The following is a 144,179-nucleotide window of genomic DNA, read 5'->3' as shown; positions in this document are numbered from 1 at the left end:
AGAAAGAAAGAAAGAAAGAAAGAAAGAAAGAAAGAAAGAAAGAAAGATAGATAGAAAGAAAGAAAGAAAGAAAGAAAAATAAATCAAGCATACTAGTAAACAATAAAGAAATAAAGCAAGAAAAAGCCTAAGAAAATGTATCATGTCTACACACCTATCATTTTAATATCTGTAGAGAAAGAAAGGAAGGAGAAAAGGAAGGAAGAAAGAAAGAATTAAAGAAATCAAGCATACTAGTTAACAGTAAAGAAATAAAGCATGAAGGTAAACTACAGAGCTTAGAGGACAAATAGCAAAGAATGGAGCAGTAGAGAAAGAATGAAGCAATAAGTCATGACAGAGCAGGTCAGAAAACAATACAAAGAGGTACTCTATGAAGTGAGTTTCCCACAGTAGCAGTGCAGGGTAGACAGCAGGGAGGCCACCCTGGGTGTGCTCCCAGGCTGGGTATCAGGTCCATGCCTGCTCTCTCTGTCTTCTTTGTACTCTGACACACAGAACATGATTGTGTGCTTGTAAATGAGTGGGAGTGTTTACTTGTTTGTGTCTGCCCGTGTGTGGGTATACCTGGGGCTATGCTTTTGTGTGCGGGCGTGTGTATTTCTTTAAATTGATTTCATTCTAATCTACAATTGCTCATGTGTGTAGTGTAACTGTGCCTGACGGTAATATGCGGATGTGAATAATGGCCCGTTAATGTGTTTGTAAAGGATGGGTCATTATGTGGGTATGTTTGTTGCGGCACGAAATACACCTGTTTATATTTTGAGTAAGGGTGTGTGAAATTGCAAAGTTCCTTTTCACAGCTTTTGCAATGTAGAAAAGTTGACAAGATAGTTCATTGGAATAATGGTTCCATTGTATTGTATTGTAATTGCATTTATTTAGTGCTTACTACCCCTGACGAGGCATTGAAGCGCTTTACGCCGGGCAGCACGCTGCTGTGTGACCCCAGGTTGATGGTTAGTTCAGTGTTATTAGTTACTGTTTGTTATTTATTGGGATTTGTCGTGTGCACTCAAAGCAAACCATGCCATGCAGTCATTTCAATTTCTGATTGTGGAATAAAGTATTAGCGGTTAGTCGCAATCATTAGTCTGAGGGGTGAACTCAAACACATGGTTGGTGGGATTAATACAGGAGTTAGTGGAGATTTGATATTGTTAGGTTGCATAGGTATAACTTCAGCAGAGGGAGGAGAGATTGTGATCTTGTAAATGAGCTGTGGGAAATTTGATGAAATAAAGAAAAGTAAATGGTGCATGTGTCAGAGTAGGTTATACTCAGACCAGACAGAGGAGGCATGCAGAGGATGGAAGATAAGGAGACATACAAGTGAAAGAGAGAAGAAATAAGGAGAGGCGATAAATCAAAGTTTTAGTTAAAGGACAGTTTTTTTCATGCCAGATTTAAGGAATATTGTGGATATTTTTGAGAATACTTGCAGTTTGAAGATGCAAAATATAGAAAAATTATTTACTTGAGAAGATTGTGTTATGTTGGAAATTTTAATAGAAGCTAGAAACAGGCAAACCATCGCTCCATTGCTAGACTACTTCTAGACCACCGACCCAGTCAGGTCAGTTGATTAGCTCAAGAGCTGATGCCTAGCCCTGCCTGTGGTAGGTTAGTTACTTGAAAAGCCAGGTCTTCAGCTTCTTCTGAATTCAAGAGGAGGGAAGGAGAAGGCTCTGGTGTGGAGTGGAAGGCCGTTCCACGCTTTGGGAGCATTGTAAGAGAATGCCCGTTCTCCTCATCTGGTTCTGTGTTTACGTGGGACGTGTGCTGAGTAGGACTTCTGCGGAGCAGAGGTCCTGGGGTGGTTGATTGTTGCTAGATAGTCTCCTTCAAACAGGAATGATTTCCTGCAGGGCCAATTTGAACTTAACATTTTGACAAATTTCGTTATAAACCTGACATCTAAAAAACGTCTCAGTGTTGGATCTTGCTTTGATGTAAGGAAGTACATATGATATGCTCCTGTGTTTCTTTGTGAAGGTGGTACTGTGTCTATAGCTTTATTTTCTACGAGTACTTTTTATTTCCTTTGACAATATGGCTCTTTGTTGCTTGTCATTCTGCACACTATGGGGTCTATTACGATGGCGGGAGGACTTTGTCCGCCCGCCATTGCCCCGGGAAATGGGACCGCCCACTATGTGTGCGGTGGTCCCGCATGTGGAATTAGGATGCGCCCATCACACTGGCGGGCGCATTCCGCATTTTTTGCATTGCGGCAGGCAGTGCTGTCAGCAGCACCCGCCGCAATTCAAAAAAGGCATTTGTGCATTTGCATGCACAACGTGGCAGTCACCGTGGGGTGCCTGCCACGTCGTCCATGCATATGCAAGGGGGTTCCATAGGTACCAACCATGTGCCCCCCCACACCTCCCTAACATCCTGAGGGCCGCAACGGCCCCCAACTGTGGAATCTGCATGCCTTTCCGCCACGGAAAGGCTGCCTCCCACTCCCATCGTAATATGGATGGCGGTATCTAGCAGACACCACCACCATATTCAACCCGTCTTCCCGTCCGCTGCGGTACCCCCCACCATCATAATATGGCAGGGGGGAAATGGGAGGCGGACAGGGGATGATGTCGGGCGGATCGCCACTGCCATGCGGGCGGTGTCGATCCGCACGACATCATAATATACCCTTTGGTGTTGGTTTTTCATCTAGTTCTGTACAATATCCATGTTTTTAAGGATTTGACTCCCCGTTGTCTATCTTAATTTTTCTCAAAGTTTGAATAAAATCTTAAATTGTGCCCCCTACAAGTGTTATATTTTCAGGGGGGCAAACTGAGACAGTCACTTTGATTGTGCACCTCCTCTAGATGACTGACCCCTTTCACTAGCATTCCCTTCGAAGGAGAGTCATGCTCGTGAGTTATTTTGTCCTTGTGAGATCACTGGCAATGTGCTCTGGCCCCAAACTTAGTTGTGGCTGGGTCTGTGTGAGAAAAGTCAGTTACTATCAGTGATGAGCATGCATTCCCCTATGGAAGGATCTCCTTGTCTGTAAGGCTCCCATGGCTCAAGATGTCCGATGCATTTTCATCCACATTGTTCGAAACAAATGCTGCTCATTAAAGGGGACTGTTAATTATAGCTATATGTACCTCAGGTTTGGATCCAGCGATTAATAGCCATGCATGTCTATGCAGTACCATGCCCATACATAGGTGTCTATGGGTTGTATCTGCTGAATACAATGAAGATTTTAGGCAGGTATTAGACATGATCTTCCCTTCCATCCAAAATCATAATTTTTGCCATTTTGTAAGTGTTCTGGTAGATGGTTGTGAATTTATTTGTAATCTGGATGTTCTAGGCTTGAATCCTGGTGGTTCCTCTCAGCCTTTTATCCATATGAGGTTGATAAGACAACTACTGTTAGTTTGGGTAATAATCCGCACCTGTCACCAGTGCCTCACGATCAGACAGACTGTAGAGTGTGCTATATAAGTGTCGTTTTATTACTTATTAGATCTAGACATTTGCATTTTTTCACTTTGGAACTTTCACATGAACACTATGACTGTTGCAACACTTTCTGTTGCATATATCCTTTTTAAGGCTTTAAACATGTTTCTGCAGAATTATATTTTGCAGCATAGAGTGATGTTGTTCTCACTACAGCAATGGTTCTGTTAATGCAAAGCTCCACTAAACACCCTCTCTATAAAAAAAAAATATTGACACTAGTTAGGGTACACTTTGTAAACTAGGCGAAAGGCAAAAAATAAAATCATTACAAAACCTTATGGGTGAAAGGAACTTCACCCACCTCTAGTTTTCAGCCTTTGTATACATGTAGGTTTGGTTATTGTGCACATGTATATTTTATCTATGTGCCATAGCAGACCTCTTTATACTAATGTCTGTGTTATCGTATGTATTTGTACATTTATCTATCAAAGCACAATTTCTTTCTCTTCTCAAAATCCTTTCTATTTTGGTTATTATTGAAACAATAGTCGGCTCAGGGTAAGTGGTAAGCTCAAGGTATATATATATATATATATATATATATATATATATATATATATTCACTGAAAAAACCATAGGTTTCAGTCACGTTATAGTTAGGAATTAGCATTTAAAAAACCTTAGAAATTCACTGGAAAAACCATAGGTTTCAGTCACGTTATAGTTAGAAATGAGCATTTAAAAAACCTTAGAAAGTCACTGAAAAACCCATAGGTTTCAGGCACGTTATAGTTAGAAATTAGCATTTAAAAATCCTTCGAAATTCACTGAAAAAGTCATAGGTTTCTGGGACGTTATAGTTACTTGGACATTGGACCATAGAAATTCGCCCGTTATAGTTAGTTGAACTAACTATAACTCGTGCGCCTGCAATGCACTGGTGATGATGTCACATATTACATCACTCATGGCATCAATGATGACATCTCAAATGACATCACTAATGACATCACTGATGACATCATCCAGTGAATTTGTGTTTCTATAAAGTTTAAATATTTTTCATATATATCTATGCCAAGGTGTATTGAAGAAAGAGTGGATTTACAAGTGCCTGAATGGATTATTTAGTAGATGCATGACTGACTGTATAAGTCACTGATTGAATGTATGTTACTGAATACATGGGTTAGTGACTAAACTGTGTGAATGTCTGTATTAGTCTCTCAGTTGGTGTGTAAGCAGGTGCATGGGTTGGTGAGTAGCTACATTAGTGTCTATGTGGGTTATTGATTGATTGTATGAGTATCTGTATGGGTGTCTGAGTGTCTATGTGGGTGGGTGGGGGGGTGTCTGACTCTGTGTATACATGTCTGAATGGCTGATTCACTGGTTGTATAGATTCAAAAGTGCATCTTGGAAGGGCTGTATGGGTACCTGACTGTGTGTACAGGTGTGTTGATTATTGAATTAATGTCTCATTTGTATATATGTGGGTAACTATATATGTTTTTAGACAGTATATGTGAGTGTTGGGGTGTATAATTGACTATACGTGAGAGAGAGTGATTGCAAGAGTGTCTACATACATGAATGTGTACTTGTATTAGTGATTGTATCAGAGAGTAAGTATGTGTTAGCATCTATATAAATAAGGGAGGTGGTGTGTGTATAAATAAGCCAGGTGGTGTATATATCTGCATAAGTGAGTACATGGGTGTGATTGATTTTTGGCATGACTGAGTAGATGTGTGAGTAACTCTATGGATCAGTAGAACTGTGTGAATGTATGTATAGGTGTATATACTGATGTAATGATGAGTGACAGCATGTATGAGTGACTGTATGAGTATATGTCTAGCTCACAATATATAGATAGGATTCAGTGGATGGGTATCTAGTATCTGCTATTGGTGTGTCTATGGTTTCGAAAATGGTAGTCTGTACTTTAGAGTACATGTTTTAAAGGTTAAATTAGAGTGTGAGGAGGTGTGTCAGACTATCACGTGGATGATGTCATTTGAGATGTCATCAGTGATGTCATGAGTGATGTCACTGACCATGTCATGAGTGATGTAATATGTGACGTCATCACCAGTGCATTGCGGGCGCGCGAGTTATAGTTAGCTCAACTAACAATAACGGGCGAATTTCTAGGGTTATATATGAGTCCAATGTCCAAGTAACTATAACGTCCCTGAAACCTATGGTTTTTTTCAGTGAATTTTTAAGGTTTTTTAAATGCTAATTTCTAACTATAACATGCCTGAAACCTATGGTTTTTTCAGTGAATTTCTAAGGTTTTTTAAATGCTAATTTCTAACTATAACGTGCCTGAAACCTATGGTTTTTTCAGTAAATTTCAAAGGTTTTTTTAAATGCTAATTTCTAATTATAATGTTCATAAAACCTATGTTTTTCTCAGTAATTTTGAAGAAAAAAAATTGATATTTTGTAACTTTAATATCGTAAAAATTGTTTTTGAATTTTTTTAATTTAATATTTAACGTCTTCTTGTTTTTTAACAAAGCAGCTCCGACACCCAATAACGCCACAACACCCATCCCCACCCTCAGGACCCCCCCCCCTCTACCACCGAGGCAGCGCAGAACAAGACAGCAAACTTTCTGAAAACGGCATGGCCCCTCAGCCACACAATAGCTGAATATTGGGACAGGTGTGAACAAACTATATGTGAAGGAAGCAATTCACCCATGAATAAAAATGCACACAATGCAAAGTATAGCGGTGATGTGCTGGACACATCTCAGTATGCAGAACACACACCTCTCCATGTGCACAAATACTGCTGGTGCTTGTAGTGTTGTGGACAGTGGACCCAACCATGTTACGTCAAACACTAGGGACGATCTCAGTCATGTAGCTGTATCGTCCCCCCCTGTAAGCATCAGGGTAACCGGAGTGGGCTGGTCCGACGTATGCCACTTCAGCGTAGGAGTGTGAATAAATAGGCCGGGGCTCTGGGCATGGTTCACTTGTGAACTGTGAAGACCAACGACTGTGCCAGAGCGGCGGGCCTCACCCTGCCACGAGGCTGCCGCCATGACCGTGGCTCTCCTCGACACAGGTCCCCTGTGAACCCAGCAGCACAGCACCGCACTCTTATGTTTGTACACACTAATGCCTTCAATCTACACTGCGGACAGCAGCGCTCACAATTCAGATCGAGTAGCGATTGCAGATGACGCAGTCCAGTACGCATGATACATTGCTCCCAGCTCCCTCTCGGACCACACATCATCGCAGGGTGCGCGCATGCTGAGTACTTCGGATGCCACTAACTCAGTGCACCACAAGTCATCACCACGTGGCCTTACTGGGGCAGAATTCAATAGACAAAATACATTGGTCCGAGTGCGCCCCCCCCCGGAAAACGACTCATCGCCGGGTACGTACACGCTGAGCACCAAAGGTACTAGTAATTCAGTGCACCGCAAGACATCGATATGTCGCGTTACTGAGGCTGAATTCAATAGACAAAAGACATTGGTCCGGGTGCAGCCCCCCCAGACAACGCATCATCGCAGGGTACGTACACGCTGAGCGCCAAAGGTACTACTAACTCAGTGCACCATAAGACATCGACACGTCACCTTACTGAGGCAGAATTCAATAGACAAAAGACATTGCTCCGAATGCGGCCCTCCCGGACAACGCATCATCGCAGGGTACGTACACGCTGAGCGCCAAAGGTGCTACTAACTCAGTACATCACAAGACATCAACACGTCGCCTTACTGAGGCAGAATTCAATAGACAAAAGACATTGCTCCGAATGTGGCCTTCCCGGACAACGCATCATCGCAGGGTACGTACACGCTGAACGCCAAAGATACTACTAACTCAGTGCACCATAAGTCATCGCAAGGAAGAGTGAACAGTTTTATGTCAGCAGTGAGGCATACTATCACTCGAAAATCACACAAAAATACTTATAATATAAAAAGAACAGAAGAATCAAAGTACATTAATGATTACAATCCAGTAATTTTGAAGATGTGGAATGCAAATATGGACATACAATATGTTGCAGATAACTCAATTCCTGTTCCTCGCACACTATCCAAATAGAAGTCCATACCTGGAAAACATATGTCTATATGAAATACTGCAACATTATAGTTTTACAAAAAATGTTACAGACAAAATAAATAAAGTGAAATATGCTGTAATTGGATCTGATGGATGTTTCTTAAAGAATGCCAAAGGAAATTTGATTAATCACAGGAAATTAAGTTGTGATACTCCAGATAAGAGACAGTTTTTCTATTTAGCTCTTCTCCAACTCTTCAAACCTTGGAGGACTGAAATGGAATTACTTGGAAATTTGGACTGCTATGAAGATTCTTTTAAAGCATGTAAAGGCATTGATACCAGTGAGGCCCACCCGACCACGCATCATCGTAGGGTGCGCACACACTGAGTGCTTCGGGTGCCACTAACTCACTGCACCACAAGTCATCACCACATGGACTTATTCAGGCAGAATTCAACGCAAGCCGCAACACATGGTGCCACTAACCCTGTTCAACACAAGCCAGCAACACATGGTGCCACTAACCCTGTTCAACACAAGCCGATCCCACATGTGTAACTGTGTCCTGAGTCCTGAATGGCAGTGACCCCAAGTCCGTGACAGCGACCACAGCACCAGACTCCCTCTGATTAGTTAGGCATATTTCCATATGCAAGGCTGGCGAGACGTGGTGTCACTAACCCTGTTCAACACAAGCCGGTCCCACATGTGTAACTGTGTCCTGAGTCCTAAATGGCACTGACCCCAAGTCTGTGGCAGCGACCACAGCAGCATACTCTCTTTGATCAGTTAGGCATATTTCCATATGCAAGGCCAGCGGCATGTGATGCTACTAACCCTGTTCAACACAAGCCGATCCCACTTGTGTAACTGTGTCCTGGGTCCTAAATGGCACTGACCCCAAGTCCGTGGCAGCGACCACAGCAGCATACTCCCTTTGATCAGTTAGGCATATTTCCATATGCAAGGCCAGCGGCATCGTGGTGCCACTAACCGTGTTAAACACAAGCCGATCCCACATGTGTAACTGTGTCCTGAGTCCTGAATGGCAGTGACCCCAAGTCCGTAGCAGCGACCACAGCAGCATACTCCCTTTGATCAGTTAGGCATATTTCCATATGAAAGGCCGGCAGCACCTGGTGCCACTAACCCTGTTCAACACAACCGATCCCATATGTGTACCTGTATCCTGAGTCCTAAATGGTACTGACCCCAAGTCCGTGGCAGTGACCACAGCAGCATACTCCCTTTGATTAGTTAGGCATATTTCCATATGCAAGGCCGGCGACACGTGGTGCCACTAACCCTGTTCAACACAAGCCAATCCCACATGTGTAACTGTGTCCTGAGTCCTGAATGGCAGTGACCCCAAATCCGTGGCAGCAACCACAGCACCAGACTCCCTCTGATTAGTTAGGCATATTTCCATATGCAAGGCCGGCGACATATGGTGCCACTAACTCTGTTCAACACAAGCCAGTCCCACATGTGTAACTGTGTCCTGAGTCCTGAATGGCAGTGACCCCAAGTCCATGGCAGCGACCACAGCAGCATACTCCCTCTGATTAGTTAGGCATATTTCCATTTGAAAGGCCGGCGACAGGTGGTGCCACTAACCCTGTTCAACACAAACCGATCCCACAAGTGTAACTGTGTCTTGAGTCCTGAATGGCAGTGACCCCAAGTCCGTGGCAGCGACCACAGCACCAGACTTCCTCTGATTAGTTAGGCATATTTCCATATGCAAGGCCGGCGACATGTGGTGCCATTAACCCTGTTCAACACAAGCCGGTCCCACATGTGTAACTGTGTCTTGAGTCCTAAATGGCACTGATCCCAAGTCTGTGGCACCGACCACAGCAGCATATTCTCTTTGATCAGTTAGGCATATTTCCATATGCAAGGCCAGCGGCACGTGGTGTCACTAACCCTGTTCAACACAAGCCGATCCCATATGTGTAACTGTGTCCTGAGTACTGATTGGCAGTCACCCCAAGTTCGTGGCAGCGACCACAGCACCAGACTCCCTTCGATCTGTTTGGCATATTTCCATATGCAAGGCCGGCGATACAAAGTGCCACTAACCCTGTTCAACACAAGCCAGTGACACGTGGTGCCACTAACCCTCTTCAACACAAGCCAATCTCACATGTGGAACTGTGTCCTGAGTCTTGAATGGCAGTGACCTGAACTTCGTGGCAGCGACCACATCACCAGGCTCCCTTCAGTTTAATTTATTGTTGTTTTCTTTAAATAAAATGTTTCATATGTAAACCTATACAAGACCAAGATTCTTATTTGTCCAACTGCACAGGGAAACTTCCAGGCCCAAGAAGGTTGTTGGGGGTATGTTGGTAATGTGGGAAGAGGGTGCGTTACCTGCTGATGTGGGGAGAGGCAGCGTGAAAGGGGTATCTCTCACAGAAAGAACTCCGATATCTTTTCAGAAATGCCTCAGACAGATGCCAGCTGACTGACTGAATCACAAAATGGTTTTTCAACGCTTATGTAGTGTGAGTTATGAACAGTTCGCACCCAGACTCGCAGAGGGACAACTGCGGCCCGCCTGCTCGACTCACAGATGCAGTACTACGAGCCGTTCGCTCCCAAAGGAACAGCACCGTAGTAGTTCACAGAGGTACAAGTACAGTAGGGTACTAGCTCGCAAAGGTAGAGAGCTACGTGCCGACGGACTGACTTTTGACGGCATAGCTGCGAAGTGGTGATGTTGGGCAGATGCACCATGAAAGAGTTATCTTGCAGAAACAGAGCTCCGGTATATTAAATTGCCTCCCAGACCTTTCTTTTATATTTTCACTCGATGCAAGAAAGCCCGCTTTCTGGACCAAGACCTTGCTCCCTGCCAAATTTGGCGTAATTCCGTTCAGCAGTTTGACCTGTAGCCTTGTCTAAAGTTTCCTATGGAAAATCCATTGAGAAAACACGTTTTCACACCCCCACATACCTACCTGACGCAGGCGTACTCGCTATTGGTGTGCAGGTCAGTGCTCTAGTTGTCAACATGTCACGGCCACTCCCTGAGGGCAGGTTTGCACACACACCACACCCATCCAGCACATGCGTCACAGGCCATGTGACCACGCAAATATAATGCATCGACAACGTAACATCCTTTATTGCCGGTGGTGACTGGATGGCGGATGCTCCACAGGTCTGAATCATAAAGAGTCCATGAAGAGTTGCGCAGAGGGTTAGTCGCAGCCTGAGCTGCATGGCCGTCAGGGGCCTACTACCACGTGGCGCGGACTTCACTTGCATAGGGTTAGTGCCACCCGAAGCTGATGTGGCCATCAGGGGCCTACCACCACGTGGCACCAACTTGAGTTGCACAGGGTTAGTCGCACCCTAAGTTGTATGGCCATCAGCGGCCTACCACCACGTGGCGCTGACTTGCTTTGCACAGGGTTAGCGGCCCCAAAAGATGATGTGGTCTCTGCCATTGATGACTCAGCGACATGTGTGAGATCTGCCGGGCCGCGGAGAAGCTGATGTGGTGTCCGCCATTTATGACTCAGGATTCAGCGACATCTGTACGATCTGTCGGGCCGCGGAGCTTTGACGGGCACGTGGAGTGCCCACTGGTAGACACTCCGGAGGCAGCAGGTAATTATTTGGTCATGGCTGCGCAGGGGTGGCAGTGTCTCTCTCTCTCTCTCTCTCTCTCACTTCCCTCTCTTCACTCTCTCTCTCACTCTCTTCCTTCCTTTCCTTCTATCTCTCTCTCTCTCCTTTCTCCCTTCCTCACTCCCTTGCTTTCCTTCCCTCTCTTTTTCTCAATGGCTTTTTTTCCCTCTCTTTCTCTGTGTCTCACTCCTCTGATAGGCGCATTGCACACGTCCTTATTTTGTGCTTTATTTTCCAGGCTGTGGTGTCGAAATTGATGGACCCGACAGGAGTCTTTCGTCTTGTTGCGCTAATTTTTTTTAAATTTCAATAACGTTTTTGGTTGTTAAGCGCTGTGTCACTCTTTCTCGTTCTAATTACTGTTATTTGGTGGTGTCCGCCATGGTGTTAAATTTTGGGGCAGTTATCGCAGGAATACTGGTGATGTCTGCAGTTTGCACCAGCTTCTGAATAGTGTGTTAGATTTATCTCAACTTTAGTTGCATTAAAGTGCTGATAATGAGATGCAGAGTAGGCGTTCCAGTGCAAAAACACACGAGGTGCACCTTTGCGATCTATTCTAATAACTAAAATCCTGTGGTAGTGGGTGCATTTACAGTGTACACACAAAATCAATAAAGAAATCTCATTGTATTTATATTAATTGGGAATAGTGGGTCAGGTGCTGGATCTTGACGGGATACACCGCCCAGTTTGTTTATTTTTCTGTACACGAAAAAAACACATCACAACTTTCACAACGAAAGCCAAAAAGTAGGAAGCAAAACAAATTCCGGCAATAAGCTGCGTTAGCACCAGAGATTTTACACCTGCTTTCTGTTTGTGTTAAGCAGGACGACTACCTGCAGCATGAAAAGGAACACAGCCAAGAGCCACACTTGAACACCCACAGGTGCCATAGGTGTGATTGGAATGCCACAGGACATGCACCAATAGACATTACAAAGGTGTGCCATAGGAGTGCACGGGATACAACAGAGCAGCACACAAAAGTGTGGGGGCTTGTTGGAGGGAGGAGCAGCTGTTTGGCAATGTAACACACAGTGAACCCGCCCATGTGCCACGTGCTGGGCATCTCATCTATGATGACCAGGGTCGCAGACATCCCACAACACCCACGACCGGCCTTAGTACACATCCTGTATGAATGCACCTGGAGAAGTTACTGTAAGGATGAAAGGTTCTTTGTCTGAGTTATCTTGCGCTAACACATCTGCTGCTCCGAGAAGGAACTTTCAAATAGCCAGCCCCCCCTGACAGATACGATAATATTTGCATCCGTCTCCCACACTACCCACTGCCGGATTTGAGAACAACGAGTGGACATCCCACACTCAAACGTTCTTCGTCGTAGTTAGCGTGCGTGAAATGGCCTTCACATGTACTCCCACCACAACCCTGCCCTGCACCCATGGCACACAGACCTGGTTCATTGCACCAAGCCCTGCCATTTCATCCAGAAGACTGGCACACGGCAAGCCAGTGCAGCTACAAGCAGAGCCACTGACACATAGCAGGGCATCCCGAACACATGGTCGACTCCATTCACGTCCACCTATACCTTGCACGTCTGCTGCATGTCCTGGGTGCACTGCCTTTTCAAGTGCTGCGGATCACTTACCAGCACCATATACAAGTTACCGTGTTCCAAACAAAACTTCCTCCTACTACGTATAAAATATTGCTGACACTACTTGGACAGGTGTGGCACAGCACCCAGAGCACATGACTTCACAGCATAGGACACACAGTTTGGGCTCAACTTCCTCCTACTACGTATAAAATGTTGCTGACACTACTTGGACAGGTGTGGCACAGCGCCCAGAGCACATGCCTTCACAGCATAGGACACACAGTGTGGGCTCACGTTTTCATCCCCGAGTCCAGCAGCAGCTCAATTTAGCAGCATAACACTCTAGTCAATACCTCACTTAATTTCCGTACCCAGCACTTTCAGACTTGTAGGGGTCAGTAGTTCAGCGCCTTTATCCCCGAGTCCGGCAGCAGCTCAGCTTACGCCCCCAGCGCCATCAGACCCGTACAAGTGAGTAGTTTGCACTTTCCCAATACCGAATTGATTTGATACGCACAAATTTACCTTCACACTCACTGTATAACATCCCCTAAGCACCATACACAAGTTACAATATTCGAAACAAAAGTTCCTCCGAGTAGGAATAACTACATGCTGACACTACTTGCACAGATGTGGCACAGCGGCCAGAGCACATGGCTTCACAGCATATGACACACAGTTTGGACTCACGCTTTCATCCCGAGTCCGGCACCAGCTCAGCTTAGACAATAGACAATACCTCACATATTGTCTGTACTCCAGCACTTTCAGACCAGTAGGGGTCAGTAGTTCGTCCTAGTAGGTATAAACACATGCTGACACTACTTCCACAGGTGTGGTGCAACGGAGAGGGCACCTGACTTCACAACATAAGACACACGGTTTGGGCTCACGCTTTAATCCCAGAGTCCCGCAGCAGCTCACCTTAGCAGCATCACACTCTAGGCAATACCTCACTTAATTTCCGTAGCCCAGCACTTTCAGACCGATAGGAATGAGTATTTTGCTTCGCACCCCCTATATAGCACACCCTAAACACCCCACAGAGGTTACAGTGCTCCTACCCTCCTCTTTCCTACTTTTTTCGCCCTTTTTTCCCTTACTCGCTTATACAGAATCACAAAATGGCTGTCAACACTTCCTAGTTCCAACTGCTCGCACCGCTCGCAGACAATAATCAGTAAGCTTGTGCTCGTAACGCCTCAGCCAATCAGATGGCAGAATTCCCAAATATCGATATCTGTAAATTTCAATATTTCTCCCAAACTACTAAACGGATTTACACCAAATAAACAAAAGCGTGCTTTCTAGACCAAGCCCCTTCTCCCTGCCAAATTTGGGGCAATTCCGTTCACCCGCTCGACCTGTCGCCTTGTCTAAAGTTTCCTATGGAAATTAACATGGAGAAAACACGTTTTGGGACCCTCCTTTTTTCTCAGGCCCCCCTTAAAGAATCACCCCCAAACTTTCACCAAACTTTCACCATAGGAGCTGATATGAACAAAGAATTAGTTTGGAAACTTTCATGAAGATTCATCAAACGACACCAAAGTTATAAACCAAACAAAAAATGCTCTTCCTATGGAATCTTGGTCCTCGCTATAACTACCTACTGAAGACCGCCAGTAGGTAATATATAATATATATATATATATATATATATATATATATATATATATATATATATATATTATCTACTGGCGGTCGCCAGTAGATAGTTATAGTTAGGACCCTGTTTCCATAGGAAATCCGCAACATTCTATTTGGAATAACTTTGGCGCCGGTCGATGAATCCTCGCGAAATTTTCAAAATAGGTGGGGCGCTACGCTCCGCTCCTACCCTGAAAGTCTCGGGGGGATTCGTCAAGCGGGGGCTGAGATAAAAGGGGGGTCCCAAAACGCGTTTTTCCCATGCATTTTTCCATAGGACCTTTAGACACAGCTACAGCCCGAACGGCTGAACAGAGTTACTTGAAATTTGGCAGAGAGGTAGTCCTCAGGTCAAGGAAGTGCCTTTTGTAGGTCTGGTGTAAATCTGTTCAGTAGTTCCTGAGAAAAGAGCATTTAAATCAATATATATATGTGGGCGGAGCCTAACCACACATCTCATCCTGAGATCTGATTGGCTGTCAGCACTTCATCCAAGAAGTGTTGGCAGCCATCTTGGGACCAATATACATGATAGCACCTCATTAAAAAGCATTGCAGTTAATAGAAGATTTTAAGACTTTAGTTACATTATAAATCATTTGTTGATGGTACCATACTCATTTTAGGAATTGTGGTATGTTCTAAGGTGATTTCACCATGTGAAAAAGCCTTCTGCTGGGATATCATGATTGAGAGAAAAATATTTTCTCATGCTTTTACCACAGAGGTTTGGAAGGTGATCTATAAGCTAAACTGAGAGCTTATTTTCTGTAAATTCACATTATCTTTCTCAGTCATGTGAGAATGAAGTCTGACATTCTCAGTAAAACATGTACATCCAACAAGGGCAGAGACTGTCAGTTGATTCCTTTGTGTTCTACTGCAGCTTTCCAGAGTGTTCCAAAGAACTACTAGAGCGCTAACCCTCCTACTTATGATAAATGTATGGCACACCTGAAGCCATCTTGCTTGGATTAAAGTGGTAACTCTTAAAACATTTAATTTAAAAAGGAACAAAATGAGGGGGTTCATTTTTCCATAAAAAGTATGATTAGTGCTGCAGAAAGAAAAATTAGGGCACATTTTGAGTGACTTCTCAAATCCTGGCATGCAGACTGAAACATGCACTTTCAATACCAGCAGCAGTTTTCCCTGGTGAGCAGTAGCTTTACTACAGTGATCTAATGAGCAAAAAGAGTGCTAACATTCTGATTTTATGGCAAATGTGTGACACATTTGAATGCCTTCTTGATGGAATCAAAGTAAAAAACTGAAAGTATTTCCTACTGAGGAGACTGCAGTAAATGAGGAAATTAGGAAACTTCATAACAAATAAGTCTCCCAAGATGGCCACCAGAGACAAAAGAGCCCAAATGTAGCCCAAATATCACCCAGATGTAGCCCAAGTATAGCCCAATGACAGAATGTCCAAGAATGTTCTTAAAAACAACTAGAGCACTTACTGTCTTCATTATGACAAAAGTATGGCACACCTGAAGCCATCTTGATTGGAATAAACTGGTAACACTTAAAACATTTAATTTAAAAAGGAACACAATGAGGGGGTTCATTTTGCCATAGAAATTATGATTAATGCTGAAGAAAGAAAATGAGGGCACATTTTGAGTGACTTCTCAAATCCTCTTCTATTTCATTAAAAAATTCTGACATGCAGACTGAAACATGCACTTTTAATACCAGGAGCAGACTTCCATGGTGAACAGTAGTTTTACTACAGTGATCTAATGAGCAACTAGAGTGCTAACATTCAGAATTCATGGCAAATGTGTGACATATCTGAATACCTTCATGATGGAATCAAAGTAAAAAACTGAAAGCATTTCCGACTGAGGAGACTGCAGTACATGAGGAAATTAGGAAACTTCATAACAAATAAATCTCCCAAGATGGCCACCGGAGACAAAAGAGCCCAAATGTAGCCCAAAATCACCCAGATATAGCCCAAATATAGCCCAATGACAGAAGTGTGCAAAACACTTATTATTTTGTGTTTTTGCAGTGTTATATAGTGCAGACTTGTCAGGTATTGGAGTGCTTTACATGAGCATTGGTTACATCACACAAGAACAAATTCATTTTGGTTGTAGACATGGGGAGACTAAGTGATTTGACCAGAATCACAGAATGTCGAGCTGAAGCAGAAACTTCAACCTGGTTCCCCAGTTGCAAAGTCTGCAGTTCTGGAAGTAACACCACATCCTCTCCCCTAAGTGCAACATTTAATCAAGTTGTCAACTAGATAAAAAAACATAAAGATAACAAATAATTTAAAAGTGCTTTGTCGCTATTTGAAAACTCAGAAAATATGTCCTTATTTTAGTCTTTTAGAGCACTAACCATAATTTTGATGCCAATGAGACCCTCTCATATATGTAATTTCTAAAGGAATGCTCTAGGTATTACAGTTTTGATTACATCAAGATGATGTCAGGCGTTCCACACTTTTGTAATAAATATAGAATGTTAGCAATCTAGTTGTTCATTAGGATACTGTTGAGAGGCAGAGGCCAGGGGCACGGACTCTGAAAATTGAAGGCAGGTAGGAGGGTGCAAAGGCAACAATTTAACCACACTGAGCAGGCAGGAAGGGCCGTGGAAGCACAACAGACTATGGAGGGCAGTGGAAAGGGGGGCAGGGGCAACAAACCAACAATACAGGACTTGCAAGAGAGGCTGTTGGAGGGAAGATCTATTACGGGTCAAGGAAGCTAGGGGCGGTCCCCAGAGCCCCGGGAGCCACCACAGAACTGAGCAGGAGAGTGAGTCAGGGACAAAAGGGGCACCTTAATTTGAGCCGGGGTGCCTAGGAACGCTTGCTCCAAAAATGAAGAAAACAGACATATGAGACATGGAATTGGAGGCAGAATACAATGGCAGTTTAATGAGAAGATGCAACTTCAAAGAAACCGCAGAATAGAGACATAAAGTACAAAATACAGAATCCAGATAATCATACAGCTGTCATGATATTCTCTGTATCTCAATTAATGGACTGACAGAGAGAGAGAGAAAACACATCTATAAATGCATCATGAGAAACAAGTTACACCAAGGAAAATGTTACCTAGGGACACTCACATTTACTCTTAGAGCAAGCATTCCTGCAATTACAATACAACATCTTTTAAATGCAAAAGTAAAGAGAACAATGGTTAAACATAACATGACATTTCATATAGGTAAAATAGAATAAGATACTTCAAGCAAAGCAGAGCAAGACATTTTAAGCAAAGGAAGACAAGAGCTCCCAGTTCTTGGGGAAAACCTGCACAGCCTGTTAACCTACATACAGACGGCGAGGTTGTCCGTCGATATCTGTGGGTGCTCCCTTTTTATATCATTTTGTGGGCTCCTTTGCACGCTACATCTACCTACGTATGCTACCCAAAAGCTTCGTCTGCAGATTTTACCAGACATTTCGTCATTTACCCACTTAATGCTGACAATGGACTGGGTGAAAAGGTCAGTCTCTCAGGCCAATCGCTTATCGTAAGTTCCATAGAGCAAGCAGAAAATAATGGGTATTGTACAGGAATTCAATATATTCATGTATAAAATCTCCTCAGTTCTCCTAACTTGACGCTCTGCGGTTGCCACTTCCTTAAAAGCGGGAAACCTGCCCAGGAAGCAAGTACCAGTCCAGGATGCAGCCTACTGTATGTCGACAGCTTCAGGGGGATGTTGAACTTTGATACCGAGCACGGAGCACTCGGGTAGGGTGGGGGCTACTAGTTTGGAGCAGAAGGCCTCGCAGACCTGCCTTCAGACTGCTATACACTAAAATTGCAGAGCTATGGTCAATTTAACAAAGAGGCCTACATATTGAACAGAAGGGCCTACACAGGGGTTTTATGCTGGCTGAGTGGTAAGGATGTCTCAGGATAATTATATAGCAACACAGGACCCGCTGGTCAATTTAATACGGCCTACAAATGCGGCTGGCAGGGCAAGGACAAGGGTCTCATACTTCAGGTGTGGACAGAACGGGCCAGGGGCCCCCTGTGATACAAAATCTACCCTCCTTCAAGGCTGTGGCAATGTAATAGACCATTGTGGGCAGAAGGAAGAGGCAATGGTAGTACAACCATACATGCCAACAGACCCGATTCAGCCAGGAAACGTCCAATGTTTTTAAGCTCAAATGGGCTTTATTTGATCTGTCTCCTGTCTACAATATCCTCTTTTTCAATGTAACTCAAAGGGGAAAATCAATACCCCAGTTTTTTTTCAAAATCTCCCTCTTACCAAGTTCAAAATGTTCGCAAGTATGGTACATTGGATCATGGAAGGAAATGGAATAGGGACATGGACTTGGATAACAGAGGACAGGAGAGACATGGAGAGGTGCACCAAACTGACCCTGCAGGGCAGGCATCAGGGTTTGCAGCAGCACAATACACCACACAGGGCATGCAGGACGGGAGTGCAGCACAACAATCCATAGAAAGCAAGAGGGAGGGGACAGGACCATGCACATGGACAACAGAGAACAGAGGGGTAAGAGGCAATGGTAGCTAGCTGACCATAATGGACAGACAGGAGAGAAGGCTGCAGCATAACAGACCATAAAGGGCAGGAGGGACGGATCAGGGGCATTACAATGGAACAGACAAGCCAGAAGGGAGGGAGTAGGGGTCTGCACATGTAAACAGAGGGCTGGGGGCAAGGGGGCAGGGCAGGAGCAGCAAGATGGCCATGGAGGTCAGGCAGGATGGGCACTAGAAGCAAGACACAACATGAAGAGCAACAGTGAGACTGTGATGGCATACACACAGACCATGGAGGGAAGGTGGGAGGGGGTCAGGGGCAGCTAACTGACCACACAGGGAAGGTGGGAGGGGCCATGGCAGCACAGAAGACCATGCATGGCAAGTGGGAGGGTTAGTGGCAGCACAATGGCTATGATGGGCAAGAAGGAGGGTGCAGGGGCATGCACAAAGGACGATGGAGGATAGAAGGGAGGGTCAGGACCTGTGCACAGACAAGAAAGTTCAGGGGAAGGGGCCTCACAACAGACCACACGGGGCAGGCAGGAGGAGCAGTTGCAGCACAACAGACCAAGGAGGGCAGAAGGGTGTGGCAGTACAATGGGCCATGTAGGACAGGAGGAAGAGGATAGAGGCATGGCATGTGGACAGGCAGGGTGGAGGTGGCAGGGACAGGTTACAGTCATCTGACAATGCTAGGCAGGTGGGAGGGGAGTGGCAGCTCAACAGAACACTCAGAGTAGATAGGAGTGGCAGGTCCATGGGACATGGTGGGCAAAAAGGATGGAGCAGGGGCATGCACAAAGACATCGGAGGGCAGGGGGAAGGAGAATAGGGGCAGCAAGCTAAGCACAGAGTTTAAGCAGGAGGTCAATGATGGGGCATAGAATTGGGCAATGGAGGGCAGGAGGAGTGGACTGGTACATCATACTAAATTGAGGGCAGTGGCAGCACATCAGACCATGCATGGCAGGAGGGAGGAGGCTAGTCCATGGATTCACACAACAGAGGATAGGGAGGAGGGGGATGGGGCAGCAAGCTAACTGTTCAGAGAAGGCGGGTATTAGAAACTTTATTGTTTTTAAAACATTTTGTCTGTGCAAACTACTTAAAATATGAACAAGTATGCAGCATAATCTCACTTTTATTCAGGAAGAAGAAGACGTTAGTGACTGTGACTCCGGGCTCACTTGGCAAAAACACCCCCTGACCCTCCACCCCCTATCGCAAAATGTAATGCCCGTGAAAAGGGTAGGTGAACACAGTGTTATATAGAACATAGTCCTGAGAGCACGATTGAAAATGAAAACTAGATATAGTGTATGGTATAAACTATGCACCAAAAAGTGTGATATAAGATGAACTAGGCGTGAAATATAATATGCAATACATTTTGCGCAATGACAGATTCATTGGAGAGCGCGAGATAGCACAGGCACTAGCGCGTGCTATGCGATATGCGCCTTGGAGTGTAATATGCACAGGGCAGTGTTGTGTAACCTAACTAGTCTCTAAAGTTGTAATATAAAATATGTGCTGGGGAGTGTAACGTTGCATATGCACTGTGACAAAGATATGTATCCCAAATTGTAATATGTATGGCATAGCACTGTGCGTTATAACATAGGCATCGAGGAAGGCACGTTAGATGGGGCAATATAACCCGTGCGAAGACAAGTGTGGCATGACATTTTCACGGGGTGGTGTTACAGTGCACATGGGCTAGAGAGTGTCATAGCATATGCACTAGCTAGTGGAATACAATACAGAGGTGTGTGGCACTCGGCAGGCAATGGTGGGTGTAACACAGCATTGGGCTCTGTCAGGAGCACGCTGTGACTCGCAAGTGATGTTCGTCCCCTTTCCAGAGAGTAAAATAAAAAGTATTACACATCCGGCAGTGGATGTGTGTTTTATTAACTGTGAGGGGGGTTTCTTGCATAGTTTTGGTCGAATTTTTGTCGAATCCCCTTTGAATGGCTTGGTGTGCATGTGTATTAAATGTGCCCGTCAATAGCTACCCATGTTTGTATAAATAAACGACAAGGGTGTCTACCGGGATTAGGCACGGTAGAGCATCAGACATGTCAGAGCTTCACTAGTGGTGTAAATACATTCCACGTGGGTTAATTGCATGCATAGTCGCCTTTTAATGAATATCACGCAAATCGTCATGGTGATAGGTACGTACGGTTTGTCCAGCATGTCCTAGGTGTGTCTATAAATATATATTTTTTAAAAATAATAAAACACAGTGGCCGGCCCTGGGGATTGGGGTCAAAAAAATATAATTAGGAGACAGGCCCTGGGGGATGGGGTCATCAGGGCCAATAAATTAGAATAAGAAGGGGAACCACACAGCCCCCCTTCTTAAAAAAATAAAATAAATAAAAGACTGGCATCGTGCCGGAGGCCATGCCCCCTCCATGCAGCACTCTGCAAACGCGCCCCCAACAGGCATCTCCAGTATGCGCCAGGGAGCTGCGCTGCAGACAGGTGTTCTGAGGCCAAGCCCCTTTTTACACCTCTCTGCAACGCAGCTCTGTGGCGCTTACTGGAGGTACCTAGTGGTCTAGTGTGACCCTAGGGACCCTTAGGATTCAAGGGGACTTAATCTCTCAACTTAGAACAGCCACAGGGCGCGTTTACACAGTGGTGAAGGGAGGGGACGGGGCCTGAGGTGACGTGTGCAAACACGCACCATGGCACGTTTTAAATTGGGGATATAATTTCCCTTCAATACTGAGGGCCCCTGGGGGCTAACTAGCCCACCAAGTGCTTCCAGTAAGCGCCACTGAGCTGCATTGCAGAGAGGTGGTCCAGGCCGTGCCACTTTTTACACCTCTCTGCAACGCAGCTCTGTGGCACTTACTGGAGGTACCTAGTGGGCTAGTTGGACCCTAGGGACCCTCAGGACTCAAATGAACTTAATCTCCCAACTAAAAACGGACACAGGGCGTGTTTACACAATGGTGAAAGGAGGGGACGGGGCCTGAGTTAACGTGTGCAAAAACGCCCTGTGGCCTGTTTTAAGAGGTAGTTTTAATCCCCATGCCCTATTATATACTAGGGGCTTATAGAGGAGGTAAGGCTAATCACAGGGGGACCCCAACGCATAATGTTCCCTAGTGTATGTAGGTGTTTTCACTGTATTCTAAGTGTCTTTTAACATAGCACTGGCTCTAGGACTGGTTAGTCAGACTCAGTTACCACCAGTATCCGTCTGAAAAAGTTGAGGGTACAGGATGATTTTGCAACAAGGCTTCTTTCTGCTCTTCTTTTTGTTCTTTCTGCACGTTATCCTTCTTCCTGCACTTATCTTCGTATTTGAGGACTTCTGTTGCTTCTTTCTGCACTTCTTTTGTTTCTTTCTGTGCATTTTTTCTTCTTTCTTCACATGTCCTATCTCTGTAGGCATAGTTAGAAATTAGCATTTAAAAAACCTTTGAAATTAACAGAAAAAACCATAGGTTTCAGGCACGTTATAGTTAGGAATTAGCATTTAAAAAACCTCAGAAATTCACTGAAAAAACCATAGGTTTCAGGGGTGTTATAGTTAGCTGGACTTTTCACTTGTACAAAACCATTGAAATTCCCCCGTTATAGTTAGTTCAGCTAACTATAACTCGCGCGCCCGCAATGCACTGCTGATGACGTCACATATTACATCACTCATGACATGGTCTGTGACATCACTCATGACATCACTGATGACATCTCAAATGACATCACTGATGACATCACTGATGACATCATCCTTGTGATAGAGTGGCAGACCTCCATTCACCCTAATATAACCTTTGATACACACATTCAAAAATAGAGACTAAAATTTTCAAAACAATGGACATACCAATACCAGTTACAACAACCTCTTCAGTAATTCTAAGATCCACATACACATCCACTCATTCACCAACAGTCCAATACAGTCACTCATACATGTACTCACTCATCATATGTACTCATACACCTATACATCCTGTTACACAATGCCACTCATCCATAGAGTAACTCACACACATAGTCACTCATGCTAATAAAGAATCAAACATACATTTACTTGCATATACAGTTATACACACACCACCACACTTACTTCTACGGAAACTTACACATACTTAGTCTTTTAAACAATCACTTATAGAAACACATACTTATTCATACAGGAACTCTTTCAATCTCTCACTCTCACATATACTCACATATATACACCAATAGTCACATATACTAGTTTAAAACATATGTAGTTACTCATAAAGACACTATTGAGACAGTCATTCACTCACTAACACACCCATACACACACTCATCCACCCATACAGTCCTGCACACATACTGTGTTCAACACATACAAGCAGTGAGTCACTCATTCATGCACCTATGCACTACGTAATACCCCCACCGAACCATGCAGACACTCAGACTGATACTCAAAAAACCAACTAATAACCTATATAGACACCCATGTAGCTACTCACCAACCCATGCAGCCACTTATACACAAAGTGAGAGACTGATACAGATATTTACATATTTAAACATTACTCACTAAGCCATGTATTCACTATGATACACTTAATCAGTCAGTTACACAATCAATTTTTCAAAAACAAATCATCCATTTAGACACTTATATACCCATTTATTCTTCCATCGACCTTGAGATATACATATATAAAACATATTTAATTTTCAGAATAACACACATTCACTGGATGATGTCATCAGTGATGTCATCAGTGATGTCATTTGAGATGTCATCAGTGATGTCATGAGTGATGTCACTGACCATGTCATGAGTGATGTAATATGTGACGTCATCAGCAGTGCATTGCGGGCGCGCGAGTTATAGTTAGCTGAACTAACTATAACGGGGGAATTTCAATGGTTTTGTACAAGTGAAAAGTCCAGCTAACTATAACACCCCTGAAACCTATGGTTTTTTCAGTGAATATATATATATATATATATTATCTACTGGCGGTCGCCAGTAGATAGTTATAGTTAGGACCACGTTTCCATAGGAAATCCGCAACATTCTATTTGGAATAACTTTGGCGCCGGTCGACGAATCCTCGCGAAATTTTCAAAATAGGTGGGGCGCTATGCTCCGCTCCTACCCTGAAAGTCTCGGGGGGATTCGTCAAGCGGGGGCTGAGATAAAAGGGGGGTCCCAAAACGCGTTTTTCCCATGCATTTTTCCATAGGACCTTTAGACACAGCTACAGACCGAACGGCTGAACAGAGTTACTTGAAATTTGGCAGAGAGGTAGTCTACAGGTCAAGGAAGTGCCTTTTGTAGGTTTTGTGTAAATCTGTTCAGTAAATCCTGAGAAAATAGCCTTTAAATCAATATATATATCTGTGGCAGCTTACGGTGCGCTTACCGTGAGCTTACGGTAAGCTTACCGTTTCCCAAACATTGCACTATAAAAAAGCAAACATTAACTTTCACAACGAAGCGCATAATATGTCCTCCATGTGCGCATGGTGCGCGAAGCGCATCGTGCGTACATGGCCCATCCAGCGTAACGTGGGCACGCGGTGCGCGTAGCGCACCGCGTGCCCACTCTGCGTGCACGGCACTAACTGCGTAAAGTGGGCGCGCGGTGCGCGAAGCGCACCGCGTGCTCACTGTGCGCGCACGGAACGAACTGCGTTAAGTGGGCGCGCACGCCACGAATGGCGTAAAGTAACTTAGCATTTAAAAAAACGTACAAATTCACTGAAAAAACCATAGGTTTCACACACGTTATAGTTAGGAATTAGCATTTAAAAAACCTTGCAAATTCACTGAAAAAACCATAGGTTTCACACATGTTATAGTTAGCTGGACATTTTACTGATAAAAAACCAATGAAATTCCCCCGTTATAGTTAGTGCAGGCAACTATAACTCACGCGACCGCAATCTTCTGCTGATGACATATGTGTCTTTATGAAAAAAAAATATTTGTAATATATGTATAGCTAAAATTTAATGGAAGAAGACATGGGCAAATAATTGTCTAAATACAGTATTAGCATCAGCAGAGGATTGCGGTCGCGTGAGTTATAGTTGCCTGCACTAACTATAATGGGGGAATTTCATTGGTTTTTTATCAGTATAATGTCCAGCAAACTATAACATGTGTGAAACCTATGGTTTTTTCAGTGAATGTGCAAGGTTTTTTAAATGCTAATTCCTAACTATAACGTGTGTGAAACCTATGGTTTTTTCAGTGAATATATATATATATATATATCCAACTTCTCCTGCTCGGTCACAATCACCGCAACTCCTGAACAAAGGGCGCGTCGTCTGTCCGGATCATCCGAGCTCGATCCGTGTGAAATGTTTCAAATTGCCGATACTTCAGGTAAAGGATGACGACGCCGTGTCTTGCATAAATACAAAATTTAATGCTCAGCTGTTGGACGCGTTTCGCCTGTCCTGGTTGGTGAACAAGCCTGCAGGACAGGCGAAACAGCTGAGCATTAAATTTTGCATTTATGCAAGACACGGCGTCGTCATCCTTTACCTGAAGTATCGGCAATTTGGAATATATATACATATATATATATATATATATCACTGCTCCTGGTTGCCCAACATTTAAGAAGCACTCGTGCAGCAGTGCTGAGGTACAAGCCCTTTAATAGGTATGGACAGCAACCGGCATACAGATTTCTTTCACAGCCGTCCTGCTTTTATCGCCTGACGCGTTTCAAAGTTCAATGACTCCTTCCTCAGAGGCTTAGCAGTTGGGAAAGTGCTCATTCTGGTCCCACCCTCTTTTTAAATGTCTTTAATTGCACGCACCTGAATTTGCTGCTCTGTTGAATACCGTGCAAAGTCGTATGGGAGTTGTAGTGCCAAAAAAAAATTATAATCCATTTATGGATGCACATATTTTGCTGCTGGATACATTCAAAGCCCTCAAATGGGCCTCTGTGTGCTGGTCTGTCCTCAATCCTGCCCCACTGCACCGCGATTACGGCTCGGCAAATGTCAAAGCTTCGCGGCCCCCTGGGTTAGCGGGGTGGTGCTTCTTCACGGCAGGACTGCCGCGTATAGATCACTGCTCCTGGTTGCCCAACATTTAAGAAGCACTCGTGCAGCAGTGCTGAGGTACAAGCCCTTTAATAGGTATGGACAGCAACCGGCATACAGATTTCTTTCACAGCCGTCCTGCTTTTATCGCCTGACGCGTTTAAAAGTTCAATGACTCCTTCCTCAGAGGCTTAGCAGTTGGGAAAGTGCTCAGTCTGGTCCCACCCTCTTTTTAAATGTCTTTAATTGCACGCACCTGAATTTTCTGCTCTGTTGAATACCGTGCAAAGTCGTATGGGAGTTGTAGTGCCAAAAAAAAATTATAATCCATTTATGGATGCACATATTTTGCTGCTGGATACATTCAAAGCCCTCAAATGGGCCTCTGTGTGCTGGTCTGTCCTCAATCCTGCCCCACTGCACCGCGATTACGGCTCGGCAAATGTCAAAGCTTCGCGGCCCCCTGGGTTAGCAGGGTGGTGCTTCTTCACGGCAGGACTGCCGCGTATAGATCACTGCTCCTGGTTGCCCAACATTTAAGAAGCACTCGTATATATATATATATATATGGTCAAACAACTCCGCCCAATGCCTTGCTCTCAGCAGTGTGGGTGCGCTGGTTGCGTAGGCGGTTCGCAACAAAATATCTCCAAAAACACACGTTTCCCAAGGTAACGTGAAGCGCACTCGAGCTCGTAATTCAAAATTAAATCTTTATTTCATTCTCCGTAGAAAGCTGACACACGCGTTCCGGCACCCTGGCCTTCGTCAGTGTCAGTTAGTGCATTACAATGGCCACATATAAATAATCACTATCTTCATTGGACAGGACAAAAGGTGAGCAAAACCAACAAAGGACTAGTCAACTCGATCACAATAAATCTATCGTTATGTGTCGGCCATTTTAACCTAGTCAATTGTCAGAAAATAACGACAAAATTAGAAGGGTAATTCATCAAACCATAACATACGTGTGGGTACATAAAGCAATCTTGAACCCTTGAAACATATTTGACATATAGAAATGGATATGCACAAATTACACAAATGCCTTAGAGGATAAATGAAAATCAGTTCATTCCTTTACATGAATTTACATGATTGATCATACCAAACTAATTGAAAATATTGATCCCTCATAAGGCAAGTGAAAATTTAACCGAATAGAGCCCTCCAATGGGCTGATGTCTCATAATAGATGCAAAATATATACAAATTGTATGTGCAAGTACCCCACTTGTTGCTTGTTCAACCTGACTATTGATATTCTGTGGGATTAGACTTTGAATTAACCAATAAAGGACCACAGTTCTTCTTCCATATTGAGACCCCCCGGAGTGCGTGTCTGGAGTTCAACAATAAAGCGTGCCTCCAGTTGCCGCAATTCTTTGACCCTGTCCCCACCCCTTTCAGTGACGGGGACGTGGTCAAGGCAGAAATAACTTAGTTTGTCACTGCGAGATTCATGTTTTTCGGCAAAATGCCTGGCCACCGGGTAGTTAGTGTCCCGGTTGGTGATTGCCCGTGTGTGTTCCAACACACGTTTCTTCGCAGGATGGATGGTGCTTCCAACGTATTGGAGACCACATGGGCAAATCAAACAATAAACAACAAAATTCGTGTTGCAATTCATGAACCTGTTGATGGTGCACATTCCTTTTCTACCGGGGACCCTGTATTCTTTAACCTTTTTGCTATTTTTACAAGCTTTACATGCAAGGCATGGGTAAAAGCCAGACACAGTTTTTTTCGGGATACTGTCAAAGAAATGGCTACGCACTAGTAGATCTTTTAGTGATTTGCTTTTGCGGTAGGTGACCTCAGGTTGCTCAGGGATAGTTTTACCAATGACAGTATCAGTTTGAAGAATTTTCCAGTTCTTTTCTACAAGTCCCCTAATGGTTCTGGCTTGTGTAGAAAAGCCCAAAATGAGTCGGGGACTTACAATATCTTCCGGTGTGGCAGCCTTCTTAGGCTCTTTTGAGCCCAAAAGAGACTGTCTCTCAATCGCCTGCACTTTTAAGGCAGTGTCATTGAGGAGATCACTGGTGTATCCTCTTGATCTGAATCTACTCAACGACTCACTAGCTGCCTGGGTATAGTCATCGGGGAGCGTGCAGTTCCTTTTCAACCGCAGCAGCTCCCCGTAGGGAATACTCCGTATTAATGACTGAGGGTGTTGACTTTTATAATGCAGAACTGTATTCCCTGCAGTGGGCTTACGATAAAGCTTGGTACAAATTTTGCCATCTGCCACAAAGACTGAAAGGTCTAGAAATGGTACCTCGGTTTTACTCATATAACTTGTAAATTGAAGATTGAGGGTATTGTTATTCAAGATATCTACATACTCTCTTGCCTCTTCAGGTGTACCTTTCCACACGATGAATAGGTCATCGATGTAGCGTGCCCATAGGGCAATTTTCTCGACCCATATCTCGTTATGGTCTGCCCAGGCCACGTGCTTCTCCCACCAGCCCACGAACAAGTTCGCGTAGCTGGGGGCGAAGCACGTGCCCATCGCAGTACCCTGAGTTTGCAGGTATAGCTGACCACCAAAAAGAAAGATATTGTTACATAAACAGAATTCAGCAAATTCCAGTAGCATGTTATTGTGCATCTGGAACTTCAATGGTCTGGTTTTCAGAAAATAACGGAGTGCTCTCAGTCCATCATTATGTGCAATACAGGTATAGAGACTGGTTATGTCCATGGTTATTAATACAAAGTCTGGTTCCCACTGTATCTCTTGTATGCGCTTAATGAAATCAGTTGTGTCCTGTATGAGCTTAAATCAGCTACAAGGGGAAAAAGAAAATGATCTACGTAAATAGATGCCTTCTCCAACAAGCTCTCTTTGCTGGAGACTATAGGGCGCCCTGGTGGCTTTAGGGGGTCCTTGTGGATTTTCGGTAAATGATAGAAGGTTGGTAGTACAGGACTGTCCACTTTAATGAACTGGAATTCATCCTCCTCCAAAATACCACAGTTTTTCCATTTTTCAAGCAGATCATAGAATAGTGTCACGCTGGTATTATACCTTTCTCTGTTGATTGTTGCGTAGCTGGTTATGTCACCCAATAATCTTAATGCTTCCTCTTTGTAAGACTCTCTGGACATCACCACCACATTGCCGCCTTTATCAGACTGTTTGATAATGATGTCTGCATCTTCTTTGAGGGTCTTAACTGCTGCCCAATGAGCTTTTGATAAATTGTAGAAGTTATAACTTTTTGATTGCCCTGTCCAATGAAGATAGTGATTATTTATATGTGGCCATTGTAATGCACTAACTGACACTGACGAAGGCCAGGGTGCCGGAACGCGTGTGTCAGCTTTCTACGGAGAATGAAATAAAGATTTAATTTTGAATTACGAGCTCGAGTGCGCTTCACGTTACCTTGGGAAACGTGTGTTTTTGGAGATATATATATATATATATACATATATATATGTTTGACAAACAACATCTTCGTATTTGGTGATGAGTATTACCAACAGATCTCCGGTACTGCGATGGGCACCTGCTTTGCCCCCAGCTATGCAAACTTGTTCGTAGGCTGGTGGGAGGAGCAGGTGTCCAGAACACAGGGAACCATCGATATGAGTAGGGTGGTTTCCTGGTACCGTTATATCGATGATCTGTGCATTGTGTGGAATGGTTCAATGGAGTCAGCAAATGAACTCATTGCCAATTTGAATCACAATGTAGTAAATTTGGAGTTCAGTGGAGAGGTGAACTTCTTAGATCTAAAGATAACCATCATAGATAACAAACCAAATGTGTCACTATACCGAAAACCCACAGCTGGGAATTCCTTATTACACGCTGCTAGCAATCATCCATCATGGTTGGTTAGGAGTATCCCGTATGGTGAATTCTTAAGGCTAAAGCGCAATAGCACAAGAAATTCGGATTTTGAATTAGCAGCCAAGGCCAGCCTGAATAGATTTGTCATTAGAGGTTACAATAGAGATTTCCTAGAAGTAACTGTCAATAGGGTTAACAGCATATCGAGAGAAACACTCCTGTCAAATGAAAAAAAGGATAATAAAACTATGACAGGAGATAACAAGTTCAGTAAGACAAATCATGAGAAAGAATTGGCATATACTCAAAACGGATAGGGTGATAGGCTCAGGCATTCCAGTTGCCCCTCTAATAACATTTAGAAAGGCTAGATCACTGAGGGATAGTCTAGTCCAAAACCACTTCTATACTAGACCTAGTACTGATGGGACCCTAAGGGAGCTTAGGGTTTTTTTTCCCTTGTGGCAGATGTAAGGCCTGTATAGGAAGTAGAAGAACTCTCACATATGAAGTCACTGACTTAAAAACAACTAGAACCATAAATAAATTCATCACATGCAACACTACTTATGTAGTATACTGCTTGGAATGTCCTTGTGGATTGAAATACATTGGCAGCACCATACACCCTATAAAGATACGGGTATTAGAACATATGAGGGCGATAGCCAAAAAAGATGAAACCTATCCAGTCGCAAGGCACTATGCAGAAAAGCATAACAGCAACAGGGATCTGTTGCGTTATTATGGTTTGGATATGATTGCCGCTAGTATTAGAGGTGGAGACAGGATCAGAAAGTTGCGTAGACTTGAATCCAGATATATTATTGACCTAGAAACCAAGACCCCCAAAGGAATGAATATAGGGGAAGAATTAGCTGTACATTTGGGTGACTGAAATTGAGACCTGTATGTTGTCAGCAATTGTAAGGTTTTCTGGGCAGGATTTGCAAGAAAGTTGTCTTTAATTGTAATTTTAATTTTAATCTGTGAATCAATTTGTGTAGATTAGACCTGTATACATGCCTTGTGATCTATTGATGTGACGGTCTTTTGATGCATGTAATTTATTGAGCACAGAAAGGAATTTGCCGATACACGGCATGATTGTATTATAGATACGCCCTGATCTTAATGTTATAGGTGGTTTGCGTACGGATGCCGATATACGGCTAAATTAATAAGCGCAACTTGTTTGAATCATGATAATGTCCTGATTTCATTGAACAATGGGTCTAATGATAATCACTGTAAGTATTATATAGTACTTACTTTAGTAGGCTTATTTAGCGTTTGACATTTAGATTCAACCACTTGTTAGACATTCCAAGATGGCGCCTGTATTAGAACGGAATGAGTATGGTCCTATGTCAATTTTGATTGTGCTTTGACTCGCATCATGTGACCGGATACTGATGATTTCTTTTAAAATGCCGTTATTTGGCGCGTAATCTTGTAACATTGGAAAAAGGCAGTAGCCGAAACGCGTCATGTTATTTATGGATTGCATGAATTAAAAACTTTGCTAGAACCAAAAGATCCCTGCGAGTGCGTTTCCTGATCGAGAAAGGGAAGAAGGAAGGAGCGAATATATATATATATGTATATATATATATAGTATTTCTATAATACAAACCTATCGAAAAGGCGGCATTTTCCACAAAGCAATGGATTTGCCACACAAGCCACATAATCTATCATCTGCTGCATAATGTACAGATTTTAACAAAAACTTTTTGCTTCTCGTTCAGACTGATCAAAAGTTTCTAAAACACTGCATTGTGGGAAGCATTTTGTAAAGGTTAACTGGTCAACTTTCAAAATGTTGATTGCTGCATTTTTGTGTTAAATTAATACTGAGTTGAAACCTTTAACCAAACAGAGTTTTGTGTAAAAATTATACATTTATCAAGTAAGAAAAAAAGAAAATGCGGCATCATGCAGAATAATTCGCCATATCTTGCCTGAATGTTTAGTAAACAAATGCCAGATAATTCAGTCCCCCCTGCTGCATAATTCCTGAGTAAGTGTCTTCAATAGTTTCAAATGCAGACAGTTGTTTTTATTAATTTCACTTTGGCGTGCGCATGTAAGAGGAGATACAGAGGAATATTAAAAAAAGGAAAAAATATATATATATATATGAATGCATGTATGTAAATACATATATATATATAAATATATATATATATTTAATATATATATATATATATATATATATATATATATATATACACACTTAACTGGGGACAGGAGGGCAACAAACATATTGACTGCTGTGTATTTTATTGAATGTCCATGTGGCTCACTATATTGGAAAAAAATACAATCAATCTACAAATTTATATTACTGTGTGAATCACTGATCAGATGTGATCTTCTGAATACATCACACATGTAAACATTATATTAAAAAACATGATTCTGACATGAGATAGACTTGATTAAAACAACAAAAAAGATGAGCTAATCTTGAGACCTTTATACAATTAAATGCTATACTTGTTGAATATGATTGCTAAATTAGAAGATGTGTATTTTGTTAATCTCACATATGTGTAAGTGCCACATTGTGAGCTCCGCCGCTCACTGTTGATCACTGTATCTTGTCTTTTGATGTTAATAAAAACATATATACATTTTTTTTTTAATGATCAGCTAACCTGGATAAGATAGTAACGTTCAAAGAGAACTGTTGGATACGGCGTGCCAATACTGTGCATCTTGGTTTAAATGAAGCACTTGAATGGAATATGTTGGCTGTTTGGTATACACTCTGACTGTCACTCTCCATTAGCCCATTATAGGTTGTTTTCGAATACACAAAACACTTTCCCTTCATATGGTCTATCACTCTTTTTCCTTTATATGAAATTATCACTAGTGGCTAATTTTGCCTAGATTAATGTTAGGTGTTGATCCATGGATCCTTTTGAATTCAAATAACTTGTTGGTTACTTTGTCTGTCATTTTTCTTTTTTACAAATGCCTCACTATTAATAAAAATAATAAATCTTAATTATTTTGGTTACATTAATCTCTCCAGGCGGTTACTATAAAATAATATGACCATATAATTGTTTTACTTATGTCATGTTCCTTTGCAAGCATTTGTTTGTGATATTGAACGGCACCCAGCTTCCCTGGGGTTATTGGTTTTTTCTATTTGGGTAGAGTAAACATTGCAATGCCATTCCACAGTACAGTTTACAGTGTACAATTGATGCATTTGTACTTGTAAACAAAGAGCCTTAGGAGAAGACATACTATGCAATATGTAGTTTACAGATTCTGTGCACCAATAATGGCAATCCTCTATAGATAGGGGGGCAGATTTACAATAACTGGCGCATCCCTGCATAACAGCAGGGATGTGCCAGTTATTGTGCGTCACGGCTCCGCCACCATGGATGCGCTGCATTTACAATGTGGCGCACCATGGGGCAAAAACGGAAAGATGCGTGACGCATCTGTGCCGTAAAGGCAGCGCACTGCTGGAGTTGCGTCGCAAGAGCGACGCAGCTCCACCAAGGCTCTGGGGTGCCCTATCTTCACAATGCTGGGTCAATCCTTACGCCTGCTTCAAGCAGGCGCAGGGTTTTGAGGCAGCATGGGCTCAAAAGTGACTGAGTGAAATCTTGTAGATTTCACTCAGCCACTTTTAGGAGGCGTTCCTGCGACGGAACGCCCCCCCCCTGCGCAGGAACGCCTACTTCTGGTGCAGGGCTTTACAAGGTGACGCATCTCCCAGATGCATCACGTTGTAAATGCCCCGCAGCATGGCGCTGGTTTTGCGCTGCCACAGCGTCACAAAAGTGATGCAACGGCGGCGTAAAAGAGGCGCAAGGGGCTTGTAAATCTGCCCCAAGATTTGTAGCTCTGTCAATCAAAACAATCAATAAAGATATCAGTCACTTGACAGGAGTTGTCTGTGCTCACAACCCTTATCAGTTCAAATCAATGCCCAACTGAGCATCTACAAGTCATAGCAAAGTTCCTCCTTGATTATGTAATTTAACAAGTGGTGTTCTGACACTTTGGCTGTTTTAGAACACTACACAGGCGGGACAGATCCTCCTGACCTGCTCTGTGTCCTGTCATACCTTTGCATTGCACCAGGCCATAGCAGGTCAATAGGAGAGAGGATGTGGTCCGTCGGCTGCGCTGCCGACTTTGGTGCTGGAAATCAGGGTTCGAGCCTTCAAGGTCGCGTCCACATCCTGTGATTCTGGGCAAATCACTTAATCTCCCCGTGCCTGAATGTGTAATGTCAATACGGTGCTCATGTACAGCGCTCCAATACCGTCGGGTCGAGTTCGCGCTATATAAAAGATGCAAAAAAAAATACAAAAAATATCTGGGGCCTTTTAATATAAGGACAGCTCGTCATTTCCAGGTGTGCATCAGTCAGTTGCAACTCTATCACAAAATAGCCAAAGGCTTTTAAGTGCTTCATAGACCCTCTACCAATACTTTATGATACTTCCTTTGAGATGATTTTCAATCCAAATTCAATGTTTATAACCTGCACAGCCTTGTCTCGTCCATGGATAAAGTCTATTACTGCTAGCACTAGATCTCTTGAATATTGATTAGCAAGGACCGAGGGGCATATTATCAAGAAACGGCGTTAAAATTATCACCGCTTTAGCGGCCGAAAACTGCCGCTCAAGCGGCGATAATGGACTTGATAATATGTCCTTGAGAATTCCCATAGAAGCCCAGGTTCTGGTGTCAACATGGGCTTCTATTGGAATTCTCAAGGGCATATTATCAAGGCCATTATCGCTAAAGCGGCGATAATGTTAACGCCGTCCTTGATAATATGCCCCCAATTTCGTTGTAAATCCCTGATCTAGCCCTGTCCACATCTGGTATCACAAAGGTGATCCTACAAGCAATCGTGAGCATTATGGGAGCACCCATGAAACTGAAACAGCCACTTTCCAGGGGTTGCCACAACTAAAGCCAGAGGGTTCCGAGCTCCAGCTCTGGTCCTGCAGCCAGCGCTTCTTGCGCCTTCTGTGGGCGCTGAACTCATTTCCGGGACCGATTTGCCTTCATGAGACTGAACAAGAACAAGACAGAAAGTCAGAAAAGGATGAAATAAGACACAAGATAAAGAAAGGAAAACTGTAATAAAGGGATAGAAGAAAGGCTGAAAGGCAACCTGCAAGAGTCAGGTAGGTGTAGAAAGGCAGATAAACCGATAGGTAGACAGACAGGGCGACATCAGGCGCGCAACACCCATTGGACTCAAAGGGCTCCAACCCCCCCTCCCCCCCCCCCTGTCGTGTGTGGCAGCCCAGGATGAGACACCTTCCTGGGCAAAAAAGCAGAGCACTTCACAGGTCTTTAAAAGCCCATTTGCATGTTAATGAGGCCTCGCAGTTGTTTCACCCCTTCTAAGAGCCCCTGCAGCTCCACTCTGCCTATGGCTTAAAAGATTCAGCCCCCCCCGAAATTTTTGCTCAGCCCCCCCACACCCCCCCCCCCCCCCCCCTCCCCCGAAATTGCGCCTCTGGGTGACATATAGAATAAAACAGACTGACAGAGCAAGAAAAAGACAGCTAGATTAAAAGCACACCCCCTTCAGAATATTGACCAAAAGCATGCTTGGATATTATTGAGACACCAGGTGCGGCGCCTCGCTCAGTGAAGGCAGCTAATGCTCTGTAAATCCTGTAGCGACTTTCTCATTGTCTCGCCAGAATGTGATACATCAATTTTCTTTCGAGTCGCATCCCTTCAGCCCCTGTTAAGGTGCTATTCGTTGTATGCCCCTAAAGGGTTCCCAGAACAGCTCAAAGGAGGGCCATCTATTCTTCTGGGTAATGCTGATAATTGGTTTGAGTCACATTTCCTTTTTAGGTCGCACCTAAAAACCTCTTGTGGGCTTACCAAAAACATACAGTGGGGTTACAGCCGCCCACCGCTATACTTCGGTTGGCTTTACTGCTACTCGAATGTGCTTGCTTCTTTTTTGATGGTTTCTTATTTGTTGGCTTGCCTTCCCCTTCTTGTGTCTGCTCCTTCCCTGGAGCATAGCCTAATTTCCAACATTCTGATTGGCTGATTCGTATCCTTCCACTGTTCAGTTTTAGGGAACTGTTTTATTTTCCTTTTTGGTTGAGCACTCCATGACAGTGCATGTGTTTCCAGCTCTCTCCTTCATGTACTTCTCCCCCCACCAATTAACTACCCGTGTCGATTGTTACTCTCTCCCTCTTGTGCTGCTTACTTTTATGAGTTTGTCCCACTCAAACTACCTCACTCACTCTTCATGTTGCTCTCTCCCTCATGCACTCCTCATGTTTCTCTCTCCCACGTGTGCTGCTGTTCCTCTCTCCCTCATGCACTCCTCATGTTTCTCTCTCCCACGTGTGCTGCTGTTCGTCAACAACTGGAGGGTGAGAGCCTAGAGGCGAGAAGCAGAAGATCCGGTCATTCTTGGACCCCAATGCCTTGGAAGGGTTTTGCTAATTTGTTGAATAGTCTTGTAGAGAATGGATCATTCTAGTTCAGGTGTTAATAAGGTGCACTAATTGAGGGAAGCAATCACCCACATTAATTCATTACAATCCATCATCCACATGTGAGGGTGGCCACGCGGGAACTACAGGCTGTTTGCAGGACCCATCCCTTTAATGGCTATGAGAGAGCCCCAGCCAGCCCATGATGCCCAGAGCATGGGTGCCTTTTCCAACGGCGACTGTGTACTATGCCTGGCATCCCAGGTTTGAGAAGATTGCCACAAGGAAGGCTCAGGCTGCTCCTGCGAGCCAGATGCTGGGAAGTTCAGCATTTGCTTTTTTATGCATAGACTTACGGTAGTCCAACTCTTAAACGTTTATCTATGAAAATCAGCAGAAATATGTTCAAAATTTAAAAGAAGGTAAAATCTGCTAGAAAACCCCATCAAGTTTGCCGAAACAGCAATACAAATGTAGATTCATCTTTCTCAATTTAGTGTAAAAAAGAATTAAACAAAGTACATTAAATAACATTCATTGTATTTATTATCAGCTTTCTAGAATATTTGGAAATCAAGCTAATTGAAAATCCTATGGAATATATTTCCCCTCGTACTTTACTCTTCTTTGCCCCTCAGTGTACAGCATATTATCATTGTCTGTTCCACCCCCACACCTCTCATCATCCTCCTTGCACCATGTTGACAAGCTGACCCCTCACTTTTACAGGCTGTGTAAGCCCCCCTTCGAATGTTTGTGCCCCTGGGGACACATTCATGTATGTGCCTTTCAGCTCTCAGTACTCCTTTAGTGCACCATGCTAAGAATGGTGACACATTCATGTATGTTCCTTTCAGCTCTCAGTACTCCTTTAGTGCACCATGCTAAGAATGGTGACACATTGATCTAATCACCTTTCTGCTCATTCATTCCTGTATGTCAAAAGAAATTAGAAAAAACTAAATTAGATATTCGCACTTGACCTCTCTACAGTAATTGTGGAATATCTCCAACAGAGTCACTGACCCAAACCCCAAGACCCTCAGAACATCATTTATTTGCACCATTTTGCCCCTTGAGAGAGGGTGTAATGAGTGTGGATGGATGTAGTTCAGAATGAATGATGATGAGACAAGTGGGGTGGTGATTTTTAATGGAGTTACAGTATTGAAGTAACTGCTGTATTGTGCTGTGTGATTGACCAGAAAATTTATTGCAGATCGTGTTTCATGAAGTATAGGAACGAATTGCTGTATAAATTATGAACGCTTTGGTTTTTATTCTAAAAGATATGATAGAAGAAAAATGCAATGTATAAAAACGCAAAAAACCCAGAATTGTATGCATTTCGGTCATTGACTCTCGGATATATTCCAGGATTGATGTCGGTAGGCCAAGCGGGAATATCTCATTTTTGTTTTGAATTAGGTTTTCCCCCCTGTCCCTGAACTTAAAGTGTTGTATTGTATTGTATTGTACTTGCATTTATATAGCGCTTACTACCCCTGATGAGGCATCGAAGCGCTTTTTCGGCGAGTAGCACGCTACTCCGGAACCCATAAAGGATTAGTGTGGAATTAGTATTGTGAAATATGAAAGTGATTTAAGTGGTGGATAGGTTAGTCAATTATTTGGTACACTTGATGGGGTACCCTGTATGGTCTGTTTGTTCACATTCATGTATGTTCCAGTGGCGTAATGGTTTTTGGCCACAAAATATCGAGTTTTTAATATCAGGAGACAGAAATATTGGAAAAGAATATTGTGTTGTAAAATTATTGTGACGCAGAAATATCGTTGTCAAGAAAATCGTTTTTAGGTAAGTAATATCGTTATTAAGATTATCGTTGTTTTTAATATCGTTTTTAATAATATAGTTGTTGAAAATATCGGTGTTCTACTATTTTAATGTGTTTTAGTGCATACATTCATTTTATGTGTTATTGTTTGTATAATTGTTATTATTTTAAAAAATATATAGTTTGTAATTGTCAGTCATTTAGATTTTTTTATTTTAATTGCTAATAGTAATTTATAGTGTTGTAGTGGGTTGTTGGGGTTTTAGGGGAATAGAATGGGAAGTTAATTAAGTCTTGATAAATTATTGATTAATTAATAACTTTTAAGTAAGTATGTGATTGATATTAATTGCGTACATTATGTCATATTGATTTATTTTAGTTTTATTTTGGTTGCTCAGTTTGTACAGGTATAGGGTGGCAAGTTAATTAGGTAATAATTAAATATAGTTAGTTAATAATTGTTATTGATATTTTAATTGAATAATCATTATGTATATTATGTCATAATTATACATTTTAGTTACATTTTATATTTTAGGTGTGGGCTGCCTGATTTGTAGGGGTATATGGTGGGAAGTTGATTAAGTAATAATCAAGTAACAATTAATTATTAATTAATTATGTAATTAATGATTAATAATGGAATTTGTATTAAACACTTGTTTTAGTTATATTTTAGGCGTGGGCTGCTAAGTTTGTAAGGGTATTGGATGGAAAGTTAAGTAATAATATAAGATAATTATTTTTAATTGATAACTAATTATTAAATTGTTTATTAGTTATATACATTGGTTAATATTTTTGTAATATATATATTTTTATATAAATTAATATTGTTTATATTAAATGTTTTTATTTCTTTTAAATACATTTTTAGGGTTATTCAAATAAGTAGTGTGTTTGGAGGGAAGTACTTTCCCTGATGTTCCACAGACTGGAGTGGGAATAGTAACTTTAACCCTTCTTAAGTTAAACACTTTCCATACTGTTACACAGACCGGAGTAGGAATAGTTGATCTTCTCACCTCAGAAGTCCACCACTTTCCCTACTGTTGCACAGACTAAAGTGGAAATAGTAAATTTATGCCCTCAGACGTCCAACACTTTCCCTATTGTAGCACAGACTGGAGTGGGAATAATAAAACTTACCCTGCGGAGGTCCAACACTTTCCCTACTGTTGTGCAGCCTGGAGTGGGAATACTAAATTTAACTCCTCTAAAGTCCAATGCTTTCCCTACTGTTCCACAGACTGGAGTGAGAATAGTGAATCTTTCCACCTCCGAAGTCCAACACTTTCCCTGCTTTTGCATAGACTGGAGTGGGAATAGTACATTTATCTCACCTGCGTCCAAAACGTTTTCCACTGTTGCATAGATTGGAGCGGGAATAGAAATATTACCCCCCTCCCCAAAGTCCAATGCTTTTCCTAGTGTAGCAGAGACTGGAGTGGGAATAGTAAATCTTAACCTGCTGAAGTCCAACGCTTTCCTTATGGTTCACACGTGTTTGTGTGTTTATATAATTATATATTTATATATAGTATTAATATTAGTAGATTTTATTTAATGTATATTATATTAAATTGATGTAGTAAAATATTTAAATGTACTACTTTAAACTCTATTTATAGTGAAACATCGATATTTTTGTATATTGTTTGACGATATTAGTGTCAGCGATATTTTCCCCCCAATATTTTTGTACTTGCCATTATAAGTATAGACACATGATATTTTGGTAAACAATATTTTTGGCACAATATTTGTTTCACATGATATTGTTTCCCCTGATAGTGTGTCAGTGATACAGCATAACACAAAATAATGGGGCCCCCTGGAGAGTTTAATGAGGGGCCCTTGAGTCTCTCATATCTCACAGGCATTAAATGGCAATGGGCTGTATGGGGGCCTGTGGCCCATTGAATGGGTGGCGGCCCTCTTCACCGCAGGGGCTCCAGGGGCCTGCGTTATGCACCTGGTATATTCCTTCCAGCTCTGAAGACACCATTAGGGCCCTGCATCCAGCGTGAAGGCACATTAATGTATATTCTTTTCAGTTCTGGGGACAAAGCAGGTTCTGGCAGGAGGAGTACTCCACAATGTTTGTGACGCTTATGGAATATTGAATGACATATATTAAACAATTTATATTTCACCTTCAGTGAATGGCAAAACAAGTGCTGTGTTATATATGAGAATAATATGGAATATTGAACAAATAATATTTTAAATTTTTATAGGGTTCTCCTTAGTTTTAATGCAAAGTATATTATTTTTGAATTACGAAAAGTGCAACACGTAGTTATACTTTACAGTGGTGTGTGAACCTATAATAATGCATTTTGTTGGGAAGTTTAATGGAAGACACATTAAAAAATGACTGGCTTTGAGAATAGGTTATTACACCCTGATAGATCTCTGCATTCCTTTAGTGAATTTGAGCAGTGCAATAAATAGACATACTCTGTACTGGAACCAAGCTATAACTGGCTGATAAGCCCTAGTTAGGGTGAAACCGGTCCTGGGTTGCTTTCGTTCCGGTTCACAGAGGACTTGGCCTGGCAGTGGCTGAGTCCAAACAGAGGTGGCACGGTATGCAAAATAACAATGAATTGGTATGCGTCCTGAGTGATTAGCAGTGACTGAGAAAATTCAAGCATTTCATCCATCACTGTTTTGTATACTTTAGTGAGTCACCATTTGAGTAATAATTAATGATGTCACAACTGCACTGTAGCATGTCAATTAAAGACCTAGGGCCATATGTAGATAATTTCTATTTACCGATTCATAAATACCGAATTTTACCGATTCGGTATTTATGAATCGGTAAATAGAATGTAGGTAAACATTCGGTAATTATTACCGAATCGGTAATATTCGGTATTACTGATTCGGTATTTCCCGAATCGGTAATAATGCATCCCTTCCAATTCATTCCTATGGGCCTGGAGGCCCATAGGAATGAATGGGAAGCCATCCACTATTACCGATTCGGTAAATACCGAATCGGGAATAGGGGGAGCATATTCATGGGTGGCAGGGTGTCACATTGACACCCTGTTGCACCCCTGAATCGTGCATGTGTGCACATGTGGCGCACATACATGCCCTAAGGGCATGTATGTGTTCCACATGGCACTTTTCAAAACGCACAACATTGCTTTTTAAAAGGTATTCGTTATTTACCATCAACTTGTAGTTGGTGGTAAATAACGAATCCAGAAACCACAAATGCACTAACTTGAGTGCCCCCTACATAGGATTTCAGGATTCCGTAATTTACCGAATCGGTATTTTACCGATTTCTTAAAATTCCGATTCGGTAAATTACCGAATCCTGAAATCCAGCCACCTACATCTCAATTGCCTAAATACCGGTCGGTAACTGGATATTTACCGATTTTCGGCCGTTACCGACCGGTATTTAGGTACCTACATATGGCCCATGGTCTCATACGGGCAATGCTGGATTCCAAGTTGTAGAAACTGTTTTGCTCAAGCTGGTAGGATAGCTCAGTGAACTAACTGTATTGTATAGCAACATTTATATAGCACTTATTGCCACTATGTGTGAGTGATGAAGCACTTTCCTACATAAATAGCACATTAAACCATGCAGGGTGTGTTTTCAGAAGTGTGTTGCCTTTGTTTTGGTTGTATGATGGAAGTATTTTCATGTTGTGCGTTATGACCACCGAGGTATGTATATTGTGTTATACGATGCAGCGCTAAGCAGTGTGATGGATGAAGAAGTGTGAGAAAGAGGCACGCAGTTTATGGTTTTCAGTAAGCTGGCAGTTTGAGCAGCTCTGCAGATTCCTTTTTAGTATTCTTTATGATCATAGTCTCTGCAGCAGGTTACTTCACTGGGTTGTCCATTCTGAGATATTTTGTTTAACGCTTATGGTCCTGAGCAGCCATAGGTCGGAGAGCGAAATCATGGAGGGATCTGCGGGGATAGACTTTGTTAATATCATCCCATGTTTGATTGTCGTTGTGAGATGTCAGGAAGTGGTCATTTATTATAAGGCTTGTTGGGACCTGCAGTGGTGAACTAAACTATGGTAATAGAATGTATTTGTATTAATTACACAGAGATATGCATCAGTGAATGGCTGATTCAAACAGCCTGCATTGTTTTGTATGGGAAAGAAGACAAGGAAGCAAATGTGGAACTAGGAGAATCTGCAAAATGGAGGATGGGAGAAAGTGGAGCAAATAGGAGGAGGCTCAGTGTCCATAGTATTTCGAAATAGTTTGTTGCCTGCCTCTTCTTAACCTGCACAAAATGTATTATTTTTTTTAACTCAGAAAGGAGTGGTGGCGGGAGGTTTGGTGCAGCGGCCTCTAGAAACCCAGTGATTCATCTCCAGGGACAATTTTAATTAGGAATAATATATGCACATTATCTAGGGCATGTTTTCTTAATAAAGGTTTCTCTTTGCCGTATTTGCCTGTATTGAATTCAAGCTCCATGACTCACCATTAAAGTTGATTAGTAGCAGAAAAGCTATCCTAGAAGCCAAGGCAAACTACTTCTCGGCTAGAATATTAAATGCACACAACAAATCCAAAGAAATTTTTTCTATAGTTAACGATCTCTGCAACACCGAAAGGATCCAGCCCAATCAAACACCCACGCAGGACCTCTGCAACTCCCTTAACTCTTACTTTCTGGATAAAATCTCCGCCATCAAAGCCAGCATTCCTCCTTTCTCAGCCAGGGTCGACCCAACCACTTCACCAATCAAACCCATCACCATGGACCATTTTACCGCCATCGGCCCTCAGACTTTCCTAGAATTGCTGGCTCGGGTCAATTCAGGTTCCCCTAATGACTGCTGTCCCCCTCATATTCTTAAAGATGCCTTGTCCACTCTTCCTCACAGTGTGCTTCCTTTCCTTAATGAATCACTCCTCCAAGGTAAGGTTCCCAGCAGCTTTAAGAACGCGATTGTGGTCCCTTTACTGAAAAAACCAGGGGCTGACCTATATAACACTTCAAATTACCGTTCTATTTCTCTCCTTCCCAACTTGGCAAAGATTCTTGAGGCCCATGTCGCCAAGTCCCTTTCCAATTTTTTAGAACAGTCTGATTATCTAGAACCCAACCAAGCGGGCTTCCGACCCGCCCACTCCACCGAGTCAGTCTTCCTCGCAGTCCTGGACATGCTGAGAGCAAACACGGATAAGGGAATCCCCCAAGCCCTTGTTCTTCTCGATTTGTCAGCCGCGTTCGACACGGTCGATCATACCATCTTGTTGGCTCGTGTCAAGCAGGCCGGCCTCCAGGGCTCTGCATACAACTGGATTGAATCATTCCTTGACGACCGAACTCAAGCAGTCTGTCTCGGACCTTTCACGGCACCCAGTTCCTCCACCTCCTGCGGTGTACCTCAGGGTTCGTCCCTCTCACCTCATTTATTTAACCTTTACCTAAAGCCTTTGGTAAACTCCTTAAAAAACAGGAAGGTAACCACATTCAACTATGCGGACAACCTCCAACTTATCTTCACACTGGATTCCCCGGACTCAGCTCTCGAATTCCAAGCCACTATGCTCCACATCCAGCATTGGATGAACCTTAACCATCTTAAACTAAACCCCGGCAAGACAGAATTAGTATTGCCGGGAAGGAGTGAGATCAATTGGGGCCCTCATTTCTGGCCTATGGACCTTGGACCACCTCCCACTCCATCTGCCTCAGTGAAGAGCCTGGGTATCACCCTTGACTCTGACCTCTCTCTCAAAGGTCAGGTGGGGTCAATGGTTTCATCCTGTGTGTTCCAACTGAGGAAAATTAGGAAAATCAGCCACTTATTGACCCAATCGGCACTCACTCAGGTAGTGATCCTTGGTATTGTCGCGCCTTGATTTTTCAAATTCCATCTATCTCGGTCTGCCTGGGTGTCTACTCAAGCGTCTTCAAATAGTACAACACCAGGCAGCGAGACTAATATTGAAACATCCTAAATGGCTCCCAGCCAGTCCACTGTTGGCCAAATTGCATTGGCTTCCCATCGCCCAACGTGCAATCTTTAAGACCGGATGCCTGATATTTAAGTCTCTGTATCATAGAACCCCCAAATTTATCAGCCACCTGATTGTCAAACATGTCCCACGCCGCAACCTTCGATCTGCTCATCTTAATCTTCTCACCACCCCAGTCTTCAAACTCAAACGCCAAGGCGGTCGCAGGTTTTCTTACCTAGCTCCAAGCCTCTGGAACTCTCTTCCATTGGACATCAGGAGGCAGGATAACCTGATGGGTTTTAGAAAGGCTCTCAAGACCTGGCTGTACTTGCAAACTTACGCTTAGCACGCCCCGCCGCAACACCTCACACAATTAGCGCCATGAAACCTCTCGGTGACCGTGCGCTCTACAAATCTTTGCTAACATAACATAACATAACACCATATACACAGTGGCAAAGCGTTTTTTATTTGCAACATTTTACAATGTGCAGCAGGCTGTGCTTCCTCCATGAAGCTTGTCTCCAATCAATGGGGCTTTCTATAGTTCATTCAATGCCATGCACCAGTGTTGCCAAAACATCTTAGAACCATGACCCACTTTTTAGAATGCAAAACGTTCTTAACTTAGCTGCCTTTAATGGACACAATGTGGGCAATTGTTTTTATTGTAACTATAGCATCATGTGGTAGAGCGCTGCCATGTACAGACAGTTCGTTTTTTATTGAGATGTCTTCTAAATATGCACAGATATACAGCTTGACTGATATAACTATATTGTCATGTTTAATTGATTTGTATAGCATACCAATCACCCGAGAGGGTATTCATGCACTTGGGCAGGTGTGTAGGTTTGTGTTCCCCAAGGTGCTTATGCGAAGAGCCAGGTCTTCAGCTTCTTGCAGAGCTCAGGAAGTGAGGAGGAGGCTCTGATGTGTTGAGGGAGGTCGTTCCTTGTCTTGGGTGCGATGGAGGAGAATAAGCGACCTCCAGTTTTGCTTTTGCGGATGCTGAAATGTGTGCGAGTGAGAGTGAGGCAGAGCGTAGGTGTCTGTTGGGTTGGTAAAAACGTATGTGGCTGTTCAGGTGTTCTGGTTCTGTGTTGTGTAGTGCTTTGTTTGTGTGTGTGAGAAGTTTGAATTGGCTGTGCTTTTGTATGGAGAGCCAGTTAATCTCCCTGGGGTGAGGTGTGATCTGGGAGGTCAAGTATGGGTCTTGCAGTGATGCTTTGGATGGTCTGGAGTATGTGCAGGAGTTGTTTGGATATGCCAGCGTAGAGTATGTTGCCATAGTCCAGCCTGCTGGTGATGAGTGCTTGCGTGATGGTCCATCTGATGTTCGGAGGTAACCATATGAAGATTTTAGCACAGCATGCATTGGATTTGGAAGCAGGAGGTGCACACTGCGTTGCCTTGAGCCATCATGTTGAGCTTGTCATCTAGGATGATTCCTAGAATTCTTGTGTGGTCTGTGGGTATGGGTGCTGGTCCCAGCTCCAACGCCCACCTTGTGGAGGCCTTTTTGCTGAAGACCAGAACTTCTGTCTTGTTTGAGTTGAGCTACGGGCAGCTGATTTGCATCCAGTCTGCTACCATGGCATTGCAATTGGTAAGGTTGGTTCTGGTGGTGGATGTGTTGTCTCTCAGGGAGAGGATGAGTTGGGTGTTATTGGCTAGATAATGGTGATGTCTTGTGATTGGATGATGTTGGCAAGCGGTGTCATGTATATGTAGAAAAGGGTGGGCGGAGGGACGATACCTGTGGCACTCCGCATATCAATTTCTTGATCTCTAATGTGAAGGGTAGCCACCTGACCCCTTGGGTTCTTTTCATGAGTAAGGAACAGATCCATTTGAGAGCGAATCCTTGTATGCCAAGCTCATGGTGTCTTCTGATGAGGGTGTTATTGGACTCAGTGTAGAAGTCTGCAGAATGATCGAGCAGGATGAGGGCCGCTGTTTCTCCTCAATCAAGGATGATTCAAATGTCATCGGTGGCCATGATGAGTTCTGTTTCAGTGCTGTTGTTCTTTCTAAATCCTAATTGTTTGTTGTCTAGAAGCTGGTGAAGCTTGAAACTAGTTTTGAGTTGCTATTTGATGGCCTTCTCAAGCACTTTGGCTGGATAGAGAAGATGTGAGAAGTGTCAGAAGTTGCTCAGTTGATTCTGGTGGGCTGTGGGCTTCTTGAGGAGGGAGGTGAGTTCTGCAAGTTTCAATTCGTCCGAGAAAGTGGCGGACATGATGAAGGTGTTGATGATGTAGGTCAGGGTGGTGCTGATTGGTGATGTTCCCAAGTTGTAGATGTGATGGGGCATGGGTCCGTTCGGGCCCCTGAGTCGATGGTCCGCATTTTTGATGCAGTGTCATTTTTGTTATCATATGCCATTTCATTGGTCTAGAAGGCCTGCAAAATCTGCATCCTTATAACTTCTCTTCATATTTTACTGTCCTGGAAACATTTTCCAAACTGTGGCCAGAAGGGTCCGATCTTTAAATGCAGGTTTATTTCACAGTGCACCAATAGGTCTGATTTCCGCATCTACAGTTATAAATTTCTGTTTTATAATGTGTGATGCATTTCATTTCTGACAGCCATTCGACAGACTAAATGAAACAAAGGCTAAGATCAGCAAAGTGTTATGTTTAGGGAGTGCATCTGACACTGTACAATCAGGAGGCAGATAGGTCAATTGACAAATTGGCAGGTTCCAGACAGCGAACAGAGGGACAGATTTACAAAGATGTTATGCAATTCAGAGCAGCAATAAAAGTTGTTGAGCTCCATTGCGTGAGAAGGTGAGAGCAGGAAAGCACCAGATCTACTAAGGGTGTGTTTGTGATGTCTATCATAAGCTTTGTACTGCAAGGTTATCCTTCCAATACAAAATAATTTGCCTTGATGAACTTTAAAACCTTTTTCACTTTGGATGTGTGCTGTACAGTGAAGAAAAGATGCTAAGTCAGAAAAATTGAAGAAATATATGTATTTCTCCAAGCTAAAGCCACCTTCAAAAAGGCATTATTTTTGGTGCAGAACTCTCTCTACTATGGTTAGTAGATATGGTTTTGCATCAACAACCATGGGTGGATGTACAGGAATGCCCATGTACTGCTCGTGGAACATCTCCCGATGCCCGGTAACGCAAAGGGCTGGACAAACCTTTTACTCCACCAGGTATTTTCCCAGAGGGCTGGAGCCACTGGAGGCTGGTATTGAAAACCCACTGTCACTCTTAGTGCTTTTGTCACTTTCCTCAGCTTCCAGAGGTAGTTTCAACAGGCACAGAGAGAAAACAAGACAGAGGAAAGAGATGGAGGGTTGGGATGGTAGAGAGGAAGCACCCAGATAGGGATAGGAGTGAAGGTGATAGAGAGAAAGAATGCATGGATGGATATAGATAGCGTGAGAAGTGAGTTTTGACGATTTGAGCATTTTTGCCAGGACTCCTTTTGGTTACCATTCTGGCCTGCTTTGCACTACTTTCATTTACATTGACAGTGCAAAAAAAGTTTTGCGCTGTAAAGTAAATTCAAAATAAACTTTTTGTGCTGGTTACTGCCACATTTGTGATGCAAACTCAGCACAAAATGTTACTAAATCTGCCCCAGAGCATTTTACTTATGTCGAGGGTTATTGTGGGAAATGCTGAAAATGTAATCACCAAGAGTATAAACAGTAGACAGATTTTAGTTTACTGTAGATGATTCTAATCAAGATTGTTGGAAGTCAGTAGAATGACGATACGTACAAAAAATGTTTGCAGCCAGGACAAAGAGTCTTGTGATACCATTGAGTCAGAAGACAGTACAACTTGGGGCCTAGATGGGCAGCCTGCCTGTTCTATGTGTTCATAAAGTTCATCTTTGAACTGGTAAGATCTGTGCATGCCCTGTCCTCACAATCTGGAAGCCTACCGGGGGGGCCAAAGGTTGCTGTGCCCTCCGGACCTCCAGCGTACCCACAGGGTACAATTTTCTGTGTCCTCGCCCTTATATATGTAGGGTGGATGTGATCCTAGGGGCACAAACAACAACTATACGTTTTCAATTATGGTCCTCAACAACCAACCTCCTGGTAGGGTATGGGGTCTAGGATCCCCCATTAACCAAGTATTCAGATCTCAGGGGCTGTGTGCCTCTAACTCCACCGAACCCAACTGTGATGCAAATCTATATATTTTTGATGTTTTGGAAATAATTAACCATATTTTAGAAGCCGGAATGATGCTCTACAATGGGTCAGTGGAAGACCAGTAGAGAAACAAAACAAAGTCAAAAAGTATCATCAACCTGTACATCTGCCACCCCCTTACACATCCCATCTCATTACCAGTGCAGGATCATCAATCTGTACATCTGCCACCCCCTTACACATCCCATCTCATTACCAGTGCAAGATCATCAACCTGTACATCTGCCACCCCCTTACACATCCCATCTCATTACCAGTGCAGGATCATCAATCTGTACATCTGCCACCCCCTTACACATCCCATCTCATTACCAGTGCAAGATCATCAAACTGTACATCTGCCACCCCCTTACACATCCCATCTCATTACCAGTGCAGGATCGTCAATCTGTACATCTGCTACCCTCTGACACATTCCATCTCATTACCAGTGCAAGATCATCAATCAGTACATCAGCCACCCCCTTACACATCCCATCTCATTACTAGCGCAGGATCATCAATCTGCAAGTCTCCCCACTTATATATCCCTTCTCATTACCAGTGCAGGATCATCAATCTGTACATAAGCCACCCCCTTACACATCCCATCTCATTACCAGTGTAGGATCATCAATCTGTACGTCTCCCACTTATATATCCCATCTCATTACCAGTGCAGTATCATCAATCTGTACAACTGCCACCCCTTACACATCCCATCTCATTGCCAGTGCCAGATTATCGATATGTACATCTGCCACCCCCTTACACATCCCATCTCATTACCAGTGCAGGATCATCAATCTGTACATCTGCCACCCCCTTACACATCCCATCTCATTACCAGTGCAGATTCATCAATCTGTACATCTGCCACCCCCTTACACATTCCATCTCATTACCAGTGCAATAGCATCAATCTGTACATCAGCCACCCCCTTACACATCCCATCTCATTACTAGCGCAGGATCATCAATCTGCAAGTCTCCCCACTTATATATCCCATCTCATTACCAGTGCAGGATCATCAATCTGTACATCTGCCACCCCTAACACATTCCATCCCATTACCAGTGCAGTATTATCAATATGTACATCTGCCACGCCCTTACACATCCCATCTCATTACCAGTGCAGGAGCATCAATCTGTACATCTGCCAGTCCCTTGCACATCCCATCTCAATACCAGTGCAGGATCATCAATCTGTACATCTGCCACCCCCTTACACATCCCATTTCATTACCAGTGCAGGATCATCAATCTGTGCATCTGCCAACCCCTTACACATCCCATCTCATTACCAGTGCAGGCTCATCAATCTGTACATCTGCCACCCCCTTACACATCCCACCTCATTACCAGGGCAAGATCATCAATATGTACATCTGAAAGCCCCTTACACATCCCATCTCATTACCAGTGCAGGATCATCAATCTGTACATCTGCCACCCCTTACACATCCCATCCTATTACCACTGCAGGATCATAAATCTGTACATAAGCCACCCCCTTACACACCCCATCTCCTTACCAGTGCAGGATCATCAATCTGTACGTCTCCCCACTTATATACCCCATCTCATTACCAGTGCAGGATCATCAATCTGTACATCTGCCACCCCTTACACATCCCATCTCATTACCAGTGCAGGATTATCAATATGTACATCTGCCACCCCCTTACACACCCCATCTCATTACCAGTGCAAGATCATCAATATGTACATCTGAAAGCCCCTTACACATCCCATCTCATTACCAGTGCAGGATCATCAATCTGTACATCTGCCACCCCCTTACACATCCCATCCTATTACCACTGCAGGATCATCAATCTGTCCATATGCCATCCCCTTACACATCCCCTCTCATTACCAGTGCAGGATCATCCATCTGTACATCTGCCACCCCCTTACACATCCCATCTCATTACCAGTGCAGGATCATCCATCTGTACATCTGCCACCCCCTTACACATCCAATCTCATTACCAGTGCAGGATCATCAATCTGTACATCGGCCACCCCCTTGCACATCCCATCTCATTACCAGTGCAGGATCATCAATCTGTACATCTCCCCACTTATATATCCCCTCTCATTACCAGTGCAGGATCATCAATATGTACATCTCCACACTTATATATCCCATCTCATTACCAGCATGGCCAGGAGCTCCATACCATCTTGTCTAGCATCATCTTACCACAGTAGTGCCCATAACTCAAAGCTCAATGCCCCAGTCCCACAAGCATGCTACTGGAAATAGTGTTTCGGTGTGAGACTCTGATTTCAAGCCCCTGACCTTTACATATCTGTGCCCAAATATGGGCCATTGGCTCAGTGAGTAGCCATGGCTTGCATGCTGTGTGACTATCACCCATATGCACTCTCTCATTGTACTCACTGGTGGTAGGGTGCAGTTGCTACCTTTCAAGTGGACATTTTGTAGTAAAAGTAAGCAATGTGCTGGACAACTCTAAAATTAGATCAAATGGAGAAGAGGACAGAGAGAACAAAACAAACCTCTAACTACATTAATAAGTTAGACGGCCCCTTATATAATAGGACATGTGCCATACGTATGGTAGTATACTCAGGTACCCAAGATTTCAAAATTAAATGCCCATTCCCAGGCACCACAGCTTTAAAATGATCATTAGTTTAGCTCCTATGACCAGCATTTCTCAATCTCTTAATCAATTGTTAGAAACTAAAAATGTTGGCCCTTGATAAACCTTCACGCCAGTGCATTCAAATCACAGCTTCAAGCTGAGCCTCAATAAAACTTCAGAGCTCTGTTCACGTCTACAGTCAACCTATGGCTGACATCTGCTGATGCTTTCAAACCTATCCATGAAAGTGCTTAGAAACCCTAGTAGGTGAAGTCTGCACCATATAAAACAATAAATAAAAAAACACTATGGCCGACATCGTAGCGGGATCGGGACTGGCTGACAGGTAGTCGGCAGTCACGCCTGCCAAATTATGATCCGACCACTGTATAGGCGGTCGGAAACGTGCCCTTTGCCATTCAGGCTTGTGCTGCAGCATGGAAAAGAGGGTGGGGGGTCCCTGGTAGGGCCCCCCGAAGTCCCTTTCAGACAGATTTCTATGGTGGTTGGACTGCCATGGAAAGGCTGTCAGAAAGGGACATCGTAATCCCGACTATGGTGCCTGCGCAGGCAACGCTGCCATTCAGGGATTAATAGTCCGACCTCCTTCCTCTCTTGTTCTCCTTATTAGAAGGGGGCCTGCCCCAACCACCCCATCCTTATTCATGCCCACGGCCGACATTTTATCCATCACAGAGCATGAAGGTCGCAGGTTTAAATCACAGCAGGGACACTCACATCTCATCCTTATAAAGTTCATAAAGTGAGTACTATTCTATAATCACCCAGGGTGCCACTTAAGCGTCTTTCGCTGCTGCTGCCCCTAAGGCCCCTCACCCCAGAATTCCTCTGCTCGCGCCTCCCAGCCTCTCCTCACCTCCCACCTCCCGTACTTAATGCCGGCCGCTGTGCGGTCGCGTGCAGTAGGTGTGCCGCTGGCGCGCCCCTGGCGCACCAAAGGCAAGCCCATCTGTGCCCGTTCGTGACCTGACCTCGGACCTCCCACTATCCATTGCTACGACACCACCACCCTCCTCGCACTCAACCCTGGAAGACTTAGAGAATGCCAACAGGCCTCACCAAACACAACCCACGGCCAGTTCTCCTGCCTCCACAGCCACCAGACCCTCACCGCCACCCGGGCTCCAACACCGCCGACACCTGCACCGACAACACCCTAAAATGCATCCTCCTCAACGTACGCTCTGTACACAAACACGCCATTGAAATCTGGAACCTACTCGACTCTCACTCGCCCAACATCGCCTTCTTCACAGAGACCTGGACAAACGCATCCTCTGCCCCGACATCAGCACCGCCATCACAGACGGATACAAGTTCCAGAGGAAAGACCGCCCCAACCACCCAGGAGGGGGCCTCGCCATCACCCACAAGAGCACCCTCCGCCTCACCACCTCCAGCGAGACCTTCCCCTCCGCCAAACACCTGCACTTCCAGATCCAGACCACCCCCAAAGCCATACTCCAAGGAACCATAGTCTACAGACCCCCCGGCCCACGAACACCCTTCGCCACCACCATCACCGACTTCATCCAACCCCAAGCCATCGCCTCAACAAACTACATACTCATTGGAGACCTGAACTTCCACCTTGACAACCCCAGCGACCCCAACTCCACTATCTTTTGTGACAACCTCGCCAGCATCAGACTTAAATAACTCGTCAACACACTGACCCACAGAGCAGGACACACCCTCGACCCCATCTTCGCTGCAGGAAACAGCGTCCAATTCAGCCACACAACGCAGCTGCCATGGACCGACAACCACTGTGTACACTTCGCCATCAACAAACCCAAGGCACCCAAACCAGCCCCACGCCCACCATGAAGGAACTCGAGCAAGGTTACCAACGAGCAACTTAACTCCACCCGAGACAACCACTCCTGGGCATCCGACGCAAACGAAGCAGCCAGAGAACTCCACACCTGGATTTCCAACTGCGCAGACAAGCTCACCCCACTACGCAACCCCGACAGACAACGCCCCAGGAAAGCCACCTGGTTCACCACCGCTCTCCAAGAAGCCAGACGCACCTGCAGACGCCTGGAGAAGAACTGGAGAAACACCAAGACAACCAAAACCCACACCGCCTACAAGGACGCCATGACGGACTACCACAACCAGATCAGAGCCACCAAGAAGAACTTCATCCACAATAAAATCCTGGCCAACTCCACCAACTCCAAGGAACTTCCCAGTGTCATTCAAGAATTCACCAACCCACGCAGCGAAGCCACAGACATCACCCCATCCCAAGACGTCTGCGACAAGCTTGGAACCTATTTCCACCTCAAGATCAAAAACCTCTACGACAACTTCATCGACCATCCATTAGGCGCCACAGACGGCCCCCCAGAAACACCAGACAGCCCACCATCTCCAACAGGACACCGATTACGGCCAAAGACACCACCTCAACTCGGGGGCCCCCACCGACCCCTGTCCCGCACACATCTACCACAGAGCCACAGCAGCCATCGTACCCGAATACAACGCACCATCAACACTAACCCTGGGCATAGTGGGCGTAGTGGGGCTACGTGGAGCAGCGCGTAGTGTGCCCAAATCTATGCACACTCGCGCGCTCCTCGTAGCCCCACTACGCGCCGCCCGCCTCCCGCCCGCCCTCCTTTTAAAATAATGTAAAGTATGATAAAAAAATTAAATATAATGACTTACCAGCAGCGCGGCATCTCCGGGGCTCCCTCTTCCTCGTTGACAACTTCTTTTCACAAATGCGCATGCGCGGGCGTCCGCGCATGCGCATTTGTGAAAAGAAGTTATCAGCAACGAGGAAGAGGAAGCCCCGGGACGCCGCGCTGCAGGAAAGGCATTATATTTAATTTTTCTATTATAGTTTACATTATTTTAAAAGGAGGGCGGGCGGGAGGCGGGTGGCAGGCAGCTCTGCTTCGCCCTGGCATGTGTGTAGCGCTGCCTGCTACGCCTACTTCGAAAACTGCGAAGCAGGCAGCGCTATGTACACTCCGTGGGCGAAGAGGAGTACTACGCCCGGGGTTAATCAACACCACCTTCAAAACAGGAACCTTCCCAGATGACAGAAGTCAGACTCCTGTTCAAGAAGCCCACAGCTGACCCCACTGACCTCAAGAACTATTGGCCCATCTCGCTCCTCCCCTTCGCAGCCAAAGTTGCAGAGACAACAGTCAACAGGAAACTGACACGATTTATTGAAGAGAACGCCGTCCTCAACCCGTCCCAATCCAGATTCCGAAGCAACCACAGCACAGAGACTGCCCTACTAGCCGCCACAGACGACATCCACACCCTCCAGGACCAAGGCCACTCCACAGCCTTCTTCCTACTCGACCTATCAGTGGCTTTCAACACTATCTCCCACCGCACACTAGTCGCCAGACTACACGACGCAGGCATTCAAGGAAGAGCCCTGGACTGGATCTGATCATTCCTCACTGGAAGAAGCCAGAGGATCAGACTCCCACCCTTCCTCTCCGACTCCACAAAAATCACCTGCAGAGTCCCACAGGGTTCAACACTGAGACCCACCCTCTTTAACATCTACATGGCCCCCCTCGTAGTCATTGTCCGACAACACGGCCTCAACATCGTATCCTACGCGGAAGACACCCAGCTCATCCTCTCCCTCACCAAAGACCCCACCACTGCCAACCTCAAATTCCAGAAAGGAATGCAAGACGTCCTAGTCTGGATGACCAACAGCTGCCTGAAGCTCAACGCTGAGAAGACAGAAGTCCTCGGTACCACCCCTTCTGCATAGGACAGCACCTGGTGGCCGACTGCCCTCAGAAGCCCACCTACCCCATTAGAGCACGCCAAGAACCTCGGCATCATACTCAACTCATCACTCACCATGAACCGACAGGTCAACGCCTTCACCTCCAGCTGCTTCAACACCCTTCGCATTCTCTGCAAGACCTTCAAGTGGATCCCCCCTGAGTTAAGGAAGACAGTCACCCACGCACTTATCATCAGCAGACTGGACTATGGATACACACTCTATGCCGGCATCAACAAGTCCCTACTCCGCAAACTCCGGACAACACAGAACACCGCCACCAGACTCGTCCTCGGCATCCCCCGATACGAACACATCAGCCAACACCTACGAAGTCTACACTGGCTCCCCGTGGAGTCACTTTCAAAATCCTCACTCACGCCTACAAATGCCTACACAACAACGGACCCAAATACCTCAACGACAGAATCAACTTCCACTTACCCAAAAGAAACCTCCGATCTTCCAACCTTGCATTGGTCAAAACCCTGCGCATCCACTGAGCCAGAGCAGATGGAAGATCCTTCTCTCACATTGCAGCCAAGACCTGGAACAAGCTACCGGCAGACATCAAACGCGCTCCCTCCCTGAACACCTTCAGGAAGACCCTCAAGACCTGACTCTTCAGCTAAACAAATATGCAGACCCCCCCTCCCCCTCAGCACCTTGAGACCCTCACGGGTGAGTAGCGCACTTACAATTCCCTGATTGATTGAATCGGATATGAAATAGTAGAGCACTGACATTGACACTCAATTGTAATAATATGACAATGACACAGAAGGTGATCAATACTAACAACTCTGTGTGCTTCCTACTTCAGAGAAAAGGTCAGAGGATGTACCACCTAGGCACTGTGCAGAAGATGATGAGGTCGGATGAAGGTATGGGCCAGCAGATGTAGAGCACTTGGGCATTGGTGACTGAGGCAACGACATTGAGGCATTGCTTTAGGCTGCCAAAAACTCTCATGTCCCTAATGAGAGTGTGACTCAGTCCTGGCACGTGAGCTGGCTGTTCACCCTTCATGATGAGAAGTAAGGACAGTCCCGATGGAGAAGGGTCATGGGTGGAACACTTGCCCCTGACAAATGCAGTGATCTTAAATCCCACGGTCCTTTTCCCGGCAAGACAGACACAGTCTTCTATTCTTTCGATGATGGTAAATTGAGTACCATGACTTGGGAAATAGTGACATCTGTAGCTCACAGTCCTTAGAACTTATACACATGTGGTATCAAGCACCTACTAAAATAAATGTATTATTATTCTTGTTATTATCATTATTAATATTATGCTTGTTGTTATTGATATTTTTATCATTGTCCACCAGCACAGACACCCAAATAGAAAATCCTAGGGTGCACAGCTACTTAACCCATGCCACTATCATAGAAGTGGAAATTTGTGGGCGACAACCATTTCAAAACAATTTCTCTGTCATCTGTAAACCTGTACCAATCAAGCCCTACAGCAAACAACTATAAATGGCAATATGTTACAGTCAAGGACAACTGTGACTCTTGTCTACCCAGAGTGGCAATAGGCGACTGTCATAAACGACTGCACTGCCAATCGCTCATTACCAAAAACAAGAGGTGCATAGGTGAATGATGGATACCAGCTAAATACCTTTGTTCCTAGGAGTTGTGTGTAGGACTTTCTGGTGGTTCGGTGGAGTGAATGAGCTCATGAAGGTGGATCGGTTTGGAGACCTAGGGCCTCATCTGCAAGAAAGTGATGCAGCGTGGCACCGCAAGCCATTTGGCTGCGCCGTGCTGTGTCATTTTCAAAACACAGTGATGCGTTGTATTAACAACAATACGACACATCTCTGTGCTTTCCCCTGCGCCGTCGCACGATTGGATGAAATGCACCAGCCTGGTACCCTTGCGTCATTTTGAAAGGGTGCCTGCGCTGGGGGGTTTTTTGTGCAGGAAGGGGTAGTATCACAAAAAAATGATAGAGGAAGCGCACTCGTGTAGATCCAAAAAGCTAATCCAAATGAAAGCAGTTTGTGGGTGCAGACGAGTAGATCCCCCTAAGTAGGGATGAAATCAAACTAAGCACGTTCTGGGTGAGAGCGTGTCACTCGGATTGCACTCCGGTAAAGAAATTAATCATTCAAATGTTGAATACGATGATTAGGAAATGTATTCATATAGGTAGTTCAAGTAAACATAGTTCAAATTCAAACCATTCCAAGGTCAAAAACGAGTGTATTTCATTTCACAACTCGATATAGTCCAAGGTGCCCAATGCATTTTGGGCCGGAGTGGCCCTTCGTCAGGGGCAGCACTGAAATAAGAGGATACAGGGAATCAGCCTTAATCTAGACATTTCTGAATATTCATGATAATACAAATCCTAAAAACATTACATGCAGGAAGTAAAGTGGTCCTTGTATACCAAGTGTATATAAAATGTTATATGAAATGAAACTAGGTAGTGTTAACCGAGGCAAATGTGAGGAGGTGAAAATCAAAGAAACAATACAACAGAGTGAAAACCAAAAGAAACCAAAAAGTGTCCAGTGTATTAACGTAGCGTGAGTGTTAGCACTAGAATCCCGAGTGTGCAACAAAGGTGAATACCCGAAAAAAATCGTTAAAAACAAGCAAGGTGAACACCAAGAAAGACAAGGTAAGTCCGAAGGACTGAAAGGTCTGTAAGGGGTACCGGGTACAATATGGAGCACTTACGTGTTTGAAAGTAACTGGGCAGGTGGAGACTGTCAAATCACTGGATAGCGGCGTATCACTACATTAGCTGATATTAACAAACAACTTGACGCATATACAAACGAAATCAACGAAAGGAAAAATAGAAAATTCAAACGTGACACAGTGGACTACAAACTTGGAAAAGTCTATACCTGGGCCGAAGTATATGCCAGTAGAAGACAACAACGAAAACAGACGGGCCGTACCTTTGACTCAGACGCAACATCCTCTGAAGATTCCTCCACTAATATCAGACCACCCAATATTCCACTAGCCAAAACAACCACGGTAACCTCCGAATCAGCAGATCCATCACAAATAACCTGTGAAGAGCCTTCAACCAGCAATAACAGACAGCATTTTTTAGGATCAGGCACAAAGCCACCAGGAGATCCAGGAGGAAAAGCAATGTCAAAAACGGTTGCAAAAAGCACACTCAGTCAGAAAACCTCGTAATAAATATTTCAAGCTACAACCTCACACAATTTTAAATACAAACCTTACAAAAAGGAACTTCATTTGTACCCACGTATCACTCCAATCAACTTGAAACAGAAGTGAGTCTTTTCAAATTTATGAGATGTTTGAGACTGAAGCACTTTTTTCATAATATCATGAGCACGCCGGACGTTCCACGCGACAACACTAACTGGGATTACGCAATAGAAGTACATTTATGGCTCCTATGAGCCACAAAGTACTTCATGCTTTTGAAACAATTGTCAAAAAAGATCTTAAAAACATCACTTATCATACCAAAAGTACCTTCAACAACATTACACAAAAAGAACAAGACACATTGAAACAACTAGCCAATATACCTGAAATTACCTTCAGAGAAGCAGATAAAGGGGGCGCCCTAGTTATAATGGATTCCACCTTTTATCAAGATAATGTTAACGATCATGTACAAAACCCGGAGATATACATGCCCATAACATCAGATCCAACCAAGGAATTCACGGATATTCTTAAGATCATCATTAACACCGCCTACGACAATGGAACCATTAAAGATGATGACAAAAAATACCTAATCAAAGAAGACCCGTCAACTCCATACATATGCATGTTACCGAAAATCCACAAACATGCTACTAAACCTCCATTAAGACCCATAGTTTCTACTGTTAACTCAATCCATGAACCTGTGGGAAGATATTTAGATAAACATCTACAACCACTTGTACAATCTATGTCAACTTACATCAAAGACATCACTAATTTTCTTAACATCATAGAATCAATACAAAATCAAATTACCCCAGACATCATACTATGTACTATCGATGTTAAGGCACTATATACATCGATTCCCCATGACAAAGGAATTGAGGCGATTGAAACTTTCTTACTCACGACGGACAAACCTCACAATTTAAAAATTTTCCTCATGGAACTTATTCATTTTACACTTTACCACAGCTACTTCGAATGGTCTGGAACATACTACATTCAATGCTCGGGTACCTCTATGGGTAATTGCGCTGCGCCAACGTATGCTAATCTATACATGCATCATTTCGAACTGGACAATTTTTTGACAGAACATGACTGGATGGACAACCTGATCCTATACAAAAGATATATAGATGATATCTTCATCATTTGGAAAGGTTCAGCCAATCTATTAGAACAACTCATTGAAAAACTAAACTCAGTTGATTATCGAATCGAATTTACTCATACCACAAGTCAAGATTCCATAACATTCCTGGATACTCTTGTTACCAACAAAGGCGATCATCTAAACACACAAGTTTATACCAAACCGACGGATCGTAACAATTTATTGCACTATGACAGTTTTCATCAACCTTCCCTCAAAAAACACTTATCCTATTCTCAATTATTAAGATTGAAAAGAATTGCAAGTACAGATGATCTTTACGAATCCAGCAAAGTTGAATGTATTGAGAAATTCAGAAAATGTAATCATCCACCGACCATTTTGGAAAACGCAATTACCAAAGCAGACACACCAACACGACAGAAACTGCTTCAACCAAAAATTCCAACAAAGCTTGAATCTAGAACAGTGTTTGTTTCAAAATTTTCTACCAAAAGTAATCACATCAAAAAAATCATGTTAAGATATTGCCCGATACTTAGTAATGAACCAGACTTTAAACACATTTTTAATTCACAGCCTAGATTCGCTTATCAAAGGTCGCGCAACCTCAAACAGATCTTGTCCACTTCGTACATTGTTACCAGAACGGATTTCAAAGGAACTATCCCTTGCTTTAACTGTGGGAACTGCAATTCAATCATTAAAGGCAACAGCATTCCACACCCTCATAAGGGTTATCCAATTAAATTGATGGTTACAGCTACTTGCAACACACAAAATGTGATTTACATGCTCAAATGTCCTTGCGGACTGGTTTATGTTGGGAAAACAGAGAGGAAAATTTGCATCAGACTCAATGAGCACAAAAGCAATATACGTACCCTTCAGATGAAATCTCCCATCGCAAATCACTTTCATCTTTTCCAACACAATATTTGTAAACTACGTTTTCTCATCTTAGAACAAGTTCCATTAATCAAATGACGCAACAATACCCGATTTTTATTACAACGGGAAGTATTCTGGATTAACAAATTGGATTCGATTCACCCGAAAGGGCTCAACGAACGTTATGATCTTGGCTGTTTTTTGTAATGTAATCTACTGATTCCATAACAACATTGTTTACATGTTTTTTCAGTTCCAATGTGACCTCTGTTTAATTCTTTATGGACTAAATTCCCACAGACCCGGGACCTTGTAACTTTATGTATTCTGATGTTGCACAAATACTTCATTATGTTTCTACTCCATACACGACATGATGATGCACAAATTCCATTTATTTCGTTGCACACATACTTTTTTGCTTCTATCTCATACACTTTTATTACCCTAGATACATTTCACTTACGTTATCGTCAGCACACTCTTGAAACATTTTTGCATTTTTCATATCATTTAGGATGCACTACTTTATTATTCGGGTTATCTTGTCCCCCGTTGCTTTTCCAGGTTTGACGAGCATTCTCATACACACATTTTCCTTTATGCACACTTTCGTTTCTTTATCCGAACTACGAGTCTTTTTTTCTGTAGTTCCTTCATTGTTCGTTCACTGTCCATCAGCTTTTCCGACTTCCCCACTCTCTTTAATTCACGTTTTACATCCGGCCTGTATTTCTGTATTACGATTGGATCACACTATCACATGACTTCTTCACCCTTCTGTTTACTTACCCACATACTAGGCTTGATTGTTATTAGTTCCCATTATTGACTTACGGGCTTCAGCACTTCCCGATTCGCTACTGCGATTATCGGCTACATTCAAATTTACAGCGTCTCAGTACTCGATACACTTCCGGATACACGTTTTACATCCGGCTTGTATTATTGCATTGCGATTGGATCGCTTCAACAGATGGCGTACTTATCCTTTTCCTTACTCACATACTGATTGGTTCTACTTTCACTAGAAGAGTTTTTACGATTGGTTGACGGGCTTCAATTTCTTTCCGATTCACTACTGTGAGCACCGGATACATTTAGATCTACCGCGTCTTAGCATTTGACATACTTTCGGATACGCCGCTATCCAATGATTTGACAGTCTCCACCTGCCCGGTTACTTTCAAACACGTAAGTGCTCCATATTGTACCCGGTACCCCTTACGGACCTTTCAGTCCTTCGGACTTACCTTGTCTTTCTTGGTGTTCACCTTGCTTGTTTTTAACAATTTTTTTCAGATATTCACCTTTGTTGCACACTCAGGATTCTAGTGCTAACACTCACGCTACGTTAATACAACTGGAAACTTTTTGGTTTCTTTTGGTTTTCACTCTGTTGTATTGATTCTTTGATTTTCACCTCCTCACATTTACCTCGGTTAACACTACCTAGTTTCATTTCATATAACATTTTATATACACTTGGCATACAAGGACCACCTTACTTCCTGCATGTAATGTTTTTAGGATTTGTATTATCATGAATATTCAGAAATGTCTAGATTAAGGCCGATTCCCTGTATCCTCTTATTTCAGTGCTTCCCCTAACGAAGGGCCACTCCGGCCCGAAATGCATTGGGCACCTTGGACTATATCGAGATATGAAATGAAATACACTCGTTTTTGACCTTGGAATGGTTTGAATTTGAACTATGTTTACTTGAACTACCTATATGAATAAATTTCCTAATCATCGTATTCAACATTTGAATGACTAATTTCTTTACCGGAGTGCAATCCGAGTGACACGCTCTCACCCAGAACGTGCTTAGTTTCTGCAGGAAGGGACACTTTCTTGCGCAAAAATAACCAGTAATGGCATTTTCCTCTTTCTATGCGTGATGCAGAATGCAGCATGCATAGAAAGAGAAACAAATGAGGAGAAACAGAAGTATTTCCCTTTGTTGTGCAATTCCTACTCCTCCCCTGGGGAGGTGTAGGATTCTGACGCATTCCCAGTTTTACAAATGTTGTAAATATAGGAATGCGTCAAGTTCCATGAATGTTGCGAGGGATCACCCACAGCAATACCCTGGAACACCTCTTTCAAGCAGGGTAATGTGTAAAAGGGGTCTATATTTACAAGGTCATGTAAAGTCAAGCAGGGTGACTTTACGTGGCCTTGTGATTATTGCGCTGCCGGTGCGTTGAAAAAAGTGATGCACTGGCGGCACAATGGGCTTGTAAATAAGTTCCTTAGTGTGGTTTTCCCAAATTTTGGACTCTAAAAGCTGAGGGGGACTTTAGAGAGTTCAACAGAGGTATCTGGATAACCTTATCCTAAGATTAAGTTGAGTCATGTTGAAAAAGTTTTAGAAAACTTTGCTGCTGTAGATTGCTGCCTCCAAGAGGGACATATTACCGAAAACAAATTGCCTTGAGTTCTTGCATCTGAATTGTGGACAGGCATGTGTAAATTGTAATCTCAAAGCGTTAAGATGGTGAAAAGGGAGAAAGGTAGTCACATCAGATACAAGACACCCAGAAAGGAAAGGCCAGTTCTTTGATTGGCTGACAAAGAGTGAACTTGGTTCAGACAAAATTGGGACTTAATATTGGGAGATTTTCAAAGAAGCCCTCTTTTTTTGGATGTCATTGAAGGCTTTTTCAATGTCCTATTTCTTTACAATCTAAGAAAAGTAAAAATATTGCAGAATATTGTCTTTGCTGCATGGTTGTAAATGTATTAGTGCCGTGGTAAACACATAGAGAAATTTGCAACAGCAATGTTTGGAAGAAAAAAGATGCATTAATCTGCTACACCGAGTGAGCACATGAAAGAAAGAGAATGCCCCCCTCAGATCCTTCATGGACAAGAAGCAACTCTGGCAAGTGCTCGAACCTGTGAGACAAGTAACAAACATTCCTTAGGGGAACCCCCCGAACCCTGATAGCTGGAAGGTGGGCAGGGCAGCTGGGATTGTAAAGGTGGAGAGATCCCTGGTCTTCGGTTCATGGTCAAAGCTTAAGAAGGTAATCTCCATTTTCTAATGTTGGGTGCATAGTGAGTCATTTGGGGAAGACTGAGTGCCATCAGCTTGTAACAAAGTGCAAAGCATGTTTGCCGAAGACGCCGGTAATTTATTTGAGATGCTGTATTAACTGAGGATCAACTGCAAACATGGAACATCAACCCCCAAAACAGTGGAACAAAGAAGCCCCAGGGAGAAGGTAATGATGACAAAACCTTCCAGGAAAAGAAGATTCCTGAAGATAATGATTGGCCGATAAATGTACAAAAACAACTGTTTGACTCAATTTAGCGAGAAGCAAAGCTTTTCTCGACACTTCTTGTGACTGCTATCAAGGCGTAGCTAAAGGGCTGAGTACCTGCTGATAGATTTGATCAGAGTCAGGATAACTCCCAGTTGGCTATTCCTAAAGAATAATATGTGGTTTGCTAACTCCTGGGCACACAGAAAAGTCTGTGTTGCTTTAGTAGGTACAGCGCTGGGATGGTGCTTATTGGCTCAAGTGATCCTTGGCATTTCCCTCTTCCCCATGAACCGTCTGCAGACACAGTGGTATACGGAGTCCTTCCATTTGTAGACAAGCAATCACCTATACATCATAGCAAAATACCACATTGATCAACTTAATGATATGTACCAGCTTTGAACACTTACATTAGGACACTACGTAAAGGAAATACATTGTAAAATCTACACTTGAGTCAATGCCATAGTATTCTCTTGAGTGGCGCAGTATAAGTTACTATGTAGGAAATACCCCAAATTTGTATTCATGGGGCGGAAGGTGCAGATTTCAAAGCTGTCCAAGTTTTCTTCAGGTCGGTCCAGTAGGATCTATTACTAAGTGATCACAATCCTCTGAACTTAAGAAGTCTCTTCCCTTAACCCCCATGAGCATTCCTGGCCTTGACCCAAGAGTTGAAGTAGATAAAGATATCAGATTGAGAATAAAATGTTGCAGTATCCATCCAGAATCCCCTTTAGCGGGTATACTTCTTTGTGGTTCGCCTGAGTTTTCAGTCTGTTTGGACAACCTGGCCTCATCCTGCTTGGATTTGGCCCCTTTTGATGTATGGTGAATACGCTGGTGAAGTCCTCACTCACTCTACCTAGTAACTGCTCCCTTGTCAAGATTGGAGAAGGGTTTGATACAGGCTGTACATGGTCCATGATCCGCTCTACAACACACTAAAGGAAAAACCTTGGATTGTTCATGAAGTGGTGCTTCGCAGAAAGATTACAAGGAAGCTGTGAAGAAACCTTGTAGAGGGAGAAAGAGGCTAACCATGTACAAAAGGCCTGCACCCTTCAGGATAATACTGTTCTCTGTTTATTAACAATTCCAACAGCCAAGTCTCTGACAGAGTAAGCCGGGCTGATGTTTGAATATTGCATTTCTCAAAAATGTATCCTATCTTTGAAACTACTCCCGATTCTTTCTCACTGTTTGTAACTGCACAATCATGACTTTGCTTTTCTATTTAAGTGAAGTTTCATGTGCAGAGAATGGCATGATGGTGGCATGTACAGCAAATGTATAGAAACTGTTGTTTGACTTGTTTGAGCAGTCTATTCATGACTTAGATTTAGGCACTAGTCTTACAAAGTCTTTTGTAATGGTAGTTGGTCCACAATCTACCAGATCTAGCAGCATTAATACCAAGGGTACAACCAGTCAGAGGGCTGGTGTATTTTCTTTTTTGGGAGCTCCCCTTCATTGCTCACTTAAATGGCACTAGTGATGTGTAAGAGACTACAATTCACCAATTCCTTGATGCTATTTTTGACTTTGCAAACCTGGTTCTAAAACCTATCACACATGCTGGACATTTATATTTCAAAATGTATATTTGTTGCTGTTGGAAAGTGGATTATTGGTAGGGGCGAATGTAGGTCTGCCACTGGCAATAAGGCCACTAACACAGTATAGGGCTCAGAAGAGGTCTTAGAAAATTATTCCTATGCTCAACCCTTGGTAACATGGCTGCGAGCAGGCAGGCTCAACTTCAAAGACAGGTATGTAAAGCATTTAAAAACACCAATTCAGTAAATAATTAAGACACAGCACAAAATAAAAACTCCAACACCAATTTATAAAAATAGGAAATATTTATATCTTTTAAATGACACCAAAACGAAAATTAGGCAACCATAGATATGAATTTTTAAAGATTAGTCACTTTCTAGTGCTTTGAAACCAACAGTGCCCCTTTTAGTCATTTCATTTGCTCTGACAGGGACACATTCATGTTCTGCAATTGTTCTGGAGAATGTCTCACCACTCTGGTGCAGCCTTCTCCAGCAGGCTGGGTCCAGTTAGAACTCCTTCCTGAAGTTCCTCTTGTGGGTCCCAAAATATCCAACACACAATCCAAGCTTCTGGAATCTCCAAGAGAGTCCTTGAGAGTGTGAGACTTTAATTCCACAATCCACTTGAACAAAACACTTACAAATCCGCTGGTAGTACTTCAGGCTGGGGATTCTTTGTGGTGAGATCTGTTAACCTGTAGCTTGCAGGGGGTCCACTCTTTAGTCTTTTTGAAGCAGGTTTGATCCACAGGGCTGTAGTTTCAAATGGTGCAAAAAAGGTGCAATCTCAGAGTCCTGGCCTTTGGAAATGAACATCAGAAATCTTCAGCACAGACCCTTCTGATTCTCCTAAGTTTCAAGCAGCAGATCTGAGAGACTCTGCCCCTCTCAGATACTTATTCCAAGTTCTATGGGTCAAGCAAGAGGTCACTCCTGACCAATGGGAGCAGGGCAACTCCCCAAGGATATGACCACATCCTGTAGATTGTGGCCCTATTTTGTCCCAGAGTGCACCAAATCCTCCAAATTCATAATTACTGGTTTTCCAGCAGGGAGGTAAGAGCTGGCTAAACACACCCTTAGGATGGCTTTCCATAGACTCTCCCCCTTGCATCTGTGAATTCCTCCCATAAGCCTAGCTCTGGCTTTAGCGTCAAAAGAGTGAAGTTGTAAATGACACTAAGGTCTCCTCTTCCATTTGAAGACCATGGTTTATGACTGCTTCCCCTGCTCTGGGATTCCTGTGTAGCAGCACACTGCCCTCACAGCAGAGCTGGTTAACCCCAGGGACTCTTTATCATCTCTTCAAGGCAGCCTGGCTAATCCACCTAACTCTGACTAATCAGGACAGACCACCAGAAGGCTGAAGCTGCACTTACAAACAAAAAAGTCTTATAACTTCTTGTCTGTACATTTTAGGAGAAATTCAACAATATGATATTGTTAGATTCATCACTGCCATTCTGGGAAGTCTTTGAATGGAAGTTCTATCATTCTCCTATCAAAAGTTATTAGTTAATAACTTCTTGCCATGTTAACCTATGTGCATGGGATTTGCAATGGGAAAAATGACTTGGGCCATTTTTCCAGCACTAGGGCTTATAAAAACATATTTTACAAGTACTTTGCTTATATCTACAGGATCCCCGCGACATGGGACAAATAGGGGAGACTTTAGGGGCTCTGAATCTGTAGAAATAGTGCAGATACTCCCTCCACAGTGTTCCTAGCATCAAAGTCGAATTTGGGCAGCACTTTATCACAATGCAGGGAGTGAAAAGTGAAATTTCACTTACCCCAGGGCATATAAAACTCATTTTATTTGGGTCCACCTTATAAATACCTGACCCCCACCCCTGGGACACCTAGGGGAGACCCTGGGGGCTACTAATATGCCAAACCATTGTAGGTTATCCATTTGTAAGAGCCCCAAAGACAAAAGTCGAGTTTGGGGACAATTTACTTTTTAAAAGCAGTCCTGCTACACAGAGCCACTTTCAAAAATACTTCAGGCTTCAACAGTGCACACATGCAAGTGCAGAAAGGTCTGCTGGCCTCTAAACTGCCATGCCCTATTTATACTAGGGACTGAGAGGTAGTTTCAATCCCCCTGCCCTAATATGTACTAGGGCCCTGTGGGGTAGGTCATGGCAATCACAGGGGTACCCCAACCCTTAGTGTACCCTAGTGTATGTAGGTGTTTTCACTGTATTCTAAATGTGTCTATTTCAGCATAGCACTGGCCCTGGGCCTGGTTAGGCAGAGCCTAGGGTCAGTCAGTTATCACCAGTACCATTCAGAAAAAAGTTGGTGAGTGCCCAGGGCACAGGATGACTTTGCAACAGTTGCATGTTATGGGGCAGGCTTTTCGGGGTAGGAAACGTTTACCAACTATCAATATGAGGATAACATTTTCTGCAGGCTCTTACTTTGGCTACCATGTAGCACTTCAGCATTCAATTGTCATGCAGAACTCGGGCTGTGATTTCTGGAAGATTTGATTAAACTTTACCCCCTTCTATTGTGGGCCTCTATTTGTCAAAAGAGGAAAATGCTTTCAGCAGCCAGTGGTTGGTTTACATTAAATCATTATGTCAATCATTATGTCAGGGAAACAGCCTTTACAATGCTGTCTTAACCAGGAAAAGCCTTTACTGTGCAGCCATTACCATGCATGCTAAGCGTTGTCAAGATATAGTTAGGTCAATGTTTCCATAGGAACAGTGGCGACTCCTCCATTATGGCGGGGGAGATTCACACCACTGTTTTTAAGCAGTGCCAAGTAGAAACATAAAATGATTATAACTTTGAGTTATTATCATTTTATGCTTCTGTCCTGCTGCTTTGCGGACAGGTGGGTGGGCAGGACTGCTCTTGGAGCAGGAAAGGAGTGGTTTGCCCTCCCCTAAGTGCGCAATGACTGTTTGGTCTGCCCCCTGGGGCTGCCCAAACCAGTCATTCGCATTTTCCCTGGTCTCCATGTAGTGAGGGGCGTGTATTTAACAAGGCGCAGGTGCGCTTTGAACTATTGCTGCTTCGTGAATTTGCCTACGCCAGTGACCAAGGGCAATGCTGCCCGAAACATGTTTGGATATGAGGCATGCTGAATAAATATGCTTGAAAGGACACTGTTTGCAAGCCTTTCTTTCTGCCAACAAGATGGGAAATCGTTTTCACAACGTGTGTGGCCCTCGAATGCAGAGTGGGTTTTTGGTTGATTTATGACAGTCTGACTCAGATCGGGAGGGCCCCACTGCGGAAGAGCAGGTCTCTGGCGCTAGTAATTTGAAGCGCTGATGGGAACGTTGTGCTTCCAGTTGGCGGAAATTGGACATTGTGAAGGTGAGCAACAGCGGACTAACATGCTAACCCACTAAGGGATTAACAGTGTATTCATCTGGCAGCATGCACTATGCAATTGACATCGTGGATACTACATCTACAATAATGCAAAGCGAGTTAAAGCCAAGAGGGGCGTGTATTTAACAAGGCGCAGGTGCGCTTTGAACTATTGCTGCTTCGTGAATTTGCCTACGCCAGTGACCAAGGGCAATGCTGCCCGAAATATGTTTGGATATGAGGCATGCTGAATAAATATGCTTGAAAGGACACTGTTTGCAAGCCTTTCTTTCTGCCAACAAGATGGGAAATCGTTTTCACAACGTGTGTGGCCCTCGAATGCAGAGTGGGTTTTTGGTTTATATATATATATATATATATATATATATATATATATATATATATATATATATATATATATATATATATATATATATATATATATTCACTGAACGAACCATAGGTTTCAGGGGCGTTATAGTTAGCTGGACATTTCTCTCGTACAAAACCCTAGAAATTCCCCTGTTATAGTTAGTTCAGCTAACTATAACTCGCGCCCCCGCAATGCACTGCTGATGACGTCACATATTACATCACTCATGGCATGGTCAGTGACATCACTTATGACATCACTGATGACATCTCAAATGACATCACTGATGACGTCATCCAGTGACTGTGTGTTTCTGTAAAGTTTAAATATGTTTTATATATCTATAGTGAAAGGCCTGCGGAAGAATGAGTGGGTGTACAAGTGTGTGAATGGATGATTTTCTAGGTGCGTAACTGACTCTATAAGTGAGCCATTAAATGTATCTTACTGCAGACTAGTGACTAATCTGTGTGAATGTCTGTATGTGTCTGTGTATAGGTGTATAAGTTGCTGCATGGTTTTGTAAATAGCTATATGAGTGTCTATATGGGTTATTGATTGGTTGTCTGAGTATCTGTATGGGTGCCTGAGTGTTTGTGTGGGTAGGGTGTGTGTGACTCTATGCATAGATGTGTGAGTGGTTGATTCTATGGGTGCATGGTTTTAAGAGTGCATCTGTGATGAACTGTATGGTTGAGTGACTGTATGTATGGGTGTGTTAGGGATTGAATGTATATCTCAGTGGTACATGTGTGACTAACTACGTATGTGAAAGGCAGTATATATGTGTGTAAGAGTATATAAGAGGGTATATGTGAGAGTGTGGGATTGTGAGAGTGGCTGTATGGATGAGCATGTGCTTGTATCAATGATTGTATAAGAGCGTAAGAATGTGGTACTATTTTTATGAGTAAGTGAACTTGAGTGTGTATAACTGCGTAGGTGAGTAAATGGGAGTGTGATTAATTATTTGCATGACTGACTAGGTGTGAGAGTACCTCTATGGATGATTGGTGGTGTGCGAGTGTCTATGTAGGTGTATAAGTGCATATGATAGTCTTGTACGGAGTGACTGTAAGAATGAGTGACTGTACAGGTGAGTGAGTGGAGGTGTATGTAGACCTAAGAGTTAATGAGTGGGTATGTAGTTATTCGTATTGGAGTATCTATGGTTTTCAAAATGGCTGTCTGAAATTTTGAGTCGGTGTATCAAAGGTTATATTAGGGTGTGAGAAGATGCACTAATTTATCACATGGATGACGTCATCAGTGATGTCATCAGTGATGTCATTTGAGATGTCATCAGTGATGTCATCAGTGATGTCACTGACCATGTCATGAGTGATGTAATATGTGACGTCATCAGCAGTGCATTGCGGGGGCGCGAGTTATAGTTAGCTGAACTAACTATAACAGGGAAATTTCTAGGGTTTTGTACGAGGGAAATGTCCAGCTAACTATAACGCCCCTGAAACCTATGGTTTTTTCAGTGAATTTCTAAGGTTTTTTAAATGCTAATTCCTAACTATAACGTGCCTGAAACCTATGGTTTTTTCAGTGAATTTCAAAGGTTTTTTAAATGCCAATTCCTAACTATAACGTGCATGAAACCTATGGTTTTTTCAGTGAATTTCAAAGGTTTTGTAAATGCTAATTCCTATCTATAATTTATCTCTAAAGATATCATGAAAAGCATTCTTTTTTAAAAGTAGGGTGCACATTAGTTTTGTGGAAAAGCATCTTTGTGATTGGTTAGGAAAAAGCAGTTTCAACGTGGAGTACATATCATAGGATAAAATTTGCTCAGCTCAACCACACCTGCTACTTGCATTTGGAAGGCACTGTTCGAACTTAAAACAATCGTGAACTTTAAAAAATATCGTTAAGTTTTAAAAAATTGATGAACTTTTAACCTGCACGTGTTGTAGAATGTTCTAGAAAGTGTGTTGATAGAATACGTTGCACTTCTGACTTCTATGTGTTGTTGAATATTAAAAAAACGGTTCATATGGAAAATTAAAAAGAAACCAATAGAGAAGTTTTGAAACCTAAAAGAATCAAGGAACTATTCTAATTTATTCTTTACATGTATTTATGTGTGCAGCAACAAAATTATAGACACAACAGCACTAGGAAGAAGAAGACGCAGGGAGTGGGGGGAGGGGGGAGATGGGCAGAATGGCACACATGCACAATTAAGTACAACACACATATAGACTAACAATGGCCAAAATGAAACACACCAACAAGGAGCACAAGTCACACAACCCGCCAACATCACACCACTGAACGAGCATAGAAGTGAAAACCACGCTGCATTCATACAGGATGTGTACAAAGGCCAGTCGTTGGTGTTGTGGGATGTCTGCGACCGTGGTCATCATGGATGAGATGCCCAGCATGTGGCACATGGTCGAGTTCACTGTGTGTTATGTTGGCAAACGGCTGCTCCTCCCTCCCACGAGCCCCCACACTTTTGTACGGTGCGCTGTTGTATCTCGTGCACTCGTACGGCACACCATTGTAATGCCTATTTGCGCATGTCCTGCTACATTCCAACTACAACATCACAGTGCCGTTTGGAGGTGGTGCATGCCACTTTACAACATCGACTGCTGCGGCTCTTTTGGCAGGCCACACCAGAACACAGAGACACACTTACCGCACTTCCTGTACACGGACATGTACGAGACACCCCGTTCCCCTTGCCGGATAGGCACACCCCTGCACTGACCTGTGAACCCCAGACCAGCACACGCCAGTTGTGCATGCAGGAGGATGCGTACGTAGCTACACATGCAGGCTCACTGCCAACGTTGAGGTGACAGCACACTGTGATGTTGCAGGGCCTGTGCCTATCATGCTAAGACAATGACCACAGGGACACACTTACTAAGATATGGGTTTGGGGGGCATTGGCGGTCCTGGAGTTGTTGAGATGAGTCTTCTGGCCCTCATGGGTATCCCTGTATCATGCTCATTGACTCTATGGCACCTGTGGGTGTTCTGGTGTGGCTCTTGGCTGTCTTCCCTTTCATGGTGCAGGTAGTTGTCCTGCTTAACACCAGCAAAAAGCAGGTGTAAAATCCCTGGTGCTAACGTGTCTTATCGCCGGAATTTGTTTCGCATTGCAATTGGTGTGAAAGTTGTGATGTGATTTTTTTCCTATGCAGAACAATATACGAACTGAGCAGTGTATCTCGTCAAGATCCAGCACCTGATGCACTATTCCCAATCAATATAAATACAATGAGATTTCTTAATAGATTTTGTGTATACACTGTAAGTGCAGCCAATACCTCAGTGCAATTCAATACAGGATTTTAGTATTTAGAATAAATCGGAAAGGTGCACCTCGTGTCTTTTTGCACGGGAACGGCTACTCTCCATTTCATTATCAGCACTTTAACGGAAGTAAAGTTGAGATAAATCTAACACACTATTCAGAAGTTGGTGCAAACTGCAGATATCACCAGTATTCCAGCGATAAGTGCCCCAAAATTTAACACCATGGTGGACTCCATCAAATAACAGTAATAAGAACAAGAAAGAGTCACACAGCAGTTAAGAGAACAACCAAAAACGTTATTCATTTTTTTTTCAAACTTTATTTTTTATAATAATAAATATATAAACGATAAACTATTTTCAAACTTTATTTTTTTATTAACATATATATGAACAATAAACTAATAAACAAAATGTAACAACAATAATACAAAACAACAAGGCGGAACACTCCTGTGGGGACCATGATTGTCGACGACAGACCTGGAAAATCAGAAAGATTGTTAAAAAAAAACATGGTATTCTCAACAAAATACCACAAGAAACAAATCACAGATATATAAAATGCATACAGCTAACAAAATTGTATAAGTTTAACTTACAAAAACTGTAAATGTTGCCGCTTTAAAATATTTACCGAATCGGAGGAATTTTTTTTGCAGAAGGCACCACGCCCACAACGTTTTTCTTCAGTGGTGAGGAAATTTGTTACTTTTCCCAAGGGGCAAACAAAGACCAATGCCACCTTCGTCACTCGCAAGATTTGCCAAAGAGTTCTGTTACGAGGGGATCCTAACAAAAAATACTCGTGCGGCACAGCAAGTATGATGAAACACCTAAGGACCCTTCATCGAAACAATCTTGCACGAGAAGAGTGTAAACAGATGAGAAAGACTCCTGTTCTGTATCTGTAAAAAGGAATCACAAATAAATGTATATTAATAACTTTCAAATTTATACTATTCCATTACTGTACAAACACATTTTATATAAAAAACTGACTAAGAAACTATAGCCCTGAACCACAAGTGTGACGATCGTTAAAACACTACATGCATAGTGCATACTACTTTGAAGCAGTTCATGCCCTAAAGCCTACCTCACTAAAAGACTACATGCTAACTGACTAAATGATTACAATACTATAAGGAGACACACTGGGTGAGTGACAGGGTGTTTGCTAGAAGACTATGAATACTAACTAGGGAATAGAAGGTGTGAAATACAACTGTGTAGGTGATTAGAGGACTGCATCCATACTGCATAGGCATTTAAAGCAGTCCATGTGCTAAGCCTTGGCTCACTGCATGACTACTTGGGTACTGACTGAATGATTAGAGTACAGCAAGGAGAGTGCCTAGGTGAATTTAGAAGTGGTAGGCTTTTCGCACAGGGAATGGATTAGTACTTGGTACTGAATGGGTCACTAGAGGAGTGCAAAGTGACAAGTGCTGGATTGTATGGATACTGACTAGGAAATTGAAAATGTGAAAGACAAGTGTCTAGGTGCATGCATAGTGCATAGGGGTTTGAAGCAGTCCATGTGCTAAGGCCTGGCTCAGTGTATGAATACTTAGGCACTGACTGAATGATTAGAGTACTGCAAAGATAGTATCTTGGTGAATTTATAAGTGTTTGGGTTTTAGCACAGTGAATGGATTAGTACATGGTGCTGAATGGGTCACTAGAGGACTGCAAAGGGAGTGACAGGGTATGTCCTGGATGTGTATGGATACTGACTGTGGAATTGAAGGTGTGAAAGACAATTGTGTACGTGGTTAGAGGACTGCATGCATAGTGGATAAGGGTTTGAAGCAGTCCATATACTAAGGCCTTGGTCACTGGATGAGTACTTGGGTACTGACTGAATGATTAGAGTACTGCAAGGAGAGTGCCTGGGTGAATTTATTAGGGTTTGGTGCAGTGAATGGATTAGTACATGATGCTGAATGGGTCACTAGAGGAGTTCAACGGCAGTGACCGGGTGTTTGCTGGAAGTGAACGGATACTGACTGGGGAATTGAAGTTGTGAAAGACAAGTGTGTAGGTGGTTAGAGGACTGCATGCATAGTGGATAGGGGTTTGAAGAAGTCCATGTGCTAAGACCTGGCTCAGTGCATGAATACTTAGGCAGTGACTGAATCATTAGAGTACTCGAAAGAGAGTGTCTTGGTGAATTTATAAGTGTTTGGGTTTTGGCAAAGTGAATGGATTAGTACATGCTGTTGAATGGGTCTCTAGAGGACTGCAAAGGAAATAAACAGGATGTTTCCTGGAAGTGTATGGATACTGACTAGGGAATTGAAGGTGTAAAAGACATGTGTATAGTATGTTAGAACACTACATGCATACTGCATAGACATTTGAAGCAATCTATTTGGTACTTAGAAACTGACTAAATAATCAGACTACTTCTAGGACAGTGCTTAGGTAAAACTTTTAAATTTTCAGTTCTGCCACAGTGAACAGAATAGTACATGGTATCGCACCTTAGTGTTAAACCCTGACTCATTTTATCAATGCATAAGCAAAGACTAGCTTCTAATGCTACTAAAACTTGATAACATGACAGGTTTTAAATTAGTTATCTATCAGCAAATACACGATGTTACCAAATGCTTCTCTCACAGTGGTTCCCAAATGCACACAGAATCACAGTGTGATTCTAGACAACAACCACTATACCTAGGAGTTTACCAAAAAACATTCACTACTGTGGAAGTGGTAAGGGAACTGCACACAATCTTCATATTTCAGGACTGCACTTTTATGTCAAAGCCTGACTCATATAATCAAAGCATAAGCAAAGACTGGCTTCTAATTCTACTAAAACTTGACAACATGACCGGTTTTAAAACAGTTATCTGTCAGCAAATACACGATGTTACCAAATGCTTCTCTCACAATCCTTACCCAAATGCACACAGACTCACAGTGTGATTTTAGACAAGTAACACTATCCTAGGAGTTTACCAAAACTCATTCACTAGTCTGGAAGAGTTAATGGTACTGCACACAATCTACATATTTAAGTACACCACATCAGTGTCAAAGCATGACTAATTTAATCAACGCATAAGCCATAACTGTCTTCTAATGCTACTAAAACTTGACAACATGACATGTTTTAAAACAGTTATCTGTCAGCAAATACACGATGTTACCAAACACTTCTCCCACAGTGGTTCCCAAATGCACACAGACTCACAGTGTGATTCTAGACAAACAACACTATCCATAGCAGATTACCAAAACTCATTCACTACAGTGGAAGTGGTAAGGGAACTGCACACATTTAATCAACGCATAAGCAATGACTAGCTTCTAATGCTACTAAAACTTGACAACATGACAGGTTTTAAAATAGTTATCAGTCAGCAAATACACGATGTTACCAAATGCTTTTCTCACAGTGGTTCCCAAATGCACACACACTCACAGTGTGATTCTAGACAACAACCACTATACCCAGGAGTTTACCAAAAATCATTCACTACTGTGGAAGTGGTAAGAGAACTGCACACAATCCTCATAGTTCAGGACTGCACTTTTGTGTCAAAGCCTGACTCATTTAATCAAAGCATAAGTAAAGACTGTCTTCTAATGCTACTAAAACTTGATAACATGACCGGTTTTAAAACAGTTATCTGTCAGCAAATACACGATGTTACCAAATGCTTCTCTCACAATCCTTACCCAAATGCACACAGACTCACAGTGTGATTTTAGACAAGCAACACTATCCTAGGAGTTTACCAAAACTCATTCACTAGTCTGGAAGAGTTAATGGTACTGCACACAATCTACATATTTAAGTACAGCACATCAGTGTCAAAGCATGACTCATTTAATCAACGCATAAGCAAAGACTGAATTCTAATGCTACTAAAACTTCACAACATGACAGGTTTTAAAACAGTTATCTGTCAGCAAATACATGATGTTACCAAATGCTTCTCTCACACTGATCCCAAATACACACTAACTCACAGTGTGATTCTAGACAAGCACCACTATCCCTAGGAGTTTACCAAAACTCATTCACTACAGTGCAAGTGGTAAGGGAACTGCACACATCCTACGTATTTCAGGACTGCACTTTTCTGTCAAAGCCTGACTTATTTAATCAAATCAAAAGCCATAACTGTCTTCTAATGCTACTAAAACTTCACAACATGACAATTTAAAACAGTTATCTGTCAGCAAATACACGACGTTACCAAATGCTTCTCTCACAGTGGTTCCCAAATGCACACAGACTCACTGTGTGATTCTAGACAAACAACACTATCCCTTGCACTATACCAAAACACATTTCTTCATCTAGAAGTAGTACTACATTTTAGTATAGAAACATAAAATAACTTATTTCACAAATTCATAAACAATGACTGGTTTCTAATTCTACCAAAATATAAAAACAGCACAGTTATCTGTCTACAAACACATGAAAAACACAAATGCTTATCACAGAATGGTTTCTACATGCACACACATTGTAGAGAAAAAAAGTACTCCCTACACTTTAGCAGGAGAAATACATAGTCTGATTAAAATCAAAATAGTCTACATACATCCCCTCACAATTAAATAACTCATCTTTCAAGTTCTTTTGTAGATTAAGAAGTATATCAATCACTCACCATATTTTCTTTTACAGAATCTTCGCACTGTTCACCTCTCAGCAAAAACAAAGAATGGAAAAGTTTCCCTTTCATTTTCCACACATATACATGTAAACATCAAATCACAATCCTTCACACATGAACTCAAAAGCAAACACACATTTCTATTGATTAAACATTTCAACCCTTTCCAACTGAAATACATTTCAACCCTTCCCCCAATCTGCCTTCTGCCTGTTACCATAGAAACAGGTCATGGAACCCTGCACTGAGCTCACAGGTCACAAGTTCAGCACACAATATTACTAAACAAGACAGGAAGTGTGCTTGACTTTTCAACATATCAGCTTATCATATATAATGTTCCTTACAATCTGTTTTTGTTAACCAATAAGAATCATACCTTTAAAAAACAGAAATATACACCCTACCTTTCAGTGTAGAAAGTAGTCATACAACCAATGATTTCTTGTCTTTTTTCCAAAAACATTGCCGTGGATCCGCGCACCCAACGCGTGAGAATCCGTGCACCCAACGCGTTAGGATGCGCGCACCGTGCGCGCATTTCGCGTTTTTTTTTTTTTTTAAAAGGGGGCCCCCTAAGCACCTCTAGAGGGTCAGAGTATTTCCACTCTGCCCCCATTATATGTTTTACACACTTATTCCCCTTGCTTCTTCAGCCTCGCTTCTACCGAGGCAGAAAATGGCCGCGAACAGTTCCTGGTTTCGAATGTAGAGAGACACTCAACAGCCAATTAGCATTCAGCGTGCGATCGAGAGGGTGCGCGCTTGGTTCGGGGAGGGTGCGCTTACGGTGCGGATCCTCCGCGACCATAGATATCACTAACTTCTTTACCTTCATTTTCTCAGGAACTACTGAACAGATTCACACCATTTATGCAAAAGGCACGAGTCTGAACTGAGGACTACCTCTTTGCCAAATTTGGTGTCATTCCGTTCAGCGGTTTGGTCTGTAGCTGCGACAACAGATCCTATGGGAAATTGCATGGGGAAAACGTGTTTTGGGATCCCCCTTTTTTCTCGGCCCCCGCTTGACGAATCACCACAAAATTTTCAGGGTAGGAGCGGAACGGAGCTGGCCAAAAGTTTGGAAAATTTCGTGAAGATTCGTCAATCGGCGCCAGACTTATTGGGAATAGAATGTTGCGGATTTCCTATGGAAAATAGGTCCTAATTATAACTAATATATATATATATATATATATATATATATATATATATTCCTTTGTGCTCCTCGGGTATTCTCTGCCACTCCAAAGCGAGAGTTGCGTCGTCGATTTAGACTCCTTGAGGCGAGTCTATATATACATATGTATATATATATATATATATATATATATATATATATATATATATATATATATATATATATATATATATATATATATATATATATATATATATATATATATATATATATATATATATATATATATATGGTTTGGAAATTAATGTTAATAAAACAAAGTATATGGTTTTTAATCCCTCGCCTTCCACACGGCCGAACCCCAAATTAGACTCATTAAATTTGGAAAGGGTCAAAACTTTCGAGTACCTGGGAGTAACTCTTAGCGAAAGTCTCTCATGGGCCCCACAACTAGCAAAAGCGCAGCTGAAATTAACCCAGTATGTAGGGGGTATCCTTAGGCTCTCTAATACGTCTACATATAAACCGATTAAACCTCCGCTTGAGATTTATAAGAGCCAGGCTAGGGCTGCTATTTTATACGGAGCGGAGCTCTGGGTGTATTTATCAGGGTTGGAATTCCTTAAAATAGAAAATAAGTTTATTAGACAGTTACTGTCACTCCCACAAAGCACGACGCTGCAGCCTGTAAGGATGGATCTGGGCCTGAGGTCCATCGATGATGAACTAGCCCTGAAACCCCTTAGGTACTGGCATAGGTTGTGGACTACGCCGGAATTATTGCACTATAGAGTAGAGTTGAAGGAAATTTTGGCTAGTAATTGTTCACAGAAAATCCCTTGGTTCATGTTCCTAAAATCCCAGTTTATTAAACTTGGATTACAGGATATGTGGCTTGACCCGGAAAAAAGCTGCAAGGCGATTTCGCGGAAGCTGCTCACTAAGATTTACGCGGCTGAGCAATTTACTAGAGCACAGTCTGCTCCCAAGACTGGAGTTTTAACTAAATTGTTTTTAAATGTCAAGGATTTTTATCTATTCGAGAATTTTTTGGACATTATTTATCCCATTCCATCAAGAATATTATACCTTCAATGGAGATATGGCACTTTACCCCTGAGAGCTTTCACTAGTAACTGGGCACACAAGTCCACTGAGACTTGTCCTGGTTGCAGTAGTGATAAAGAGGACGAGCTCCATGTATTGTTTTTTTGCCCTGCATATATTAAAGCAAGGAAATATTGGATAGTGCCTATCTGCAATAACATGGGTTTTCGGCAATGTAGCCATGCTTTTAGAATTCTTAAGACAGATACATCTGAATGTATAGTTTTTGCAGTCTCCCAATTTCTACTTGCAATGTGGAACAAAAGAAGGGGTCTGATCACCATTTAATGTAATGCTATAATATATTTACGCAGTGTATGGTCTGTTTGTGTATATATTTATTTGTGTACTTTTTAAGGCAAATCGCCGAAATAAAGATATTCTTGATGATGATGATATATATATATATACATATATATATCCACCACAGAGCTTACACGATCAAGTATTTATATTTATATTTTTATATATATATATATATGTATATATCTATATATATATATATATATATATATATATATATCCACCACCAAGCCTACATGATCAAGTATTTTTATATATAAGTGTCTCTTTTTCTCACTTCGGGGAGCGTGTGTTGTGAGGGGGTTGGATACCGTTTGGGAGCAAGCGCGCCCTGCCCCCGCTCGTCATATCGCTTTAGGAGACACGGTTTTCCAGGGGTAGCGCCCGTATTATACTAATAACCTGTGAAGCATCGCGTGTCTCGTACAATATTGCAACTGTGCGCATATCTACAACACGACGAAGCGCTGATAATGCTTCTTGTGAACCAACATCCAATAACGGGATCTTGAAAGTCACGCAAGCTCTTATACCATACTTATATTTATTGTTTTGAGTCGTGCGGCAGCAGGAACCTCCAACAAGAGAGGGGAAGGTTAACCAAAATAACATTGCGGAATAAAAGTGCCTTTCACTTTGAATGATCAACGTGTGCTAACTTGTTTTCAAGTGCGCATTTGACTCGCAGTTTTCTTTGAAACATCAGCATGAACACTGAAGCAGAACGATGCGCCGCAGCGGCAGCGCTACTAGCACGCACACCAGGTGTAGGAACCAGTACCCAAAAACCTGCTCACCAGACTGACACATCGTTGAATGTTAAATTGAAACGCCTAGAGAAATTGAAAACATCAGAAACTGCCAAATGGTGGGAAGCTATCTCGCTGCAAGACTATGTGGACAAACAAATGGTTCCTAGAGGTTTGCGAATTTATATTATGCCTTCATATGAATCTCAAAATCCCAACATGCTACATGACTGGCAGGAAAATTCAGCTAACAGCTCTAAAAACATGCTCAATATACTGATCAAATACGCATGGGAAGATAGAGAACTTATTTTATCTGAAATAAGCACAATCGAAGCTGATCTATCCAAATGTAATGAACAGGACGTGATCCAGAAATTCATGGCAGATTTAAAACCAAAATTACAACAACACGAGGAAGACATAAAAAAACGGAAACAAAGGAAACTCCACAGGGACTGTGTGGATTACGAATCTGGCTGTATACTGACCTACAGTCATAAGCATGATTACTTGTATGACGATTTACCACCACCTCCAGAAACAGTAGAAACCCTGGAACAAGAAGCAAATCATCCAGTCTCAGAAGCTAGTGGATCAGATACAGACACTTCAATCTCCACAGCCAGCTCAACATCAGAAAGACAAGCTCCAATAAGAACGGCAATTTTTTTAGACGAGTTCAGGGTCTTGAGAAAAGGCCGACAAATACCAAGATCAAATCCACAGTCACCACCGAGAAGAGGAAGGACACCACGAGGCAGAGGTCGCGGAAGAGGAAGAGGGAGGGGAGGAGTAAACAAAGACGCAAAAGAAGAAAACAAAGGGAATCAAAGAATAAATGCAAAGGAGCCGATGGGAAACAAGACACGTGGCTCAAAGAACAAGAAGTAATGGATGCGGACATGGTAAACAAAACCATTATTAACTTAAGTGAAAGACAATTGACATTTTTTGAAAAAAGTACTTTGTGTTTAGGTCTTACTTTTTGCCCTACAGAAATCTTTAATTATGCAGACACACGTATTGACTTATATAGATTCGTTAGAAAAGCTAAACTCAAGAAATGGCATTTTCTCTATAAACAAGACTACGATAATCAGCTTTCTGAAGATGAAAGTGTCAATCGTCCTTTCCAGAACTTGAATATTGCTGATGTAGATGTATTACGTGACTTGCATGATTTGGCCATGGGTAACGAGACACAAAACAGTACGTCTAATGAGATATGGGAGCCGGAAGTTCCTACCGAATCTGCAGCCTCCACAAAGTTCAAACCCCGGTCAAATTTCTACCCGAACCTTCCCCATGACAATATAGATACCTTTCAAGAGACCGTTACACAAGCCCTGTTGAAACTCAAACATCAGACCAACAAAAGTAAGAATATACAGTTCAATCTATCTATTGAACAGAAAGAATTCCTCAAATCATTGGCTGAAGACCCTAATATTATAATACGCCCTGCTGATAAAGGGGGCAATATTGTTCTTTGGGCCAAACACATGTACATTGAGGAAGCATTAGACAATTGAGTGAAACCAAATTCTATATGAAGACAAACATTGACACATACAATGCTAGCATCTTTGACACGTGGGCCAAATTAAAAGATTGGGAAGAAAAAGGCTACATAAAATGGGAAGAATACTGTTTCTTAAAGCGTGACTACCCTAAATTATCAATTTTGTAGCTTTTGCCTAAAGTTCACAAGAATCCAAACGTACCACCAGGGAGACCCATTGTGTCTTCAATAGGCAGCACACTAGAAAACGTATCTAAATATGTCGATCATTTTCTCTGAGAGTATGTCATCGAACTCCCCTCACATGTCAAAGGCAGATTTTCTAACCAAATTGAAGAATATCAAATGGGAACCCACTGACCTAATGATAACACTTGATGTCAACTCCTTGTACACAATCATAGACCATACGCGAATGCGTGCAAACATTACCTGAATCAAAGACCATTAGAAACACACTAAAATGGTGCTAGAAATGATGCATCTATGCCTTACCAATAACATCTTTATGTTTGATGGAACAATCTATAAACAAACCCTTTGTACAGCTATGGGTACGTACTTTGCCCCAAGTTTCGCCAACCTTTTCTTGGGCAAATGGGAAGAGGACATCAGAAAGGATAGTACCCTCTTCTCTTTTTTCAGCAGGGTCAAAGTCTGGCTGCGTTACATAGACAATCTTTTTGTAATTTGGACAGATACTGAGAATATGGCAACAGAATTTATAGAGAAACTCAACAATAATGACCTCAATATTACCCTTACCAGTAATATGAGCAAACATTCAATTGAATTTCTGGACCTACTTATCGAGCCCAAACTTGACAAACTCCAAACTAGCTTATTTCGTAAAACCACAGCAGGCAATACACTTCTTCACGCTCTCAGCAGCCACCCAGATGCCCTTAAATGGAGCATCCCTTATGGGGAGCTGCTGAGAGCGAGAAGAAATTGCAGCACTGATATTGCGTTCAGGCTTGAGAAAGAAATTATGATCAAAAGATTCAGAGATAGGGGTTACCCCAAGTGGGTTCTTCAAAAAGCCATCAACAGGGTCAACCAAATTGATCATGTCCAAACCTTGATAACCGATTCTGAAAACACCATAGATAACTTCACACCAGAGGTTAACAACAGAGTCATACTCACCTATAGCGGTAACTCTGGACAGATACAGAAAATATTGGTTAATAATTGGAACATACTTAAAAGTGACCCTGTCATTGGCCATACTTTCGAAAAGAGACCCAGAATAACCTACAGGAAAGGACGTAGTCTTAGAGACATTCTGGTTCATAACGATGTAACACCTAGATCAGCTGTAAGTGAACATAATCTCAAAGGATTCTATCCCTGCGGCCACTGTAAAGCTTGTCGCAACAGTTACATGACGAAAACGGTGACCATTCCGGGTTATGAGCTACCAAAAACTATCAACCAATTTCTTACCTGCAGTACATCCTATTGTGTATATGTACTGATATGTCCATGTAAATTGTGGTATGTTGGTAGCACTATGTGCATGGCTAAAAAAAGAGTGCTTGAACACATGCGTGCCATCAATAAGAAGGACAGCAACTATCCAATTGCAAGACATTTTGACCTTTTCCATCTGTCGAACAGTTCCCTTTTGAGTTATTTTGTCCTTGAACAAGTCCACATTGGTCCCAGAGGTGGTAATAGAACTTTATTACTTCGGAAACGTGAATCCAAGTGGATAATTGTACTCGAGACCAAGTTCCCTAAGGGTCATAATTTAGACGGAGAACTAAGTATACACTTACACAGTGAATGACTCTTGTTCCTACTCCTCTGCGAATTTCTGCTAAAAACTACACTATTGTGAGGCAATACTATTATGTTTAGAATTGTTGTTATGCTGGTCGCTCAATTATGTCTAAAGAATTTTACCTAATGGTACATACTATGATGTAATAGTATGACTATGTGCAATTTTAAGATTGGATTTTACGATATTTTCTATATCACTTTTTTCATGTCTTCTTTCTTCTTTTTACACAGGAGGAAAGGAAGGGTCGCCATACCAGCGGATTCTCCATCCGTTCCGGTTACCCTACCCTTTTCTTCCTGGTTCTGTGGGTACAGATAAGATATTCCCTTATTTTCTTTTTACTTGTTCTAATTTTGTCTCCTTTGGGCACTTTTTGATGTAGTAAGGAGGTTGCATTTTTGCCGGTTATTGTGACTGCTAATCATAGCTGCTCTTTTTGATCTTTGGAGGTGGTCTGGACCTAATATTGTGTTCTCATACATTTGTGTCATTTTGACTTAATTAATTTATTTCATTATGAGCTTGTTTTCATAAAAGAGGGCACTATGCCGACGCTATCCTTTCCTAGGTTTTGCTAAAAGAATATCTTTCGCGTTTGCTGTCTTTTTGTCATGTGGTAAGAATTATCTTTGTATTTAATATAGACTGGATCTATCTGTCTATAAAAGCTAGCTTTTTGCTTGTTTTAGACATTACATGTTTAATTATCAGCTCTTCTCAGCCATGAAAACAGCAACAACACACTATTGTGTATTAAATAATGCAAAACGTTGGCTTATTGAATAACAATATGCTCATTGATAAATTAGTTTTCTCTTTTTACACTACTCAATCATGTGTATAAATTTACCATTACGATTCGCGTACTTGAACATTTAGAAATGGCCGCCAAAGTCACAGATACCATTTGTCAAACATTTAGTCTGTTCTTTATTTTACCGGCTATTTAAAACCTCCTATGTTTGCAACACTTCGTGTGATCAAGTCAGTGTGTCTGATGAAACGCGTAACGAATAAACCTTGGTTTACCTTCTGAGTGCGAGTCCTTCTGTGAAGAAGACGCTGTGTGTTATATATATATATATATTCACTTAAAAAACCATAGGTTTCACACATGTTATAATTAGCTGGACATTTCTCTCGTAAAAAAACAATGAAATTCCCCCGTTATAGTTAGTGCAGGCAACTATAACTCACGCGACCGCAATCCTCTGCTGATGACGTCAGATATTACATCACTGATTACATATGTGTCTTTCTGAAAAATAAATATTTGTAATATATGTATAGCTAAAGATTAATGGAAGAAGACATGGGTAAATAGGTGTCTAAATACAGTGATGTGATATCTGACGTCATCAGCAGAGGATTGCGGTCGCGTGAGTTATACCCCGCGCATTTTCGTAAAAAAAAAAATGTTTTTTGTCACCCTTGGGGGTCCTTCAGTGACCCCCTGACAAAGGCTAGGGGGTCAGGAACTGTCCACCCTGCCCCCTTTTCACGTTCTCCACCTTTGTTTTTCACTGCCTCAGACTGCGAGAGACATAATGGCGGCCGACACTTCCTGATTTCGACCGATTCGAATGTTTACTGACATCTAACAACCAATCAGAATTGCGCTCGCGCACGTCACCGCTTATAGATATATATGTACTTTTAACTGAAATTTTCTCAGGAACTACTGAACAGATTGATTCCAGATATTCAAAAGGCACATCCCTGACCTGAGGACTACCTCTCTGCCAAATTTAAAGTAATTCTGTTCAGTCGTTCGGGCTGTACCTTGGACTAAAGGTCCCTATGGAAAAATGCATGGGGAAAACACGTTTTGGGCCCCCCCTTTTTTCTCGGCCCGCGCTTGATTAATCACCCCGAGACTTTCAGGGTAGGAGCGGAGCGGAGCGCCCCACCTATTTTGGAAAATTTGCGAGGACTCGTCAACCGGCGCCAGAGTTATTCAAAATAGAATTTTCAGATTTCCTATGGAAACACGGTCCTAACTATAACTATCTACTGGCGACCGCCAGTAGATAATATATATATATATATATAGAGGAATATATATATATAGATATATATATATATTCCTCAAAAATGCCCAAGCAATGAGAGGCGCACTCCTCCAGCTGTTGGTTTACAAAACCTTTATTTCTTTGAAACAGCGCTGCAAATCCAAAGTTTGTATCCATGTGGCCTGACGCATTTCAAAGCAATCGTGCTTCTTCCTCAGAGGCCGTTTGTCAGTACATCCAGTTCAGGGTTCCCACAGTTCCTCACATTTCTGCATACATTAATTGGCCTCAGGTGTGCCTTTTCTGGTAGTTTTCAACATGCACGCTGGGACTTGTAGTTTCAATACCCACATTTCTCACCTCCAGTGGCTGTGTGCTTGGCAAACCAATAATGGACTAGTAGTCGCCCTCCAGTTAGCGTCGGATTCGAAGTCCTGTTCCTCGCTCTGGCAAGGCATAGATATATATATATATATATATATATATATATATATATATATATATATATATATATATATATATATATATATATATTCACTGAAAAAACCATAGGTTTCACACATGTTATAGTTAGCTGGACATTTTACTGATAAAAAACCAATGAAATTCCCCCGTTATAGTTACTGTAGGCAACTATAACTCACGCGACCGTAATCCTCTGCTGATGCTAATACTGTATTTAAACACTTATTTGCCCATGTCTTCTTCCATTAAATTTTAGCTATACATATATTACAAATATTTTTTTTTCATAAAGACACATATGTCATCAGCAGAGGATTACGGTCGCGTGAGTTATAGTTGCCTACAGTAACTATAACGGGGGAATTTCATTGGTTTTTTATCAGTAAAATGTCCAGCTAACTATAACATGTGTGAAACCTATGGTTTTTTCAGTGAATTTGCAAGGTTTTTTAAATGCTAATTCCTAACTATAACGTGTGTGAAACCTATGGTTTTTTCAGTGAATTTGTACGGTTTTTTAAATGCTAAGTTACTTTACGCCATTTGTGGCGTGCGCGCCCACTTAACGCAGTATGTTCCGTGCGCGCACGGTGCGCTTCGCGCACCGTGCGCGCACAGTGAGCACGCGGTGCGCTTCGCGCACCGCGTGCCCACGTTACGCTAGATGGGCCATGAACGCACGATGCGCTTCGCGCACCGTGCGCACATGGAGGACATATGATGAGCATCGTTGTGACAGGTAAAATATATGTTTTGTTTAGCTCTATTAAGCCATGCACAAAAGGTGCCCTTCGGGCACCTTTTGCACACGGGGTGGGGAGAATGTGGATATTTTTGTTTTTTATTATTATTTCTTACCGTACGCGTACGGTAAGCGTAATCGGCGAAATTTTAGAAAAAATTAAAATTGCCTTTTTTCACTTGGGGGATCGTTGGGGACTCCCTCGACATGGCTAGGTGCTTGGGAGCTGTGTAAACAGCCCCTTTACATGTTTTTGCACTTGGTTTTTCAACCCCCTGTCAGAGTGGGAGAGAGAAAATGGCGGCCGCCGCTTCCTGGTTTTGACCGATTCGAATGTTTACTAAGATCTAAGGGCCAATCAGAATCGCGCTCGCGCACGCCACCGTACGCGTACGGTAAGCGCACCGTAAGCGCACCGTAAGCTGGCTCAGATATATATATTGATTTAAAGGCTATTTTCTCAGAATCTACTGAACAGATTTACACCAAACCTACAAAAGGCACTTCCTTGACCTGAGGACTACCTCTCTGCCAAATTTCAAGTAATTCTGTTCAGCCGTTCGGGCTGTAGCTGTGTCTAAAGGTCCTATGGAAAAATGCATGGGAAAAACGTGTTTTGGGACCCCCCTTTTATCTCAGCCCCCGCTTGACGAATCCCCCCGAGACTTTCAGGGTAGGAGCGGAGCGTAGCGCCCCACCTATTTTGAAAAATTCGCGAGGATTCGTCAACCGGCGCCAAAGTTATTCAAAATAGAATGTTGCGGATTTCCTATGGAAACGTGGTCCTAACTATAACTACCTACTGGCGACCGCCAGTAGGTAATATATTATATATATATAGATATCACTGAAAAAACCAAAGGTTTCAGGGGCGTTATAGTTAGGAATTGGCATTTAACAAACCTTGGAAATTCACAGAAAAAGTATAGGTTTCAGGGGTGTTATAGTTATCTGGACATTTCCCTCGTACAAAACCCTAGAAATTCCCCTGTTATAGTTAGTTCAGCTAACTATAACTCACGTCCCCGCAATGCACTGCTGATGACGTCACATATTACATCACTCATGACATGGTCAGTGACATCACTGGTGACATCACTGATGACATCTCAAATGACATCACTGATGACATCACTGATTACGTCATCCAGTGACTGTGTGTTTCTGTAAAGTTTAAATATGTTTTATATATTTATAGTGAAAGGCCTGTGGAAGAATGAGTGGCTGTACAAGTGTGTGAATGGATGATTTTCTAGGTGCATAACTGACTCTATAAGTGAGTCATTAAATGTATCTTACTGCAGACTAGTGACTACACTGTGTGAATGTCTGTATGTGTCTGTCTGTTGGTGTATAAGTGGCTGCATGGTTTTGTGAAAAGCTATATGACTGTCTATATGGGTTATTGATTGGTTTTCTGAGTATCTGTATGGGTGCCTGAGTGTTTGTGTGGGTAGGGTGTGTGTGACTCTGTGCATATATGTGTGACTGGGTGATTCTATGGGTGCATGGTTTTAAGAGTGCATCTGTGATGAACTGTATGGTTGAGTGAGTGTATGTATGGGTGTGTTAGGGATTGAATGTATATCTCAGTGGTACATTTGTTACTAACTACATATGTGAAAGGCAGTATATATGCGTGTAAGAGTATATAAGTGGGTATATGTGAGAGTGTGTGATTGTGAGAGTGGCTGTATGGATGAGTGTGTGCGTGTATCAATGATTGTATAAGAGCGTAAGAATGTGGTACTATTTTTATGATTAAGTGAACTTGAGTGTGTATAACTGCATAGGTGTGTAAATGGGAGTGTGATTAATTATTTGCATGACTGACTAGGTGTGAGAGTGCCTCTATGGATGATTGGTGGTGTGTGTCTATGTAGGTGTATAAATGCATATGATAGTCTTGTACGGAGTGACTGTAAGTATGAGTGACTGTACAGGTGAATGAGTGGAGGTGTATGTAGACCTAAGAGTTAATAAGTGGGTATGTAGTTATTGGTATTGGAGTATCTATGGTTTTGAGAATGGACGTCTGAAATTTTGAGGTGTATCAAAGGTTATATTAGGGTGTGAGAAGATGCGGTAATTTATCACATGGATGATGTCATCAGTGATGTCATCAGTGATGTCATTTGAGATGTCATGAGTGATGTAATATGTGACGTCATCAGCAGTGCATTGCGGGGGAGCGAGTTATAGTTAGCTGAGCTAACTATAACAGTGGAATTTCTAGGGTTTTGTACGAGGGAAATGTCCAGATAACTATAACACCCCTGAAACCTATGCTTTTTCAGTGAATTTCTAAGGTTTTTTTAATGCCAATTCCTAACTATAACGCCCCTGAAACCTTTGTTTTTTTCAGTGAATTTCAAAGGTTTTTTAAATGCCAATTCCTAACTATAACGTGCATGAAACCTATGGTTTTTTAATTGAATTTCAGAGGTTTTTTAAATGCTAATTGCTATCTATAACTTATCTCTGAAGATATCATGTTTAATGATTTTGATTGGATATGTATATTTTTCAAATTCAGTGTGTCAATTTCATTAATTAAATTTTTTTAAAGTACTTTATTATCACCATTTTTTAAAATTATTTTTTCAATTAATTCTTTTAAAAATTAAAAAATATTATTTGAACTTAATGGGTTTTTCAAACATATTTTTTTAGCTATATGTGCAAAACTTTATTTTAAATATTTTTTTCAATGTTTTTGGATCCGCGCACCCTATGCGCACCGTTCTCGATTCCTACGCGATAGCATCCGCGCATGGTATGCGTCGGGTACGTGTTTAGTGCGCGATCGCAATGCGACCGGTACGCGACTCCCAGCCTATACAAGACACGTTCGATGTATGTAACACGACGTTTACGCGCTTCCGCGATGCGTCATCTGCGTCTATAACGCGTTAGGTGCGCGGATCCCGCGTAATATTTAACATTTAAAAAAACATATATATATGTATTTCATGTGAATATTAATTGAAGACAAACTCTAAACTAGTCTTAAAACTAATATATTTCTACATCTAATCCTATAATTTTTTTTAATTCAATTTCGCGGATGTGCGCTGGGTGCGTGCTGCGTAAGCGCAGGGTGCACGGATCCCATGTGACCTGCAAAAAAAGAGATTTGATTGGTTCATTACACTTCCTCTTCTAACCATTGAAAGACCCCACCCATTTCAATCATTCTTCTTTGACCTTCTTTAGAGCCTCATCTCTTTGGAGAGAAGAAGATTTTTTAGACTAAGTTTACACTTAGCTCTACCTTTTTTCAACCAAAAATGGCTTCAGGGCAGCAGACATCACCTGCATCTCCTGATACTTCTGAGGATAAATTTTTGGAGGAGGCACCAACCAAAGAACGTTTTTCTTCAGTGGTGTGGACATTTTTTACTTTTCACGAGGGGCAGAATAAGACCAATGCCACCTTGGTCACGTGCAAGATTTACAAAAGAGTGCTGTCACGAGGGGATCCTAACAAGAAATACTCGTATACGGCAAGTATGATGAAGCACCTGAGGAGCCTTCATCCAAACAATCTTGCACGACAAGAGTGCAAACGGATGAGAAACACTCCTGCTCCTGCGTCATCCACCTCATCGCAGCCGAGCACATCAAGAGTGCATCCATCAGCCCAAACCTTGGACATCCGTCCTCAATTTCCATTTTTAAAAGTGCTCTGCACTAAGTGCAATAAGACTTTGTGCTAGGGTGAGCAGTCGATCGATCTGATCTGCCGCCGGCAACAAAGTCACATTTGCTAGTTTATTTTTTTATTTTTTATTGTTCCCTGAATTTCATTGTTTGGTTTCTCCTGTTTTGTTTTTTGTTTTGTTTTGCAGAAAAACCAAAACAATTTAAAAATTGTTCAGAAACCCCAAAATAAATTATAAAAGAAGAAAGAAGAAAAAAAAACTAACTTTCCTGGTTTAAAAAAAGAGCTAAATTTCTTTGTTAGTGTTAGTTTAGATGAATGTATGTGTAGTACGTAATTGACTGAATGAATGCATTAGTAGCGTATGGTGAATGTATAAGTGCAGAACTATGAGGAAGTGCTGCAGCATCACACAGTAACCTCTTTAATTGCAGTGTGCTGTAGTACTTCCGAAGCACAGGGAGGCAACATATGTACATAAATATGTTGCAAATCTATGCTTCTGTCTGCACGGCTGCTTAAATGCAGCCATGTGGTGACAAAGGCACCCTTGCACCATAGTGCAAGGATATCTGTGTCATGTGCTGTTTGTTTTTCTACAGGAAGACACACCTTACTGCACAAAAACAATGAGAAAATGCATTTTTCTCCTTCAATGTATACTGAACATTTCAGCATGCATTGAAGATATAAAAATGTGGAGAAATTAAAACAATTCTCCTTGTTGTGCTTTCCTACACCAATTTTAGAATGGTGCACCATTCACACACATATCGAGATTCATGATTTCTGATAAATCTAGACATGTGTCTTGTTCTATGAGTATTAAGTGCAATCATGCACAACAACACTTATAGAACACCCTTTCAACACAAAGTGGTCTGCATGATGAGGTTGTATTTACATGGAGTATAAAAAGTGCACAGAGTGCCTTTTCCTCTCTTTGTAAATATGAAAGAGTATCTTACACAATAACTATGTTACAAAAAGTAACATATTTTCATTTTTAAAATTCCTTGCGAATGATAAAAGGTAAGCACAGAGTTTTGTCTGCAAAGATGTTCAAAGAAGAATGATTGAAATAATTGCGGTCCTTCAATAGCTAAAATAGGAAATATTATGAACCCCTCAAATCTCTTTTTTTGCAGGTCACATGATATCTGATTATGGTCAGATTTCAAAACTACAAAGGTATAAACAGAGTGTTTTTAGAAATATGTTTCAACTTTGTAGCTTCTTGCAGACCTCCACATTCTGCATATTGAGACTTAGTTAAACTTACCTTCACAGTAATAGGAATAAAAAATGGTACACATTTTTTTCACATTTTCATTCCAATCTAAATTCATAAAAAATGCTTCTTTTAAATCTGTGAATGAAAATGAAAAAAAAATTATAACATGTAATAATACATTTTTTACAACACAGCATAATTTCCACAAAGTAATTTTTTTGCCTTTTTTGCTGTTCTCAGGATATATCAAATTTCACTAAAAATAGTGATTTCAATCGTACTCATCACTTAACAGAGGGCAAAAAAAAACAATCTCAAAGATTGTTAAAAAAACAACAACATGCTATTCTCAAAAAAAAAAAAGATACAAATCACAGACATATAAAATGCATACAGCTAACAAAATTTTATATGTTTAACTTACAAAAACTGTAAATGTTGTCGCTTTAAAATATTCACCGAATCTAAGGATGAATTTTTGGAGGATGCACCACGCCCACAACGTTTTCCTTCAGTGATGTGGAAATTTTCTACTTTTCTCGAGGGGCAAACAAAGACCAATGCCACCTTCGTCACGCACAAGATTTGCAAAAGAGTTCTGTTACGAGGGGATCCTAACAAAAAATACTCGTGCGGCACAGCAAGTATGATGAAACACCTAAGGACCCTTCATCCAAACAATCTTGCACGAGAAGAGTGCAAACAGATGAGAAACACTCCTGTTCTGTATCTGTAAAAAAGAATCACAAATAAATATATATTAATAACTTTCAAATTTATACTATTCCATTACTGTACAAACACATTTTATATAAAAACTGACTAAGAAACTATAGCCCTGAACCACAAGTGTGACGATGGTTAAAACACTACATGCATAGTGCATACTAACTTCTTTGAAGCAGTTCATGCCCTAAAGCCTACCTCACTAAAAGACTACATTCTAACTGACTTGGGGGCATATTATCAAGGGGCGAGGATAATATTATCGCCGCTTTAGAGCCCGTTTTCGGGCGCATAGCGGCGATAATATTATTGCAGTATCATCAAGGGCATGCTAGCGCGTGATTCCTTGATGTATCGCCCCTTTTTCACACGCCTCACCTCGCATCGATAATGAGAAGCAAAAGAGGCGTGGCTGTGAAAAGCAACATGGGATATTATCGCGAAGGAAGCTTCGCGATATTATCAAGGAGGGTTAGCGATAAATAAAATCGCGTTAAGTATGCCTTAACTCAGGAATTTAACGTCTGTTAAATTCCTGACTAAGGCATCCCTAACATGGGGGGTGGATTGTGGGACTAAGACCACAGGCCCTATTATCTAGGATATCGCCGTTTTCCACGGTGGAAAACGGCGATATCCCACCTATCTCTGGAATTTTATCGCCTCGGCGATGCGCGTTGTTGATAATGCGCTAACCGGGCGATAAATCCCAGAGATTTCCGGCGATAAATATGCAAGCGCTAAGTGCGCTTTGCGATATTTATCGCTGGCCCTTGTTAATATGCCCCTAAATGATTACAGTACTATAAGGAGACACACTGGGTGAGTGACAGGGTGTTTGCTAGAAGTGTATGAATACTAACTAGGGAATTGAAGGTGTGAAAGACAACTGTGTAGGTGATTAGAGGACTGCATACATACTGCATAGGCATTTAAAGCAGTCCATGTGCTAAGGCCTGGCTCACTGCATGACTACTTGGGTACTGACTGAATGATTAGAGTATAGCAAGGAGAGTGCCTAGGTGAATTTAGAAGTGGTAGGCTTTTCGCACAGGGACTGGATTAGTACTTGGTACTGAATGGGTCACTAGAGGAGTGCAAAGGGAGTGACAGGATATTTGCTGGACTGTATAGATACTGACTAGGGAATTGAAAGTGTGAAAGACAAGTGTCTAGGTGGTTAGAAGACTGCATACATAGTGGATAGGGGTTTGAAGCAGTCCATGTGCTAAGGCCTGGCTCAGTGCATGAATACTTAGGCACTGACTGAATGATTAGAGTACTCCAAAGATAGTATCTTGGTGAATTTATAAGTGTTTGGGTTTTGGCACAGTGAATGGATTAGTACATGATGCTGAATGGGTCACTAGAGGTCTGCAAAGGGAGTTACAGGGTGTTTCCTGGAAGTGTATGGATACTGACTAGCGAATTGAAAATGTGAAAGACAAGTGTATAGTATGTTAGAAGACTGCATGCATACTGCATAGACATTTGAAACAATCTATGTGGTAATGTATGGTTCACAACATGAGTACTTGGAAACTGACTAAATCATCAGACTACTGCTCGGTTTGTGCCTGGGTAAAACTTTTACATTTTCAGTTCTGGCACAGTGAAGAGAATAGTACATGGTACTGCACTTTAGTGTCAAACCCTGACTCATTTTATCAATGCATAAGCAAAGAATAGATTCTAAAGCTACTAAAACTTGAAACCATGACCGATTTTAAAACAGTTATCTGTCATCAAATACACTATGTTACCAAATGCTTCTCTCACAATCCTTACCCAAATGTACACAGACTCACAGTGTGATTTTAGACAAGCAACACTATCCCTAGCAGTTTACCAAAACTCATTCACTAGTCTAGAAGAGGTAATGGTACTGCACACAATCTACTTATTTAAGTACAGCACATTAGTGTCAAAGCATGACTCATTTAATCAACGCATAAGCAAAGACTGGCTTCTAATGCTACTAAAACTTGACAACATGACAGGTTTTAAAAGAGTTATCTGCTAAAAAATACACAATGTTACCAAATGCTTCTCTCACAGTTGTTCCCAAATGTACACACACTCACAGTGTGATTCTAGACAACAACCACTATACCTAGGACTTAACCAAAAATCATTCACTACTGTGGAACTGATAAGGGAACTGCACACAATCTACATATTTCAGGACTGCACTTTTCTGTCAAAGCGTGACTCATTTAACCCCTTCCATGCTCATGACGGAACGATTCCGTCATGAGCATTGGCTGAGCTGTGCTCATGACGGAACCGTTCCGTCATGGCCCCGCCCGCGCTCGAACCCTTCAGCACCGCGGGGGAATCCGCGCAGCGCTGAAGGGGTTAATAAAAGCATAATCAAAAACTGGCTTCTAATTCTACTAAAACTTGACAACATGACAGGTTTTAAAACAGTTATCTGTCAGCAAATACACAATGTTACCAAATGCTTCTCTCACAGTGGTTCCCAAATGCACACATACTCACTGTGTGATTCTAGACAAACAACACTATCCCTTAAACTATACCAAAACACATTTCTTCATCTAGAAGAAGTTCTACATTTTAGTATAGAAACATAAGATAACTCATTTCACAAGTTCATAAACAATGACTGGTTTCTAATTCTACCAAAATATAAAAACAGCCAAACCCATGAAAAACACAAATGATTATCATAGAATGGTTTCTACATGCACACACACTGTCAATAAGATTGTAGAGAAAAAAAGTACTCCCTACACTTTAGCATGAGAAATACATTAGTCTGATTAAAATCAAAATAGTCTACATACATCCCCTCACAATTAAATAACTCACCTTTCAAGTTGTTTTGTAGATTAAGAAGTATATCAGTCACTCACCATATTTTCTTTTACAGAATCTCTGCACTGTGCACCTCTCCTCAAAAACAAAGAATGGAAAAGTTTCCCTTTCATTTTCCACACATATAAATGTAAACATCAAATCACAATCCTTCACACATGAACTCAAAAGCAAACACACATTTCTATTGGTTAAACATTTCAACCCTTTCCAACTGAAATACATTTCAACCCTTCCCCCAATCTGCCTTCTACCTGTTACCAAAGAAACAGCTCATGGAACACTGCACTGAGCACACAGGTCACAAGTTCAGCACACAATGTTGCTAAACAAGACAGGAAGTGTGCTTGACTTTTCAACATATCAGCTTATCATATATAATGTTCTTTACAATCTGTTTTTGTCAACCAATAAAAATCATACCTTTAAAAAACAGAAATATACACCCTACCTTTCAGTGTAGAAAGTAGTCATACAACCAATGATTTCTTGTCTTTTTAAAAAAAAAAAAATCTGTGGATCGCACACCCAACGCAAGAGAATCCGTGCACCCAATGCGATAGGATGCGTGCACCGTGCGCGTATTCTGCCGTTTTTTTTTATTTTTTAAAGGGGACCCCAGGGGGTCCTTCTAGGACCCCCTAAGCACCTCTAGAGTGAAGTACTGGGTTTTTGAGAACCAACCCAGCGGTGCCAGGGGACACACCCGAAGACTTCGAGTTCTTCCTGTTTCGGACCACAGAAACACAGAGTCTTCTAGGTGAAGTCAAAGATCGTATTTATTGGCTGCAGACCAATCACAGGTATCCGAGAAGTACAACACGGTGTATGTTCTCAGGAGACTGCTCCCAACCAAAAACCAGTCTTTTCTTATATACAGAATATTACGCTCTGGGCAACACCGCCCCTATTTTACAAGTGGTCGTTCACATATTTTCACTTCAAAGGAAGAGCACAGTCATGATGATAATCCCACATTTCAGCTCGGTCAGCACATCATTATTTTACCCAGCGAGGCTCAGAACCCTCATCAGATATCAGCAGACCCCAATAAAACGGACACCTCCTATTCATAAAGCAAGCCATAAAGTAGGAAACAGAGTAGAGTGTGAAAGGGATTAGTCAGGAGTCGCATGGGATACACGACTTTATGATGTGTTGGGCCCTGATGCTAATCCCATAAGGCCGCAGTAAAAGGAACCGGCCGGGCAGGACTGACCTCGGGCAGCGGAGTCAGTTTGCATAGGTCACACAGAAACAAAAGAAAGATTGCGTGTCCTTTAGGCCTGGGCATGGCCTCAATGCGCAGCCTATGTGAGGGCAACCACAAAATGGTTACCCTTTTAAAATGGAACCGAGGGTTCGACATGTAGTATAGTATACACGGTGAATTCATCGGTGAAACATGACGAAAATACTCATACATACCGCATTAGTCATTTGCGGTTCGCTGATACCAAAATCGGCAGGGTAGGACCATGTTACCAACATGGTTCCGAAATTTACAGTACCACAGACCCTCCTTTTGCCCTTACATAGGCAATAACTATACTCATACTAATCTGAGTCCAGGTCTATATTCATAAAGTCATGAAGATGTTGCTGTAGCATCATCCTATTGCTCAGTTAGTGTCTTGATACAGGTCTCCTTACACATGATGTAACACAGAGGCTACACACTACAGGAGCACACTGTACACATAGACAGAACAGGAAAAGAATGGCTAAGATCGTCCCAGTGACTATTAGAATCTTCCATCCCCAAGCTGATATCAGTCCCCAGAACCACCCCATCATCGACCAGTCTCCTTTATCCACATGAATGGATTCGGAAATCTTATGCAGTTTGGAGATGGCTTGATAGACTGTCGGAGCGCTATCTGGTATGAAAATAGAACAGCTTGATTGGATAACCTTGCATACCCCACCACGGTCTGCAAGTATGACATCTAGAACCATACGGTTCTGCAACATCATGAGGCGATCCGCTTGGAGCTCAGCTGTCAAGTTACCAAGGGCACCAGCCGTTACATTAACAGTGGTTTCAACTACACAAGTCAGTTGTCTCAGGTTCCTACTGTTGACCATTGGTCCCCAAAACGGCAGGAAACCCAGGAAAAAGTCTCCCGCTTCCTGACCGGCAGTATCCTCCTTACTAACAAGGCCTCTCACAACTCTGGTCTTGTGATAATCAGAGGCGGCAGTAAATGTCAGCGGTAGCAAGTTTGCAACATAACACGTGCCCGAGAAATCAGGGGGCAACCATGTATATGCTCGATCATTACAAACAAAATATGTACCCTTGGCAGCCAAAAACGCAGAGGAAAACTGTGATGGGAAAATGTACGTTTCAGCACAGTCACTCTTCCCTAACTGAGCTCTTGGATTCTGACCATTACCTTGTAAACAGAACCGACCTATGTGGGGTACGACCCAAATCGGGGATGAACTTTAACGCTGTTTCTCGCCCAGACTAATGCTATACCCCGTCGCGTTCCAACCCACATAAGCTCGCAACTCATCCTTGGGAATAGATGAATATGCATCGATATCTCTGCTCATATCAGCAACTCCTCTCATCAAGGCTTTATTGTTCGTGCTAGGTCTAATGGAACGCGGTGGTCGTGGGGAATAGGTCTCAAGTGCAAAAAGAAACATAGTCTGGAATGCCCATGATGACCCATTATAGCTAAACTGCAGCACTAGATATGGGATACCCTTATTAATGGTATGCGGCATCAAACCACACACCCAGCAATTTGTCGTATTCATAACTAGTTGGTGCTCGTGCAGAAGTTGAATAAACAAATTGTTTACGGACTCAGAACGTCTAGCTTGTTCGTGTTCAGGCAGAGGGTGGAAAGAGTGTGAGGAAACAGTAGGAAGAGGTATGGGCTGTATAGTGGGTGCAACCGGCACTTGAAAAGACAATAATACATAACCTACAGAAAACATCATCATGCTAAATAGGACAAACAGACATAATATTACAAAACGTTTGCTATTCATTACTTTACATATTCTGCTCTTAAAATTTATTTCCTCAGCGGGTCTCTTCATCTCGAAAAACTCCATCCTCTAATCGTGCTGTTCGCGGCGGATGAGTGTCTTCTACTAAGGAGTACACCTGTCAGTCCAGGGAACGCCCTAGACTAACCAGACCGTTGACCTAACGTCTCCGGCTTGTACCCCGAAGTCATGGCACCGCGACCCTGCAGCTGAACCCGGATGGCGGTTCGAAAAAGCAAAAATAAGAAAGTTTTTCAGATGGAAGAGAGAGCTGCACTTCTCAAAAAAAAATATATATTAATATCAAAGAAAAATAATTTTTATTTGTCCATAGTTTTCGGCCTCAGATTGTAGCGACTTCTTGTAGGTACTGTTTGGTCTTGAAACAAGAGTTCAGGCTCTGTAGTGTCCAATTGAATTGACGGTGGCACAGTTTCTTGCAAGATGTCTTCGCTTTCCTTCTCAGAAAGCGTTCCTTTTACTCGTGCATCGCTAAACGGCAGGAAACGAGGCACAGTCTCAGTCTCTGAGTCAGCGATTCCTTCCCGGACCCACTGGTCGTAAGGCAAAGGGACCCTTTTGCAGTGAACGCCGTGTATCCAGTTCTTTTTCCCTTTTACTCGAACAGCCGATCTCGTGGAAAGAAGGACGAGATGGGGGCCGGTCCAACGGGGTTCATCATTCTTTGTCCTTTTGAAGTTTTTGACCAGCACCCATGATCCAGGATTGATAGGGTGTCCTGGAGCTTCAGAGACCTGGGGCAGAGTATCATGCACCTGTTGGTGTAAAACACGCAATTTAGCCGTCAATTCATACAAATAATCAAGCCGTATTGGGTGTTTGATCTCGCTGAATTTTGTAGGCCTTGGCACTCCCCATATATTGGCCGGGCGGCCAAACACGATTTCGTAGGGACTAAGTCCCACCCGTGAATGCACAGTCATTCTTGTTGATAGGAGTGCTAAGGGCAGAGCGTCAGGCCATTTAAGACCAGAACTCGCTTGGATCTTGGCTAATTTGAGCTTCAATGTGCCATTGTAACACTCTACTAGTCCAGCTGATTGGGGGTGATTTGCAGCGTGGAATTTCTGCTTTATACCTAGTCCCTCACATACATTCTTCATCACTCGTCCCACAAATTCACTCCCATTATCACTCCATACCATTCTTGGCATTCCAAACCTAGGGAAGAATTCTTTGACAAGGGCTTTAGCTGTGGATAAGGCAGTATTGTCTTTTAGGGGATATGCTTCTATCCACCTTGAAAAAGCGCAGACAACAACAAGTACATATTTCAAATTGTTGCACCTTTCCATGTGGATGAAATCTAGCTGCAAAACCTCAGACGGATACGTTGGAGGCGCAAAATGGCCAGCTGGAGTTGGGGTTCCCCTACCAGGATTGTATTTCAAACATACCATGCAATTTTTGACCACATTCTCTGCACACTTGGGAAGTCCAGCGTTCTGCCATACTGGAGCCAACAACTTACAAATCCCTTTCACACTGATGTGCGCCATTCCATGTGCCATCGTGACCACTGGAAGCACATATGCATCAGGTAACAACCATCGCCGGTGTTCTGACAGATCAATCCAACAACCATTTTCATCCAATTTACCCTTACTTTCTTTCCACATGCTCAATTCTTTCTCTGTGGCTTCAGCTTGAAGGGACTTCACACTCTCTATCGTGTCTTCACACATTACAACATCACCCACCCATCTTGCAGGACCTGCAACATACATTCGATTCGTCACATCTTTTGCTGTTTCTTTAGCGATTTCGTCAGCAAATGCATTACCACGACCAACATCATCAATAACCTTCTTGTGTGCACTGCATTTCACAATCGCAACTTGTAATGGCAAGGTCAACGACTCAAGGAGATCATTCACCAACTGACCATTCTGAATCTTAGTTCAATGCGAAGTCAGGAACCCACGTTCTTTCCACAAGCGCCCAAAACTATGGGCCACGCCAAATGCATACTGACTGTCAGTATATATGTTCACTTTCATTCCTTTCGACAACACGCATGCTCTTGTAAGTGCAATTAATTCCACTGCTTGAGCCGAATTATGTGGTATACGTGCAGTTTCAACAATCGTGTGCAAAGTCGTGACAGCATAGCAGCAGTCGTATCACCATTCGGAAGCTTGAAACACGAGCCATCCACCCATAAGGTACCATCACACTCAGCCAGGGGAGTATCTTTAAGATCCACTCTCCCTTTTGTTTCGTCTTCTGTTCTGAACAGACAATCATGCTGTTCAATCTCATCTGTGTCTGCTGAAATCGGCAGTAAAGTAGCTGGATTCAACGTGTTGCACCTCTTTATGTGCACATGACTCGCTAGCAGTGTCAACTCATAACCTGACAATCGAGCACTAGTTAAGTGCTGTGTCTTGGTCCTGTTTAATAACGTGTCCACTGCGTGTGGCACCATCACAATCAACGTGTTGTTCATTACTAACCCTGCAGACTGTCGAATAGAGACAGCTGCTGCCGCTGTGGCTCTCAAACAACTTGGCAATGCCTTGGCTACTGGATCCAAAGTCGACGAAAAATACGCGCATGGACGCTGTCTGTCTCCAAAAGACTGTGTTAGTACTGACAACGCACAACCTTCTTTCTTGTGAACATACAATGTAAAAGGTTTACTGTAGTCGGGGGTACCCAATACAGGAGCCGAACATAATGCCTTACGTAATTCCGAAAAACTTTTCTGACACTCTTCAGACCATGGGACGGGATTCGGTGTATCTTTGCATGTTAATGCTATCAAAGGTTTTGCCAGCAAAGAAAAACTCGGGATCCACTGCCTACAGTATGAAGTAATACCCAAGAAAGCACGCACTTCTCTCTGTGTTCTTGGCACGCTCAATTGTGCAATGGCCTGAATTCTTTCTGGGGTCAGTTTCCTTCCCTCCTTCGACAAGAGATGACCTAAGTAGGTCACTTCTTGTCGACAATATTGCAGTTTTGAGAGAGACACTTTGTGATGAAAGGCAGACAAATGACGCAACAATGACAATGTAGCTTCTTTACAAATCTCCTCAGTATCCGCGGCGATTAGTAAATCGTCAACATACTGAATAAGGGTAGCACCACTAGGTAAGACAATTGTATCAAGCTGCGCTTTTAAAGCCTGACTGTATATTGATGGACTTTCACAGTAGCCCTTAGGGGTGCGTTTAAAGCGGAAGCTGCGACCTCCTAAACTAAAACCAAAAATATCCCTGCTTTCCTCTGCAATCGGAATGCTAAAGAAAGCATTCTTTAAATCAATCACTGAGAACCAAGCAGCGGAAGTTGGGATCATAGTTAACAAGGCAGTTATATCAGGGACAACTGGAAACTGTGGCACAACTATCTTATTTACCTCTCTAAGATCGATCACAAATCTGTAAACAGGTGGCTGAGAAGGGTCAGTACGTTTTAAAACAGGCAAAACAGGACTATTGCAAATGTTGCCTCTTGTCTCTTCAATTACATCCCTTTCAATTAAGTCATAGATGATCGCTAACAACGCTTTCTCACCTTCATTAGAGATCTTGTACTGGGGAATGCGTGGCAATTTAACCCTGGCTTTCAAAGTGACCACATATGGCGGTATTTCCAAGCGACCCACATCGTTAGGACCAGTAGCCCAAAGGACAACCGGAAGAGACGACAATTCAGCTGGCAATTTATTCTTCGACAAATACATTGGAGAAATCACCTCCCTACCCAGTGTAAGTTGTACTCCCGAGGGGGAACAATATAATGTTGCATGTAATCTCTTTAACAAATCCAATCCTAACAGGTTTTCACCACAACCTGTCGCTAGGATAAGGGGGGCTTTCAGCTCACAAGGTCCAACAGAAAGGGGCATAGGACTAGAGATCGGGTTCCTAACCGGGGCGCCAGAAAAACCTACTGAAACATTCATTTCACCAGACAAAAGCGCGCCAGGGAGTTTTGAGTGCATAATTGAACTCTTTGCAGCACCAGTATCTAATAGAAAAGGCTTTGATACACCCGCTGTAGTCACCTTGACATACGGTCCACTCTGGTCCACTGGTACTGAAACAACTCCCTCTCTCTGTCTATGGCTGTCCTAGTAATCATCACCTTCCGTTTTTCCATCTTCTGCATAATAGTCGTTATTATAGTACTGAGCTGTCCCACCAGTTACATTGGCCTGCTGATCAAAACTGTTCATCGTATTTTGAGGCGGAAGAGGACGCGCGTTCTGGGGAACATTCCCATGCCCTCTACCTCTAGGAGCTTGCTGACCACATCTACCTCTCGCGCCATAAGCATTATTCGTGCGCTGCAACAATTTAGGACAACTATACTTAAAATGACCTTCTTGTTTGCAATACGAACACTGATTGGGACCCACAGGAACACGCGGTTGGGAATACCCGAACCTTTGCGAGTTACTCTGAAACTGTTGGGGTTGTTGATAGTTACTCTGACCTTGCTTATAGTTATTCTGATTTCCACATGGCGGGTAAGCCTGCTGTAAAAGAACCTTCGTCTTTAATTCTTTTGTTTTCTTGTCTGCTCTATCCTTCTCATCTTTATCCCTATTTTCGTAATACTGTGCAGTAGCCAGTATTTGCGCTGATGAGGAAACAGCCCAAGAACTCTCTGAATCTTTTAATTTCTTACACAACTCGGGAAGCAAATTATGCCCAAATTTATCAACAAATAACAGTTGACCACCTTCCGTACTCATGTCTTGACAACTGTGGTCGATAAATGTTTCTTCAAACCTGGTGAAGAAATCAGACACTGTTTCGTCTTTCTTTTGTTTGCATGCGGATAATTTATCCCAATTCACACGCATCGCTGGCATTAAAGTCTTCATGTAGGTAATAATTCTACCAGGGAGTTCTGCTACTAAGGGCTCAGGTTTCGCACCACCAACTTGTCTAGTGTCTGTAGCAGTGATATTAGCCCATGTGCCACCTAGTTCTGCAGCATGATCTGTATTACGAATCAACCCCCATAAAGGCTGCGGAACGACATTCCCAAACAACATATCTATGTCAGCTAGGTTCATGACACACGATTCTGCAGTCTGTGACAACTCCTTATAATATCCTGCGGGGTTTTTACGGGGGTCAGGCAATGTCTACTTAAGGGCTAAAACTTCTGATCGCTTCCAAGGAACATGTACCCAAACACGTTGGAAATGGGCTGGCATAGCAGCAATACTGTTAGCGGCATCAGCCGCAATCGCGTCCTTCCATACTGGAGGGACTTCTCTCATAGGGTATTGTCTAACCTTCCTATCAGAAGAGTCACGTCCAAACAGTGACTGAGAAGGACCCTCGATCCTAAAAGACAATAATGTCGCAACTGCCTTCTCAACATCGGGACCCACAATCGTACCTTTTCCAAATTCAAACCGTACATGACACAATTCCTGCGGGCTTAAGTCCAAACCATGATCTTTCAATTCCTCACAGAGGAATACATTCATTTTCTCGAAAACGTATCTCTGTTTTGGTGCTTCCCATTGATGAAAAACATTTACAACAGACTCTACATCATATCTTGAAGGAAAAACAATCCATTTATATGCCATGCGGTCTAATACTTCTTTCTCTTCAGAACCTGGCAGCTGACTACGCAACTGCGTACGTTGTGAACCAGGGGTCGTACTAGATGACCCAAAGAGAGGCGATATAAAACTAGTGACCGCACTAGCTATTCGTTGTCGTGTAGAAGGAGAAGTTGAGGCAAGAACAGGGGGAAAGACAGAGGGAGGAAAAACGGGTGCAGATACAGGTACAGGGGTCGTATCAGGAAGAGCGCCGAGGGAGGCAGCTGATGTACTAGGTAAAGTCGCAGGAAGCGCAGAAGAGATAGGCAGCGAAACCGGCGGCCCTTGAGAGGGCTGCGCCGTAGGCATAGGAGCCGGGTGAGGAGGAGCTGGCGGCTGCGGGAAAGCTTGCGGCAAATTAACTGGAGGCCGTACATTTAAAGGCTGCGGAGGCGCTGTAGCGCTCTGCGCATACGGGGGTCGCGAACTCAGCAAATGTGACATTAGGGGATCTTTCTCCTTTTCTTCTGACGCATCTTGCTGAAGGGGCGGCAAAACTGGGTAGCATTTATCAATCACTAATTTACGTTGCCTGTGCAGCTGCTCATTCATTTGCTCTTCTTCATTATCTTTAAACTGCAAGGCTGCTTGCATTATCGACATACCTTTCTCTCTTTTATTTTTCTTGGCTAATTTGATTTCTTTCTGCTTGGCTTCCTTTCGCCATAGGCGGAAAGAATCAAACATCGCCGGCCGGGCTTTCTTTTTAAATAATTTAACTTCTAAGTTATCTAGGATTTCTGCGTCGAAAATACCATTTTGGGGCCATTTTAAAACACCATTCTTCCTGGTGTATCGGATCCATACTTCATTATATGCAATGGGGCCCACGCCATGTTTCACATAAAGCTCATACGTTGGAGTTCCAATTGGAGGAACCGGACACGAATCCTCTAATCGGGAGTCCCTATTACAACTCAAACAAAACAAATTTCCAAATATACTAGAACCAGGCATCGTCGCTCACTACTCTAGTTTCAAACTTCAAAGTATTATCGAATATGATAGTCTCGCGAATACACGAGTCCTTCGGCTTTGGCACTTGCAAGTTCTAAATCAAAGCGATCCCAAAGGGATACCAAACCAAACTAAGGACTGGGAGACGCTCCACTTATACTTAACTGAGGTATCGATGACGTCACCAGAAGACTCGTTAAATCATTTCGCTCTACCAAATCATCAAGGGTCCAAAACAGGGCGATAGTCAGGGCAGCAGTCCTTTGTAGCCGTCGGGACGTGGAGAACCTCGCAGCAAAGACTTTCAGACCACGTCGACATGCAGGGGTCGATGAAGTGGCGGCCTTCCTCCAGAATTTTCACACAAAGCTCCTCACGAACCTCTGGCTTGGACCGGTACCGCTGAAATCGCCCCGAGTTGGGCGCCAACTGAAGTACTGGGTTTTTGAGAACCAACCCAGTGGTGCCAGGGGACACACCCGAAGACTTCGAGTTCTTCCTGTTTCGGACCACAGAAACACAGAGTCTTCTAGGTGAAGTCAAAGATCGTATTTATTGGCTGCAGACCAATCACAGGTATCCGAGAAGTACAACACCTTGTATGTTCTCAGGAGACTGCTCCCAACCAAAAACCAGTCTTTTCTTATATACAGAATATTACGCTCTGGGCAACACCGCCCCTATTTTACAAGTGGTCGTTCACATATTTTCACTTCAAAGGAAGAGCACAGTCATGATGATAATCCCACATTTCAGCTCGGTCAGCACATAATTATTTATCCAGCGAGGCTCAGAACCCTCATCAGATATCAGCAGACCCCAATAAAACGGACACCTCCTACTCATAAAACAAGCCATAAAGTAGGAAACAGAGTAGAGTGTGAAAGGGATTAGTCAGGAGTCGCGTGGGATACACGACTTTATGATGTGTTGGGCCCTGATACTAATCCCATAAGGCCGCAGTAAAAGGAACCGGCCGGGCAGGACTGACCTCGGGCAGCGGAGTCAGTTTGCATAGGTCACACAGAAACAAAAGAAAGATTGCGTGTCCTTTAGGCCTGGGTATGGCCTCAATGCGCAGCCTATGTGAGGGCAACCACAAAATGGTTACCCTTTTAAAATGGAACCCGAGGGTTCGACATGTAGTATAGTATACACGGTGAATTCATCGGTGAAACATGACGAAAATACTCATACATACCGCATTAGTCATTTGCGGTTCGCTGATACCAAAATCGGCAGGGTAGGACCATGTTACCAACATGATTCCGAAATTTACAGTACCACAAGAGGGTCAGAGTATTTCCACTCTGCCCCCTTTATCTGTTTTACACACTTATTCCCCTTGCTTCTTCAGCCTCGCTACTACCGAGGCAGAAAATGGCCGCCAGGTTTCGAATGTAGACAGACACTCGACAGCCAATTAGCATTCAGCGCGGGATCGGGAGGGTGCACGCTTGGTTCGGGGAGGGTGCGCTTACAGTGCGGGTAGGGTTCGCAGATCCTCCCCGGCCATAGATATTTATGTACTTTTAACTCTAATTTTCTCAGGAACTCCTAAACGGATTCATACCATTTATGCAAAAGGCATGAGTCTGAACTGAGGACTAACTTTTTGCCAAATTTGCTGTCATTCCGTTCAGCGGTTCGGGCTGTAGCTTCGACAACAGATCCTATGGGAAATTGCATGGGGAAAATACGTTTTGGGACCCCCCTTTTTTCTCGGCCCCTGCTTGACAAATCACCACGAAACTTTCAGGGTAGGAGCGGAGCTGGCCAAAAGTTTGGAAAATTTCACGAGGATTTGTCAACTGGTGCCAGACTTATTGGGAATAGAATGTTGCGGATTTCCTATGGAAAATAGGTCCTAACTATAACTACCTACTGGCGACCGCCAGTAGGTAATATATATATATATATATATATATATATATATATATATATATATATATATATATATATATATATATATATATATATATTTATTGATATATATAACAACAACACTCTGCGTCGTACATCGCCGATCCTCCTCCAAAACGACGCCGGTGCCAGCAGCGGTGACGACAACTGCGTTAATTACCAAAAAATAGTTATACTTCCGTAACTCCGAGAAGATAACAGCGACACTCCAAAGGACAGCACAATTATACTTTATTGTGCCCACAACAACTCGTTTCGGCTAAGCCTTTTTTAAGTTTGGTGACCTGAGCCCAACTTCCCGTAAAAATATAGGTCAAGGTGCATAGAAACAGAAAACATACTTGTTGTTTCACACCTCGCATTTCACATTGCATTTCATGAAATTCAATAAAGTTTTAAATACACATTTGCGAAATGGTCATTTCATCATCGGCAAAATAATCTGCATACAAATATATCCAACGTGAATAATTTGAGAAACTGACAGCAGTAGCCAATATTTACATAACAGTTATACTCGGCGCCAGGAAGCGCCATAACTCTCATATCTAGATAGATGTTAATCTAGAGCACAATTCGAGAATCCTAAACAGTATTGGTTTATCTCAAAGTCTAAGAAGCATCAATACAATACATATGTATTTATGTTGAATACCCGACTTCAGTCACATAAACGCATTTGAGTAACTGATATAGTAAGTATCCAGGATCACATTGTATTCATATTGCTTCGAATTACATCAGAAAACAGGTAATGTACCTTAATTAGTCATGCAATCCTACAATGTTATTTCGTAAGAAATATCACAACTGATCATGGGTAATGTACCCTCAAATCAAAATATTGCTCAAAATTTCAATCCATTAAATAAGCATCAATATTGACTAGGATCCTGCTTCAATCCTATTCATTCAAAATTCATTAGTTCATTAGTTGACACTGCGATTCAACATTGCTACTTCACAAGTAATCAAAATAAACATTACTCATAGGTGTGCCCTCAATTCAGAATATTACTCAACATTTCTCAAATAATAACCGTATCATTTCATTATACATCAATTATTGCCCACTGATTGAACCTATTTTTATCATTGGAATAAGGGAACCGGTACATCAGTGAAAGTGGTCAAAAAGTGTGGTGAAAAAAGAAGAATATACAAAGTTTATTCTAAGAAAGAAAAGTGCACAGAAGAAAAAGGAGGCAATTTATGCTAATGTGTCAGGAATGGTGTCTAAAACCTACAGGACCTTATCCAAATTAGCTCTGCACGGCCGATCGGTGGAAGAACGGATCCCCGTCATAATCTTCCACACAATAAAAGGTTACGCCCACATTCTCTAACCCCCTCAATCATTAAAATACGTGAATTCATTTAAAAGAATCACAATTGAACTGTGGTTCAAGTTGTACACTGACTGCCAGGAAAACAATTATTTAAAAAACAATTATTTAAATACAGGGCCTCTATCTGCACCCTATATGTGTGGCCAATTATTCTCCCGAATTGAAACCATTTGGTGTTTTTGTATTCAGTTCGATGATGTGTCTAGATTTAGATATTCTTAAGGCTTTCTCACGATCTCCCCCCCGGGATGTGGCAAGATCCTATCTATACCCCAAAATGTCAATAGCTTACTGTCACTTTTATGCTGCTGCTCAAAATGTCTTGCAACTGGATAATTACAGTCTTTATTGGTTATTGCCCACATATGTTGTAGAATCCGGGATTTGAGAAGTCGTTTTGTGCTCCCTACGTATCGAAGAACGCAGGGGCGTTCCAGCATGTACACTACAAAATCACTAGTGCAAGTGATCAGTTTCATAATCTTTTTGAAGTTTTTAGCTTTTTGGGGTCTGCCATTATCCACCCTGTAGCTTTCTCTACTTGGACTATGCCTACACGCCTTACAGGAATTACATTTTTTTAAACCAACAATACCACCAAGCCAAGTGATTGGATTGTTATAGCTATGGACTAGCTGATCCTTTCAAGACTTGGTTTCCTGTAGGTTATTGATGGAGCTTTGCCAACCACTGAACCTAAAACTGGGTCTGTGGTTAGTAAATTCCAATGTCGTTTCATGGCATGTCTTAGAGTGTTGGATTTAATATTGTAGGTGGTGATCAATCTAGGAGTAGGAATATCTTGGTTCTGTTTCTTCCTAGTGCCAAATAATGCATCACTCCAGGAAACCTTTGTGACTTTGGACATGGCGGTTGAAATGACTTTGTCACTGTATCCCCGCATATGGAACCTATTCCTCATTAAATTTTGTTTGTTTTGATATCCCTGTTCTGTATTGCAGTTTCTCCGAGCCCGGAGAGGAGAAACTCCCCATAGGGGATGCTATTCTTTAAAGGGATAGGATGATTACTTGCTGTGTGTAGTAGGGTATTCCCTTCAGTCTCTTTCCGAAAGAGACTAGTGACCATATGTCCATCCTCAATTCTGATTGCTACATCCAAAAATTCACAGTATGTTGAACTAATGGAGTGGGTGAATTTGAGATTTAAATTGTTTTTACCCAACTCTGCAATGAACTCCTGTGCCAGGTCCACCGGCCCGTCCCATATCAGGAACAGGTCATCAATGTACCTGATCCAGATAGGGACACGTTCGGTGAACCTGTCATTGGATTCCACCCACACCACCTGTTCCTCCCACCAGCCCAGGAAAAGGTTCGCCAGGCTGGGGGCAAAACAGGTGCCCATTGCAGTCCCAGAGCGTTGCCGATATAGTGTTTTTCAAAGATAAAGATGTTCTCCTCTAGACAGTACAGCATCATAGTTTTTAACAATTGTGTATGTTCCCATAATCAAATATGTCGTACCCAAAAGAAATACATACAGGCATCTGCACCCTGTTGTTGGTTGATGCATGTGTACAAAGAAAACACATCTAAAGCTATCATGTGATAGCTGTCTTCCCATTGGATGTCATGAATTTGACGCAGAAAGTCACTGCTATCCTTACAATAGGATCTGAATCTTTCCACATAAGGTGCTAGAAATAAATCCAGAAATATCGAAGTACTTTCCAATAGGCCACCATTCGAAGAGACAATAGGTCTCCCTGGTGGTCTAGTGGGATGCTTGTGCACCTTAGGTAGTATAGAAAAACATGGTAGTCATGGATTTTCTGTTTTCAAGAACAAATATTCTTCTTTATCTAGCATTCCTTCAATTCGCCAATTCATAAGTAAATCATGATACTTTTTAATGGAAGCTCTATAAGTGGCCCATCCAATTTCCTCATAGCAACTAATGTCCCCTAATTGTCTTATGGCTTCTTGGTTGTAATGTTCAACATCCATTATTACAATATTTCCACCCTTTTCTGATGGTTTTATAATGATGGTTTGATCAGATGATAAATTGATAAGAGCGGTTCTTTGCGATTTTGTCAGGTTATCTTGCCAAGATTTGGATGTTAGTTCCTTCAATTTATTCAATTCATAAATCATGATATTACTAAAGGCCTCTATGTTATCATGTGGGACATTTGGATTAAAAACAGAACGAGGTTTCAAGCCACTATGACAAGTCATATCAAGTCTGAAGCCAGACTCTATCAGAAAGTCCCGTTTTTCCTTTGTTGACATTTCTGCCATGTTTTCCTCCATCATCTGTAATTCAAATAACAGATCTGCGTCTTCAATGTTCAAACCAAGCATCTCTTCCAAGACTTGATGACTTGATCTATTGTCATTAGAGTGTTTGGTCATCTTGTGGATTTTGTGGATTTTCATTAGTTTGAGATTTTGTATATAAAGGAAAAGATCAATCTGAGTCGTCACAAAGTTCAAATTGTCCGTTGGGCAGAATGATAAACCTAACTTCAAAAGAGATTCTTCCTCATTTGATATTGGTCGTGAGGATAAATTGATGACTGATTTACTATTGCACAAGGTATCAGATTCTGCTTGGAGCAGGAGTGACACGCCGGCTCTCGTTCTCCCACTGTGTCTACTTTTTAATCTTGATCTTTGTCTGTTCTGGCACCTTTTCCTTTTTTGACACCTCTTCCTCTTCCTCTCCCCCTTGCTTTTACTTGTGCTTTCTCCTCTTGTTTATTCTTTTGCTTCAGAATCTGAAATTTGTGCAAAAATGTCAATGGTTGTGTCCCTAAAGGGGCACTTCTTGAGTCCCCCTCGGAGCTTATGTCAGAGCTGGACCCTGTTGATACTGCCTCCTGTTGTTTTTGCCTTTGTGTTTGATGGAAATTTCTTTGAGCCCAATCAAACCTCCTTGCGTATGTCAGTATGCACCCTTCTGCGTAATCTTTTTTTATCACGCAAGAATTCGCGTTGTTTCTTGGCTTTAATGGAATCTTCGTAAATTTTTAACTTGATTTCCAGACTTTTCCCAAGGTCCACTACTGTTTTGGGAGTGTCCAGTTCCTGTCTCAATTCCGACAATTTCTAAGTCAATTAGGGCATATTTGACCAGCATCTCCAACATGCCCCGACATGTTTTTGCCATATATATAGACCATTCATTCAATAGATCTGGATTTGGATTCTCGTAAGTGGGAATAATGGTGATTCCTAGTCCCCTTGGAACTCTATTAACTTCAATATAGTTTGTCAGCGAAGTTACCTCCCACCATTTATTAATTTCTCTCTTCGTGAGTTTCTCCAAAAGTGCCAGTTTTTGCTTTAATGTTGAATCAGCGGTATTCACGGCTTTCCCAGATTGTGTCACAGTGATTTCAGAATCTATATATATATATATTACCTACTGAGAAATAAAAAAAAAAAAACTTTATATATCTGGGTGGGACCTAACCACACAAGCATGAGCTTGGCTCTGATTGGCTGCCAACACTTCAAACAGGAAGTGTTGGCAGCCATCTTGTGCTCGGACGGAGGGAGAAAGAAAAGGTGAGGAAAAAGATAAAACACGCATTTGCAATGCATCGGTCTCGCCTTTGGGACCTTTGTTCTATTTCCTTTTTTACAAGTGTTTTCTTCATTATAACGAGAAACTACCACTAGATGCCAAAGTGCCAGAGGCTGGCTGACATCTTCCGTGCATAACGCGCGCTCTGCTGCTGTGGACTCTTTGCACGTCTGTGCATGTATGAGATGGATTTCCTTGATAATGGCTGTATGGGACTTCGTGGAGCGCGGGACAGTCCCAGGAACTTGCTGGTTCTGTGCAGTGCAGTGTTTGTTCTGTGCATCAAGCCGCAGGATATCTCCGCTGCCCTGTTACTTATCACCCCACCTCAGACACCTCCAGCGGAATCCTGCAGCAGTGACAGGAGCGCGCGCACGCCAGTGATAGATGCGACCCGGACAGTGCACTCCACGACCGTTCAGGGAAACAGAAAACAGATTAGGGCCTCATTAATCACTGATGCAGAAAACCAGGGGTTACAGTGTCACTGTGGGGAGATTTATTTCACCGCTGGCCAAAGATAGATGGAAGCGCTGGTTTAGAGCGAGATAAGACAGTCCGAGCGCTCTGAATCCTCCATACGTGCTGGCGATGTAAAGCATGATCCCCCGCCCCCCATCACACCCTGACCCAAGATGCGCTGCTATTTCTGGGACACCCTCAAAGCTAGCGGTATACACTCAACCTCGTTTTTAATACCTCTTGTGAGAAGTTGGCCTGGTATATGCTGTTCACTAGTTCTAGTGACCACCTTGTACCATGCCAAGCAACCCTTATGGTGTGGTTGTAAGTCAACCTTTTCGGACTAGCTGCCCTAGTGGTAGCGTAGGCTAAGCAGTCTTTGAGGCTAAACTCGTGATGCGTGTTAAGCAAGCTGTTTTACCAATAGTAACCCCCTTTTATACCAATGAAAGGACACCACACAGATATATATTCAAAATATATATGTATTTATTTCTCAAAGTAACCCCTAGTCTCTTTATGAGCACAGGAGCACAAATCGTCAAACAAGATTACAGTAGAATACACAGAAGTTGCACTTTATATGGATAGGCCCTGGTGGCCACTCAAACCATATACTAAAATAGTGGTATAAGTACCACGAACAGAAAAGGGAAAAGGCCTAGGGCCTCTAGAATCGCTGGGCCTACAAGGAGCTAACGTCAGTTAGTGACCAGGAGGTCCACGGGTGGCGTGTGCAGAGCAAATAGTCACACGCGTGCTCCCATAGGTTTCAATGGGTGCGTAAAAAGTACAAAGTTACTGCAAAGGAGATCTTCCGGGTTGACTAGGAACTTAAGATTTGGAACACAGGCACTAGAGATGTATTACTACACATGGGCACCGGAGTACCAGCTTTACCTCACCCACAGGAAGCGGGTGCATAGGCCTCAAAGTGCGTCGGGTTTCTTCTATCTGTTCCGTGGAGCTTGAAGACAAAGATGCTGCAGGCGGTCGGTCCGGGAGAGATGCAGTGGATCCAAGAGTGGATCGGAGATGTTGAAGACCTGTAAGCAGAGGGGACAGTGTTCACAGTCACTAGCCAGTGACCAGCGTGGCACCAGGTGGGTACCAGGCGATGTCGGGTGCAAACAGGTGATGAGGGGTAGCTTGTCTCCGCAGCCACGTGGTCCCTGAAGGTCGACGACGTCCAGGAGTCGGCTCACGAGCTGTCCCACGCAGGCTCTCGCTGTCGGCGGTGTCGGCGACTTGATCGAAGCAAACAAGCCTTGGCAAAAGCAATTGCAGGAGGATTCGGAAATCAGCTGTTGGTTCTGACCAGCAAGGTCAGAGGGATTGCTCCTTTGGAGGGGAGCAAGGGCCAGTCTGGAGCAACCAGACCAGCGGTGTTTGTCATAGATTTCGTCGCCAAGATGGCCACTAGCCAGCGGGCCAGCAACCGGTTAGGCGCGTCGAGTGGCAAAATGCAGAAGGGCCCCACGCAGATCGTGGAGATGCTGGAGGGCTCACCTTTGGTGCAGATGCTGCTCGAGGGTTGGGCTTCTCAGGACCCAAAGCACAACTTGGAGGGAGCCTCGGTTGTTGCACTGGTCAGCTTGTCGTAGTCGTTTCAAGATGGCTGGCTCCACGTGTCTCGGTGCCTCCACGGGTCTCCTCTTTTCAGGGACTGTGGATCGGGCGGTGAGAGGTCTGGAGGTCCAGGTCTTGTCAGTCTCTGGGCTCGGGCTCCGGCGGGAGGCGGCGGCAAAGCAGACGGTGATTCGCTGGATGGTGCTTGCGTTAGCAAGGTGGTCACTCCCTGACCACAGGGGAGATTTTCTTCAGTCTTCTGTGCAGCAGAATGTCGAAGTTCCCGTCTTCTTCTTAGTTTCAAGTTGATTCCAGGATGTCTGAAGTCTTAGGACACAGCTCCTACCTTTAAGCGGATTCTAGGGGCCGGACTACCTGCTAGGTCCCTCCCTATGGGTGGGACCAGGAAGGGGGGTGGTTACACCCCCAATCCTTTGTCCAGCTCGCCCCAGGCCCGGGACTGGTGTGCCCCAGGACCGGTTTGAACTGGCATATGCACCGAGGCTCCTTGTGAGCCACAGGCATGTCTGGTTTCTTTCAAGCCCTACCTGACCAATACACAAAATCCTGTCTGGGGTGGTGCACGCACCTCCCCTGGCAGGAAACCCTTTGTCCACACCTCCCAAGCTGGAAGGACTCCCAGCAGCAGGAGGGCAGACTTGTGTCTGTGGTGGCAGCATCCATTTTGTGGAGCTGAGGCTATGTCTGATTTTACCCGGGTTTCAGGTACTGTACATGTCGTGTCCCTCTAGGAGGGTGGAATGCTAACCCCGTCGCCAGAATTGGCGAGGGGTTAGTATTCCAATTCGTATGACACCTTACTCGACATGTTTTGATAAAGCCAAACCAAAGATAGCATTTAACCGCGAGGTTCATAATGCACTTAAGAGTATATGGTATGACGATATCTGGAAACAGTAGAAGGAAGTTGTTCCGACCACTGCAGACAGGCTCAGCTCATGCCAGAGCACCATCTCACATGGAACCAAGCACTCTGCCTTCAGGATTGTTAAGGCCTGCCATAGGAGTGACTTATAGGTTACCAGGTGTCCCATTTAAGGTTAGGTATAGGTATACTACACCTAAGTAAGAGGTGATTACACCAACTTACCCCAGCTGAGTGATCAGCCAGTTGTGTCAAATTGTTAGGCCAAGCCTGGGGTGGCATAATACATGCTGCAGCCCTTGGCAGGCCTTGGGTACACCAATGCCCTGGGTACCTAGTGTACACTGGTACAGGGGCTGACAGGGTGATCCAACCAATTGGGTATGTACCTAGGGTACATGGAGTCCATTTTACAGAGAGAGCAGATAGCCTGAGAGCCTGAATGGCAGGATCTCAGGCCAACTAAGTCGAAAAACCAGCTAGACACTAGGCAAAAATTTGGGGGTAACCATAGTCAGATATCCACCTTCCTACACAACCCCCCCCCAAACGAAGGGAGATAAGGCTGACCTTGACCAGGTAAGCCTATATTGCCCAAGTGGCCATATAAGGAGGAACCAGCACTGGCATGGTTACCCCCTGTCTCATGGTCCACTAAGCAATCCCTCACCCTAAGGGTATCAGAGGGTCTCCACCATAGGGAATCTCTACCTGTGGTGTGTCTTGGCAAAGTAAAAGGCTGGTGTTGAGATGGAGTACTGAAGTGAGTGTCCTCAAAGTGAGGCCTCAGCTTCCTCCAATCATCCTCCACCATGGATGCCTTTCTTTCTTTAACTGAGTTGCACTGTGCTCTCAGGGTCAGCCTCTGGCTACCTAAAGCTGGAGGCTGGGTCCCTTTTGTGGGCTTACTGGAGGGACAGGTCAGGTTTGGGGCCCTAAGGTCCCATGTTTGCCTGTGCCCAACAGAATCCCCCTGGGGGAGGTCCCTAACTACCTGTAAAGGAGATCCCTCAGGAATGTTTTTACCCATCACCTGACTAGGGCTACTAGCCAGGCAATCCTCATTCTTTTGATGGGGGGGTTCTTGTGGACAGGGGCCCTCTGGGGGTCCACTGGCCTCCCTGACCTCTGCAGCCCTGGGCTGACTGAGGCAGGGTAGAGAGAGGCAGGCTACCTGCACCAGACTGGATCCCACCTTGGAAGGGGCCACTGACATCAGAGGCTCTGCCAGGCCAGGCCTGGCTACCTCTGGGGCAGTTCCTTCACAAGGGGTGAGGTCAGATCCCTGAGGAGGCTGACCTTTTCCTAATGTCTGGGGAGAGGGAGACTTTTCTTCCTCCCCACTACTCTCAGTTTGTGTGGAGTGATCCATTGTTTCAGGCTTCACTACACCTATGTCAGTCTGAGTATAGGCTGAGACCATTACAGCCTTGCCAACCTTTTCAGGGGGGCACTCAGTTTGTGTTTGAGCTGTGACTGTCACAGCTCTGCCAGTCCCTACAGGGAAGTCTGTCTGTGCCTGGGCTGTGGCTACCACTGCCCTTCCAACCTTTTCAGGGAGGAAATCTATTTGGACAGGGGTTGTGAATGGCACAACCCCCCTACCCTTTTGTGAAAGGCCTACCATTTTAAAATGGGTGTCTTGTTCAACTCCAGCCCAAGCTGAGAGTTCTAAGTCATTCCCCAGTAAGCAGTCTACAGGCAAGGTTGGGGACACTGCTACCCTTTTAGGGCCAGTGACCCCTCCCCAGCTGAGACATACCTCTGCCATGGGATGACTGTTCTGTTTGCCATCAATGTTAGTCACCTGGTAGGAGAAACCGGGCAAAAGCTGCTCAGAGGGAACTAGCCAATGGGCCACCATTGTGATGCTAGCCCCAGTGTCTCTGTAGGCCTCAGCTTTTGTACCATTGATGTAGGGCTCCTGTCTGTACCTACCCAAAGTGTTGGGACAGGCAGTGAAGTTGGCAAATCCCATGCCACCATCACAGACAAGAGTGGTTGCTGTAGGGGAATTGGCTAAGCCAGGGTCCCCCTGTGTTCCCCAAGTAAACCCACCCAGATTTCTGGGGGCACTCCCACCACCTGGGGGATTACTGCTGACAGTAATAGGTGGTGTGACAGGAGTAATTGGAGGAACAGTTTTGTTTTTAGCCCTTGGGCAACCGCTGTCAGTTTTCCAATGCCCAGGAGTTTTACACTCATGGCAGTAGGGCTTTTTAGCTGTGGTAGAGGAGGGAGCTTGGGACCCACCACCCTGTGTGGAGTTTTGGGGCCCTGAGGAAGGTTTCTCTTTTTCTTTATCCCCACCCTTCTCTTGAGGCTTGGTGGTATCTTTCTTTTGGTCACCACCCTGGTTTTTAGGCCTGATCCTGGTCCTGACCCATTTATCTGCCCTCTTTCCCAATTCTTGGGGAGAGGTCAAATCTGAGTCTACCAGGTGTTGATGGAGAAGCTGGTTTTGACAATTACTTAAAATCTGCTCTCTCATCATCAAATTGTACAATCCTGTATAATCAGACACCTTACTTCCCAGCAACCAACCCTCCAAAGCCTTAGTGGCACATTCCACATATTCAGACCAGTCCTGAGTCTGTGTCTTCTGGGTGTCTCTGAACATTAACCTGTACTGTTCAGTGGTTAAGCCTAACCCATCAACTAGGACACTCTTCAGGACTCTGTAATTTCTGACATCCTCTTCTCTAACAGTGAGGAGTCTATCTCTGCCTCTCCCCTCAAAGGAGAGCCATAAGATTGCTGCCCACTGGTCTTCAGGAACCTGCTGCACTTTGCAGGCTCTCTCAAGAGCAGTCATCCATTTGTGGATGTCATCCCCACTTTTGTAGGGGGGCACAATCTTGGACAGGTTCCTATTGTCAAAGACCCTATCTTTGTCCCTAGGGACATTGCTGCCACCAGTGGGTATAGACCCACTCTCTCTATGCTGCCTAGCCTTGCTCAGTTTTTCTTCCATCAGGGCTACTTCTAGCTCCTGCTTCCTGATCCTCAGCTGGGCTTCCTGCATTCTGGCCTCATGTTCCCTCCTCTGAGGGGTGGTCAGTCTCCTTCTGGAGTGACCTTGAGAGCCTCTAGAGCCATGGGAAGCATTGGAGTCACCTGAGCGATTCCTTTGCCTTCCAAGCCCTGTGTTAAGTCCACTGGGGAGATCCAATGGGGTGAACCCACTGTCAGTCCCCAATAGCCTTAGTTTAGCTGGGCCAAGTATAACACTTGGCACTGGGCTAGTTCTCCCTTCATCCCCACTCACATCTGTATCCCCATCACTTTCTTCCTCTGTGGTAGGCATCCCATCTAAGGGGTGACTATTGGGAAGGGGTACTTCAGTGGCATCTTCAGAAGGGGGGCCTCCTGTTCCTGTCCCTAAGGGGGCTAACTGGGAAGCTTTCTTGAGTGCTCTCTGATTCTCATCATTCTGTAAGAGCTCTCTGAGCTCAGCAGAGTTTGGGTTCTTGGGCTGTTTAAGGCCTCTAAGAGTTGCCAAATGCCTGAGCTCATTCTGATTAAGGGTAGCAAAGCTGGTTGGTGCCCTCTGGGGGTCACTCTCGACAGAGATGGGTACAGTGGACCCCTCTGCCCCGGCCATTGCTCTTAAGTGTGGGTGGATGTGTTGCAATCTACCTACACTTGGGTTTACCTACTAAACCTATCTAGTAGTTGTAGTCAGGGTGTGCTACTCCCTTTGCTCTACAACAACTAAGTTCAGTAGAACTTAAGTATATCTAATCTTGTTTTATATGTACCTACAGGTACCTATGTGATCTTTCAATTGGTAACCAAGAGATTACAATGGTAAAACACAGCAAGCTCAAATCCCATCGCTGCCACCAATGTGAGAAGTTGGCCTGGTATATGCTGTTCACTAGTTCTAGTGACCACCTTGTACCATGCCAAGCAACCCTTATGGTGTGGTTGTAAGTCAACCTTTTCGGACTAGCTGCCCTAGTGGTAGCGTAGGCTAAGCAGTCTTTGAGGCTAAACTCGTGATGCGTGTTAAGCAAGCTGTTTTACCAATAGTAACCCCCTTTTATACCAATGAAAGGACACCACACAGATATATATTCAAAATATATATGTATTTATTTCTCAAAGTAACCCCTAGTCTCTTTATGAGCACAGGAGCACAAATCGTCAAACAAGATTACAGTAGAATACACAGAAGTTGCACTTTATATGGATAGGCCCTGGTGGCCACTCAAACCATATACTAAAATAGTGGTATAAGTACCACGAACAGAAAAGGGAAAAGGCCTAGGGCCTCTAGAATCGCTGGGCCTACAAGGAGCTAACGTCAGTTAGTGACCAGGAGGTCCACGGGTGGCGTGTGCAGAGCAAATAGTCACACGCGTGCTCCCATAGGTTTCAATGGGTGCGTAAAAAGTACAAAGTTACTGCAAAGGAGATCTTCCGGGTTGACTAGGAACTTAAGATTTGGAACACAGGCACTAGAGATGTATTACTACACATGGGCACCGGAGTACCAGCTTTACCTCACCCACAGGAAGCGGGTGCATAGGCCTCAAAGTGCGTCGGGTTTCTTCTATCTGTTCCGTGGAGCTTGAAGACAAAGATGCTGCAGGCGGTCGGTCCGGGAGAGATGCAGTGGATCCAAGAGTGGATCGGAGATGTTGAAGACCTGTAAGCAGAGGGGACAGTGTTCACAGTCACTAGCCAGTGACCAGCGTGGCACCAGGTGGGTACCAGGCGATGTCGGGTGCAAACAGGTGATGAGGGGTAGCTTGTCTCCGCAGCCACGTGGTCCCTGAAGGTCGACGACGTCCAGGAGTCGGCTCACGAGCTGTCCCACGCAGGCTCTCGCTGTCGGCGGTGTCGGCGACTTGATCGAAGCAAACAAGCCTTGGCAAAAGCAATTGCAGGAGGATTCGGAAATCAGCTGTTGGTTCTGACCAGCAAGGTCAGAGGGATTGCTCCTTTGGAGGGGAGCAAGGGCCAGTCTGGAGCAACCAGACCAGCGGTGTTTGTCATAGATTTCGTCGCCAAGATGGCCACTAGCCAGCGGGCCAGCAACCGGTTAGGCGCGTCGAGTGGCAAAATGCAGAAGGGCCCCACGCAGATCGTGGAGATGCTGGAGGGCTCACCTTTGGTGCAGATGCTGCTCGAGGGTTGGGCTTCTCAGGACCCAAAGCACAACTTGGAGGGAGCCTCGGTTGTTGCACTGGTCAGCTTGTCGTAGTCGTTTCAAGATGGCTGGCTCCACGTGTCTCGGTGCCTCCACGGGTCTCCTCTTTTCAGGGACTGTGGATCGGGCGGTGAGAGGTCTGGAGGTCCAGGTCTTGTCAGTCTCTGGGCTCGGGCTCCGGCGGGAGGCGGCGGCAAAGCAGACGGTGATTCGCTGGATGGTGCTTGCGTTAGCAAGGTGGTCACTCCCTGACCACAGGGGAGATTTTCTTCAGTCTTCTGTGCAGCAGAATGTCGAAGTTCCCGTCTTCTTCTTAGTTTCAAGTTGATTCCAGGATGTCTGAAGTCTTAGGACACAGCTCCTACCTTTAAGCGGATTCTAGGGGCCGGACTACCTGCTAGGTCCCTCCCTATGGGTGGGACCAGGAAGGGGGGTGGTTACACCCCCAATCCTTTGTCCAGCTCGCCCCAGGCCCGGGACTGGTGTGCCCCAGGACCGGTTTGAACTGGCATATGCACCGAGGCTCCTTGTGAGCCACAGGCATGTCTGGTTTCTTTCAAGCCCTACCTGACCAATACACAAAATCCTGTCTGGGGTGGTGCACGCACCTCCCCTGGCAGGAAACCCTTTGTCCACACCTCCCAAGCTGGAAGGACTCCCAGCAGCAGGAGGGCAGACTTGTGTCTGTGGTGGCAGCATCCATTTTGTGGAGCTGAGGCTATGTCTGATTTTACCCGGGTTTCAGGTACTGTACATGTCGTGTCCCTCTAGGAGGGTGGAATGCTAACCCCGTCGCCAGAATTGGCGAGGGGTTAGTATTCCAATTCGTATGACACCTTACTCGACATGTTTTGATAAAGCCAAACCAAAGATAGCATTTAACCGCGAGGTTCATAATGCACTTAAGAGTATATGGTATGACGATATCTGGAAACAGTAGAAGGAAGTTGTTCCGACCACTGCAGACAGGCTCAGCTCATGCCAGAGCACCATCTCACATGGAACCAAGCACTCTGCCTTCAGGATTGTTAAGGCCTGCCATAGGAGTGACTTATAGGTTACCAGGTGTCCCATTTAAGGTTAGGTATAGGTATACTACACCTAAGTAAGAGGTGATTACACCAACTTACCCCAGCTGAGTGATCAGCCAGTTGTGTCAAATTGTTAGGCCAAGCCTGGGGTGGCATAATACATGCTGCAGCCCTTGGCAGGCCTTGGGTACACCAATGCCCTGGGTACCTAGTGTACACTGGTACAGGGGCTGACAGGGTGATCCAACCAATTGGGTATGTACCTAGGGTACATGGAGTCCATTTTACAGAGAGAGCAGATAGCCTGAGAGCCTGAATGGCAGGATCTCAGGCCAACTAAGTCGAAAAACCAGCTAGACACTAGGCAAAAATTTGGGGGTAACCATAGTCAGATATCCACCTTCCTACACCTCTTTACTGTTTTACAATTTTTTTGCACTTTTGTATTGCGCGAACTTGACCATATGGCATTAGAGTGCTTTACAAGAGCAGCAGGGTGCATTACACATGTAACTTAATATGCGTGCTGAAAAAGTTTCTTTTGTAAATGCACCTTATTTACAGAGCTTAGAAACGGAACAGGTACGGGATGAAGCACTACAAATATAAACGCGTCATCAGATATACTGTTGGTTTGCGTGAAAGCAGTGATAACAAAATATAATTTGTATGTTCCACGAAAAACCCCAAAAGCCCTGTGACACTCTGCGTGCATCCATCTCCTGACAGACACAGTGCGCCTGAACCGCTCAGCGAAGGTGCTGTTCACTCCAGTTTGCCGACTGCTAACGAGGGTAGAGGCAGGGGCTAGGTGACAAGAGGAGCTACACTCCGCATAATTTCTTGTTGCCATCAAAACTTAAAGGGTCTGATTCCGTAACTGGGGTGAAGCTATGGGGACCGCAGGGGTCTGAGGTTAGATCGAAAGTGACTTTAATAGAAATCACTCGCTGCCCGGGTGTCTCATTCCATCAGGACTGGGCCTGCTGACGGCCGTGAGGGGGAGGGCTCAGTCTTTGCTGGAGGTGGCCTTGACAAGCCGAGCTGTCTCAACGCCGCCTCAGTCCCCAGTGGCTTGCGATGATCTGTGTCTGCGCCCCTCGGAGACTCTGCTGAGGCAGGAGGGGGTCTGTGAGCGTCATGGCGGAGGGGTGGGATGAAAGATGACTGGCTTTGGATATGTGTTATGTTATTAAGCTACCATACTATGCGATATTAGACATGTTTATGTCGCTTTACTCTTCTGCCGCTAGTACGGCCTCACAGCGCTTCATAGTACAGCTACTTTTGATTTCGAGGATTCTCACACAGAGTAGTCCAGGTTAGGGCTACGATCAGCATGGAGCAAAACATTCTGAGAAAATTGAAATCCGCCCATTAATAAAACAATTTCACTCAGGAAAATATATCTTGGAATTTTCGCTCCAGAACCTTTCCTATGAGATAGTGAAACATCACGAAAGGACACGAAACACCGCGAATAGATGAAAACTTATGGATTTTTTTCTACGACGTTGAAATAACAAAAACCATTTGCAATGCAATAGGTCTCGCAGTTACCCGAGTTTATGCTAATGGCATTGTAAATGACAATGCCTTTTATTTATGTTTTTAAAACGAAAACAAAAATAAAAGGCATTGTTATTTGCAATGTGAATAGCTCAAACTCGCATAAATGCGAGACCTATTGCATTACAAATGCTTGTTACTTCAGGTGTTGGGAGATTAAGTGATTTGCCCAGAATCACAGGATGGTTTCCCAATTTCAAGTCAGCAGGTTTGGCTGTAACGCCACCTCCTTTTTAGTTTAATAAAAGCTTAATAAAGGTTGCTTCACAGCGAGGCCTATGCAAATGCACACACCCTCCAGGAAGGCTTCTCTTACTTCACGACCTCCTGGTCCCTCCATAGTCTCAGGGCGAGGGCCTTGCATGGGAGGGGTCAAGAAAAAGGACATAGCTGCTGCTGCTCCAAGGGGGGCTGAGATGTAGATGGCCCATAGTCAGAGAATCCCGGACCTCCAACAGGGTCCTTGCATACTCCAATCCTCCCTGGCCCACCATTGCCTGAATGTGATGGCCTGGCAGGGGAGGGGTCAGGGGCAAGACACTGCTTCTGGGTTTAGCTGTCCCCATGGGGGCCGAGGTAAGAATGGCCCAACAAATGGAGCAAAACCTGGCCCCCACAAGGTCGATGATGACTCTTACCATTTACCACCCTCGCCCGCCCACCATAGCCTGAAGTTCTATGGCCTGGCTGGGCAGGAAAGAAGCAGGGGCCCTGAAAAATACGACCCACGTATCACCCTTAGGCACTAGCGCTTTGGCCAATACCCGATTGCCCGCCTTCCCATTCCGACCCTGGTGGTGACAAAGAGCTGCTTTTATTGGTTCCCAGGCTGGCGGGGATATGTCCTTGTCACTTAGGCGCTCCCACGTCCATAGCCTTCAGCTTCTGCAGCACATGGCAGTTTGATAAATCAGAAGAGGTAGGGTGTGTCTGGTCCCTGGGGCTAGGAAGAGAACTTCATGCTTGGGAGGGAGCCCTCAGAGGAGCCTAGTTGTTGACATAACAGCATCTGTAATGCCCATGGCTGTTCCACAAAGGAGCACACTGATGTCAGAGCACAGCTTGTCAAGCTCTGAAATAATGGATAAGCATGTCCAACCTCAGGACTGTATGCTTGGGCAAAATGGTAGACCCCAGCTTAAATCCAAACAAAAGTATACTGGATTGGGTTGAGCAAGCCTTGGCCGCCACAAGGTCGTGACTCTGTCCGACTTTCCTGATCTGTGGGATTTTCAAAACTGGAACTGTGTAGCTTGTTTTTGACACCCTCTGTTTTTTGCTCCACCCGCAACCATGTGTCATCTTGCTAACAACTCAAACAAGCAAATGGACACTTTATGGACATTATAGTATGCAACAGTGGATTAACACTCACACAATTGAATCGCTATTGTTTCATGTACTGCAATAACATAACTGATAATTAATTACACTAATTTTTTATAACATATACATATAAGCCATACATTGATTAATTAATATAGGACTTTGGATTTATCCTGCATTGATTGCTAGAGTGAGGTCTAATTTTGCTTCACCTCCCTCTAACAGATTCACTCAAATATTTTCATCACCTTAGTGTTCAGGCTAGTCCTTTGGGAGCAACTGTTTATGTTGCCACTACAGAAACCGAAACCAGTGATCCGAGGGCAGAGGCCCTGCAGAAGGCACATGAGGTGGGGAAGCCCAGTTATGTGCACCGGCGGGGCAGCGAAGTGACAAGCACCACTACCCACAAAAAAAGTAACGAGGGCACTGAATAACGCAGGATCTTCTCTTTGTATCTGGCAGGAACAACGAGGTTAAAATGCCTTAGTTCCAAAATGTAGAATTAGTGCTACAATGGTCTTCAAGAATACCTGTGATAGATGCTGCTTCTGCCTCCTGTACACTGGAGGCAGCACATGGGTCATGCAGCAGCGATAAATGTGCTGCTTTAGATAGTGAAGCACGGTACGGTCATACTGCGGTGGGACGCGCACTTGTTGACCACTCATGGCACTGCTCCACACTTCAGGGAGGACGCTTTCCATTAGCTGTGTTTTCTGATGACGTGTTGCGCCAGCCCCGTCCAACAACAGAACTACTTGGGATCCGAACAGACTCTTCCACTCTCTCACCGGAAGTGAAACCAGGCCACACAGACACTTTCACAATAAAACGGCCGGGAATGCACTTTTCGGATAAAAAACACATTCCTTCCTCCTAATGTATCAAATAAACTACTCACTGAAGAACAGGGGCCAGCTTCGATTGGTAAACAGCCATTACAACGACTTTTGTACTTCGCAATACCATTACAATTCATGCATTACCAAGCATGTGTTGTACATCGCGAAGTCATTACTACGCATTTTTTTAGAACGCATGGTCATTTACCACGCATGCCTTTACAACGAATTTTGATGTAAAGGTATGTATGGTAAATGACCATGCATTCAAAAAAAATGTAGACGATCCACGTCGTTGTAAGGAAACAGAGGCTGTTCCGTTTCCTCACAACGACGTGCACCGCCCGGCCTCAGAGACGACGTGAAGCAGGAAGCAGGAGGAGAGAGGAACAACGAGGAGAGAGAGGTAAGGGGGATTGGGCATGGGGTGGGGGTTACTTTTCTAGGGTTTCGGGTAGTGCAGTGATGTTTGGTCAGTGTAGGGGGTGGTGCTGGGGGTAGTGTTTTAGGGTTTAGGGTAGAGCAGTGGTGTTTGTGTAGTATAGGGGGTCGTGCAGGGGGTAGTGTTTTAGGGTTTAAGGTAGTGCAGTGGTGTTTGTGTAGTGTAGGGGGTCGTGATGGGGTAGTGTTTTAGGGTTTAGGGTAGTGCAGTGGTGTTTGTGTAGTGAAGGGGGTCATGCTGGGGGTAGTATTTTGGGTTTAGGGTAGTGCAGTGGTGTTTGGGTAGTGTAGGGGATCGTGCTGGGGTAGTGTTTTAGGGTTTATGGTAATGCGGTGGTGTTTGGGTAGTGTAGGGTGTCGTGCTGGGGTTACTTTTCTAGGGTTTAGGGTAGTGCAGCGGTGTTTGGGTAGTGTAGGGGGTCATGCTGGGGGTAGTATTTTAAGGTTTAGGGTAGTGCAGTGGTTTTTGGGTAGTGTAGGGTGTCGTTCTGGGGTTACTTTTCTAGGGTTTAGGGTAGTGCAGCGGTGTTTGGGTAGTGTAGGGGGTCGTGCTGGGGGTAGTGTTTTAGGGTTTAGGGTAGTGCAGTGGTGTTTGGGTAGTGTAGGGGGTTGTGCTGGGGGTAGTGTTTTAGGGTTTAGAGTAGTGCAGTGGTGTTTTGGTAGTGTAGGGGGTCATGTTTTAGGGTGTAGGGTAGTGCAGTGGTGTTTGTGTAGTGTAGGGGATCGTGCTGGGGTAGTGTTTTAGGGTCTATGGTAATGCAGTGATGTTTGTGTAGTGTAGGGGGTCGTGCTGGGGGTAGATTTAGGGTTTTGGGTAGTGCAGTGGTCTTTGTGTAGTGTAGGGGGTCGTGCTGGGGGTTGTGTTTTAGGGTTTAGGGAAGCGCAATGGTGTTTGGGTAGTGTAGGGGATCGTGCTGGGGTAGTGTTTTAAGGTTTAGGGTAGTGCAGTGGTGTTTGCGTTGTGTAGGGGGTCGAGCTGAGGGTAGTGTTTTAGGGTTTAGGGTAGCACAGTGGTGTTTGGGTGGTGTAGGGGGTCATGCTGGGGGTAGTGTTTTAGAGTTTAGGGTAGCGCAGTGGTGTTAGGGTAGTGTAGGGGATCATGCTGGGGGTAGTGTTTTAGGGTTTAGGGTAGTGCAGTGGTGTTTGGGTAGTGTAAGGGATCGTGCTGGGGTAGTGTTCTAAGGTTTAGGTTAGCGCAGTGGTGTTTGGGTAGTGTAGGGGGTCGAGCTGGGGGTATTGTTTTAGGGTTTAGGGTAGGACAGTGGTGTTTGGGTAGTGCAGGGGGGCATGCTGGGGGTAGTGTTTTAGGGTAGCACACTGGTGTTTGTGTTTTGTAGGGGGTCGTGCAGGGGGTAGTGTTTTAGGGTTTAGGATAGTGCAGTGGTGTTTGGGTAGTGTAGGGGTTCGTGCTGGGGTAGTGTTTTAGGGTTTAGGGTAGCGTAGTGGTGTTTGTATAGTGTAGGAGGTTGTGCTGGGGTTACTTTTCTAGGGTTTAGGGTAGTGCAGTGGTGTTTGTGTAGTGTAGGGGTCAAGCTGGGGGTAGTGTTTTAGAGTTTAGGGTAGCGCAGTGGTGTTTGGGTAGTGTAGGGGGTCGTGCTGAATCTACTTTTCTAGGGTTTAGGGTAGTGCAGTGGTGTTTGTGTAGTGTTGGGGTCGTGCTGGGGTAGTGTTTTAGGGTTTAGGGTAGCGCAGTGGTGTTTGGGTAGTGTAGGAGGTCGTGCTGAAGCTACTTTTCTAGGGTTTAGGGTAGTGCAGTTGGTTTGTGTAGTGTAGGGGGTCGTGCTGGGGGTAGTGTTCTAGGGTTGAATGGAGCACACATAGAAAGAGTAAAACGCCTCCATGGATTGTTTTTGTGCAGGAAGGTGTCCCTTCCTGCACAAAAATGATCCTGCCAACAACGCATACACCCTTGCACCATATAGTGTGCCAGTGCTGGCTGAAAGGACAGGACTGCACCATATGTCATAAATATGGTGCATTCCTACCCTTTCGATTTGGCATAGTGCAGCACAGAAAAAAGACTTGCGCTGCTGCCCCAACCCAAATCATTGTAAAGGAGGCCCTCAGTGAGGGTCCCGGGATTCCAATAATGAATCAGTGGGGATCCCTGAGTTCCAGTAATGATTTAGTGGGGTCCACAGAAGTCAAAAGGTTAAGAACTACTCCTGTAAACTTTTTATTGTTTCATCCATATGGTCTTTTTCACGGAATAAAGATTATTTTGACTGACTGGATAGGCACGTTTCTTGGATTAAGCCTTTAGAGTACACTGGCCCAGAACTTCTAAACCACTGATAATATACTGGTCAATTGAGAACAGTTTTGGTCAACTGAGCCTCGGAATAGGAGCAATATTACAGAAATGCCACCCTTTGCAAGAGTGGAGAGAACCAATTCTCTCTATTTTGCTGCTCGTACAATAGAGAATAAAGCAAATAAATCTCCTCCAGCCAATACTCAATACAGTAAATTGATTGTAGGACTATTGATAAACCAGTATGTCACATTGATTGTTTATATAACATTTTTACACTTTTAATAGAGTGATGAGTAATACTGCACCATTATTGGCAAATTCAACAATATACTGTAAATGTTGAAATTAGCTATGAGCACATTTTGAATCTTCAGCCCACCACTAATTTGAATTATTGTGATATTTTAAAAACCTGGTAGTCAAGGTTGGGTGAAATTGAAAATCTCTGCACTTTTTTTTTGTAAGCTCGTCATCCTACTTCTTAACACATGTTTGCTATCTCTTATTTTTTTAATTCCACATACTCCATGAAATTCACAATGATTGTGAAGTTTAAACAAAAAAGCTTCATGAGGTTACAGAGGAAACATTTCTGCAATTTTGCATGTCTGTACTCTCTAAACCTGCTACCGTTGCTCTAAATTTTTACGTTTCCTTTTCCAACTGTTTTGTTTATGTTAACAAACAATCAGGAAACTAGAATCTGTTATTTTATTGTGTAGGGTTTTGCTCTTATGACTTGTGTATCTTCTAAATTTAATGAAAAGGAAGAGACAGTGGTGCAGCAGTTGTTTCCGAGTTTGTTGCTACAAAGTTGTCAACAAACATTTAAGATGCTAATAGGCAGCATTTTTGAGGAAATTGTTAAAATAAAGTCCCCAAAAACTTTGCCATTAGCACAAAGTGGAAAGTCAACTGCAGTGCACCTGAACTTGTGTATAATTGAAATCTTGGAGATGGAATGAGAGCGGGAGATGAGACAGGTGATTAAGAGTGACTATTAGCACATCAGCCAGCCTTCAGCACAGGAGAGGGTTGCCCCTGTCCCAAACTCCCACTATCAGGATGGCAAATTTAATTGAGGGTAAGTTAAAATTGGGACTCAGTGAACTTTTTCGAAGTTGCCCTGCAAATGTTAACCGGGATTCACAAACAAAATAGAGAGAAATGTGAATGTTTTCAGATTGAACCGCACCCCTGAATCTCACCATAAATCTATGTCCAGAATTAGAAACTTCTGCCAAATTTCTGCTTTTCCCCTATTTAGGTCTACGACCACCTGCTTTTACAAAAATTATATTTATAATAAATGTAAAGGGGTTCGCAACCAGCCCTCTATACCTTGTTCTGTTGTTGTGTCATTTGGATTTTTCTTCCACCAACAAGACACTACAGCATACAGCACTGGGCATTTGTTCCGCCCACTTCAGCCACTGGTTAACTTAACTGTGAGTGGCTGCCTTCTACACTTTCACGGGGTCACATCCAAACACAAGCTAGTTCCCTTCAGTGCCAGAGAGTTTTATGGCAAGCTGTGCTTTTCAAGAACAAAAATTGGGGTGACTTTAGCCAATATATTTTTTGATATTAGGGAGTGCCCGCCAGGTCCCTCAACAATAAAATTTTACAAAACTGTAACAAGACACAACAATTAGTAACAAAGACAAAAGGTTTGTAGTCAATGCCAGACCGATTTGCTTTGCCAGTACCTGTTTACGACATGCTTGGGACAGCCTGACTTGGTCAGAGGGGACTTTCAGTTACAAAGGGCTACATCCTAAATCCAGCATGTTCTTGAGCTGAAGTGCATGTGCCCAGCCCCATCTTTGTACTCCATTTGTGTGTGTTTCACCAGGACCTTCGACATATCCTGCCAAATAGGTCTGTACATCATGACTAAATCAGAGGTTGCATGTGGCATCTTTTTAAGGAAGAGGCATGGATCAGTGGCCAAAGAACAGTAACTTCCAACAGAAATCAAGAAATTAAATCCTAGCGTGCTGCAGGACACACTGCATGATTGTAGGCGTAGCACAAGATAACCAATGCTGAAAGAAAGAAACCAGGGGCCAAATGTATCATTTTTTTACACAACGCAGCAAGATACTTTGCTGCGCTGCACTGCATGACAGGGAGAAGGCAGGGATGTGCCATATCGATTAAGATATGGCGCATTTCTGCTCTCTTCTTGCGCTGGCGCACTTTTGGCTGCCTTGCGTGGCCATGGTGCAAGGGTGCCTGTATTGCAGGCAGGATTATTTTTGTGCAGGAACGGACACCTCACTGCCCCCAAAAATCCTTTGAGGCTTTTTCTTCTTTCTACGTGTGCTGCAAAATTCATAGGTGGATGCATGACAAAAACCCATGCTCCGCATGTGGAACACCTCCCTGAGGCAGAGCAAACACAAAGCAGTGACTTGCACCGCCTTGCATAACTCGAGATTAACAAAGCCACACAGAGCCACGCAAGGTAGCCTTGCGTGGCTTGGAAAATCTTATTTTAGGTTGTGCATCACCCTGCATCCCCTTGCATGGCGCAAATCCTTCGATAAATCTGGCCCCCAGGTACCCAATCCTGCTGTTAGCACAACAACTAAAAATGATGTTTCCTTGTGTAATATAACTGATGCTCATGTAAAGTGCTCTGATACCTTTGGGTCGAGATAGCGCTATACAAAACTGCAAATACATCTGCACGCAGGAGTATGTCTCTGCGCTTGGGGGCGGTATGTGTGTAGATGTATTTATGCATGTATACATATAGACGCATGTGCATGGGAGTTGGTGCGTGTGGACAATTATATTTTGTATATATCTGTTTGTATATATGTGTATATAAGTGCATAAGCATGTGCACATACGTTTGTGTATGTTTGTGTGTGCTAGTGAATGCATGTTTGCAAGTGTGCAAGTTGTGCAACCTCAACACATAATTCACATTTTTTCCGTGTTCCTACTTCTGTTCCAGTGTTTGAACAGCAGGTGTGCGCGCTGGCAGGTGCCAAAGCTAACAAACTAACTTCACAGCAGATAGCACTGAAACAACAGAGCCTTGGGATAAGCTACCGAATATGGCGAAGGGCACTGGAGTGGGGCATGACTCTGACAGAGGCCAGAGAGCTTTCCATTCACACTCACTGTGGCACATCTGTTTCCGCGACACACTAGGGGTGATGAATGGAAGGGCGCAGAGATCCGAGGGGACTCTGCCCAGCTAACGTAGAGTCTGGTTTTACTTACAATGCTCTTAAGTTACACCTATGTTCAAGGAAGTAACCACAAGCTCCCGCTGAACCCCCAATTTATTCATAACTATAATAGGTTTGTGCAACAGAATAGGGGTGGGCATAACTCACATAATTCCATGTGGTGTAATCACACAAGATTACGCAGAATTATGCAAGAAGAGTAATTCTGTGTTTAGTGCTATTTCTTAGCACAAAAATGCCCCCTGTGTCCAAAATGGGTGCAGGAATGCGTTTTGTGCTAAGAAAAAGCGCTAACAAAACATGAATAGCTTGTGCTTGAAGCCACTCGTGGTCACTGAATGTGCTCCCTTGGAAGGATTTTCAACCAATTTACCACCAAAGTTTGACACTATTTTCTTAGTGTAAAATACAACCTCACCTCCAAAATGGGCGCTAGGATGTATCTTGCGCAAAGCAACAGCGCTAAATGCAGCAGAACATGAATAGCTCACACTTGCTAAATATGCTCTCGCTGTAGGATTTTTCCCCAACTTACTCTTAACTATGCAAGCAGGAGGAATCACATAATTATCTGTTATTCCGCATCATAAAGTAATGCAGAATTACTGAAATTACTCCAATGACTCCGGCGTAATGAAATTCTGCCCAGGCCTACAGCAGAAGACACAACTCCATCCCTCAATCCTTTCACCCATCTGTCCTTTAACCCACTCATCTTTTCACCCTTCCACCTGTCTACCCTTCACTCTTCCCCCTATTCACCCTTCCTTGTTTCCCTTTATCTTCCTTTCTCCCAGTGTTCCTTCTTTTGTCTCATTCTCCAGGAAATGAGCCCTCCAATTATTGTATTTACATGCCTCGCTATTTACATATAGCGGCCTTCTGCTCGCAGTGGCGTGTCTAGAAATGTGTGCTCTGATTTTCGCCTCTGGACGCGCTTGACCAGTACCCAGTCATCTTCTTGGATGTCAGATGAGAGTGTGTGCCTTCTGGTGTTTCCATCCCTTTTCATCAAGTCCCACTCTTTCTGTTCTCCACGTCTGATAGTCAGGCCTGTCTCGGGCCTGTCCTTGACTTCACTTATCGCCCTAACTTGATATTCTAGCTTTGAGTGACATAGAGCCCTTTGGGTGGCCAGTATTCCACAGTGACCTTCATCTGCCAAATCAATGATATGCTGTCAGAGAGGTGTGGGATTCACAAGTCTGGTGTGCCGTAGGAGGATTCCTTTTGCTATAGTTAGTTCCTCCTGTATTTGTTGGAATGCAATCAGCTTCTTGGTGTTGATGGCAGCCAGAAGGTTCTCAATGCTGTGCCGCCATTAACATCTTCTTTGCTTGGGAGTTGATAATGCGAGGTAGTGCTTAATTTGTAAAATAATCAGTGCCAGTGCCCCTGTCAGGAGGCCGCTGCATCTTGCACCACCCATTGCCCGTCCACCACCGCCAATTACAGTACGAACACAAATACTAACCATCACTGTCCTACAAGTGGTACAATTCAGACTATTTCAGGCCCCCAAAGCTATAAGAATGGCATGGGCAGCAGGTATTAGTCATTTTCAATATGTATTGAATTAATAAACAACTGTTGTAGTACCCATCTCTAAACTAGAAAAACAGCAACATCATGTGATGCACAGTCATAAGTGCCGGTGTTGACAATTAAGTGCCAGTGCCGAACACCAGAAACCACCGGCTCAAATTAAGCACTGGTATGAGGTGAGTTGCAGTGGCCTCCTCAATATCAATGATAGACACAGATAGGGTTGTTGTCTGACTGATGATGAAACCAACATGTTCTTCAGCTGAGGGCGTTGTTCTCAATATTGGCTTTGCCTTTTTTGTGTGTGATGGTGAATGAGGATTCTTAGTCAGATCACCCATTTTTCAATCTGAAAAGGCATCTTTGCTTTCGGGTTGCGAAACGATATTAGAAATACACGATGATCAGTCACTATGATAAATCGTTTACCAAATACAAAGATGCCATAGTGCTTACATACCCACACTACAGCTAAACTTTCATTCTTAGTTTGCGAGTAGGTAGTCTCAACATTCGTCAAGCTTTGGCTTGTGTAAAATAACATTTGATGATGGTCATTCCCTTTCCAGTATTTTGCCAGGCTCACTCCTAGTCCTTCAAGCCTTGTATGCACAGTGAGTTCAGTGCACACTCTCTCGGGTCCACTCAAACGTGCTGTTTTGTTTGGGGAGGTCTGTGAGCGGGCTGCTGAAGGTTGTGTAGGCTTTTGTATGTTTTGAAAAGTAGCTGTCCATCCCTAGAAAAGACTAAACATTACTGACATCCCTAAGGGCTGAAGAAGCATCATCACTAGGTGAGGTCCTGGGTGTCATCCTCATTATATGGCAGTATTGGGTATCAATAGAAAAATATCTCAAAATAGAGTGGGGGTCTAGGGGACATAAATTTAAAGACTCAAACAGTAGATAATCCCAATCCTACATATCAATACAAAGACAACTGTGAGTCTGAGACAATAAGTGACCTTAAAAATGCTACACCATGAATATTAGACAACAAAAGTGTTCATACCAAAATATCACACTGGATATATATACATGCATTAAAGATCTACAAATGCATCAAAGATTCCCATCACCCACTAGAAGTGGCTTGCTTCATCATTTGGGAAACCAGGGACTTGTCAGAGAACCAGACACCACCAGATGAACGTGGATCAGGGTTCAAAGTTTTGCCCGGATGCAACTATACAAATGTTGCTTCAATGGAAGAAACCACTCTGAAACATGGTATGGGGTGATGTGTGCAGTGCGAGTGAAAAAAATGTGGTGCAATAAAATTGGAAAACAAGGCACAGAGAAAATTTATTAAAGTGCTGCCTTGATACCAAATTAAAACAGTGCTTGTAACAGTTTTACCAAATAACTGTGTTGGAACTGGTCTACATGTTTCAGCTTTGGGTAGATTGTACCCCAGCTTTCGTCAGGACCATTATGAGCTACTGCATCTTATACGTGAAAAAACCAGGTAAATCATACGACCTGAACCTGTGATAGGTGTGGAAGAAATTACCTGTAAAGGTGGAGAACAAACACAATGAAAAAATAATACAACAAACGTGCAGCATTGTAGTTAATAGGTCACAAACGCATAAAGATTTTTGTTCAATTATGCAAAGTACATGTTAGTATGAGCACCCCATCAAAATAGTAGAGATGCTATTATTTTAACACTTACCCGAACAAATCTGGGTATGCGCCTCGCCTCACCTGGCAACTGCTCAGGCTTCAGGAGGCACCGCTCTGAGAAATAAATAAATGAAAGGTATGGTCCACAATTGAAGTGACAAAATACCTGAAAAAACTGAGAAAAACGCTTATCCCTGAGCACCAGAAGGGGAAACACTGAAAGTCCGCCCTCGAGAAGAAACCTATCTGAGAGTAATGTCAGATATTCAAAACGGTTGCTTTGTGGCAATACAACCTAATGTGGTGTTGTTAGACTATACTGTAAAAGGTGTCTACAGTAGGATCAGTGATATATGCAAAAAACAAATACCAAATTGCTCGCGTATACAGTGTCATCTCTCATGTTCTTGAGTACATGCGAGATAAGAAGACTGACTAAATACTGTAGTCTTATAGAGTGTTAAAAGGACAGTCTAAGACAGTGGTGCTCGCTATACTCTAAGTGAGGTAATCTATCTCCGACCTCGTTTCTTGAGTAGGAGTGCCTGTGTCTGCCCTATGGTAAATAACCATTGACTGACATAAAAACGACTTGTATGTTCAAAGTAAAAGAGCATACAGTAGTTGAAACATGTGGGCGCAGATCTTACCTCTCCGTCGGTACCTCAAACGGCTGCTGAGCCAGAAGGGGAGGTAATCGATCATGGTGGTGTCAGTCTTTATGCAACACGGAACATGGAGGAAAGGCGCCAGAAGATGACGTCATTACACGTAGACCGAGTATAATGGGAGTTGTAGTCATTTGTTCCCCAAACCCCCGGAAAAACCACCAAACAATATCTTCATTGTTCGAAAAGATTGCGGGTATGTTAGAATGGTATTTAGTGACAAAGTGAAACCGAATAATCCATTCTTATGTTATTCATGTTAACCCTATGGGACATGTAGTCTTTGATAACAAGTGTGCGCACAAGCCTATTCGATCGTGTAATGATCGTATGTAGAGAAAATGCAGGTATATCAAACAAATATCTAATAACATGATGTAAATTGGTTATTTAGTATATTGTTTGTTACATTATAACCCAAAGAAAAGATAGCGATCAGAATTTGGAGACAAACAAATAAAAACCACCTGTCAGATGTGTGTATCACCTGAAACCAGTGAGTAGTGATGCTACTACTGAACCCATGTCCACAGTGGACAAACATTCACTGAATGGACATCGCTATAACAGTCTAAACAGCGGTTATGAGCTCTCAGAGGGAAATTATCATATCTTAGTGATCTGAGATGGCATCAGAGGTGAAATAAGCTCGAGTGGTGCCAGTGGCAATTAAAGAGAAATTCAGTAGGAATCCTCAAAACGTAAAATAACTCAAGTCATGAAACTAGGATATACAGAGCAGTTAGTAGATCGCCACCAAGAAAGTACTCCTTACTGATAGTTCATCACAGCGAGGTCCATGGTATTTGATCATTTAATCCCAGGACATCGCTTTTAAGTTTGAACACCCATTTCTGCTCTCTGAGGAAAAGGAATTGCCTTATGTCACTAATATGTGATGGAATGAAAGGTTGTTCCAGAATGAGCCATCTCAAATCCTCGGGTTTGTGATTCAGAGCAAGAAAGTGACTGGTCAATCTGGTGGCTTGTTTATTGCGTCTTATGGTGCTCTTGTGTTCACTGATACGGATTTTGATCTTGCGTGTTGTCATACCAATGTATCGAAGTGAACAAGGGCATGTTATCTGGTAAATCACTTTTTCAGAAGTGCAATTCGTATGTTTGCGTAAGATCCAGGGTTTAGCCAACCCTAAATCAACCGATTTGATTTGTTGTGTCTGAGAGCAAACAGAACAGGAGCCACACGGATAGTGGCCCTGTACTGGTGGCAGGTCCCAAAGTGCTGGTGCTCCTAAAGCTGGTTTAGTTTTAGGTCTTGTGTGGACAAGATTGTCACGCAAACTAGCCCCACGTTTGAAAGAAAACAAAGGGAGTGGAATCTTATTGTTTCCGACGTTGAGGATGTGCCAATGTTAACGTACTGACTTTGTACGTCATTAGATAATGTACTAAAAGTAGTAACTAGCGTCATCCTAGTCAAAGGTTCCTTAGGGCCTGAAGGTTCGAGGAGAGCCTCCCTGTTGTTGTTAGACGCCCGTTTATAGGCTTGTTTCACCAAGTGAGTTGGATATTGTCTGGCCTTGAGTTGTTTAGAAAGTTCATCAGCATGAAATAGAAAACTATCTTTCGTGGAGCAGTTCCTGCGAATGCGCAGGAACTGTCCTACTGGTAGATTCTGTCGGAGAGATTTGGGATGGTGACTGTGAAAACTCAGGAGGGAATTCTTCGTCTGGGGTTTTTTGTACAGTTCGCTTCCTAAAGTGCCCAATGTGGGGTAGATGGTGATGTCCAGAAAAGGAAGTCTAGTTTTATCATGCGTGACTGTGAAATTCAAAAAGTTGTTTTGAGAATTCAGCCAGGAATGAAAATCCAGTAGGGTGGCCACAGTCCTGTGCCAAACTACCAAGATATCATCTATATATCTCTTCCAACAGGCTATCTGCCCGTGGAAGGGATTTTGGTCAGTGAGCACAATATCCTGTTCGAAACAGTGAACATAGAGGTTGGCCAGACTGGGTGCGAAAATACTCCCCATTGATGTACCGGAGACTTGGAGGAAGATGGTTTCTTCAAACCTGAAGAAGTTCTCCGTCATCGCCAGTCTGGCACATTCCATGATGAAATGTGTGGGTGTTATCGTGTCACTGTCTCTGTTGTCCAGGAGACCCCTGATGACTTCAAGGGTCTCTTCTTGGGGAATACAAGTATATAGTGATTCTACATCGAAACTTACCAACAGGTCAGTCTCGATGTTGAAATCAATCTGTGGCAATAGTCGTAAGACGTCCTTGGTGTCTTGTAAAAAGGTTGGCATTTCTCTGACCATGGGTCTAAGAAAAAAATCAACAAAAGTTGATAAAGGTTCCAAAAGTGATCCTATACCAGATATGATGGGACGTCCCAGTGGTGGTCTTGTTGTTTTATGTATTTTAGGCAGTATGTAGAAATACGGCATAATTGGAAATTTGGTGATGAGGAACTCGGATTCTTGTGAAGTGATCCAGCCTGATTCTCTTGCTTCACTGACAAGATCATGAATCTCAATAGAAAGTCTTGTGGTGGGATCCTCTGAAAGGACCCGATATGATTTACTATCATTGAGTTGTCTAAGGCACTCGTCTCGATAAGTAGTGGTATCAAGAATGACTATAGCACCGCCTTTATCGGCGGGCTTGATAGTAATACTCTCATCATTCTGGAGAGTTTGCAAAGCCTGTTTCTCAATGTTGGGTAGGTTTCGATAGACTCGGTCCTTCTTGGAGTCAAGTAGAGTGATGTCGTGTATGACTGCTTGCTCAAAAACTTTCACCTGGTCTGGTGTGAGATGAACAGGAGGATTGAATTTCGATGGTGGTTTCAAACCCGTGTTGGAAAAATGTAGAAGATCAGACGTATCTTTAGTCATCGCGTCTTTGTTCTTAAAGAAAAAATGTAGACGAATTTTTCTAAAAAACTTCTCAATCTCTTGTCTTAGCTGGAAGGGATCACCCATATTGGTAGGCACGAAGCCTAAACCTCTGTTAAGGACATTCAGTTCTGCTGTAGTGAGTGTCCTCTGACTTAAATTCACAACTAGTTTTTGAGCAAGCAGTCATACACAACATCACTCTACTTGACTCCAAGAAGGACCGAGTCTATCGAAACCTACCCAACATTGAGAAACAGGCTTTGCAAACTCTCCAGAATGATGAGAGTATTACTATCAAGCCCGCTGATAAAGGCGGTGCTATAGTCATTCTTGATACCACTACTTATCGAGACGAGTGCCTTAGACAACTCAATGATAGTAAATCATATCGGGTCCTTACAGAGGATCCCACCACAAGACTTTCTATTGAGATTCATGATCTTGTCAGTGAAGCAAGAGAATCAGGCTGGATCACTTCACAAGAATCCGAGTTCCTCATCACCAAATTTCCAATTATGCCGTATTTCTACATACTGCCTAAAATACATAAAACAACAAGACCACCACCGGGACGTCCCATCATATCTGGTATAGGATCACTTTTGGAACCTTTATCAACTTTTGTTGATTTTTTTCTTAGACCCATGGTCAGAGAAATGCCAACCTTTTTACAAGACACCAAGGACGTGTTACGACTATTGCCACAGATTGATTTCAACATCGAGACTGACCTGTTGGTAAGTTTCGATGTAGAATCACTATATACTTGTATTCCCCAAGAAGAGACCCTTGAAGTCATCAGGGGTCTCCTGGACAACAGAGACAGTGACACGATAACACCCAAACATTTCATCATGGAATGTGCCAGACTGGCGATGACGGAGAACTTCTTCAGGTTTGAAGAAACCATCTTCCTCCAAGTCTCCGGTACATCAATGGGGAGTATTTTCGCACCCAGTCTGGCCAACCTCTATGTTCACTGTTTCGAACAGGATATTGTGCTCACTGACCAAAATCCCTTCCACGGGCAGATAGCCTGTTGGAAGAGATATAGATGATATCTTGGTAGTTTGGCACAGGACTGTGGCCACCCTACTGGATTTTCATTCCTGGCTGAATTCTCAAAACAACTTTTTGAATTTCACAGTCACGCATGATAAAACTAGACTTCGTTTTCTGGACATCACCATCTACCCCACATTGGGCACTTTAGGAAGCGAACTGTACAAAAAACCCCAGACGAAGAATTCCCTCCTGAGTTTTCACAGTCACCATCCCAAATCTCTCCGACAGAATCTACCAGTAGGACAGTTCCTGCGCATTCGCAGGAACTGCTCCACGAAAGATAGTTTTCTATTTCATGCTGATGAACTTTCTAAACAACTCAAGGCCAGACAATATCCAACTCACTTGGTGAAACAAGCCTATAAACGGGCGTCTAACAACAATAGGGAGGCTCTCCTCGAACCTTCAGGCCCTAAGGAACCTTTGACTAGGATGACGCTAGTTACTACTTTTAGTACATTATCTAATGACGTACAAAGTCAGTACGTTAACATTGGCACATCCTCAACGTCGGAAACAATAAGATTCCACTCCCTTTGTTTTCTTTCAAACGTGGGGCTAGTTTGCGTGACAATCTTGTCCACACAAGACCTAAAACTAAACCAGCTTTAGGAGCACCAGCACTTTGGGACCTGCCACCAGTACAGGGCCACTATCCGTGTGGCTCCTGTTCTGTTTGCTCTCAGACACAACAAATCAAATCGGTTGATTTAGGGTTGGCTAAACCCTGGATCTTACGCAAACATACGAATTGCAATTCTGAAAAAGTGATTTACCAGATAACATGCCCTTGTTCACTTCGATACATTGGTATGACAACACGCAAGATCAAAATCCGTATCAGTGAACACAAGAGCACCATAAGACTCAATAAACAAGCCACCAGATTGACCAGTCACTTTCTTGCTCTGAATCACAAACCCGAGGATTTGAGATGGCTCATTCTGGAACAACCTTTCATTCCATCACATATTAGTGACATAAGGCAATTCCTTTTCCTCAGAGAGCAGAAATGGGTGTTCAAACTTAAAAGCGATGTCCTGGGATTAAATGATCAAATACCATGGACCTCGCTGTGATGAACTATCAGTAAGGAGTACTTTCTTGGTGGCGATCTACTAACTGCTCTGTATTTCCTAGTTTCATGACTTGAGTTATTTTACGTTTTGAGGATTCCTACTGAATTTCTCTTTAATTGCCACTGGCACCACTCGAGCTTATTTCACCTCTGATGCCATCTCAGATCACTGAGATATGATAATTTCCCTCTGAGAGCTCATAACCGCTGTTTAGACTGTTATAGCGATGTCCATTCAGTGAATGTTTGTCCACTGTGGACATGGATTCAGTAGTAGCATCACTACTCATTGGTTTCAGGTGATACACACATCTGACAGGTGGTTTTTATTTGTTTGCCTCCAAATTCTGATCGCTATCTTTTCTTTGGGTTATAATGTAACAAACAATATACTAAATAACCAATTTACATCATGTTATTAGATATTTGTTTGATATACCTGCATTTTCTCTACATACGATCATTACACGATCGAATAGGCTTGTGCGCACACTTGTTATCAAAGACTACATGTCCCATAGGGTTAACATGAATAACATAAGAATGGATTATTCGGTTTCACTTTGTCACTAAATACCATTCTAACATACCCGCAATCTTTTCGAACAATGAAGATATTGTTTGGTGGTTTTTCCGGGGGTTTGGGGAACAAATGACTACAACTCCCATTATACTCGGTCTACGTGTAATGACGTCATCTTCTGGCGCCTTTCCTCCATGTTCCGTGTTGCATAAAGACTGACACCACCATGATTGATTACCTCCCCTTCTGGCTCAGCAGCCGTTTGAGGTACCGACGGAGAGGTAAGATCTGCGCCCACACGTTTCAACTACTGTATGCTCTTTTACTTTGAACATACAAGTCGTTTTTATGTCAGTCAATGGTTATTTACCATAGGGCAGACACAGGCACTCCTACTCAAGAAACGAGGTCGGAGATAGATTACCTCACTTAGAGTATAGCGAGCACCACTGTCTTAGACTGTCCTTTTAACACTCTATAAGACTACAGTATTTAGTCAGTCTTCTTATCTCGCATGTACTCAAGAACATGAGAGATGACACTGTATACGCGAGCAATTTGGTATTTGTTTTATATCACTGCTCCTACTGTAGACACCTTTTACAGTATAGTCTAACAACACCACATTAGGTTGTATTGCCACAAAGCAACCGTTTTGAATATCTGACATTACTCTCAGATAGGTTTCTTCTCGAGGGCGGACTTTCAGTGTTTCCCCTTCTGGTTCTCAGGGATAAATGTTTTTCTCAGTTTTTTCAGGTATTTTGTCACTTCAATTGTGGACCATACCTTTCATTTATTTATTTCTCAGAGCGGTGCCTCCTGAAGCCTGAGCAGTTGCCAGGTGAGGCGAGGCGCATACCCAGATTTGTTCGGGTAAGTGTTAAAATAATAGCATCTCTACTATTTTGATGGGGTGCTCATACTAACATGTACTTTGCATAAATGAACAAAAATCTTTATGCGTTTGTGACCTATTAACTACAATGCTGCACGTTTGTTGTATTATTTTTTCATTGTGTTTGTTCTCCACCTTTACAGGTAATTTCTTCCACACCTATCACAGGTTCAGGTCGTATGATTTACCTGTTTTTTTCACGTATAAGATGCAGTAGCTCATAATGGTCCTGACGAAAGCTGGGGTACAATCTACCCAAAGCTGAAACATGTAGACCAGTTCCAACACAGTTATTTGGTAAAACTGTTACAAGCACTGTTTTAATTTGGTATCAAGGCAGCACTTTAATAAATTTTCTCTGTGCCTTGTTTTCCAATTTTATTGCACCACATTTTTTTCACTCGCACTGCACACATCACCCCATACCATGTTTCAGAGTGGTTTCTTCCATTGAAGCAACATTTGTATAGTTGCATCCGGGCAAAACTTTGAACCCTGATCCACGTTCATCTGGTGGTGTCTGGTTCTCTGACAAGTCCCTGGTTTCCCAAATGATGAAGCAAGCCACTTCTAGTGGGTGATGGGAATCTTTGATGCATTTGTAGATCTTTAATGCATGTATATATATCCAGTGTGATATTTTGGTATGAACACTTTTGTTGTCTAATATTCATGGTGTAGCATTTTTAAGGTCACTTATTGTCTCAGACTCACAGTTGTCTTAGTATTGGGTATCCCCATATTGATGCACAAGCGTACATTGCACTCAGCATTGCACTTCACTACTAGCACTAATGGTGACACCCATGCTGTTGGTCTCTGAAACTTTTCAATGATGCCTGCCATTAATAAGTCTTGTAGTTCTTCCCCTACTGCTCTGTGCTAGTGAAATGATATTCTCTGTGAATTTTGAACCACCAGTTTGATGTCTTCATTTATGCTTGGTTTCACTATGAAGTTTTTCATCTTCCTCAGGCCTGAGAAACGTTTTGAATATTTTTGCATAGCGGGATGATCATTTTCCACCATCCAAAGATTCACAATTAATTTAAGTTAATCTGCCATTGGCAGACTGAAGAGACACTCAGAAAGGGTAGGTGAACCCCTTATGAATTCGTCGGCTTGTGCAGTCTGATCTTTGCACACAAGCAGTTTTGAATTGGCTGAGACATGTCAGTGGTTCCTTGACCATCCATGTGTACACCGTGATGACTGGAGGATGTAATTTCGATTTTGGTTTATCTTGTGATACTCCGTCAAACAGATGTAATGTAGAGATGTTCCACTGGGGTGATTCCTCATACGCAGCACTCTTTCTACCCTTACACCCTTCCTATCATCCTTTCTTCCTTTAACTCTACCTTCCCCCCTTGTTTCCTTTAACACTCTCCTGCTTTCACACTTCGTTCTAGCTGCTTTCTTTCCCCGATATTTCTTTCCTTTGCTCACCTCATTACTTTTTCTTTCTTACCTTCTGTCTCTGCACTTGGCTTCTCTTGGCTTCCACCCTTCAGCTCTGAAATAGTATTCCCTTAAAGTGTTATATATGCTTTTGTCATAGATGTGCAGATAGAAGAGCCCCATAAAGAATCAAATCAATATTTTAGTGTGACCCACCTTAGCACCTCATCTGCCCCAATGCAACGTATAAATGGGGTGGTTCTCAAAACCACTGCCGATGCCATTTCTTAAATTATGTCTTTTGGGTGTGTGTGAGAACCTTCCTTTCACAAACGTACCAAACGTGACTGTTTTAAGGAACAGTCTGTTATGGAATTGACAACAAAACATACAATAACAACTATTTTCCTTTACCAAGTACAGTGAGATGTTTAGGGTTAGGCACATTTTAAATTTACATTAGAAATCCTTTCTTCTCTCATTTCACAATATCACCTACTTACATGTCCTTTCTTCCTCCACCACTCTCCTGTGAAAGATAGAACCGCAGATGTTTCATCACTCTCTGTATGCTCCATAAAATCTTTAAATGGCTCCCAGTCAACACCAGACAAACAGTCACCCAAGCCTTAATCACCAGACGGGGGGACTACGTCAATGCCCAATATGTAGGAATTGCCCCACACCTCCTGAAGAGACTACAAAGCATACAGAAGTCTGCGGCCAGACTCATTCTCGACCTCCCCAAGCAGACCCACATCACCCCATCTCAGGAAGCTCCAATGGCTCCCCCATTTAGAAGAGATGACATTTCAAGATACTGATACACACATACAAGGCCCTGCACAACCAAGGAGCAACATACAAGGACCGCCTGAACTTCCACCAACCCTTCAGACACCTGCGCTCTGCCTCCGTTCACTTCGCTCACACTCCTCGCATATGCCAAAGCTACAGCGGCGGTCATTCCTTCTCCTACTTTGCGGCCTCCATCCTCACCTCTGAACCTCACCCTCTCTGCTGGAATTCAGGAAGGCACTCGAGACCTGGCTGTTCGACTGAGCCCCTACAGCAAGAATTATCAGCTCCTGGATACCCTCATGGGTGATTAGCCGTGCTTTACAGGTCCTGTTTGATTGCTTGATTGCTTGAGATGTTTCTGGTTTCCCCTTTTAACAAACTTGTGCAAATGTGCATGGGGAAGGCACTCACAAACGTTGGTTAGTACGTCAAACGTAACAGCTAAGTGGGTGTGTAACACTTTGCCATGGGATTTACCTGACCGTTCCTCTTAAATTGTTTTTCTAAGCCTGCAGGTGTCACTCAAGAGAAAACTTAAGAGTGCTAACTTATAAGCACCTATGTAACATATGTACTAATGAATGCCACGTTTTGAAGTTTTGCAAAGCAGTCTAACTTATGCACTTTAAAGCATAAGTCAGTTGTGAATCAAAAGGTGTCCTTAGTAAATGGGACAAAAACTGCCTTTTAACGCCAACAAGTCTAGAAGCAAGGATTCAGATTCTAATACTGACAGGAGGGGAAATTGTGAAGCTTTATATACGAATATCAGTAATCTAAATTAATACAAGGCAAGTCATTACAATGCTGTAATCACATTGTGATTACCTTTACATACCGATGTATTCCAATGCTCTTTTTTAAACTGCATGGGCCTTTTGACTTTTACATCATATATCACATGGTAAGTAGTATATATATTTATATGTACACACAGACACACTCAACCATATTCACACATATGCAGTAGTTTTAAATATTTAACATGGAAATGAAAGCATACATATATATATACCGTGATCAAGGTATATGGAGATACCGAAACGTGTGGGTTGATCTGTGTTTGGCTGTAAAGGAAAAATGATTTAAGAATAAATTAAGATTGAGAAGAATACTGCTCGAGTGTGACCATTTACTTCCACACGGAGGTTTTGTGTGTTTATATATATATATATATACACACACACACACACACACACACGTATATATATATATATATATATATTCACTGAAAAAACCATAGGTTTCACACATGTTATAGTTAGCTGGACATTTCACTCGTAAAAAACCAATGAAATTCCCCCGTTATAGTTAGTGCAGGCAACTATAACTCACGCAACCGCAATCCTCTGCTGATGCTAATACTGTATTTAGACACTTATTTGCCCATGTCTTCTTCCATTAAATTTTAGCTATACATATATTACAAATATTTTTTTTTCATAAAGACACATATGTCATCAGCAGAGGATTGCGGTTGCGTGAGTTATAATTGCCTGCACTAACTATAACGGGGGAATTTCATTGGTTTTTTACGAGTGAAATGTCCAGCTAACTATAACATGTGTGAAACCTATGGTTTTTTCAGTGAATTTGCAAGGTTTTTTAAATGCTAATTCCTAACTATAACGTGTGTGAAACCTATGGTTTTTTCAGTGAATTTGTACGGTTTTTTAAATGCTAAGTTACTTTACGCCATTCGTGGCGTGCGCGCCCACTTAACGCAGTCCGTTCCGTACGCACACGGTGCGCTTCGCGCACCGTGCGCGCACAGTGAGCACGCGGTGCGCTTCGCGCACCGCGCGCCCACTTTGCGCAGTTAGTGCCGTGGATGGGCCATGTTCGCACGATGCGCTTCGCGCACCGTGCGCACATGGAGGACATATTATGCGCTTTGCTGTGAAAGGTAAGCTTTTACATTTTCTACAACTATGATATGCCTGCGGGCACCATTTGCACATGGGGTGGGGAGAGTGGGGATAATTTTTTTAATTTTTTTTACCGTAC

The sequence above is a fragment of the Triturus cristatus genome, chromosome 4_2 (assembly GCF_964204655.1).
Source record: "Triturus cristatus chromosome 4_2, aTriCri1.1, whole genome shotgun sequence".
NCBI lineage: Eukaryota > Metazoa > Chordata > Amphibia > Caudata > Salamandridae > Triturus > Triturus cristatus.
This window is presented reverse-complemented; position numbering follows the sequence as displayed.